This window comes from Cupressus sempervirens, chromosome 10 (assembly GCF_028749045.1).
Source record: "Cupressus sempervirens isolate cs-2001-9-10 chromosome 10, ASM2874904v1, whole genome shotgun sequence".
Classification (NCBI taxonomy): Eukaryota; Viridiplantae; Streptophyta; class Pinopsida; order Cupressales; family Cupressaceae; genus Cupressus; species Cupressus sempervirens.
In genome coordinates, this window is record NC_143127.1 from 198,310,396 (window position 1) to 198,454,574 (window position 144,179).

At 35.8% G+C, this 144,179-nt stretch overlaps 1 pseudogene; it reads left to right on the forward strand.

Moving 5' to 3' along the window:
- Nucleotides 1-29,335: 29,335 nt before the first annotated feature.
- LOC149533319 (uncharacterized) lies at nucleotides 29,336-108,152 on the forward strand (annotated as a pseudogene).
- Nucleotides 108,153-144,179: the final 36,027 nt, after the last annotated feature.

A 144,179-nucleotide genomic window follows, 5' to 3' on the forward strand; every position in this document is an offset into this window, starting at 1 on the left:
CACCCAAAAGTCCTTATTTCCATATAAAATTTGTCCAATTTGGACATAGTTGGAATCTAATGCAAAAAAAATTGCCCCCAGATCAAGCACGCTTCCTAAGGTGATAGTATTTATTTTTTATTTTTCAAAAAATAAATTTAAAAAAGTAGCATTTTTTGAAAGAGCTTTTTTTTTTAAAAAAAAATATTTTCACAAGAACACTGTATTGCATGCAAAAGAATTTATACAACTTTTTGCAAAAGTGCTTTCTTTCCTTAAGTCACATGAAAAGTCCTTTTTGGTACTTCAAGATGGTACAGAAGGTATGTCAATGCTAACAACACTACAGTTGATGTCAGAAAATTCGAGGCAAAATTTGATGGTCTTTTAACCGTCATGCATTTGATTTGTTTTATATTTTAGAGCTACTTTCGGTATTTTGGCCATATCTTTGTCATACAGAGGCACTTTTTGACAAATCTTATATCATCAGAAAGCTCTTTTTGAGCCTATCATGATGGTGTAGGTTATTTTTACTTTTAATGCAATTTGGTTGCCTATTTTGCCAGTTAAAGTTAGATGTTCTATTTTGTACTCTGGGAGGCATATCTTGAGCATCCGATCTCCAATTTGGGACTTCTTTATATCATTGGAAAGTTGTTTCCATTCTCTTTTTAGTGATTCTAGTTGTTGTTCCAAATTATACTTCAAGCAAATTCTATTCATTCTTCTACATTTTTGCATTCTAGTGGATATTGTTTCAGGTTCAAGGATCAATTTTATTGCTTCAGATGCTTCATTTTGGGTTGTACTATCTCTTGTATCAATCTCATGTCTTTTCTAATCATTGTTGATATCATTTGTAAGCATATTTTTACAGATGTACTAAGATAAAATGCCACTCCCTATGTTTTGGGATCCTTTTCATTATTTTGATTCGTTGTACTTGCACTATTTTATAAAGTGCCATGGGAGGGATAGTTGATTGTCATTTAGGCCCTCTTCCTTTGTCAAGTGAGTGTCCCTTCCATGACATTATCCCCATGATGTGTCGGTGACACGTGCCTTTATAGGTGTCTATACCTCACTCTCGATGTTTTTGGTTCTTGTGTTGTAGGAGATTTTTGGCTCACCTTTTTAGTTGCCTATCACCTCAACCTACCTGCATTAAGAGGGGTTATTCTATTGTTCTAATGCTTCCTTGGATCGATGGTTCATTAGTGTGAGCTATGTATTTAGTACCTAATCCTATATATTAGGCGATTGCAATGGTTGGCTACCTATGCATTTCGATGAGATGGATCATCTACCATATAGACACTCTTGGTTCGTGCCTTCTATTTCCATGGAGGTTCTACAAATCAACAGTTTCTTTTTTATAGAGTTTGTGACTTCTTCATGCTTCAGTGATGCTCTTCATGATCTTCTCTTTGTTCCTATCTTCTGGAACATTCATTTCTATCTCTTTTTGGAGTAGGTTTTTTCCCATGTGGTTTTCTCTAGTTCTCCATGTCATAGAGATTTTGTTGTGATTGGGTACCTCATTAGGCCTTGTTGTCGAGACCCATTTTTCTACTTTCATAGTTGTGCTAGGTTATCTTACCTCATGAGCTTCACTTAAAGGGAGGGAGGGTGTGTTAGAGTAATTATTTTTTTACACTTATTAATTAAATCACTTTGATTTAATTAAATAAGTTTCTTATTACTCTAGTTTTCTTAAGCTATCTCTTAGGTGCATATAATTAATATTTTATATTAATTATAATGTGCAACCTAGCTTTTTTAGGCTTTAGGTTAACCTTTTTGGGTTTCAATCTCCTTTTATAAGGATTGATCTCTTTGTAATTAATTGATTCACTTTTGATAATAACAATCTCTTTTTTTGCTCATCAAGAATGTCTCATCTATGGATCTGTCAGTTCTTGCCTCCATAGCTTTTTACTTCTCTTTCTATGATAGGTGTTTGCATGTAGGTGATTCTTGGGAGATATGGGATTGATCTTTCATCAACTTCAACATCATCTAACTTTTCATTCATTAAGTGAGTGAACTCAGTTAACACTCAATCTCTATGAACTTTTCTATGTCACCCAAGTGAACTCAGTTGACACTATCTTCTGAACTAGGAAAACTTAGGAATGCTTGATAGACACAGGAAACTGTCTTCGTCACCCGAGTGAGCTCAACATACACTAACTAACTTAGATATGATCCAAGCAATATAGTCTAAGCTGAGAAATACAATGAAGTCTGAGCATACTGATAAGTTATATAGAAGTTGAGCAACAACATGAAGGCTTATACATGACTGAGCATTAGAGCATTCATGTGTCAAGTAGTTCAATTTCTCTATGAGAGTTTATAATGGCAAAACTCATATGTATATTGTTTTGGCCAAATTTTCTATGATATTTAGTATTTGAAGAGCCAACTAAGATTTTTATTATACATCATTGTAGAAGGTATTATCCCTAGGCAAACAATTCAACCAATCAGAAAAAGGGATTTAAATGACAAAAGATGGTGAAGTGTAAACCATTGATCAAAATCTAGAACCTTCATAGATCATTTATTTAAAGAGGATTCTAACCCTAGAATCAAAAAGTAGTATGAGAGAGATAGAGAGATTTTGAACATATGAAGAAGGTGAAGTCTAAGAGTGGAGAAAGTAGAGAGCGATCAAAGTAGTGAAAGAATGAACAAAGTTATCATATTAGGAGAATTAGATCAATGATACACCAAGGAGGAGACTCAATATCAGCTTGTAGAGCATACTAAGGATCAGGTACTGAATTAGTTATTGTTAATTAAGATAGGGTAAATCTCTTAACAAAGTGGTCCTAATAGGCCTATTTAAATCTCTAAATAGAGTCCTTACTTCATTGTGAGTGTAAAATCCTTTAACAAAGTGAGACCTAATACTCTCTTAAGATTTTAACAAGGAAAACCTCTCATAGGGTAGATTATATTTTACGATTAAACATTTTAACCGTAATTTGTTAACTTTATTGTTACAACAATGAAGATTTGTGGTTTCCATCCCCACCCCAATTTTACCTTCATCTTGAAGTGTTTTTGGGTTACAAAATCATTGTGTTATGTGTTGAACTATTTATAGGTGTGATGTATTTCATTTATGTTACAACATTTTAGTTTTAATGGTAGATCTATGAGATGAATTAGGATTGAATTTATATTATTGGCTTTGAAGCTAAAAGTTTAAGATCTTGATTCACCCCCCCTCTTAGTATCTTGTTTCCCATATACTTATTCCAATAAAATTACCACATCAAGGCTTAGTAACAATGACCTGTAGCTTGACAAATATGCCCTGACTATCATGGTCTTCATGCCTTTCAATTCTACCAACACATAGCTGCTATACCATTGTTACTAAGATATTCATTTCACTTCTCTTTGTAATCTTTGTTCTAACAGTTTACCACTATGGCCATTACTACTACTACCCTTTTGGTATGAAATGTTGTACCTTCATAATGATTTCTCCATGATCTTCTAGTAGCCATTGGATCCTTTTTTCTACTCATAATGTATCTTAAAGCAACACCTATCATGATTTCTCCATTGACTCTTCATTATGGGTTGGTAGTGCATTACCAAATTTGATGTTCTACATGGGATGAGAATACATTGTAAAACAAAAATACTCAAACATACATATATTCATCTAGAGTTGATAAAAAAATGTAAAACTAATGACAAACAGACAATACTCACATAAATGTCTACAAATAAATACTTCAGCTAAATAATCTTGTAAGATAACACACAAACTACATATAAAGCTAAGAATTAGTAACCATTAGATAATAATTTGTGCAGTATCCATAATAACAAACCTCAAATAACTATTTATATCAAAAACCTCAGTAGAACTTTATAATCCCTTTGACATAGTATATTTAACTCATCATGGAGCATAATAACCTTAATGGATCTACATAACTCTACAAGTTACATATATTGATAATTTTTCATGCCCCTAAATGTGTACCTCATAGCTTCCGGACATAAGAGATGATTAAAAAAACTCCAACTTAACTAGCAAGGATTACAACTAGAAAAATGCTCCTTGTTCTTTTAGTAGTTTCTTACTTATTCAAATTTAAAATTATAATTGTTAACCTTGTGAGCAATGTCATGCCTCACCTGGAGATAAATATAAGCCAAGATAAATTTATTTAAAAAACAAATATGGATGTACTTGACACTCAACATACTAGGATCACAAAGATCACAATGGAAGACTTAACCACAATCCTGGCAACTAATGAATCTCCAAATGCTACTACTAAATTGACATACACAAACATAGAACGAAAACCCAAGATGAAAACAACATGAAGAATCTAACATCTGTCAAAGCATGGAAAATTAAGTAAACCCAAAGGGTACTTAAAACACCAAAAAATAATCCCTAAAAACAAGAGGAGATGCCTATTTTTTACATGAGAACCAACAATAGATAAAAATCTCATGTGAGGAAGTATAGGATGCCATGCAAGAAACTATCTTTCATGTGAGGAAGTGCACCAAACATCATGAGGAAGTACTTGGCCCAGTAGCCAAAATACCCAAATTTGGTGTGGGGTTTCACACAAGAAATTGCCAAAGCCATGAGAGAAAGCCTAACACACCACATGAGCTTTTGCATTCTCACGTGAGAATGTACAATTTTTCATGAGAATCTAAAATAATACACCAGAAAGCAAAAAGGTAAAAATCTAAGAATAAATTTCCTCCACACTAGGGAGTATTGGATCCACATTTTGAGGCAAGGAAACTTGAACAAATAATCAAAAGATAGAAAGCTAGAATATAAATATGTAAACAAAGTAGTGAAGGGAAATAACTGAAAGCAACATCACAAAGAACTAAAATAACAAACTAAATGTGCAATTCCTCCCAACTATAATAGCATCATGAGACCTCAAAGGTCCTAGCCATCCCCTACACATAACATCCCAAATTGCCAACTATATAATTGGAGCTATCTTATAAGGACATTACTTCTAAAGTGTAATAACATCATAAGAACCAAAAATCTAACATACTAAACCAAAAGCAATAAATACTCTGACTAAGTAGATAAAATCATCTATCATATGTTGAACATCATAATAAGGGAATGCATCAATAAACTAACATCATCTAAACATGATACACAAGAATTCTAATGAAAGCATAAATCACTAGAAAGCATACTCTGGAACCCAAAGTACTAAGTGAAAACATCTAGCAATGATTGCACTAGGACAATAGACATCTCTGTACACCGGTCACTAGTAGTGGTATAGGCTAGCACATATTATTATCTTAAGTTTTATTACCACCCAATATTTTATTTAGTTATCACTTAATTAAAACCTCCTTTGCCAACCCTATGGGCACAATGATCACTAGGCTACAAGATAGAAGCCCCCTACATATGCTACCCTACCCTACCTATGCTCATCAAATGATGAGTTCCCATAAGCATGCATATTCCCAACCCAACCCCAATTATTATGACTCTTAGAAGTACCATAGAATATTGGGCCTCACAAGTCACCTGATAAATGTATACGCACGTACTCATGTGTGGCACACCACCATCACAAAAATCATAACACAAGGACTAGATGAGAACACAATACAAAATATCACTCAACCAAAATTAGTCTCAGGAGGAAAAATGTAACACATATCCCAATGCAACAACAAAACTACAATAATGGTTAGACTAACATCCAAACAGATGGTCTAGGTCCACAACCAAACTCATGCCAAGAAAACTTGAAAAAATAGGGCAATACAAAAAAGGAGGTAAAAACCACAAAAACTAAAAAACTTCAAACTTAAAACCCATTTAGTCTCTGGACAAAAAAGCCTCAAAAATCGAATAAAATTTTAGTTTAGACGTCGTATGAAAAAAATGATTAGCATAACAATGCAAAACCCTAAACACTCATCCCAAAAATAGGGACAATGTTCATACTTGACCAACCGGGCAAAACCAACAAACAAAAATGGAGGGGAACACTGGTTCTCAACCTCCAGACAAATAGGTACCAAAAACAGACATAGAATCTAAGCTAAAATAAGAAAATGGGAAAGTCCTACCTGATAGCAAAAGGGGCTGAAACTGAAAACAATACAATAAAATAAACCTCCCACTAAAATTGCCAGAAGTCATGACAAAGCAAGATCTACTTGAGCTAGATCCAATGAGACTGGCCTCACAAAGATCCCACACCCATAGCTCTCACAACGAATAAAAATGTGATCCTCCAGAAGAGGATTCTCAAAAAAAATCTCAATTTTGTGTTTGTAAAAGTGAGAAGTGAGGAATAAAATTCCTCTTTCCATACGTATTTATTTTTTGAGTGAATAATCAATTAGGAAAAATAACTAGTTAGACTAGCTAGACTCTGAATCAACCCAAATGAAAATAGGCTATTCCTAGAAATAGGAATTCATCTATGAAAAAGTTGCTAGAAATTAAATTCAATAAAATTTAAAGCCTAAAAATCCAAAATCATAGAAATTTCCTTAACAACTTTCGCGACACTGTGAACATCTAAATGAACAAAAATGCTCATTGGTCTAGTTGTAGACACCTAAGTTTGATTACATCACTTTGGTAATCTAATTTAGCCATCTCTAAAGGCATCATTAATTAAATTCCTATTTAATTAATCCTTTTCCATCCCCTAGATGATTAATTTAATTAATCATCTATAGTCCTAATTGATAAATCAAATAAACTATTATTTATCAATTAATCCTTTTCTTCTATCTAATTCCAAAAATCCCCATTTATTAAATAAATCTATTTGATAAATAAAATCCTCAAATCTAAAAACCCCTAACCTATCCCTAATCCTCTATTTAGCCTAATCCACCTCATCCACCCATACTAACCTAGCTTAGCCACTAACTCACCCAACCTCATTAATGTCATCCACTTGCACATCTCTAACATCCTTAATCTAATCCTAAACCCAAGCCTAATCCACCCCCCTAATGTTGTCACATTCCCTAAGCAAGTTTAAGACTTTCCTAAACCAAATCAAAGTCTCTCCTCAAAAATCCCAACCACCAAGTCATGAGTGCTCTTACAAACCATAAAAGACTCTTACAAGCCCACTCATGACTCTTACATCCATCTTCCACACTCTTCCCTCTTCCACACTCATTCCTCTTACATCTCTCTTACATACTCAACCCCACTCATCATGCCTTTAACCAACCCTTTACCCTACCCTCTCACACTCATCCTCTTTGTGACAAGTGTCACCTTCCCATTGGTGCTAAACAAGCACAATCCATGTGCTCTCCTTTGAGTGCATCCTAGCCCTCCTTAAGCCTTCATCTCCCCTTGCATCTTAGCCCTCCATCCCTCAATCCCTTAGCCTATAAATTGAATCCCATCCCAAGCCATTCAAGCACAACCATTTGAGTAAAGTTATCATGCCCTTTTGAGAGCCAAAATCCATATCCATACCCTTATAATGCCAAATTGAGAGCTCACAAAGCTACCAATTTGCCATTACCCATCTCCATTGAAGCCATTTGAGCATTTGAACATACATCCCCAATCCATAAATAGACACATCCCAAAAATAAGAGAACAATTTCATTGAGAGAGCCTATCCGTGGCTCACATTCTCATTTGAGTTTGTCTTCTCTTTGTCTCTCTTATATGTTATGTTAGTTTAATGTGTAAATGCTTTCATTGAATTAGTATTTCTAGCACATTAGATTAGTGTATACATTTTTGGCACGCCCAGTGGGATCCCGCTATGGGTCATTTTTTTCATCCATTTCAATCTACAATTTTCTTTTACAAACTAACAATCTAATGGTTTGTTGTTGTTTGAGTGGGTGCAAGGTGTTTTTGCTTGTTTTTGCAGGTTGAAGGACATACTAGACAAAAAGATATACCCTTTAAAATCCAAAAAAATTTAGAAAAAACTTGCATCCGTCAGTTCACCTCGCGCAGTGTCATCTCTATGGATTGGTGTCTCCGCCTACTGTCTTCGCAGACTGGCGTCTCCGCCTGTCGTCTCCGTAGAACATCATCTATGAATGATCAACCATCGTCTCCGCCAACTCAAACTATCATCTATGAGTTTCGGCTTCTCTGCCTATTTTCTAGTAGTTTTCTCTAAAACCCGAACTATCATCTGCGAATTTTGATGTCTACGCAGATCAGTGTCAACAAGTTTCAGCATCTCTGCCTAGCTTCTGTCGTCTCCTCTGCCTCCAGAGCTAAAACTGTCATCTCTGTCATCGCCAGCAGTCAAACTATCATCTCCGCCACCGCAATCTGCCAACTGTTGTCTTCGATGCTGCCAGCTACCCTCTTCATCAGACTATCGTCTGTGAATTTTGGTGTCTGCGTAGATCAGTGTCTGTGCAGATTGGCATCTCCGCCTATTATATTATTTTCCCAAATTTTGTCACCTACTTTTTGGCTATCTTGTCCAAGGCATTGTCTTTGCATATTTTCAAAACTCTAACAAATGAACCCGTATGTTTAAAAACACAAAACAAATAAAACAAACAATCAAACACTTCATTTGGAGCTTTTAAAATTGAACAAAACAAATCTCTTTTCCACATGCAATTTAGGAAAAGTTTGATTTTTGGACAATTAAGAAACTTTGTTAAGTTAAACACAAATTTGCAAAAATCAATTTGAGTAGTTCGTTGGACTCACCTCTTTTCTAATCACCCATCAATTCAACCATTGGTTTCAATCTCAGCGCCATTTATGGGGATGGGTCTACTTGAAAAAGGTGTTAAATGTTCCACAATCTAATTCACTCACTTGGTCTTTGATCGTTTGCTTTAACTTTATCAAAATTCGTAAATGTCCAAAAATTTAGATTAAATCGATACACACTTCAAGTTTGGGCACTAAAATCGAACAACTATTGACATTGAGGGCCTCTAGGCACGCGCTTGAAATCGAATCTCACACATCTTTGTTTTGGGTTTAAAATGAACACACAGTCAATCTTGAATGCCTTAAAGAAAATCAATCGATACTTGACATGGAGGGCCTCCGAGCGTGCGAGTTTTCTTTTGTTGACCCTAACTCTTCTTCTTGTTTGCATTCTTCGATCGATTTACTTTTGTTGGTGCTTCAAGTTGGAATTGAACATTGTCTCTTAAACATGAGTGCTTGCAAAGTCTAGATTAGCACACATAAGAGTCAATTGGTAAAAGAACAAGCGTGTTTTTTAGCCCAAGGTCATCCAAGTCTTCTCTCCCCTTGTCGTCTTTTGAGGCCATCTTGGGTGCATAAGATTAGGATCCAAAACCTTGTTTCCTTTTTTTAGGAGGCTTGCTTGGGGATTTCATCACCCCTTGGACGACCTCAACTCCCACGTTCCAGCAGAGTATAAGAATCAGTAGGTGAATCAAAAGACACCTCTCTTGGAATCAAGATTTTGTCACTCGGGCTAAGCCTCAAGGAACTTTATACCCTTGAGAAGTGAAAGAGGAGAAGTGGGTTACTACTCCTCTTGGTTGTGTGACATCTTTTTGGTCTCATCTACGAATTTGGGCCTCACGTACCTTGGGTATATCGAGGACTCCCTAGCTAAACCAACTATCAGCCTTGCAGAAAACCATCTAGGGTGTTAATGTGTTTGAAGTGACTGATCGAAACATTTGTAGAACATACACACTCCTCAGCGCAAGTATCACATTCTGAGAACCACAAACTTCTATCTAGGTGTTCCTATATATTGTTTGATTTTATTTTACTTGTTGAATGAATGTTTGCCAAACTTGGTCAATCCTAGCTTAGGGCACACTTAGCATAGTCACTGCCTATTTTAGAAGTTGAACAAGTTGAAGCAAAACAACTAGAATCTCCCAAAGCCAAGCAGATTCAGGAATTTATGTCAGAATAACCCAAACCCAAAAAGAAGTTTCACAAAGTCAAACTCAAGCCATCTCTGGCATACCAAGAACTTTTAGCCAAGAGAAAATAAATAACACCAACCTCATGAATTGCCAAACTCCACAAAGCAGAGGACAAAGCTACTGATGAAGCTCTTCAAGAGGCCTGGTTAGAGTGCACCATCAAATTTAGCCAACATCCAGGAGTTAATCCTGCTTATGCCTTACCAACTAGGCATGATTTCTATGATTAGACACCCTTGTTTCTCCACATCTTCTTGGATAAGCTTCACTTTAGAGTCATCTTTGTATAAAAGCCAGCCATCTTAGGTTATCCCCTTAAGCATTATTAGCTCATCCATCTCATTTATGACCAAACCATCTAGCCAACAATCCAAAAATTGCACACCTAAGCTTTCAAAATTGTTGTCACCTTGCCAAAACTTTGACATTCCTAAAATCTTCCAAATCCACCAATCTCACCAAGGTTATCCCTTTGACAGAGCTTTTTCTAGGGTAATCTAGCTTTTTCACTTGTTATCCCTCATCACCTTGAGCTAAAGGTTGGGATCCACAAGTGGTCAATCTCATGTTCTTCCTAAAGGATCATTAGTCTATCCTTAAGTTGACACAATCACCACCAAGCTCACACATAGGAAAGCAGACCTTTCATACTTTGGAAACATATCTTTGAAAGTTAGAATTCCCAACCCAATCCTCCTTAGGTTTTGTCATATAGCTTTGCCTCAACCTAGGAAATCATTTGCATAGAAAAGCCTTCCCCCCTTTTGCATCCACCAGCATTTGTTGCATCTCATCCCTAGGAGCATTTTTCATGCCACCCGTCACTTGCTTAGCCAAGAAGAAGAAGGAAACAATGGAGCCCTATCATTTGGATCGCATAGCACACCCCCCTTGAGCACTCAGCCATCCTTCAGCCCAGAGAAAGCTATGCCATCACCTACTGACATTGAAGTTTTCATGAACCAACCAGGAAATGCAATATTGGTAAACATCATTATAGACAAGAACAAAGAGACAATCATGGCTAATTTTTGAAGGGACAATGTAGGAACCTTTGACTTTGGAAGACACCCTCCATTATTAGATCCATCTCACCTGTTGTTTGGGCAGCTGCCACCACCCATAGGCTCATATGACCCAAATTATCCTCAATATGTGCCAAAAGAAGAGCCTCAAGCCAATCCTTTTGATCCAACAGACCCAAACATACCATCCTCCACCCAAGTTGAAATCTCCATTCCGCAAGCCAATCTAGCCACTACCACTCCATCCTTGGTTCATACCACTTCGCTCCAAACTTCCTTTGCCCAAAATACCTCACCATTCATTCCCTTCACTATTGTTGTTGCTGCTCCCCAACCCAGCCTTCCAAATCCACCCATCTCCCAAATCAGTGCTAGCATCTTTGGCCAACCTCAGCAATATACAATAGGAATGCCACCTATGGGGCCAAGTAATCAACCTTTCATCACCCCCAGCTTGTTCACTACAGCCCAAAGCACAATCTCATCATTTCCATTAGGTCCTTGGAGCTCAGTGCCATTAGCCACAAATCCACAAGCTACTACCCTCACTCCACAAAGCTATCAAACCCCACAAGCTACCACCAATGTTCTTCCAAGCTCTAAAGTGACCCAAGCTCCTGTCACCACTCTACCAAGCTTTCAAATCTAGCCACCAAGCTATCAAACCCCATCAGTTCCATTCCCAAGCTTTCAATTCCCGCCACCTCCACCACTAACTAATCCATTACCTCCTATTACCAACTACTTTTCAATGCCACTTCTAGGAGGTAATCCACCACCCCAGCCAACCACCAATTATTTGCAGATACCATCCCAAATGGGGGCACAACCCACATATATTGGTCAAACCCCAAAAGCCCCTCGATCCTTTCCCCAAGCTTTAAAACCATCTTATACCTTACCTCCACAAAGAAATCCATTTATACCATAGCCAGCTTATGTTCCTCAATCCCAACCTCAAATCCCATATCAACAGCAAGCCTCGCAGCACATGCAGCAATATGTGCCACCTCCACCTCAGCAACCTGTCATCCACCATGCAGCTACCCAAACAATTTACAATCCCTATCAGCAAATCCCTCACAGCCATCCATATTTAGTGGCCCCATCTAGCGCATACTTACCTCAAGGCACTCCTACATTGGGGGCACCCTAGCAATCACCTATCAATTTAGAATGGAAACAAATGAAGATAGCTCTGAAAGCCATCCAAGAAGGGAATGATCTAAAAACCTTCAAGTTTGAGAATGTGTGTCCTTACCCATTTGACAAAGCCATTACCATGACACCATTTTCCAAACACTTTGAGGTACCTAAATTTGACAAATTTAGAAGAAAAGGAGACCCAGTCACCCACATCAAAGAATTTTACATGCACTGCCAAGAAGTGGTATACAGTGACATCTTCCTCTTACGCCTCTTTCCCAAAAGCTTGGCTAGGCCAGTTCTTGAATGGTTTTATAGAATCCCATATGGCACAATTAAAAACTTCGCTGAATTGTCTGAGGCATTTGTAGCCCAATATGCTATCAATAGTTGAAACAGAGCTATCAATAGTTGATCTTGTCCACACTAAGCAAAAAGGTTGAGAAAGCCTTGCTGAATACCTACAAAGATGGCAAACCGTTACCACTCGCATATCCTGCACCTTGCTAGAATGCCATGTGGTGAAAATGTTTATTGATAATGCCCATCCCAGCTTGGCTCACCACATGACCATGAACTATTTGTAGACCTATAAAGATATCAAAGAGAAAGGAATGATCCTTGAGCAAGGACTCATTAAAGATGGTGTGGTCAAGATTTACAAGGAAACCAACCAAAATCAATCACATTCCAATGACAAGTCTAGGTATTGGAAAAAAAACAAGCACATTGCAACAGATTGCGTCACTAACACCAAACATGTGAATATTGTTGGTCCTTCCCAAAATCAGTCTAACCCACCATATCAAACAAACAATCAACAAGCTATCAACTACCAACAGCAGAATAACCAAAGCTATCAAAACCACAATACAAGACCCAACTTCCAAGGGTCTAACAATCAAGCTAATGCCATCAATGTAGTTGTAGGGCAAAAACTTAGATTCCAACCTGCACCTAGAAACTATACACCCCTTGGTGAGCCATTGGATGTCATTTTTGAGAAATTGGCTAAGGAAAACCTCATCAAATTTCCTCCTACCCAGAAAATTGACCCAAGCCAATCTAAAGCTACATAGTACAAAGACAATGAGTACTACAAATTTCATAGGGTAAAAGGTCACACCACCCTCAGATGCATGAAACTGAAAGATTATGTGCAGGACCTCATTGATCGGAAAGAAATCACCGTTGGTGCCCAAACCTCTCCCAATGCAGGCTTATAGATTTATCAAAATGCTTTTCCTCCACACAACAACCAAAATCCTAGAAAAGCACCTATCCAAAACAACAACAACACTAACAACTGCCAGCCAAACCAATAGCATGGGAAGAACAATGACCACACTTCATCCTATATAGACTATGGTAGACTTATAGGTTGTATATTCGAGAAAGAGCCTTCTATAAATGTTATCAATATCTAAGGACCAGACAATGAGTGTGCAGTTACCACTCGAAGAGCGCAATTTAGCATCACAGGCCCATCAGTTTCATCAGCACCATCAGTTCCATCAAAAAGCTGGTACAATATCTTGGAACACCTTGGGAACATGCCAGCCCAAATCTCCATTTTAGACCTTCTCCACACTAGTCCTATGTACAAATACATCCTTGGCAGTGCTCTCATAGAATCCTATGTCCCTTCTAATATCAACGCTACTGAATTTCATAATCTCGTCGGACACCTATCCTCCTCATGTGCCCTATCATTCAAACCCACCAACATACTCGCGGTCGAGCCAGATCACACCCTTCTGCTTTGCATAGCCATCATGGTATCCAATTTTGCCATGAAAAGAGTAATGATAGATAATGTATCAGCCTTGAACATTTGCACCCTAAAATTCATAAAACAAGCTGGGTATACTGAGGCAGATATGATCAGTGAGGTTATCACCATCAAAGCTTATGACAACTTGGAAAGAACCATAGAAGGAACTATTTTTCTACCAATCAAGGTTGGGCTGGTCATCCAAGAGACAGTTTTTCATGTTGTTGATCTAAACCTACCATTTAACATCCTCCTCAGTCGCCCATGGATTTACGCTATGAAGGTCATTCCATCCACCTACCATCAGTGCATCAAATTTTTGCATCAGGGCACTGAGGTAACCATCCATGTCGATCCAAAACCCTTTGCTTACTGCAATGACGTTGAAGCATCCTATACAAATCATTGCCCTAGAATTGATATTGGCACAGACATCGCCAACTCATCCTACACTTGTAATGACTCAGAAACCATCCTCGCCTCCACCCTATCTACCATGAAGATCAATAACAAAGGCTATGGAGAATATAGTCTATTAGATGCATGTGTTGTCAGAGCAATCCCACTTGATCCACATACCCATGGATGGCTGACATATCACAAAGTTAAGGATATTCCACCTCCTCGATACAAACAGTTTGGCCCAACCACCTTTGTATCCTCAAAAACCCCTCTTCATGAAGAACTCACTCCAGATATCAACAATTGGTTACATAAGGATGCACCTCCAGGAAATCAAGCACGCCTTGATCACTTCAGCCAAAAGTATCCCCAAGAACATAAGCTCATCACTAAAAAATGGAACTATCAAGGTGGTGGACTAGGACCAGAAGAAAGGGGCATGCAATGTCCCATCGAAGCACATAAGTGGGAAATAAAGTTAGGTATTGGATTTGGCATAACCACAACTAGGGGCACCAACGAGAACGGTCACACTTTTTTGAACATCCACCGCGATCTTGTCAAAATTGAAGACATTCCTGAGGAAGTTGAAAAGAGAGCCTACGATGATATCCCAGACCAAATCTTCCTAGGAGACTCTGTTCTCCAAGAGCTATCCATCCATCTCATTGACCTACCACTCGCTCATCCACAACTCATAGATTGGGACCAACCAAGTGTCATACACATTGATGAGTTCACATCAAAGGAAGCACTTCTGAGATTCATGGGAGCCAAAACTCCTCATAAGCAAACAAAGCCAGATTCTGCCTATATCTACAAGCTAGATCCCAAGGGGTATTTTGGAGAAAATCCCCAACCTAGTTTCGATACATCCAAAACTAGAACTAAGGTGAATCCGGGACTAGCTAAGGCAGTGAAGAGAACCCCTCAGCTAGAACATCTAGAGCCACAAGCAAAACATGAGGATTTAGTATTACCTACTTAAGATAATCGACCAGAGGTGTCATCTATTCTAATTGAGGATACTCGAGAAGTCAACATCGGTTCTTTAGAGATCCCTAGACTTGTTCACATTGTTGCATCCCTATCACAAGACCAAGTTGATCTCCTCTTTGAGGTCTTAAGAGAGAAAATTGGTCAATTTGCATGGTCATAGTAGGACATGCCAGGGTTGGATCCAAAGCTTGTAGTTCACCATCTTGCAGTCGATCCAAAGATCAAGCCCATCAGACAAAAGCTTAGAAAAATGCACCCCAAGGTGGCATTACTGGTCAAAGCTGAATTAGAAAGAATCTTAGCTGCTAAGGTTATCCGACCTATCAACTACTCAGAGTAGATCTCCAACATGGTCCCTGTCACTAAGCCTTTCGGTGACATCAAAATCTACACTGATTTTAGAGATCTAAACAAAGCTTGTCCAAAGGATGATTTTCCCTTACCCAACATAGATATGATTGTAGATCTTACAGCTGGACATGAAATTTTGTCCCTCATGGATGAGTTTTTTGGGTATAATCAAATCAAGATTGCAGAAGAGGATAAGCATAAGACAGCATTCACTGCCCCTTGGGGAACCTTTTTCTACAACATGATGCCTTTTGTCCTAAAGAATGCTAGGGCTACCTATCAAAGAGCTATGACAGCCATTTTCCATGATCTTATCCATAGCTTTTTGGAGGATTATGTGGATGATATCTTAGTCAAATCTCACACCTTCGTGGATCATCTTGCTAACCTAGAGAAATTCTTTAATAGGTTAGCCCAATATCATCTCATGCTAAATCCTAAGAAGTGTGTCTTTGGGGTCACATCCGGCAAGCTTCTAGGCTTCATAGTTTCTAAACAAGGTATAGAGATCGACCCCAAGAAGGTCAAGGCTATCTTAGACATGCCTCCTCCCCAGACACTGTGACAGCTTCACTCTCTTTAGGGAAAGCTTCAATCCATTCGGCGCTTCATCTCCTAACTTGCAGATAAGTGTACACCATTTTTACATTTACTGAAGAAAGATGAAAACTTCAAGTGGGATCCTTTATGTCAGCACAGCTTCGACCAGCTCAAGCAGTATCTCACCAATCCCCCTATCTTGGTTCCACCAGTTCCTGGTCATCCCCTAATTTTGTACATATCAGCAACGCCTACTGCTCTAGGGGCACTTGTAGCACAGCTTGATGATTATAGCAGAGAAAGAGCCATCTACTATATCAGTAGAACCCTAGTTGGTTATGAACTCAATTACACTCCTATGGAAAAATCTTGTTTGGCAGTTGTTTTCTCAACTCAAAAGCTTCACCACTACATGCTAAGTCATACCATCCAACTAGTATCCAAAATTGATCCTCTCAAGTATATGCTCTCTAGAACAGCACTCACAGGTCAGCTAGCAAAATGGGTTATGTTACTAAGTGAGTTTGACATCCAGTATATGGACAGAAAGGCAATCAAAGGGCAAGCTATAGCAGATCACCTAGCTGATGCACCTCTAGTAGATGCATATCCTTTGCTCACCGAATTTCCAGATGAGCATATCTACCTAATTGAAGAACAGCCCCCATGGAAACTTTATTTTGATGGCTCATACACATCTCATGGATCAGGGGCAAGAATATTGTTGGTTAAACCTCAAGGAGATTACATTCCAAAACCCTTCAAACTACAATTCCCTAGCACCAACAATATAGCAGAATATGAAGCTCTTGTAACAGGATTAAAGATAGTGGTAGAATGGAATATCACTAAGTTACAAATCTTTGGTGATTCTTAGCTCATCATCAAGCAAGCCCTAAATGAATATCAAACCAAAGATGAAAAGCTATTACCCTACAAAGAGCTAGTTGATCAGCTAACCCAGCATTTTACAAAGCTTCAGTTTACACAAGTGCCTCTAATGCAGAATAAATTAGTAGATGCTATGGCTACTATAGGCTCACTCTTTGAAATTCCCCAAGCAGCTACACAGTATGAGTTTTTAGTCGAGCAGCTCCTCACACCTGCCTATGCGAATGAGGATTCAAATCGTGTTTGTATCTTGGTTTGTCCCCAATCCCCTTGGTACCATGAAATTCACACTTACCTTAATGATGGTATCATATCCCCTCACCTCACATGTACCCAACACCAAAACCTCATCCAAAAATCATCTCGCTATGTTATCATAGCCAATACCCTATATCATCGGGGTTATCATGATACCCTCTCTCGATGTTCAGATGAAAATGAGGCCACAATGGCATTAAGAGAAGTACACTCTAGACTTTATGGTGCCCACACAACTGGTATTGTCCTAGCATGAAAAATCCTTAGAGCAGGCTACTATTGGCCTACCATTGAAGAAGACTCCTGTGACTTTTTTTAAAAGTGTGTCCCATGTCAGCAGCACACAAATCTTGTGCATGCTTAGCACAAGATCTATAGCCTATTGCACCATCTTGGCCTTTCGCTTGTTGGGGCCTTGATCTAGTTGGAACTATCACACCCCTCCCATCTGATGGACATAAATGGATAATAACAACTATAGACTATTTTACTAAATGGGTGGAAGCAGTCCCCCTAGTCTCAGCTATAGGAGTTCAGGTCTCCAAATTCATCTTGTACCACATTGTTTGCCGCTTCGGCATCCCATCCACCATCTTCACCAACCACGGAGGTAACTTTTAAAATCTCAACATGGAAGAATTATGCACCTCCCTTTGCATCCATCATCACTTTTGTAGCCCATATTTCCCACAAGGTAATGGCTAGGCAGAGGCAACTAATAAAACCCTCCTCAAAATCCTAAAGAAAGTTGTCAATGATTCTAGCCATGATTGGCACCTTCAAATAAATCTGGCCCTATGGGCCTATCGAACTTCCTTCTGTACATCCACAGGCACAACCCCGTACTCCCTAGTCTATGGTGCCAAAGCAGTATTACCTATAGAAGTTGAACTTCCCTCACTACGCATATCTTTGCGAGGGAAAATCTCAGATGAAGAATACAGAGTAGCTCAGCTCACCCAACTAGATCTCTTAGACGAGAAGACACAACAAGCCTATGACCATCTCATAGTCTACCAAACTCATCTCAAAAGAAATTTCAACAAGAAGGTGCTCCCATGACACTTTCAGCCAGGTGACATGGTCCTCAAAGAAAACATGAAAGTCCAAGCAGATCGAGAAAAGAAAGGCAAGTTTGAACCCACATGGCTTGGCCCCTATGTGGTTACCACCTCCTTTGGCTCTGGAGCCTATCAGCTATCTAAATCGGAAGGAGAACTCTTGAATGATCTTACTAATATCATTCATCTCAAGAAGTTCTATGCTTGAAGATCCTTGGTATACCCAGCTTTTGAAAAATACAAAAAAATAGTAAAGAGCAATAAGCGTCCAATGGTGAAAACTTGGCAATTTAGGTGCCTTGGATAGGTACCTTGGTGAAAACTTGGTAATTCAGGCACCTTCTGTACTAAAGACTAATCCATTATCTATCACTATCCTATCCCTCATCCATTCACCCACCATCCCATAAACAACCTACTTGTTCCCTCGGTGTTCCAACCAAATATCCAAAATCTAATGGAGCTTGTAAATACCTCCTGTACAGCTTGTAAATCTTGTACACCAGCTTGTAAATCTTGTATGATAGCTTGTATATCCAAAATCTTGTCCAAAGCTTGTACCATATTCCAGCTTGTATCTTAGCTTATATCCTATCACGTGCACACACAAAACCCCATTTTCACTAAAGCTTTTCACAAACCATCCAACTATCTGCCTATCAATTGTTATAGACATCCCACCCTTTACAAAAATTTCCATCTCACAAAAAAAAAAACCAAAACATGAACAAACTTGTATATTTGTAATATCTCTTGGTCCGTCAGCTTGTACATCCTCTTTAGCTTAGTACCATTGTATCTATCCATCTTTCGTGTCAGTTCATCCTTGATCAGCATCTTGCACACATCGCACAACCCTTGGTTAGCTATTCCAATGCATCCTTTAGCTAGATCTCCTATCACCAAAGTGTTATCCTTCTTAGTTCAACTTGCCAGATGCATCACTCATCCAGATCCACTAGCTTAGGTGCTCTCCGATAGGTCCTTGCAAGATATAGCTTTCCTCATGTGTGATCTTGGTTCGTTAGTACCTCATCCTACCCATCTTGTTGGCAAATGGTTCTCTTTTGGATTTTTGCTTTGTTTTGATTTGGACTCTTCCCTGTTGGGTCTTGAAATATCTTTTCCAAGCAATCTCATTCCCTCCTCAAGGTTGCCATGATCTTCCATATCATGGTATGCTGTGAATGGTATGCCACAATCTTACTACGCTGCTTCCTCTGGGATTCATGTGTGATGCTGGGGCAATCCTTGCGTGTTTGTTTTGAGTCAGTTTGTCAATCCTCTGGATGGTTGGTGAAAAGGCCTTGATGTTCTTAGTAACCTTGGTAATTAACCAACAGTCCTATAGCAAATCTAGTGCTCAACTACATGGTGGTACTTCTCTTTGAAGTATCCCCCCACTCAAAAAGCTTCAATGGATTCCCTTCATCTCCATTATCCCCCATCCATCTCCAGCATCTGTCACTCCTCCCCCAGCTTATGCATCAGTATCTCTTTGAATCACTCCTCACTCTTAGCTTTAGGGATCCACCAATCAAATCCACCAAGCCTCATCTTTCGAGATCCACAATCCTAGTCCTAGAGATCTCCGAAAACCATCTTCCATCAATCCGCCTCTTTGAAATCTTGTTGCATCAGTTTTATCATTCCATCATCCATCCCCCTATCCTAGATTCCTTTTTTATAGTGCTTTGCTCCTTCATCCCCCCCAATCCTAGAAAGTCTTAAGCTTGTGCATCTAATTTCCCTTTATCATTCTCTCGTAGTGAGAGTTTGAGCTAATCCAGCCCCTTCTCTTTGCCAATCTGTGTCTCCACTCATCTCAATTTCTTGTACTTTTCAAGAAGCCATCGAGCCTCTTTTATCCCTTCACCACCTTCTTAAGGGGGCATCATCCGAGTCTAGTCTCTCCTCTTCTTATCCGAGACTGGGGCAACATTTTTGCTAAAACATCTTCCTCATGTCATCTTCACTCGAACTTCTTTGAAATAGTGTTGTCTCAACACTATATCAAAGAGTGGCAAAATGTAGACACCTAAATTTGATTACACCAGTTTGGTAATCTAATTTAGCCAACTCTAAAGGCATCATTAATTAAATTCCTATTTAATTAATCCTTTGCCATCTCCTAGATGATTAATTTAATTAATCATCTATAGTCCTAATTGATAAATCAAATAAACTATTATTTATCAATTAATCCTTTTCTTCTATCTAATTCCAAAAATCCCCATTTATTAAATAAATCTATTTGATAAATAAAATCCTCAAATCTAAAAACCCCTAACCTATCCCTAATCCTCCATTTAGCCTAATCCACCCCATCCACCCATACTAACCTAGCTTAGCCACTAACTCACCCAACCTCATTAATGTCATCCACTTGCACATCTCTAACATCCTTAATCTAATCCTAAACCCAAGCCTAATCCACCCCCCTAATGTTGTCACATTCCCTAAGCAAGTTTAAGACTTTCCTAAACCAAATCAAAGTCTCCCCTCAAAAATCCCAACCACCACATCATGAGTGTTCTTACAAACCATAAAAGACTCTTACAAGCCCACTCATGACTCTTACATCCATCTTCCACACTCTTCCCTCTTCCACACTCATTCCTCTTACATCTCTCTTACATACTCAACCCCACTCATCATGCCTTTAACCAACCCTTTACCCTACCCTCTCACACTCATCCTCCTTGTGAAAAGTGTCACCTTCCCATTGGTGATAAACAAGCACAATCCATGTGCTCTCCTTTGAGTGCATCCTAGCCCTCCTTAAGCCTTCATCTCCCCTTGCATCTTAGCCCTCCATCCCTCAAGCCCTTAGCCTATAAATTGAATCCCATCCCAAGCCATTCAAGCACAACCATTTGAGTAAAGTTATCATGCCCTTTTGAGAGCCAAAATCCATATCCATACCCTTATAATGCCAAATTGAGAGCTCACAAAGCTACCAATTTGCCATTACCCATCTCCATTGAAGCCATTTGAGCATTTGAACATACATCCCCAATCCATAAATAGACACATCCCAAAAAAAAGACAACAATCTCATTGAGAGAGCCTATCTGTGGCTCACATTCTCATTTGAGTTTGTCTTCTCTTTGTCTCTCTTATATTTTATGTTAGTTTAATGTGTAAATGCTTTCATTGAATTAGTATTTCTAGCACATTAGATTAGTGTATACACTAGTCACATAATGCAAATGAGTTTGGATTTAATAATCATTGAAAGGTTTAATTTAAAAAATTAAAATAAGGATACATTGACCATACAGGGACAAAATTGGTGAAATATGAATAGCTAAATCACGAACTCCATGTGCCGCTACTAGGGATATAATTCTTGCACACTAAAATACATGATCAAGTGTAATTGCATATAATATCATAGCCAAAGAAATAAATGCATTAAAAATATAATTTAACTATTTATCTGATTATGCTTAATAATCCATGTATATCACTCATGTTCGCACAAAGCATAATGAAACAAGAATCAAGTAAATCATCACAGCATAAAATCTATCATTTAACAGAATCAGAGATATATCCAAAATACTAGATAACCAGATATCATCATAGACCTAATATCATCTCAAAATGGCATGAACATGAAAATATGATAAACTAAACAACATATCAGTATAGCATCTATGATATTGAGATCAAAGTATAGCATCTAACCCTCAAGTCATCTCAAATTACAAATAATAAGAGTATCAAGTATCTCTCAAATCAAAATAAACAAGGTACAGACTGCAAACATGAGAGGCACTACAAGTAGCCTTTAACTTGCATACTTGTCAAATTTTCTTATAGAGAGAATTAAGCAAGTTTAAGAAATTTTAATTTATCTCTTTGGGCATGATAATACTTTTTAAAATAACTTTCAAAAATATACCAAAAAAACGTAACTCTAATTTTAAATGTCAATCGCCAACATCACAACATTTATTAATGGATTGTGATTGTTTATGTTTACTCCCTTCAACAATCCCTTCACTTGGGTCTATCCCTACACTTTAGAGTCTTAACCTCTCTTCAATATGGAGTGTCTCTCTACACCTTCCTTGAATCTAATTCAACCAACCAAATTCATACCAAATCCATTTTGGAAGCTACCAAACTAATTTACTATCAAAACAAGAAGCTACTAGCCTTTTTGATAGACTTCTACATAGTCAACCATAACTTTTGAACCTAATACAAGTTCCATGATCACTCCAGTGAGATTCTTAAACATTTGATCTTAAACAATCTTATTTTGTGAGATATTTCCCCCGCACCGAGACTATTTTTCTTAGATGTTTATGCATTCACTATTTGCAAACTAACTTCTTCTATCATTAAAAATACGTGTCTATTTTTGCATGGAAGCTTGCATAAATTAAATTATTAGTATAATTACTCTCCTCCACTGTTCACCAAGATTGAGGGTCAAATGGATGCAAACCCAATGAATTATTACATTTCTATTGTTCATTGTTTACCCTTCTAGAGGGTTTTGTTGAATGTTCAAAAATTCATATACCTTGCTCAATAGAATGAATTCAAATGGGACAAAAGCAAAATTGAAGTATATTCAACCCTTCATCTAATCTAATTCTTCAAGCCTCTATTATGAACAATCAACTATAATTAGATTGGAAGACAAAAGAAATAAGGGTTGCACGAGCAGCTCAAGTCCCTACCTATGGTAGGGGAGCAGGAAAGAAATGTGAAAATGTCTAATTAAAGAAGATTATGGAATTTGAAACTAAACTACTAGTCTATTTGTCTAGTAGAGCAGATCAAGCCTTGGTGTAGTTAATATGACTAATCTAAGATTAGTAGTTTCTAAATCATTTTGAAGTAGTAGATGACTTGAGAACATAAGAAAAATTAAAATAGGCATCTCGATAAGGGTTAATTTTTTAGGCTAAATTGAATGGGTCTCAAAACCATCAAATTCAAGTGCATGATCTCCACCTTATTTATGAAATCATAATCAATTTCTATGAATGATCCCATATGAATAGGAGGGGCATGATCATGCTCCAATTGGTTACCCAAATAATCAATATACTTCATATTCCACAATAAATGTCATCCTCCATGAATGTGTAGGGTTTTTTTATAGATTGTAAATGATGGGATAGACATTTCATTAATTCTTCTAGGGCTAGGGGACAAGGAATAATGTGAATGGCCTAAAAAATTAATGGTAAGCATAATGGCTAGAAATTCAGATAAGTTGAAGACCAAGGTGAAAATCCTATTTCTAGATCTTGATTTCCACATCTAATATTTTTGTGGACCTATAAAGATGGATGAAACTAGGCCATGTGGAATGAGGTCAACCAAGATTTAAATATAAGAGCATTCATTGTTGTCAGATATTTTATTGTGATCCCTCCAAGTAAAAGAAAGAGTACCTTATTTAGAAGTAGTAATCTTTCCTTGGTTGTATTTATTTATTAATTGGGATAAACCAAGGTATCCCTTATGTATTTTATCCTTTAGTACACATGTGAAGGACATGTTATTTTCTTGTCCTCTAGTCCACATGTGAGGATAACTCTTTTTTGTAATTCCTTTATTAAGGAAAGTAGTTTATTCCTCCTTAAGAGAATATTGACACTTTGTACACACTTATTATGAATGGTGTCATTCATAGAAATGGGAGTTACACATGCAACTCCTTTCTCATCTCTATAAAAGAGATGCCTCTCTCATTCTTTAACAACTACTTCTTCTACACATCTTCTTGATGTTAATGTAATGAGCTAATTTGCTCCACAATACTTCTTCCTCCTCTCTCTTTCCTTAGGCTTCTTTGCCACATTCTTAATATTACACAAGGGGTTTTCTTTGCTTTCCCATTTCAAAATCTCTTGTCTCCATTCTTGTTGATCCATTGGAAAAGTCATTTGGTTTATGGTAATATTCTTCACATTAAGCTCTCTTGGATTGTTTTATTAATTATTATTTTACTCGATTTCTTTCAAGCAACACAAACACAAATCAATTTTATTGTAGATTAATTGACATCAAATTGTTCGTAAGTGTTATGACATATATATAATGTTAGCTTATTACCTAAATTCAAGTACCTACTCCATTAGAAGGCATATATAGATTGGATTTATTCTAGAAATTATATTAAGGGCAATTCTAGAGTTTGACTAAGGTTCAGAGCTATGAAGATTAAGGTCTAAATTCAACTAGTTTCATGGTAATCAAACAATATAATGGTCATATTAAACACACACACACATCCTTAAATTGCTAAAATGATCAACCATTATGATTGTTACTATATGTGTCATCTACATATGTATTATGTACTCAATTTCAATTGTAAAATAAGAGTTCTTCTTCTTTGCAAAAGAAGTCCAATTTCCAAGCCCAAATACATCATATCATTATTATTATGTCTCCAACTTTGGAATTTTATATGTTTAAAATGGTAATATTGTATGATAATTTTGTTAGTTATTCTTGTATGATAATCCTATGGATGTTACCAAGCCAATCCAAAAGTGTTTAAGTAAAGCTTGTCCCCACTTGGATACATTTAAATGTTTTAAATTTTATGAGAAAAAAATTCCTATCATGTCAAATGAAAGAAGACTTTAAGTTCCTTGTATTCACCTTAAACTAAATCTAGAGTTCCAAATTTAGATGGATCTAAATGGAGATTAGACTTTTGGTTTCATAATGATGTTGTCTCCACTTATTTAGATTTCTTGAGTTCTAGGAAAGCAAATTCCAATCCTATTTCTTCTTGTCCTAAATAAAATTGTTGGGACATCATTTATTCACTACTTTGCCTCTTGAAAAAAATCAAATTTAAAATTTAAAATAAATTTTAGTGAAAAACTCAATATATTTTACCAAAGAATATATTGAATAAACATGGAATTTTACTCCTCTTCTTTAAGATAAAATGTATCAAATTTTGAAAAATATTTACCTAGCTAAAAAGAAGTTTCAAAAGCATTGAAGATTAAAGAATCTCTAATTTGTTTATTTTTTAATCAATTGTTTTTTCCTTTGAAAATAATATAGAATTCGACACCCTCTTGAAGTCGTGTAGTCATTTGGGATTTCCAATGAATTATCATTTGGAATGCCCTAAAATTTGCACAAGTGTGTTGTATGGAGCTTTCTTTTCTTGTTGGGATGTATGCAAACAACTCTAGGCATCTCTACAAATTTAATAAATATAAAATTGATGAATCAAAATTGTGTAAAACATTTAGTGAAGAGCAAGTTTAGCTAATTTTGCTCGATCAAGAAAGTACAAACTGGCCATAATTGTTGCCTAGGCCTCTAATATGTGAGTGGAAAAGCATCCAAATCTATGTTTGTAGCTATAAACCATTGAGGATTGACCTTCTCCAAGCTAAAAGGTGGATTTTACTTTAAAAATCTTAAACTAAAGTAGTGACCAATAACAAAGACACTAATTAACTTTGATTAATGGAATGAAAATTGGAGAATTCTAGAATCTAAAATTAATTTACACAAATTCAATTTGAGCTTAAAATATTTCTTGTTTGGATTAACCTTCCATCATAAGAAATAGAAAGAAGCTGATGATTATAGGTTGAGTTTGTGTATGGATCCTCATTCACTTTACTACCCATATAAACAATATAAACCTACATGACGTATTAAGAAGGAAAATCATAAATACAGAGTGAGTAAAAGAAAATTGAGTACAATATTTTACAAACAATACTACATAATTCATAACTTCATAGCCTTCAATTTTGTTACAAGTGATAGATGAAAAAAAATTGGAAATGTATATTAATATCTAACCTTTGAAGTACAAGAAGTTGGTGTCCAAGACAAGAGAAATATACACAAAACCAAAGCTACAATAGCTTATTTTTTTCCCCATTACTATTAGTGTCTATCAAAGAGAAACATAAAACATGCTTTAGAAGAGATTTCAATGAAAGGCTAAGAACATAAAACATGATTTAGGAGAGATTTCAACAAAACCCTATAAACATAAAAACATGCTTGAAGTTGACCTTGCAAGGGAAATCCTTGCTACCACTAGTCTTAGCAAAGTAGGCTCTCTCATTAGATGCTAGCTCATTCTCATTAAAAGTAAAATGGCAAAAATCTAAACGAAGGTTTTCAATAGAAGATCTTCCAAGAATAACATGTCACTTGCATGAGGAACCTAAAGGCTTCTCCAAATTCTCACAACTGGCCTGCTCTATCGCATACTTCATGATAACATTTGAAGACACCTTCTCATGAAGAACTTGGCACAACAAGGAGGGGTACCAAACACTATAGAAGTGGTTCAGTCAAGAGGGCTCATAATGAATAATTTTCTCCCAAATATGAAATTTAGAGAGTAGGAGTAGTTTAACCTTGTTAGAGAACATTGAACCAACTTCAAGGAAAACACAAAATCTAGTATAAAGAGAACTTATTCTATCTTTTGTGACACATATATATAGACTAAAAGCATGAGTGATTCCACAATTAATTCCCTAATTTTGAAAAATCCAACTAGAGCTCTACCAAATGAACTTAGATAAAATCCATGTATAAGAAGGAATGATGAACTTCTACTTGTTGGATCAATAGGTGACAATTATACATTGTTCGATCTTAATTCCTTGTTCTCCACAATAGAAGATGTTCAACTATCGATAGAGAGGCACATTCTATTGTTCATAAAATTAAATGATCTTATATGTTCATGTGTTTTAGTTTCACTTTGGAATTGAAAAAGGAATGAGTTGTTAAATTTACACAAATGCAGGTTAAAGTTACCCTATAGAGCTTGGATCAACAACACCTGTAGAAACCATGAAACCTGATGGAGCTCTAGGGGAGCTTCTTACAACATTTGAGACAAAAAAAAATGGAAGGTGGGCTCAAGAGATTTTAAACTTTTCTTCAATGTTTCTACTCTTTGTATATTTAATTCTACTCTATTTACTCTGCTTAGGTAGGGAAAACTTGTTAGCTTATGGTGGATAAATTGCCAATTTTCTATTCACCAAACAGAGACAATTTTTACTTATGTTGGTAAAAATGCTAAAATTTATAGGAGAACCATCCAATAAAATTCTTTATGTGATCTCCTCGATGCCATCTATGCAACATAGGCAAGTTCACTAAATTGAGATTTTTACCTATTCCTACTAAATCCAACAAAGTAGTTACCAAAATTTAATCCAAGAAAAGATCTCTGAATTCCAAAATTGGAAACAATTTAACTATAAATCCCATCAATTTTCCAACATCATACATGGATTCAACTAATAGGAACTCTAAGAAAAAAAAATTTACTGAGAGTTTTCTTAGTTTGGTTGTGACTCTATTATAACATTGTCTTTGGTCTAGTTAACTAGCTTGCTATGATTAACCCATCAAAAGTTTCTTCCTTTTTTTATAGAGTAGTGGGCTCCTACTAATATAAAGGGTAGTCGTATTCTATTTTTGATGATGGATTAAAAATTTGAAATGTCAAATACATATTTGTACCTAATATTATATAGATGTGTATCAATTAGAAGATGTTGTTTATAGATTAAAATAACTAAAACAATGTAGCCAATATACTATTTTTATTATAAAGAATTATAGCAAACAAATTTCTTACTCCCAATAAAAGCTTATATAAGATTCATTTGCATCAACATTTCAGACCATATCCCATATTTAGTATGTTATATTGAAATTGATCAAATCACATTTAGATTGAAATTTCAGTAAAAAAAGGTAAGAAAATTGCATGCACTATGAGTGCAAGCAAATATGGAAAAGATTCCTTGGAATATCACAGTCAAGGGGCTATGCTCACCCTTTCTTGTATTCAGTATCCCTTCTAACATTATTTTGACAATTAAAAGCTAGGCTAGAATATGGGCACTAATCTCCAAAATATAGATCATACAATTCATCATAAATCCAATTACCATAAAAATGTCACTGTAATCTTGCGAAATAATTAAATTCTCTTAATGGGCATCGGTCTTGTTGTTCTCCACAATTGTGAATATAAAACAACCCAATGACTAGTTTCCTACCAACCATATCAAGCTACCAAAAGATGAAACAAGTTTTCCACGTAGCTAGTTCAAGCACTTTGACTGTGCTCAGTTGCTTACTCTCCTCAAGTTTGATGTATAGAAAATTCATGAGAATTCATGAGGTCTGCAAAAATTGTACTCTTAAAACACATAAGATCCTTTCAGATCAACCTTGTACAAATTAGAAATTGATCCATTTTTATCTATTTGTAATGTCATTTATTAATATGAAATTATGTTGCAAATGACCTCTAAAACATAGAAATTATAAAATAGAACAACCTTAAGGCTTATAGATGTTTATAGTTTGGGATCTATAAAATTATCTACAATTTCAAAATAAATATAAATCAACATAATTGATTGCTTCACTTCACCTTTTAATCTTTATTTATGGAATTGGTGATTCTTGGTGTTGTCGCAAGAAAAATGTTGGGTATTTCATGTTGCATTAGGTCCATTATATGGGATTTTTCTTCTATTTCTAGTATTTTTTCACAATCAATTTTAGAAGCCTAATTATTTTATTTGTGAAAAAATTTAATCAAGTAGATCCTTTCAATAGATACATACTTATGTCTCTCTAGCCATGGATGTTTATGTTTATTAAAAGCCTCATGAACATACATCAACAATGATAGTTTTCATAATTCTTTGATTCCTCCTTTGTAGTCAAATGTATGTATATATAGAAAGAATCTTGAATCTAGTGTATGGACATTAGTCTGCCATAGAGGCATACAATAGTCATAGTTAAAATTTTGAATGATAAAATATTTTTGACAAAAGGTTAGTGAAGCCTTGTCATAATAGGAACTAGTTGAAAAAATGACATAACCAAAAACTAAAAAAATGTGTTGTTTCTCTTTATTGGAAATCAGATTTACTAATGTCATAAGGTTAGAAATGGGACAACCCTTAAGAAAAGAGTTTGCAAAGTCACTTAAAGAGATAATTTCCAATACATTTCCTAAAGTTATAGTCAAGCTAGATGAGACTACTACTTTAGATGGATTACCATGTGCAAAAAATGGTAGTGATGCTTTAGTGTCCTCTATAAATGAGATTCAGGTGGTGTGCAATCTACTAGAGGTGTTGGCATGGGTAAGATGATAGATGCTCATTTCTATAGACTATCATTGGCATCAATTTTAGTTAAGTTGATGCCTAATTGGCTCTGTAATAATCATGTTGTTTTTAATGCTCTAGTTATTATGTGAAAGTCAACTTTGAGAGAGTTCTTTAGCAACAAGGTCTGCTGGTCTAAATTATCCATCAAGATCCAAGGCTATGAATTTAATGAAAAGTGAATAGTTAGCTTATGATAATGTGTCTCAGAGGATTGATCCTAGTTATTCTAATGTTTAGTCAAGGTTTTTTTTATTCTAAGAATGAAGAAGTAAAATATGTCATTGGAATATCTACTAGTACTTGGGATCAACAATTTGTGGGTCATGAACATCAATTGGTAAAACCCATAAACAGATATGTTGTAGCTAATGAATGTAATATTGGGTTTTTGACTGAATTGGTAGGAGATCAAGTACTTATGGACAACAATGGGATCAATCCCATAGCGGTTTTGTCAACAAAATTTCCTAGCTTTGCAAATGGATATGACTTAAGCTTGACAATGGAGATATTTACTCAACTTGAGGTATAGAGTTTTGGGTTTCACTACTGTAAATAATTTTAGTGCCACAAATTTCTTTTCCTTTTTAGCATATTTGTATATAATATTGTAAAATATGAAGAATTTTTGTAGACTCCTTGATGCATGAATAATTCAATGTTTTTTTATTTTACTATGGATCACATCATCATACAACCATCAAACTAACTGCCTCATGGGTCATGCATTGATTATCACATGGATGATATTTCTTAAATGCATTTTTTGAAGGTTTTTCCTTAATCATGAACTAAATTACTTTACATTCTCCCAAAAAATTTCTTGCATATCATAATTTTCTAATAATATCTCTTTTTTTTAATAATCTCTCTTTTTTTGGCACTATACTATCTACCTTTTTTTATTTCAGATTCAAGAAGACACTGATCTATATAACTCATTTGCCACAAAGTCATCTTCTACCCTAAATCTTACTACCACAAGCTATCCTACACTGTCAAATGTTGAACAATTTGACACAGCTTACAGAAGATGATGTCCAACAAGTAGTGAATACATATAAAAGAGAGGAGGGAAATGAGTTATCCTTTAGTGGGTCTAATACTAATGGTAATTCTATATCGACCACCAATTTTATTGTGATAGTTAGAAAAAATGAATCTGAGCATTCATAACAATGGAAATATGATAGAAACAATGAAAATGATGTTAATTGGGGATCAGGTAGAAACTCTCAGGCCTCTACAAGATCATTCATATCAAATAGCAGAATAGTTAATGGAGACATGATCCAAAGTTCTATTAACTTCAAGAAAACTCCACAACTATGGCTTGAAATTGGAGATTCAATGGGTAATATTTTGATCTCGCCTTTGTCTTAAAATTTGAAAATTTTACATTCCTCTTCATGAATCAATATTTTTGCAAATATGGATTTTTATTGTTGAGATTCTTCTTTTATTGATGTATGTCTATGGTATAATTTTGATCTGCAACAAACATATGTTCAAATCTAAGAGAGGAGGCTCGATGCCATGCTCATGTTTGAAATGCATACTTTGAGAAGGTATTACTCTCCCATTATTTAAAAAGTGGTTTTTGATTATTTTTACCATTGAGTACAACTTCAAATTCATATTGCTTGTTTGTAAGAACATTATTATTGTTTTCTAAATGTTTCCTTTTATATCCAGATTTCTATCATCTAAACAGATAACCACAACAATTTTTTAATGTCCAAAACTTAAACTATTTTTTATAGATTTCTCATTTTGAAGAGTAACCAATATATCACCCTCAATTGGGTGCTCATATTTACTTGGTCCTAGATATGTATCATCTGAATTTCAAGACAAAAATTGTCAAATACCAACCATTGGGGCCTACTCCATTTAGACTAATTATAAAAAATATTGATCTATGTTTTGAAGTTATTGATTTCTATTCTTTTCTATTATGTCACCACTTTTTTTGAATTGCATCCATAAAATACAAATATCCGCAAATTCTTACCCTTGCCAAACTTCATTTGAATTTTATGATACTTCAACATAATATTGTTTTATTTAAAAATAATATTGAGTTATTTTGTTAAATTATTTAGCAATGTTAAAAGAGAATCATGAAATTTCTAGTCCCTGATAATTTATTCACGATCTTCTAGATTTGACCATGTAGGTTTTATGTTTCTTATAATCTACATATTCTATAGGCCAAATCTAGAATATTATGACTAATGTTACACTATTTTGATAATTTTATGCATATATTAATTATATTTAAAGAATGAATAAATATATAATGTTGAATATCTTTTTCAAATTTTTGATCTTGCTCAACGTCATCCAAATTTTATTACCAATTTGTGTCTCTTGAACAAATTATTTTGCATTGATTCATCTTTATTATGATACTAATGATATAATTGAATTAGTTACATGGAAATGGTAGTAAATCAAAGATTGACATGGAAATGGTAGTCATTCTGAGTTGCAACTTCACCATTATTAGGTATACCTTCATAAAAGTATACGAAGGTTTTGTATTCTTCTGCTTTCTTGGTGTCCTCAACACTTTGAGCTTCTGCAAGCTCGTCAAACTTCACATTTGTGCTTTCTACTACTTTGTTAGTGTTAACATTCAAGCACTTATAAGCTCTACTTCTAGTAGAATAACTAAGAAATGTGCCTTCCTCACTTTTTGCATCAAACTTTCCATTTCTAGACTCTTTATATATATAGCATTTGCATCCAAATATTTTGAAATGGTTTACATTAGGAGAATGCCCATTCCATAATTCAAAAGGTGTTGCATTTGTACCTTTCTTGACTTGAACTCTGTTGAGTGTGTAGACTACAGTTCTCACAGCTTCCCTCCAGTACTTGAGTGCAACATTTTTCTCCATCATTAAGGTCCTGGCATAGTCAATAACTGATCTATTCCTTCTCTTTGTTATACCATTTTGAGGTGGAGTCCTAGGTGTTGATGTCTACCTTTTGATTCCTCTTTCATTGCAGAACTCTTCAAATTCTCTTGATGTGAATTCACCTCCTCTATCAGATCTAAGGCATTTTAGGCTCTTCCTAGTCTCTTTCTGTACTCTGGCCAAGTACCATTTGAACATTTGAAATGCATTTGATTTTAGTTTTAGAAACATGAATGTCATCATCCTTGAATAGTCATCTACAAATAGCATTATGTATCTGTCACCTTTGTAGCTTTGTACTTCAAAAGGACTGCACAAGTCAGTATGAACTAACTCTAATACTTCATTAGAAGTATAAACCTTGCTTTTGAAGTTTGACTTGGTCATCTTTCCTAGTTGGCATTGTTTGCACATGGTGTTATCAAGTTTCTTCAACTTTGGTAGACCTCTGACTTTCTTCATCTTGCTAATGCTTATCAAATTGTCAAAATTTACATGACATAGCCTCTTGTGCCATATCTATACATCATCAGTTTGAACAATGAGACAAGAAGCATCTTCCATGTCAAGGTAAAACAAATTACTCCTAGTCTGATCACCTTTTCCTATTAGACTTCCTTGAGAATCATAGATTTTGGCAATTCCATTTCCATATTCAACCTTGTATCCTATGTTGCTTAACTGTGAGACACTTAACAAGTTATAATTTAGGCCTTCAACATAGTATGCATTATCACATGATATCCTTTCAGTAAGCTTGATACTACCTTTCCCTTTGATCTGACATGGTGCATTGTTACCAAATCTAACATTATTTCCTTCATATTGAGTAAAGGTAATGAACTTACTTTTGTCTCTAGTCATGTGATGAGAGCATCCGCTATCTATGATCCATTTGTCATTTTTGTTCATGTAGGTTACTAGGGCAGTTGCTTCATCTTCATCTAATTCATCTTTCATAGCCACATAGAATACTTCATCATCATTCTTGTTAGAGTCTTCTTCAACAATGTAGCATATTTTGCCTTTACCTCTATAGTCTTTGTTTTCCTCTTTCTTGTTCTTGAAGTTTCCTCCATCCTTGTCATTTTCTTTTGTGTGCATCTGGCTACAATGTGACTAACTTCATTACAATTAAAAAAAATTATTGGTAGCTTACCTTTGAATTTGCCTCTTCCTCTATGAAATCTTCTTGCTAGTAATGCCTCCAATTGTTCCACATCATCTTCATCAGTGCTATTGTCACTGGATACATACTTTCCTTTTCCATTCTTTTTCTTTGTTTGCACCTCATCATTGTCTTTTATTTTCATCTTAGCTTTGAATGCAGATTCAAAGTTTTATGGCTTGTAGTTGTCAAATTTGGATAGCTCAAAGGTAGTTAGTCTTCCAATTATTACTTCAAATGATAATGCATTTCCTAGTACACATCTCAGCTCCTGGATGGCTGATACTCTTATAGCATAGATAGGAAGCAAAGTTCTCAAGTATTTGCTACATACTATTTCTTCTGCTAACTGTCCTCCTAGACTTCTTATGGCACTGACTACTTCCTTCATTCTTGCACCATATTGAGCAGCATTCTCTCCTTCTTCCATTTTCATATCATCAAATTGTCCTCTTAGGCTCTCTCTTTCGGCTCTCTTGACATTATCATCTCCTCCATAGATTCTTGATAATGTTTCCCACATCCAATGTGAAGTATCACATCCTTTGATATCATCATACTCAGCATAGCTTAGTGCTAAAGCAATATCTAACATTGTTGATTGTGCTCCTTCTTCTTGCTCATGTCATCTGCAGTGAGGGATCTTGCAGGGTCTACATGATCAACTATGATTGAGGTCTATGCATAGTCTCCTATTGACCTGAGGTGTAGCTTCATCATACTTTTCCATGCAACAAAGTTGTCTTTGTTTAGCTCGGGAACTTCTCTCTTGGACATCTTGATCTTCCTATTGCTAGTACCTTGAAACAAATCAGCAGTGAGCTTTGATACAAATTGTTAGAATTCTTTAGAATAACTGAGAGGGGGGGATGAATTAGTTATCCAAGGTCCAATGATGTCCAATACAACTTTTTCTTCTAATTCTTAATGGCACATAACTGAAATTATCATGCATGCAATTGAACATTAAACAATCATGAAAAGTAAGCATGCATTGCACCATAACACTAAGGATTTTGATGACCTAGAAACCCTCCAGGAATAAGAAGGTAAAATTGGGGTGGGGATGATGCCCACTGAATAACTGTACAATTGATTTCAACCAATTCTAATGGTCTGCCTTGTTAAAGGCTACAACACATTGTTAAATATGACCTTGTTAAAGGATTTCTACACCTTGTTAGGAGTGTTCCTTGTTAGAGGACTTAAGAACATTCAACTTGGAATGTCACACTGTTAAAGGATTTACATAGAGCTGTTAGGCTCACCCAAGTCCATGTGATTTATAGTCACCTTCTCAAAAGAATCTTTCATCCCTCTCTAAGGATCTCCTATCCTCCTCCTAATGATCTCTTATCATTCTCTTAAGGATCTCTTTATCCTTCTCCTGAGGATCTCTTTGTCCTTCTCCTAGGGATCTCTTTATCCTTTTCCTAAGGCTTGTCCACCTAGTTGTTAAGCTAACCTAGAAATGTAGGATTTCAATATCTAATACAATGGTAAGAAAGTATTTAGAAGGGTTTTGACCTGATACAGATTGCAACCCTAACTGTGCAGATTTCAAATCACTTTTTAGTTCTCTTCTTTCCTTGGCTTTCCTCCTTCGGAGTGTTGACAGCTTGTTCACCCTTCAAGATCTATCTCCTTGAGTTCTTCCACTCGTTATGCCAATGCACTCTATGGTCACTTGATCAACTCAGAGTCTTGATGCTCTGTACTTTTCTCCTCTTGCCTTCTTTGCATGATCACACTTGTGACCAACTCCCTCTCATGCATGCGCATTTGATCTCTGACTTGTAACTCCTTATAAAGAAGTTTTGTTCTCAATTTCCTACTCAAATCTTTTGAGAAAACGGCATTGTTTTCCCTCCAATTTGCTTCTTCTAGAAACTTCATGATAAATCCATTAGCATTCACCTTGAATTGGTTTGCATGGTTTACATAAAATTTTGTGACATCTACTCATCATCCTTATCATCCAACTAATTCACAAAATTTGATGTAACAAACTTATCATTGTTGATCTAGCGAATCTTTGACTTTAACAAATAATGCAGCAACTCAGCATCATTGTTTTACTAATTCTCAGCTCCTTCTATGTTACTTGGTTTCTATTGTTATTTACTGGTGCTCGGCACCTAAAGAAATTTTGTGAAACTAGGCACTTGAATATTACTCGACACTTAAATATCACTCAACTCCTATATCTCTCTTGCCACTTGAAGTCACTCGACACTTGATCTTCACTCGGCACCTAAAGATCACTCGACACACTCTAAAGTTGAACTTGCTCTGCTTCAATTGAGAATCTGCTTGGCTCTAACTAGCTAGCTCGGCTCTCTTCAATGAACTTAGTTAGTCCTTACATCTTTGATGTGTCTCAGTGTATTCATCCTCTGTATCTCAGAGTATGTCATCAATATACTTATTTCATAAATGGCTTAGTTGATCCTTATACGTCATTACAACATCATAACTTCAACCTTTCTCTAGGTACTCTTGTTACATCTTATTGATTGCCACCTCCTTGTCAATCAACCAATAAATAGTATTTGGATCACTTAAGCAATTGTCATTCCTGTAAGTAGCAAGTTTGACATCAATTACAAAACAATGATTGAAACATTCTTTACTAGTTCCATTTCTCTTCATTCATGATCTTTTTTATCATTTCCAACATATAGTGCTTGCCATGCAATTCAATAGCCACCAAGCTCTACAGTTGCTACCAAGTCTTTTGGACTAATCCCAGTGGTTACTGAGAAAATTCAATCAATGTGAAGTTTAGTAGTTCAAACTATGTATTTTAGTATTCATCAAGTTTATTAGTGGTTACTGAGCATTGTAGTATCTACCAAGTTCATAGTTCATGTGATGTAAAGCCAATGTTAACCGAGCTACTTCATGGTAACCAAGTGATTCAGTGTTTGCCAAATTGTACAATATCTACTAAGTCACTAGTGTAGACTGAGTTCAAGACTACTTGAAAGTGATCAGTATGCATTGTGCTTCTATGTCTACCAAATGCATGATGATGTAGAGTATTGATAGTTGATGTTGAGTATTAGATCTCTCCAATTCAATCTTCAGAACCCAAGTATCTTCATGTGGGCCTACTTTGTAATATTTTTGTTAACTTTTGTAATGGCTGAGTTTGTAATTTTATAATTTGGATTGGTATATATATGCAATGTATTGTATCATATCCAATGTAAGAAAAAAAGAAAATGTGAATGTGTCAGCATATATATTGTATGTGGATGCAAGAAGTTCAATTTATGAATGTAGTAGATAAAGAATTATAAAGGCCATATCAGTATAAGGAGTAGAAAAGACATATCTATCATAGAAAGGTGATCAATACACTAAGGAATCTCTATCAACAAACTCAATTACAAGTCAAAGATCTACTACTTCATCCTAATAGGTGAACCAATCAAAATCCTTTAACAAGGTAGACCTAACAATCTTTTATAAATCTCTTTACCAAGTGCATACTTCATTGTGTGTTTGTAAATCCTCCAACAAGGTGGATCCATCAGTCCTAATTGCTCCTAACAGGGTAGATTATCAAAAGTGATCAATGTAAGCCTTAACAGGCCAACTTTATACTACAATACTAAAGTTTGTGGCTATCATTCCCACCCCAGTTTTACTTTCCATTTGGAAGGTTTCTAAGTCACCAAATATTTGTGTTCAAATGTTATGGATGCTTTCGTATTTTTAATTTCTTATGCATGCAATTCAATTAGATGTGATGAATTAAGTGCTAATTGAATTATTTGATTAAGAATTGAAATTGGTAAAATTTTAGAAGTTACAAATTCACCCCTTCCCTCTCAGTAACTTAGCACAGTCTTGAATATTTCCAACAATTGATATTAGAGCTTTGTGGTTCTCAGGAGAAAGTTTAACAGCTTGAGCAAAGATCAAAGATATGGAGATATTCAGATTTGACAAAGCTATTGACAATGAAAAGTTGGATCTAGAAATTGCCATTACCCAACTCAAGAAAGCTAAGGAGCAATTTTCCCAATCCCTAAAAAGAAGAAAGGAACTTGCAAATCAAATGAATGATCATCTCTACATTGAAAAAATAATTGAATAATTTCACCCTTCAAGCAACTCAGATGAAGTAAATGATCCAATCAAGGAACTCCTAGAGAAGAATGGTTCCTTGCAAGAAGAATTAAGAAAGCTAAAAAGAGAACAAGAAATTTAGTCAATAAGGTTATGTGAAGTTTTGGAATAGAGAAATAAGATAAAAGAAGAGATGGATGGAAGGAAAAATGAAATCTAGAAATAATCCCTTTAGCAAGTAGACCTTATTGATCAGCTCTCCAATGCAAATGAGGAAATCATGAGCTTAAGATTTGAAAATGAAAAAATGAGGAATGATCTAAATACTAAAAGACAAATCAATTAAAGAATAAAAAATGATCTGAGATTTGAAAGACAAATCAATGAAAGATTGAGAAATGACCTAAACACTGAGAAGCAAATCAATGAAAGAATGATGAAATCTCAAGTAGACATGGATCAACTAAATGATCAAAACCTCTATAGGAAAAAAGGAAAAGAAGGAATTGGATACAAAGAAGAAGGTGAAGATTTGAAACAATGTACTCAAAAGAATCAAAGACCTACTTGCAATCACTATGGTAAGATAGGTCATACATCAAAAAAATGTTGGAGTAATGGAAAAGAAAAATTCAATGGAAAATGCTACAATTGCAATCAACATGGTCACAAGGCTAATGAATGCAAAGAGAAACCAAGATTTGAAGGCAACTTTCATAAATGTAAGAAACATGGACACAAGGCATCAGAATGCAAAACAAAGACATTGAAACTTGCAGAACAAATTGTGAAAGCAATATTTGGTGGGGACTACAATACCTGGTGCGGATGTCATTACTATGGAGAATTTGGACACATTGGTATGAATTGTGTTAAACATCATATCAGGAAAAGAGATACCACTAAAAGATGTTTTATTTGCATAGAACTTGGTCATCTTGCATAGAATTGTATGACTACTGGTAAAATTGAAGATGAGAAGAAAGCAAAGGCTGGTAACATCCAAAAGTAGATGAGACAGCAATGAATTCCTAAGTCTACTGAGGATACTAGTCCAAGAAATGATGGTCAAGTCACTCAAGAATTGGGTGACTGCACCATTTCTAATTAAGTTATAAAGGAAGAACTGGAACCAAGCTATCAAAGAAGACATCCAAATTAGTTTTAGTTGAAAGGTGACAAAAATCCAAATTCGTATACAAGATACAAAGGGATCACTAAGAAATATTGATATTAGTTATTACCGAGTAAGGTCAGGTCATAGACTCTACCGAGCAAGGTCATGAGTAACAAAGGCACTTATGGTTATCAAATCATGGAGATGTCATCGAGTAATCAATGCCATATAGTAGATGATAGTCTATCAACTCATCTACCTCTTTACTGAGCATTAATGGCTAAGTTTTAACAAAAGGCATGGAATTAAATTCATTTCTTATCTTGAATTTTTGAGTACTATTATGAAGAGCTATTTTCAATTTGATCAAAGTGACTTGAGAAAATTCCTTGCAAAAGAATTTTGAAGTTCTCTCAAGCTACCAAGTGAAGATGGCATCTAGCAGTAGCAAGGTCAAGAAAGGGTCTGACATGTTGGTTCGAGGAATTGAATGGAAAGCACTAGATTTCAAGCTCACGCCCGCAGTTGCTAAAACCCTAGACCCAAGTGGAGCTCAATCCCAAATCCCTCCCAAGGTACTTCTTGTTAACAACATTCATACTCATTTGAAATGTGCTATTCAAGAAATTGGTACTCTAGAGATGGATGATACCCTAGGTTGGGCAGATTTGGAGAAGAAAACCCTAGCTGAATGGGATGGAAGAGGTATGAAAATAAGCAGTGTTATAGATGCAGACTTAAAATTTCAAATTCATGTTATTGCTCATAAGATATATAGTTAGAGCCATCTTAATAGTGTATAATGTGAAGCCATGGATTTGGTGTATAAAGTGGTTTAAAACAACCTACCTTATGACCTTGCCAACCTATTGTTTAGGCAATTCAATAAGAACATGGAAAGTATTAGAACTTCAAAGAACAACCCATGCAAATTTGGTTCACTGTTAACCTGTCTATTCTTTTATGTTCAAAAGTTCTTCCCTTCTAAAGGCAATGTAGTCTGGAGAAAAGATGTGCCTATACTTTACCAAATAAATAAATATATTACAAAAATGGGTGAGAACTATGGTAGCATCATGGAAAACTACTTCAATGTGTTCAAAGAGAAAATGAATAATAGGTTCAAAATTCCAAAGAAGTTAGTTGAAGACTAAAAGGATGATGTGTACTTCATGGTGGATTGTGACTAGGTATATATCCAGGTAGTTAAGCCTAGAGTTGTGTGGGTCAAACCTCTTGGTTATGAGGTGAATATTGATGAGACCAAGGATATCATTGAAGCCTTTGTCAATGAACTTGTTGATCCTAGGGTGCCTTATTTTGGAACTTATGAAGAAGCTAAGGCCAGAATTGAGCTAGAGATAAAGCTCCCATAGGTGGTTAACAAAGGGAAGAGAAGGATGGCCAAACTAAAATCAAGTGCACCTCTCTTGTTAATCAAGGGAAAAGGTGAGGATGAGGAACAAGTAGAGGATGAGGAAGAATCTAATAAAGAAGAAGAACCCTTAAAGAAAAAGGGCAAGGTGATCATCACCAAGCCTACAAATTCATCCACTACAGTCTTTACAAGGAGGTCACAAAAAAAGGAAGTGACATTGTATTCAGCAAATCTCCACCCACCTTCCAAGATAGATTGAAGCAATTGGAAGAAGGAGTAGGAATAAAAAATCTTTAAATCTTTGAAATATGAAATTAGGATAGAGGTAGATCAAAAGCAAGTTGAAGAATTGGTGCTGAGCAAAATGGGTAAGTGGAAGTACTCACCGGACTAGATTGCTTCTCAAGTCTCTAGTGAATTGCTAGAGAAGATCAAGCCAAGATGGGATTTTTCTATGCAAATAGTCAAAGACATATATCTACAAACCATGAGGCGGTTACTATTGAGCATGTTAGATGTAGAGGTGAAAGAGTCTTTAAAGAAAAATGAAGAATAATTGACTCTAAGGTTTAATACTTCTTTAGTTTTGATTAAGAACATAGAGTATGTTGTTAGAAATGCTACAAACACTTGGAAAAATATTTATCATCTTCATAAACCAAGTGAATTTCCAATTGAAGTAAAGGATATTGATGAAGAAGAAGATAAGGAGAAAGATGAGGAAGAAAATGATGAAGAAGTGACTCATTTTGATAATCAAGAAGATGAAGAGGATCAAGGTCCAGAAGCTACTAAGAAAGAAAAGCAAGATGATGAGGAGATTGACCTAGTCAAGATAGCTATTGTAGTCATTGCCTAATTTCTCACTCCTTGAGCAAACCATTGACTACATCAAATATGGAGACAGCTTTAGCAAGTTTGGTTGTGACTACTACTAATACATCAAATGTCCAATCACTCTTTGCACCAACTCAGCTTAGCATATCATTGATAGAAGTGACTTCTACTTCATCCACCAAGCTGCAGGCTCCTTCTTCATCTACTAAGTTGAGTTCTTTAGTCTTCACTTCTTCAATTTTGACTTCTATGGTTTTGAGTATATCTGTGGTAAGCTCTCTAGTTTTGTCTACTTCAGTTTTGGATTCTATAATTTTGACTTCATCAATATTGGATTCTTCAAGTCTCTCTATAAGTATTCCCTCAATTAGTACTGTATCAATTTTTACTGCAAGTCCAAGTATGTCTACTATTGTTTCAATTCTGCATACAAAAGCAATAAGTGCAAGGACAATTGAACCTAAGACTCAACCAAGTAAAATTTTTTTGGAGAAAGGAAAGGAGATAGAGGAAGACATAGATTTAGACAAGGAAATAATAATTCCCAAATGGGAAATTTACAATCTTTCTATAGACCAAATGCACATATTTGGTGAACTCCTCCAGAAAAAGGCCAAATAGCAAAGACTAAGGGAGGAGAGAGATAGAGAGTATAAGATAATAGATGATGCCAAGAATATTTTGACCAAGGCAATAGGAATTGAGGTTGATTCTTCTCAACCTATTTTGTTTCAACTAGGAGAAGTAGTCCAAAAATTCAATGAGGACACTGATGGTCAAGAAAAGATGGTTGAAAAGGCTAAAAAGTAATTCAACAATAAAGTGTTGGAGCACATTGCCTAGCAAATAGCCATTTATCAAGTTGAGCTTTCAACAATTTTGGTCAATCTTGAGGTGTCCTATTCAAATGTGTCATCACTTTTTGGGAAACTATGTGATGTCACTGAGTATACAAAGGAAGTAAATGACAAATTGTCCAAAATTGATATAGATCTTAAGGCAAGTGCTCAGTAGCTACAACTTGACCCTAGTTCAAGCTCTGCACATTTCAAGAAGATCAGATTTTTGTCAGACATGCAAGCTAAATTGCTAAGAGAAGAAGCAAGGATCCATTCAACATTGATTGACATACAAAATATGATCCTTCCAGTCATGGATGCTATGCAAAAACACATTTTATATTCAAATATGATGATCCATGATAACAAATTCTCTATTGCAAATCACATGATTGAACTATCAGCAAAAGTTCAAATTACAATTCGTGCATGTAAGGTCTTGCAAGAAAATTGTGATAAAACCTTGGCAATCACCCTCAAAGTACACTTTGAATTCTTATACCATTTTGGTGTCTCTATGTAAATATGTTAGAATAAATCTTTGGCATTACTATCAAAAAGGGGGAGATATGTTATTATATGGGAAATATAAGAGAAAATTTATATGTTATGAGGTAGCAAGACATGTACATAGAGGAACACATGGTATGGGGGAGAAATATGCTATGTTGGAGAACTACTCTATATATACCTTTCAAAGATCAATTTTGAAAAATCTCAAAAAATATATATCGAGCTATATCATGTGGTGATGAATACAAGGTATTCAGGTTTGGGCTAATAAGTGTTATGTCACTAATGCCAAAGGGAGAGATTGTTGACATATTAGTCAAGTTTTTTTATTAGTGACACACACTTATTTAGATTATATATAGCTACCAAGCTCATTGAATAGTTTACAGTGCTTGCCATGTAATTTAATAGCCACCGAGCTCTACAGTTGCTACCAAGTCTTTTGGACTAATCTCAGTAGTTACCAAGTAGATTCAATCAATGTGAAGTTTAGTAGTTCAAACCATGTATTTTACTATTCACTGAGTTTACTAGTGGTTACCGGGCATTATAGTATCTACTAAGTTCACAGTTCATGTGATGCAAAGCCACTGTTAATCAAGCTACTTCATGGTAACCAAGTTATTTAGTGTTTGTTAAGTTGCACAATCTCTACCACGTCACCAATGCAAACTGAGTTCAAGACTACTTGAAAGTGATCAATATGGACTGAGCTTCTACATCTACTAAATGCATGATAATGTCAACTATTGATAGTGGATGCCAAGTATCAGAACCTCATCGAGTCAATCTTCAAAACCTGAGTATCTTCATGTGGGTTGACTTTGTAATATTTGTGTTAACTTGTGTCATGGTTGAATTTATAATTTTGTAATTTGGATTGGTATATATATGTAATGTATTGTATCATATCCAATGTAAGAAAGAGAGAAAATGTGAATGTGTGAGGATATATATTGTAATAGGGATGTGAAAAGTTCAAGTTATGAATGCAGAAGATAAAGAATTATAAAGGTCATATCAGTATAAGGAGTAGTAGAGATGTATCTATCACAAAAAGGTGATTAGTACACTAAGGAATCTTTATTAGCAAACTCAGTTTCAAGTTAGAGATCTATTACTTCATCCTAATAGGTGAAGTAGTCAAAATCCTTTAACAAGGTAGGCCTAACAGTCTTTTATAAATCTCTTTACCAAGTGCATACTTCATTATGTGTTTGTAAATCCTCTCACAAGGTGGATCTAGTAGTCCTGGTTGCTCCTAACAAGGTAGATTATTAGAAGTGATCAATGTAAGCCTTAACAAACCAACTTTATGCTACAATACTAAAGTTTGTGGGTATCATCCCCGCCCCAATTTTACTTTCTATTTGGAAGGTTTCTGGGTCACCAAATCTTTGTGTTCGAATGTTATGTATGCTTTCATGTTTTTAGTTTTTCATGCATACAATTAAATTAGATTTGATGAATTAAGTGCTAATTGAATTATTGGATTAAGAATTGAAATTGGTAAAATTTTAGAAGTTACTGATTAACCCCTCCCTTCTCAATAACTTAGCATAGTCTTGAATATTTCCAACAATATACATGGTGGAACATTATATTCAAACTAAAACCCCAACCCACTATTTTAATTTCATATCATTACTAGAATAGTTTTCCTTTGATCCATTTATGAATCTAACAAATTTTTTTCTTCCTAAAAGGTGGAATCTCCAAAGTCCAAAGTTAAAGGATGCTCTCATTGAGAGTATGAAAAACTATTTTGGACCTTGTGCATTTTAGAAACTTAGGATCCTTTAGAAAGAAGAGTCATTTTTGAGGTACATTAGGGATAGTTATAGGGATAAATTAGAACAAAACCTTAAGTACAAGTGCCCCCTAAATTCCTAATTTAGAGTGGCAGAATATTGTGTTGGATGCAGGGGAGAGAAGCCAAAGACAATAAGGACAACCACTAGAAGACATTAAAAAAGGCATGTGATATTGTTAATAATGTAATTATGTATTCAATAATATTTCTATTTATATTATCTAAAATATTGTTGAGCTATCATTTGCACAATTCTTAATGACATAAATCCTTTTGAATTTCTCTTGAAAACATGACCAATGACCAACTCCAAGGTTCTATATGGTTGTTTTTTATCTTGTTGGGTAACTCAATTGAAGAAAAATGTGTATATTCATAAGGAGCCCTTTGCTGATACTAACTAATCTACACAACTTTGCTGAAAATGTAACCACAAAGGAAGATATGTTTTTGTATTTTATGTTTTATGATGAATGCAACTATATGAATACATATTTTAACAAAATGTTTGAGAAGAAAGTACCAAAGATAGAATAATGAGAGATTAAAGAAAATAATAGAAAAGGGAAATTTCTAACAGACATTAGCCAAAGTAATAATGCATATGTGAATTAAATCATAAAAAGGATCTTGGTAGGAAACCAATGAAATTAGGAGCCCCACTTCCTCAACTCCACTGATGCAATCGTCAATGGGAGCTTCAATAAAAACCAAAAATTGTTTCACATTTCAGAAAATTGTGAGGCCATAAAAAGTACACTCACATGAGAAAAAATGCTATGCAAGAACAAATATGATCCTTTCTCAAATTCATCACAACAATAGAATTCGTACAAGGTAAACACTAGAACTAAAAGATTGCACAATCGTAACAATACAATAAAACCATTGGCTCAATTATTATTCATGAACATGCATTCACAAAAATAACACACTCCAACAAGAATAACTACACTCAAAATGAGAGCACCAATAGCATTTATTATTACATCAAGATAACAACCTTCAGTACATATTACATCCATGTATTTAAAAGAAATCCTTTGCTCACTTTGCATTAGGAGTGAAAGATCTTTTAATGTAAACTCATGCTAAAAAACTAATAAAACAAAGCTAATTATATACAAACTCGCTCTCTAAATGGTGCTAAGTAGGAATCTGCCCTTGTTTATATCAATTAACAAGTGCATTAGCATTTACATGATTTAAAAGAATAAAAGAATGAGAATATAAGAAGATAGAAGCCATGAGATAATATGGGAGTCTCTAGGAGCTCTAAAAATGGAAGCTTGGCATTCTTTAGGTGTCTCTAAGAGTTTAATTGTTGTCAAAATGAGTTTTTGATGGAATGCTCTAAAATTGAAACCAACAATTAACTATCAATGCATTGCTTCTTCTTCAAATTGTCGTTGTACCTCTGAGAAAAGCCCACCTATGCACCTTGGTGATAGGATCAAAAAATCCAAAATTTCTTCAAAGTGTCAAAACTAAATTTCTAGCATATGAATTTTCTTCCCCTTTATACCAAAATGATGTCCGGATTTTTTCTTTTGAACTTCTTTATTATCTTCGCTACTTTACTAGCCTCTAGTAAATCTAATGAATTAGACTTATTCTTAACTACTTGCTAGTAGTTTCTTACTTCTATTCTTGCATCTACAAAATCCTCAAGCTTGGTGTCTAATTCCAAAAATGCTTCTTTAATCTTAGATGCTTGTCTTATATCATCTTCTAACAAAGCATTTTCAAATGTATCTCTGAATTGTTGAACCACTATTTGCACTAAGGAAAGCTTGGTCTTCTACTCATCTTCAAAAATCTCAAGGCTAGCAGCATTGTGGTACTTATCTACTTCCAAAAATTGCTCTTGAGCCTTATTTTGTATCTATTGAATTCCTTCAAGTAGTCCCTCCATAACTTTGTTCCTTGACAATATCTTTTCTAACCAATCATCTAGTTTATCAATCTCTTCAATAGAGTGTATCTCCATTAGCATCTAGTACCTTTTCCCTTTGATAGATCTTAGTTCTTTTAAGTCATTAGCATAGGTACACACTTCATCCATTTACCCAAAATTTTGGTTTATGAAGGAAAGTAATTTTTTGGCATTAGTCTGGATGTTGTACAACAAGTTCAAATTGCCCTATATTATCTACATTCCCCTCTCCTCAAAACTATGATGCCACTGCTGACACACATCCAAAAATGAATCCAATTGTGGTCCTACCTATGTCCTTCTAAATGCATCTCTGAGAGTGGCCTCAAGATTATCTAGGTCTATAGTGCCCACCATCTCATTCAGGTGTCCTCCCAAAAGCTCATTCTACTTTTACAACATTATTAGCTTTGATTCATTTTGATCCATGTGTTTAAACACTTGCTTGAGGCCTATAGTAATCAATACCTTTGTCATATCCACCATGGGTTTTCCCAATATCACCTCCTTCATTTGGTAATCCTTGGGAGTTAATTCTTTGGTGTTAGCATCGTTAGAATAGAACCATAGATAGAAATAATAATTACATGCAAATATAAACAATATCAAAAAATAATAGATCACATAGAAGAGAACACAAGACACCAAGATTTAATGCACTTCACCCAATTCCTAGGCTATGTCTACCAAAAAACAAGTCCAATATTATTATGATTCAATAATTACAACTTGATTACAATCTATAATCCCTTATAGCTCAATACTACCACAAGAAGCAATTTTTGCATTATACCTTATCAAACAATCCCTAACCCTAAGCCCTTTTATACATGTATTTTTACTACTTTAGTGTTAAAATTAGTTACAAAATTTTGGCCATAAATTGGTGAATAATTGGCCATAAATTGGTGAATAATATCAAATTGGAAAATAATAGCCAAAAGAATTTATAAAGCATGTACAATACTGTAATACCCCAAAATTGGCTCATTGCCATGTTAACCAATTCTGGTCTATTTGATCAACCCTAAAGTCTTATGTCACTAGGCAAATATAATTCTGATAATCTCTACTTGACCTAAGTCTCAAATGTAGAAAATCATTAATCTGTATTAATCACTTACTTTAATTAATTCTTGAATATTCATTGAATTGGTTAAATTAACGTTTTAATTGAATTAATTTAATTATAAGTCCTAGTACTTTAATTAAATTAAATTCGTCACTTTTTAGCTAATATACATGAGGAGTTAAATATATTTGATTTAATTAAATATTCTTATTCTAATTGTTGAATTTAATTATTCAATTTAGAATACTCAATTATGAGGTCATATTTAATTTCTTTAAATCAAATATCTTCTCCAATATTCTCTCTTTAGTTCAGAAATGGAAACTCTTAGTTAATTGAAATCAAAAAAGGAAACAAATTAGTTAATTCCTTATTCCACTCAAAAGAAATCAGTTAACTTCCTTTTCTTAAGGAAACTTTCCATTTTTAACTGAATGTAATTTCTAATCTCAACCGTTCATCCCAATTAATCTTGACCATTGGTGGATTTCAGGAATTATATTTAAGAGACTCCTAATTCCTCATTAAAGAGGTTGGAAATTGGAATCATATTGAAGTGTTGTCGAAATAATTAATCATTCTAGCTTTCATACTTGATATTTTAGCATCATTTAGATCAAAATGCATACATATAGCTTAATTTCTCTTATTGCTTAGTAGAATAAATTGCATATCATTTAGATTAACTACATAACTACATACTTTACATGAACCCTTCATACTAGATGGTCTGGTTGCCTACTTCTCGATATGAAAGCACATAGGAAAAATCCTTCTAGTTAGAAGGCAATAGGTCACTCTGTTGGGCATCTTGGATAAACGACTCCATGTTTATTCTAGGATGACTCCATAGGTAAAGACCATGTTGAAGTGTGTGAGGATGTGAGGCCCGCATTTTGCATACACATTTCTGGCACCCACCATGGGGTCGAGAAAAACAAGTTTTTTGGCCTCACTTATCATATTTTCTAATATTTTGTCATTTTGTCATACTTGTACATACAGACTTCTAGATTTTCGCATGGAAAATCTAATTTTTGTGTGAAGATTTGAGGATTTTTCCTACTTCTCTACACTTTCTCACATGAAAAAGTGCCCCATTACATAGTTTCTTGTGCGGCACCTCATTTTCTCATGTAGGTCTATGTAAGAGTTTTCATGGATCTACGTAAAAGTTCACACAAGATCTTGCAAAAACATATTTAAAATGCAGATTTTTAATGTTGTTTATCATTTCATTTCATTAATGTGTGGTCTCTAAAGCATCTTTATTTCAGTTTTTTTATTTTTTGTAGCATAACAATTGTCTGCAAGACATTTTGATGAAGATTCCTTTTACGCAAACTTTCCAAACATGAACTGACTGTGTGTTTGTAGGATGCTTTCAAAGATACGATTGTTGAAGACCAATTTTAAAACCCCCATAAAACATTGTGTGTGTTTTCTTTTGGTTTCCAAACATAGTCTAATTAGGGCTTATGAACTTCGTAGGGTGCAAGATAGGGGAATAGGGGAGTATGATCTTCACCACTTGGAGGTCATGACCAAGGGTGAATTAGAAACCTAGAAGCCTCTAAAAGATAGCATCTAAGGGGGCAAGCAACTTAGTGGCTCTCTAGTGCAAATCCTCTTCTATGATAGGATGATGATTTCCTTTTAGGCGATCAGAATCTTTAGAAAGGATAAGTCTAGATTAATTAAGCTAAGTCAGTGATTAACATGTTTTGTGTGTTTCGGTGAGGTAATAAGGTAGAGGAGTATGTTCTTTCCCCTTGAGGGAAATCAAAAACTCAGACCCTTAGATCTGAACAACTAGTTTGAGTCAACCCTTAAAGGGCCTGCCAGAGTGATCCAACCTCCGAGAATGACCCAAGTGGGCACATTCCTTTCACCAGAGATTCCAACTCACTATAATAAAGAAGCTTTGAGAGTGAAAGACTCCAAAGCCATATTAATTTCCTCTCCTTCATTCTTGATATCCCATATCAAGGGGAGGCTCTATCTATTACATTGGCCAGCATTGGCTCCAATCTTACTAAGTAAGTGTGTGCACTTTTAGATGCTAGTGTGGGTTACTAGTCTCAACTCCACTTGTAGATCCACTAGAGATTAATACAAATGGAATCCGAGTAAAAACTTTTAGTTAGAGGCTACTTGGTTCACCTCTGAAAGGGGGCATAATCTTTGTGCAAGGAGGGGGAAGAATCTCTCCTATAGAACTCACCATAGGCATGATATTGGGTGTTGAAAGGTGGTATACATGCTTGCCCCCTGCCACAAGGGTGTTCATTTAGTGTATCTATTAGTGATCCCTTTGAATACACCAAAAACACAGGTGCCCCCTAGGGAGTGACATAGCTATGTGAGGTGCATGCATGTGCATAAGTTGTGGGACAAAGGTTTTGCCTTCTCTAACATTTTCAATTTTATGGATAAAGCATGTTTGTTATCAAGTCTTAAACATGTCCAAACCTATCTAAACAAACTAAAAGTCAAGACTCCCCTATCCTTCTAAGTTTCTTTGTCCTCAGTTGGATTGTATTTGACTACTACTTGCTCCCTGTGTCACTTCAAAAATACTTGTCTTGTTTAAACACCAAATGTTATTAATGACTTGAAAATCTACCTTGTTATTTGTCTAAAATCTACCAAAATTTTCCAACAATTTTTCCAAAATAGTCTAAAAATTTCAAAATCTCTTCAAAATCCAGTTTCAATTGTCAATCTAGTCTCCATTTTTACACAATTTGCAAAACTTTGCGTGAGTACCTTTTGAGTTGTCATTTCTTCATGCAGTCCTGTCCAGATTCTCAAGTGAGCCTATGTGAGTCTTTTCATAAGATTTTTCAAATGATCTTATTATCAACATCATTTTTTGCTTACCAGTATTAGCACTTCTTCGTGCAGCCTAGTCTATGTCCTTGTGCTAGCTTAAATTGTTGTTTCAAATCTTCGCCTAGTTTTGTACACTTTCTTGCATAGTTCTCAAAGAATATTTGCATGAAATCCTAAGTCAAAACTGTCAAAACTAGTATGTCAAAACTATTTATGCTCTAATTCTAGTCTATTCCTACAACTAGCTACCTCTTTTCTATCTATGAATAGTCCCAAACAGCGGCATCCTGGTTGACTAATGACCTTTGATCTACACTTCAACTAGTCTCATCTTTCAATTATCTTGATTTTATCCTCTAGTGCTTGTTATACTTTGTATCATGATATTCATAGTCTTTGGTTCTTCTAGCCTTCACTCAGACTACTCATACCTTAGTATACAAAACTCTTCTCTTTCTTTTTGAGACTACATTTTAGTGTGATCCTTGTCTTGGTCTTTGCTTCTTGTTCTTGTCTATGACTGTCGCAAAAAGAAATGGAAAAATGTATTATCCCCTTAGACTTAGGTGAGGTCAAGCTAGGGGTCATAATCATGCTAGACGCTACCTTCCATTTTATACATGGTTTGCATCTAGTTCGTCTAGTGAGGAATCTTCATGATTTCCTTCACCTATCAGATCACCTTGAGTCTAGAGGATGTTCTCCATAAACTTACAACAAGCTAGGAACCCCTTGTATTAAGAGGATCCTAAAACTAGAAAAGGTCCCAAATCTCCAAACAACACATCTGAATTCTTTTTCAAAGGACCTTTCCAATCACAACATATTGAAACTAAACACATTCTTGCAATGGTTGATTATGAACCTAAACATGGTGACCATAGCAAAAACCAAGACCAACCAAGGAATGACAAAGAAAAAGACCATTACACTGATGAGGAGGAGGAAGAGGTTGAAATACTTCTTGAACACATAGCAAAGTGTCATAAAGACAAAAACTTTCAAAAGGTCATGGAAATCCTGCTCAACAAAGAGAAAGAAAAATACTTTCTCAAACTTGCCCAAGAGGGAGCTAAGCTACCCCATCATTTCAATGTGGAAACTATCATCATGCCTGAGGAGGAAACTAAAACTTCAAAACTCTAAAAAAAATTGAAAATCATGCAAGACCAACTAGCTCAAATGATGTGTGATAAAGACAAAGCATGAAAACATACACCTTAGATGCTCTTTGTCCATTTCCATTTGACAATAGCATAGACATGCCTCCTTTTTCAAGAGGAGTAGGGTTACCTAAGTATGATAAATACTTTGGAACTACCGATCCCCAAGATCATTTGTGGACATTTAGTGTCTTGTTTATGGAATTTATGCATAATTAGTCATATCTCATGCATTTATTCCCAAGAAGTCTAGGTGGTCAGGCTATGGAGTGATTTTCACACTTGCCTCCTGGTATCAAAACATTTGATGAAATATCCAACTTGTTTGTCCACCAATATTCTCATAACATTCAACACCTTGTTAACATCCAAGATTTGTGTAATCTTAAGTAGAAGGTTGGGGAACCTTTCCTCACATTCCTTTAGAGGTGGAGACAACTTTATACTAAATATTCACTCAAGATTCCTGAAATGGAAAAGCTTGACATCTTCAATGATAATCTCCTACCTAATTTTGGGTATAGAGTCCAACTTCAAGGTCCACACACCTTCGAGAACATGGTCACACAAGCTATCTACATGGAGGAATTCATGGTCAAGAAGGACAAACTTACCCTTCAGAAGGACACAAAACAAGGATCCACCTCTAACAAGGACAAACCCAAGTACGTGAACAAGAATTGAGAAATTGTTGACAATGTCACTCCTAAACCTGCTAAGGTAGCCTTTAATCTTAGAGATAGTCTCAACATAGCCAAGAATGTTGAGAAACCTCCTCCTGAAAATAAGACATCCAAAAAAAATTGAGAAACTCATGGGCTACATGCCCTAAATGAGAGTATACATGTCTGGGTGAACCTTTAGATGTGGTGTACAAGACCTTGCTACAAGACAAGCTCATTTCACCATTGGATAACTCTCACCCTTATGACCCACAACCATGGCCACCATGGTGGAACAAAACCATATTCTGTGAGTACCACCAAAATAAGGGACACAAAACTAGTAATTGCATAAACCTACATCAAAAAGTCTAGGACATGATCAATGATGGTGACATTGTGGTAGATAGACATAACAAGAACTCATATCACAAGGCTTTCAAGGATCCCTTCCTTTCTTATGAAAAAGGAGAGAGCTCAAAACCAAAATCTAACAACAAGGTCAACTATAGATACTCTAATGACAACAATGTGATCAACATGGTTGAACCTATGGATTTTGAGTACTGTGATGTTATTGCCATCAAGGGCAAGCAAGATAACAATAAACTCAAGACACCATTTGTCTTGAGGGGCCCTACTTCCCACACAACTGACTATAAATCTTTGTAATACTATGCCAATGCTATTACACATTCTCGCGCCAAGTTGGTACTCAAAGGCCCTGCACCTTCTACTCCCGATCTTGAATAGCACAAATAAATCATACCAAACCTACACCAAATCTAAACTAATGTGTAGAGCTCTCCAAGAGCTTTCCATTGACTACTCGAAGTCCAAAATTTGACTTTGTATGCCCAAGTTATGCCCTAATCCATGCTCAAAATAAACAACATTTGCCTTTAGGGCTCTTAAAACTTGACAAAATATCAAAATCATAGAACCAAACCTACACCATATTGTAGTGCTTTGCATTAGCTTTCCAACACCTATAAGAACTTTGAAATCAAATATTCTAAGAGAAAGTTATGGTCGTTTTACTAAGACAGTCTTTTTACCATTTTCACTGTGATTTTTCATTTTTTTTTATTTTTTTCTGTGATGAAAATTCTGACGAGATTAAATTTGATGGCCATCATTGGCTGAAACAAAAAAACTCTTTCATTTCCTCTGAACATGGCCAAACTAGGGCATATTATATATCAAAATTTATGGAAATGTCAACCCAGATCCAATGGTGAGGTCTATTTTTACCCAAGAGGTCATTTCTGCAAGCTCCTTGCAAAACCCTCATTTTAAATGAAGCATCCAAAAAATTTCACATGCCCAAATCTTTTAACATCCCATCATAACAGCAAATCCAAAACTCTTAGATCTGCAATAAAATTCATATATCTTGCCCTTTCTTTTATCCTCTCATGCATTCCCATGGATTCAATCTAGGGTTACAAACAATAAAACCATAGCTCTGATACCACTTGTAAGGAAACTTGGCAATAAAGAATATAACTGTTTCCACATAACCCATAATAGATCTGAAATAAACACAGAATTAAAATCCACATGCAAGAGAATAGACAACATACCCACAAAATTGTGACACAAGATATACCCTAGGAAATCCTCATTGAGGGAAAAGCCCAGCCTCCAAAAGCATCCATCACCATGTATTATTCAGCAAAAATACCATTTCCATACAACCATGGAAGCCTTCATGGACATAGCCACAACCGAGCAAACTATGTGAACAAGCATGAATCCACACATCCCATGTCATGCTTTCAACCTTCACAAATGCTCCCTTGGCTAACCTGTCAGCCTTGTCCCACTCGACTCTTGCCTTTCTCACTCTTCTCTCTCTCTCTACAAAAACTACCCTTGTGGCTGCTTATATAGTAGCAAGTCCCACAAAACCACTAAGTGGTATTACATAAACCATGTGCTACCTAACCCACTGACCCCACATTTAATATTGGGCATTTAATTATTTTCCCCAATATTAAATAATTACATGAAATATTATCACAATGTTACAATACAACTCATCAAGAATATTCCATGGGAATCTTTAAATGTTGCACGTCCATCTAGGCACAACATTACATAATAAAATAAAATAATTAAATTTAATAATATTATGCAATGTGTGCAACACCCATTATCTCAACACTATCAAGGGACAAGTGATTGTTGATCAGCTAGCAGATGCACCAATGCAGAGTCTTCTCCCACTGAACATTTATTTTCTAGATGAGTCAATTCTAACACTCACACACCAAACATGGGTAATGTTCTTCGACGGGTCCTTCACACAACAAGGATCTGATATTGAGTTACTCTTCATAACACCACAGAGATATTCACTACGTAAAGCATACAAGATTATGTTTCCTTGTATAAACAAAATTGTAGAATACGAAGCTCTAATTAATGGCATGGAGATTGTGGCTAAATGGAGAGTGGAATAGTTGAACATCTTTGGGGACTCACAGCTCATAATCAACTAGGTTAATGATGTGTATTAGACAAAAGATGAGAAATTAATCCCCTACAAACACATGGTTGATGATATGAAGAAATACTTCTCTCACATCACTTTTTAGCAAAATTTTCAAGTAGACAACAAAGTGGTTAATGCCATGGCTACTCTGGCTTCCTTGCTACAAATGCCCAAAAATGATCTCTGACATGAGTTCCTGGTGGAAATGTTACACTACCCTACCTATCATACCCTTGATTCTAGGATGATCTATTCTATTGTAGGACAAGACTCATCTTGCTACCACCACATCTACTCCTATCTGTGTGACAAAACAATTCTAGATGGTCTAACCCATAATGAAAAGCATCACTGCATCTGTAATGCTTCATGGTATGTCATTATTGTTGATGACTTGTTTAGAAGAGGTCTTGACAGAACACTCCTTAGGTGTCTAGAGATTGAAGAGTCCAAATGTACATTAATTGATGTTCACAAGGGCATTTGCGAGTCCCGCTCAAATGACTTAACACTAGCTCACTAACTTATTAGAGCTAGTTACTATTGGCTAAATATGGAGCAAGAGGCAATAAAGTATACTAAGTCCTATAAATAGTGCCAGCTCCATAGGAATCTGATTCATGCTCCAGCTAGGGAGCTAATTTCATCTATCACACTATGGCCATTCCAACAATGGTCCTTCAATCTTCTGGGTCAGATTCACCCATCTTCTTGTAATGGACATAAGTTCATTATTACCACTATAGACTACTTCACAAAGTGGGTAGAGGCAGTGCCTCTCTCAATAGCAAATGGAAAAATTGTAGCTCTATTTATCACAAACTACATCATATGTAGGTATGGTGTACCTTCCTCCATTATTACTAACAATGGAGGATAGTTTAAAAATAAAGATCTCAAGGACCTATGCAAAAGATTCAAAATCATGCAACATTGGTCTTCTATCTACTACCCCTAGGGTAATGGCCAAGTAGAGGCATCCAACAAGGCAATCCTCAAGACCTTGCATCACACAGTTAGTAAATTTGGAAGGGACTGGCCCCTTCAAATTAATCTAGCTCTATGGGCATATAGAACAAGTATCAGAACTCCAACAAGTACAACACCTTTTGCTTTGGTTTATGGAGTGGATGTTGTGCTTCCAATAGAGGTTGAGATTCCCACTCTAATAATCTCTATGAAAGGCCTCATCATGGATGAAGATTATAGAATATCTTGGCTTCAAGAGCTAGTACTATTAGATGAATGTCAACAAGTGGCATGCAATCATCTTTGAGCTTATTAGTAGCGAATGTCTAGAAGCCACAATAAGAAAGTTAAGTCACGTGACTTCTAACTAGGTGATCTCATCTTGAGAGAAAATCCTAAGAATTAGCAACAATAGGTCCAAAAAGGGAAGTTTGAACCAAACTAGCTTGGTCCTTACATAGTCACTGTAGTGTTCAGATCTGGTGCTTACCAACTTTCTATAGCCAAGGGAGAGGTGCTCAAGGAGCCTATCAACATTCTCCACCTTAAGCGATTCTACAGTTGATCTGATCTCAAAAGCTGTCTATATATATCTAAATGTCCTGAAAAAAAGTTCTAAAAAATTGCAAAAATTCCTGAAAAAAATCATTACCCTAGTGAAAACCTAGCAATAAGTGCCTTGGTAATACCACAAAAATGAAAAATTCCAAAATACAAAAAAAATTTAAAAAGAGAAAACTATAAAAAAAATTGAAAAACAAGAAAAAATGCAATTGGTGAAAACCTCAAAATAGGTATCATGGTAGCAAAAAAATAGAAGCATTGCTAAGAAGGTGAAAACCTAGCAAACAGGTGCCTCTTGTTCCCAATGCTCCATTTTGTAGCATATCTTCTGGCTTCCTGTACAGTTGCTTTCCTACTTTTGCTTCCTACTTTAGTTTCCTTCTTTTTGCTCATGTATCCATGGATTGAATCTTGTCACAACTCAGGGGCACCACCCTCTAGTGTCATAGAATCTCTTTCACGACAATCACCAGTTGTTCTAACTGTATCTGCCTACTATTTCTCATGTCACTCTTTGTTGAGATTCTTCTCATAGAATCTCTTTCACAATAGTCACTGGTTGTTCTAATTACATCTGCCTATTGTTGCTAGGGTCACTCCTTTTTGAGATTCTCCTCATAGAATCTCTTTCACGATAGTCACTAGTTGTTTCAACTATGTCTACCTACTATTGCTTGTGTTACTTTTCAAAATTCCTTTATGGAAGATCTCTCTTGCTTCAGTCACCAATCGCCTTGACTATGTCTATCTACTATCACTCAATTCCAACTAAGGTTCTTCTTCATGAAGATTTCTCTTTGACTTGAATCACCAATTATTCTAACTGTGTCTATTTGCTATCATCACCCCACTAAAGAGATTTCTTTCATGTTCTAGATGTTGGCACTTGACATCAATCCTATAACATAGAAACACAAAACTCAAAATGATATAGTTGTTTGCATATGTTAAGCATTTTAATTATTTGTTTTTCTTTCGCTTCATCATGTTCCCTCGAGAAACTTGATGATGTCATCTTTGACTAAAGAAGAAATGACTAAGGGCATGATCTTTTTTTTGCTTTCTATCTATGGTTTAGTTCCAATAATTTGAAGCATCCATATAAGAGGAGTGTCCACTATAAGAGCCTCCATCTGTTAGGATAAACCACGGACAAAAATAAAAACTACATGCAAATATAACCAATAACAGAAAATAATAGAACACACAGAAATGAACACAAGGCACCAAGATTTAACGTGGTTCACCCAATCCCTGGGCTACATCCACCAAACAACAAGTCCGATCTTATTACAATCCAATGATTACAACCTGATTACAATCCGTAATCCCTTACAGCTCAATACCTCTGCAAGAACCAATTTCGTATCACAACATTATGAAAAATACCCAACCCTAAGCCTTTTTATACAAGTATTAAACCACTTTAGGGTTATATCATGTCAGCCATATGTCGACTACCATGTTGACTACTACCCAAAAAAAAATTTATGAAGTATGTACAATACTTTCCTGATCAGTCACCACAATCTAACAATCTCCCACTTGGGGACTAATCAGACTCCACACTAAACAACAATCTCCCACTTGGAGACTGATCATGTAGCAATATCACTACCACATGGGGCTCCCACTAGATCAAACCATCCTAGAATCTACTGTTCTTTTATTCATGTTCAGTCTAAAATACCAACCGAAGCTAAAGAGGAGTTCAACTTCTCCCTTGTTACAACCTTTGTCAACATATCTGTTGGATTGTCATTGGTATGTATCTTCTCCAACTTTAATTGTCCATCCTCCAAAACTGACCGAATGAAATGATACCGCAACTGTATGTGTTTGGTCTTAGAATGCAGAGCTAAATTCTTAGCAAGATGAATGGCACTCTGACTATCTGTGAAAAAATAATTATCCTTCTGAGGATGTTCCAATTCTTTCAAGAAGAACTAAAGCCATATCATCTCTTTGGCTACCTCTGTAGTAGCAACATACTCTGCCTCTGTAGTGGAGAGAGCATTAATCTTCTGTAACCTAGAAACCCAGCTCACGGCTACCCCACAAACAGTAAAGACATAACCTGTAGTACTCCGCCTGGTATCAATATCCTCAGCCAAATCTGAGTCAACATAGCCCTGCAAATTAGTAGTAGAGCCCCCAAAGTGTAAACACTTATTGGATGTTCCTCTCAAATATCTGAGAATCCACTTGACAGCATTCCAATGCTCAAATCTTGGATGACTCATATACCTGCTAACGACTCCCACTACATGTGCAATATCTGGCCTAGTGCATACCATAGCATACATCAAACTTCCTACAGCTGAAGCATAGGGTACCTTGGACATCTTATCCTCCTCTTCCTATGTCTTGAGACACATCTCCTTAGTCAATTTCAAATGACCAGGTAAAGGTGTGCTGACAGCTTTAGCATTCTCCATAGAGAAACGTTGCAACACCTTCTCAACATAATCAGCTTGAGATAGCATCAATGTTCAGTTCTTCCTATCTCTGCAAATCTTCATACCAAGGATTTGTTTTGCTTCCCCCAAATCCTTCATAGAAAATGCATGTGCTAATTGGTATTTCAGCCCCTTAATATGATCCATGTTAGACCCAGCTACAAGCATATCATCAACATATAAACATAAAATAATGTAGCTATCATCATCCAACCTCTTAAAATAAACACAGTAATCTGAATGACACCTATTATATCCATGCTCATGCATAAAACTATCAAATTTCGGATACCATTGCCGAGGTGCTTGCTTCAAGCCATATAAACTATTCTTCAATTTGCACACTAAGTTCTCCTTACCTTTGACCTCAAAACCCTGTGGCTGAGCCATATATATTTCTTCATCCAAATCACCATGAAGAAAGGTTGTTTTAACATCCATCTGCTCTAAATGCAAATCTTCAGTAGCCACAAGACTTAAAACAGTACGAATAGAAGTCATTTTAACAACAGGAGAAAATATCTCATCAAAATCAATTCCCTTTTTCTGTGAAAATCCTTTTACAACTAACCTGGCCTTAAATCTTTTCTTACCTCCTTCCTCTTCTTTCAACCTGTAAACCCATTTATTTTGTAAAGCCTTTTTACCTGCAGGCAACTTGCACAAATCCCATGTCTTATTTTTTAGCAAAGAGTCCATTTCATCTTTCATTGCAGACTCCCACTGAATCTTAGTATCCACCTGCACAGCTTCATCATAACTTTCAGGTTCACCAGCATCAGTAAGTAAATAGAATACAAAGAGGGAGAAAACCTTTGTGGAGGTCTAATTTTCCTTGTTGACTGTCTAACATTCACTGGTGTGTGTGGTATTTTTTGTTGCAGTTGTTGCACATCATGAGGAATGGCTGGAACATCAGCTTTTGGAGTATCATCCAGCACTACATAATCATCTTCTTTCTTCTCATGTTGCTGCAACAGATCTTTGTACAACACTTTCTCATTGAATATGACATCTCGACTTCTAATAATTTTAAGATTTTAAAAATCCCAAAGCCTATAACCAAATTCATTAATTCCATATCCAACAAAGACACATTTCTTTGATTTAGCTTCTAGCTTGGTTCTATTTTTAGAGTCTATATGAGCAAAAGCTTCACAACCGAAGGTCTTGAGAAAAGAATAACTCACCTTCTTACCAGTCCATGCTTCCTCTAGAATACCACAGCCCAAAGGAGTAGAGGAACCTCTATTAATCAAATATACTATAGTATTGACAGCCTCCGCCCACATGTGTAAGGGCAACCCAGCATGCAACCTCATGCTCCTTGCGTGCTCGATTATAATCCTGTTCATGCGTTCAGCCACTCCATTTTCCTGTGGAGTCCTTGGAACAGTTTTTTGTCTACGAATACCATTAGTGGAGCAATAATCTTCAAATTCATGACTCCAATACTCACCACCATTATCAGATCTAAGACATTTTAATTTCTTACCAGTCTCATTTTCAACCAAGCATTTCCATTTCTTAAAAGTTTTAAATACATCAGATTTCTATCTAAGAAAATAAACCCATACTTTTCTAGTTGCATCATCAATAAATGTAACATAATAATGAGAGCCACCAAGGGAAGATACCTGGGCTACTCCCCATACATCTGTATGCACAAGCTCTAATTTCTCCTTTTTGTTTTCCTTCCCTGTCTTTACAAAACTCACTCTCTTTTGTTTTCCATACACACAACTTTCACAGAAATCCATATTCACACATTTTAGACCTAGTAAAACTTTCCTTGAATGAATTACTTTCATACCTTTCTCACTCATGTGCCCAAGTCTATTGTGCCACATCGCTGTATCAAAATCTACAATAGCTATTTGTTCTCCCAGCTCAACTACAGTAATTGTTCTTGAATATTCATTTTTCTCTGAAACAATCAAAGTAGAAGGAACAATATGACCTGTACAAAGATATAAGGTGCCTACTTTCACACCTTTTGCTACTACAAGGGAACCTTTTGAAACCTTCCAATTTTTATCATTAAAAGTAACTACACAACCCTCATCACCGAGTTTCCCTGCTAAAATTAAATTTCTACTTAGTTTTGGAACATGTCTTACCTCATGTAGTAGCCAATTATTCCCATTCTGCAACTTAATCTTAATTTTTCCCTTTCCAACAATCTGACAGGGTTCATTATCCCCCAAATGAACAAGCCCAAAATCCCCTTGGACATAATCAATGAAATAACCTCTATGAGGTGTAGCATGAAATGAAGCACCAGAATCTAAAACCCATGAATCATCAACACTCTCTAAAGACAGAAGCAAAGCATCCTCTTCGGATTTGTTACTTACCACATTTGCCTCCTTGTCTCCATCTGATTTATCTCCATTTTTTTTTGATTCCAGAAATCTTTCTTTTTGTGCCCGGGTTTCCCACAGTACCAGCAATCATTTGGTCCTCTCGATTGAGACCTCCTCCCCTTTGACTTTCCTCTTGATTTCCCACGATTTCCAGAGTTACTTTCTCTTTCAGTCATTTTGCCCCTACTTTGTGCATTTAAAGCACTTCCTGATGTAGATCCACCTGAGGATTTTCTACAAGTTTCCTCACTTAAAATAACACCAATCACATCATCATATTTTAGGGTACTAGATCCAGGAACAGAATTACTCACCGCCATTACCAAGCCATTCCAGCTTTCAGGCAAAGAACACAAAATCAAGAGAGCCCTAATTTCTTCATCAAAATTGATACCCACAAAAGATAATTGACTAGTAATAGTATTAAACTCATTTAAATGATCTGCAACAGATCCACCTTCTGCCATTTTCATATTAAATAAACGCTTCATGAGAAATACCTTATTTGAAGCAGAGGGATTTTCATACAATATCGTTAGGGTTTTCATCAAATCTTCTGTTGTCTTTGCTTATGTAATATTAAATTCCACCGATGGTGCCAAGCATAACCGAATGCTTTCGAGTGCCTTTCTATCCAAAAGATCCCATTCAGCCTCTAACATAGTTCCCTGATTCTTGGCTTTTCCTTCCAACGGCTTCCATAAATCCTTCTAATATAAATAGTCTTCCATTTGCATCTTCCATAACTGGAAGCTCTTCCCATTAAACCTGTCAACCCTCAACTTACCCTCATCTGCCATTGCTCCCACTCAACTGTGAGACTCCCACTTAACCGTGAGACTTTCCTGCAGAGGATAACTAAAAGACAACCTTGCTCGGATACCACTTGTTAGGATAAACCACGGATAGAAATAAAAACTACATGCAAATATAACCAATAATAGAAAATAATAGAACACACAGAAATGAACACAAGGCACCAAGATTTAACGTGGTTCACCTAATTCCTGGGCTACGTCCACCAAACAGCAAGTTCGATCTTATTACAATCCAGTGATTACAACCTTATTACAATCCGTAATCCCTTACAGCTTAATACCGCCGTAAGAACCAATTTTGTATCACAACATTATGAAAAATACCCAACCCTAAGCCCTTTTATACAAGTATTAAACCTCTTTACGGTTATATTATGTCGGCCATATGTCGGCCATAATATGTTGGCTACCATGTCGGCTACTACCCAAAAAAAAAATTCCCGAACCCCACTATTTATGAACTATGTACAGTACTTTCCTTATCTAACACCACAATCTAACACCATCTTGTATTAGATGGCCGTGTGTATCTCAACTCCTTTTATATAGATACTTCAATAATGTTGGTTCTTCTCCTTAGTTGTTGGAGTGAACTCTTCATGCTATAGTAAATACTGATACTCAGCTTGCTAAGTGAATGTATGGGTCATTACAAGTATATCTAGCACACTTCTATCTTAGGTTATGAATGTAAGGGTCATTTCAGATAGAATATTTACTAAATACTTAGCATAAGATGGATCTCTTGTGTGTCTAGTGTGTTTTCATGCAAGTAACATTCTGGTCATTCTAGTGTTTATGCTTTGATGCTTATATTAACTTGCTACATTAAAAGAGATAAATGTTTTGGTCATTATGGCTTCTTGTGCCTTAATTACTTACATTTCATCCCAACAAAACTAGAATAGATGTCCTATTCATATTCCCATGATTGCAATGTCAGTGGGAATTTTATGACATATGGAGTTTTGTTATATACTCAGTGATGCAAATTGAGGAGGCTTGGTAACCAGATCTAGGGTTGCATCTACCATAGGTTTGCATTGCATACTTCACTTGGCTACACACATGATTTGATTGCAAATTTTTTTCCATCCTTCGTGATGCGAGATCATTGGTCTCTTCAAAGTATCATGTTTCTTCATAGCTACACAACCATTTGGTTCCTTGGTTGGTCTACTCGTTCCTCGAAGGGATGCCTATCACTATCAACAAAAACATGGAACACTACATGAGGTGTCAGTCCATTCACATTTGCATTCCATACATAATTTCATCATCTATCTCATCTATACAATATCTCTAAATCAAATCAACTATGCATCCATACATTGCATCAATAATTGCATCTCATAATCTCAACATAAACATCTCATGTACATCAAATTAAAAGATGGACATTGACAATGACATGTACACAAATTATACAAAATGGTGTTGGCACACCAATCAATACATAGCCAGATCAAAAACTTGGAGACAAAAATCAAGTCTAGCTCTCCTCGACACCTTCACCTCTTGGAGGAGGAGGCGGCATATCTAGCCTAGCTAGTGGTCGCACACCTCCTAAATCTCGAGCATACTATGAGAATCAAGGCACTTTCTGAGCCTCATTAGGCACAATTATGGAATAAGCTACAAAGTAATAGGCCACTTGAGCTACCTATAATCGGACCTCATCCTATAGCTACTCTACCCTTTACTCAACTACCTATAACTACTCTTGTAGCCCAAGGATCTCATAGTCTCCCTCTATTATCTAAGTGTCACATACAACCACCTATATCTATAGCTCCCTTTGTTGCCAAGAAGCCTACCAAATCCACTCTTTAGCCCTCCTTAGTGCATCCTAAGGCTTGCTAGTAGGCTTTTCCTGCATCTCCTCATCTAACTACTCAGCCTATTGCTCAGTCGACACCTACTCCTCCATGGGTGGTCTTTGTTGCCGACCTTTCTCTGTCCCACTATCACCAGCACCTAAATCTAACCCCATTTGTTAGGGGGCAATCTATACCTACCTCATCCAATGTCTCACCTACTTTGGTTGTCCCTATGGTAGTTTCTATGTTAATCCCTATAGTGGTACCTATTGAGGCATCTGTGGTCTAGGAGCTACCATCCCTAGTGGGTCTGTGAACCATGAGAAGGGATGGCTGAAAAAATACACCTTGGTAGGTAGGCATCATCCTAGCATCTGCTACAACTGGCAGATAGTCCCACTATGTCACAACTAGGTTGCGCACATTGATTATCGATCTCCCTGGGTCCAACCTTGTAGACCACCCCTACTCCACATCTCTAGCTAATTGGGCATATGAGCAATACTCCTAAGAAATGTCTTGTGGTCACCCATACTATCACCATATGCGAGTGATGGGAAATATCTCAATGATCTAAGTAGCTTGTCTTATTAGTGGCTATGATGCAAACATCTGGCTCAACTCTTGATGAGCATCATCCCAGTCCTCAATCTCTCTCTAGGGCCACCATATGATGGATACCAAGTCATCATGACATGGCCTCCAGTGCTCAGTCTTCCCTAGACTTTTTTGGGTTAGGTGGTCCCTATATCTGCAAATGTATCACTCCATGAGCTCCGGTGCATCATCAAAAATGGGCCTCGTGATTGGCAAGTGCCCCCATGCCCAGATCTATAAAACATAAACTCTAGTGGCCATACTCTTTCACTCAAGGTAGATGATCTTGTGCATCTTGTGGAACATATGGGTGAGCATACACTATCCCCACCCAAATCTCTCAGGAGCATCTAGCATCCTCTATAGCATCACACCCCAACCACACTCCAACCCATGTTGCCCTCTATCTGGCACTAAGAAACAATTGATGAAGATAGCCACAACTGAAGCTAATCTGTGTGTATGGACATATGTATGGACAAGCTTGTCCCATGTGATGGCTCACCCTATAGCCAACTCTCATTGGAAGATGGCTTGCAATGCCTCTATATCGACTCTTGGCACTTTGTCATAGACCACTCATGGCCCATGGAATGGTATACATAGAGTCTGGTAGATGTCCTCTAGTGTGATGGTCATCTCTCCCTGGGGTAGGTGGAAAGTGTTCATCTTCGAATGGAAATGCTCCACCAATGCAATCAACAAGCCATGATTCACTAGCACTGCTAGGATCTGGCATAGATATGACAATCCTAATCTATCAATATATGCCATGTTGACATCATCCAGACTCTGCAAAAGAGCTCTGTAGGGTGGATAGTAGGACCTGAATGCAATGTCATTGAAGACAACCTGCACACATGACCAACAACAAGAAACAAATGATTAGTTGTTGCTCCAAAATCAAATGAAATGACATAATTTGAACTTTAAATGTTGAAAGTGACACAAATTTTTCATGCAAGAAAGTGCATGCTCGCGTGAGATTACACATCTTCGCGTGAGAACACATATTCTCACGTAAGAAATGAAGAAGCAATGAGCGAGATCCACCCAATATTCTGCACTTCTCACATGAGAGTTGGGTATCTCCAGAGTGAGATTCCCCATGAACACACACAAAGAAACACTAGTCTAGTGTGTCTTCACACAAAGAAAGACTAAGTCTGTGTGAGGAATGAAACCCTCATGCGAGGACTGATAGACCAAACATTGAAAATGCAAAAAAAGTACAAAACTACCTAGAAAAGTGTGAAAAATTAAATGCAAACTAGGATTATCGACTACTCATCAGAGGCCCATAGTCTGCCAACTAGCTGTGTAATTGGGAGTGCTCAAACCAATGCATTCACACGAGAACTACCATTCTCACCTCAAAGCTCTCTTCTTCACTAAAGACAAAAAGTACAAATGATTTGAAAATGACCCTTTGGGCCCTTATATATGTTTTGACCTAATTTTTCAAAGTGCTCTGATTTGCACGAAAATCACCACTGGCTAATTTGACTACTCTAAATCCATTTTCGGGATTGAATTCGAAATCTGACACACTTAAGTTGCTCAAAAATGCATTTTAAAATTTTGAGGTGGACACGATCAAATGCTTGTGTAGTCCAAACTTTTTCGATACTTTGTGACTCTCAGAACCTTTTTAACTCAAAATTCTTCAAATTTTCAAAATTTATTCTAGAAAAAGTCAACTCAAGTCAACTATGGTCAAATTTGGTCAACTTTTGGTCAAACTTGGTCTTCTGGACCTCAAAATCATGCTAAATTGCCTCCAAATTTTCTTATGATTATTTTGATCTCTTCTATATTCTTTTCACTCTATGATTTCTTCTGTATCTCTTGCTGCACTGCTTTATATCATATTTCTGGTGTGTCATCTTTCGATTTTGCTCTTGAGGGGCAGGATGATTACATCATTGAATCTAAATTTCAAATCAATCTGAATCTTCATCACTCGAGGCATCTTGTTCCCATCTTATGTCCTCATTACTAGGGGCATTTCGTCACTTGGAGCATCTTTTTCTCCCCTATCTTGCATCTTTTCAACCTTATAACATTTCTAGTTAGAGTTTGATGGATAGGTATCAGGACAGTCTAAACCCTGACTCTTGAGGATCAAGCCTCATTCTAAGGATGATTCTATGACTCATAATTGGATCTTGTTATTTTTATGGACTAGCATTTAGATGTTTTATCTAGACTTTGGGAGATTAAGCTTCGTCCTAGAGATAATTCCAATTCTTGCTAAGGATTAAGCTTCATTCTGGAGGTGGTCCTAACTTTTGTCAAGAATTGATCCTCATTTTGGGGATAATTCTAGGCTCTTACTATCAATCACTATTCAATGGATAGGTATCAGGACAGTCTAAACCCTGACTCCTGAGAATTGAGCCTCATTCTAAGGATGATTCTATGAATTTTGATCGATATTTTCATCTTTTAATGGATAGGTATTAGGACAAGCTAAACCCTGACTCATGAGAATTGAATCTCATTCTGGGAACAATTCTATGAAATTTGACAATCTTTGTGTTATCAATATCAGTATCTAGGTGTTCTATCTAGATCCCTAAAGGTTAAGCTTTTTTCTAGAGAAAGCTTATAAAATCCTTATCATTTCAGGTAGCTAAGTGTTCTACTTGGATTCCTTAAGATTAAACTCTATTCTGGAAATAATCTTTAAAAGCTTATCAATTGGTTTTTGTATCGTCAAATTTTGGAAGCAATTTCATTTCTTGATCTTCGTATCATGCTTTCTGATTTTCTTTGAATCAAATGCATTGCTCCCACATTCATTCAAAGAGGGGCAAAAAGTAATTCCCCAAAATTGGCTCATTGCCATGTTTACCAATTCTAGTCTATTTGATCAACCCTAAAGCCCTATGTCACTAGGAAAATATGATTTTGATAATCTCTACTCAACCTAAGTGTCAAATGCAAAAAATCATTAATCTATATTAATCACTTAGTTTAATTAATTTCTAAATATTCATTGAATTAGCTAAATTAACCTTTTAATTGAACTAATTTAATTATAAGTCCTAGTACTGTAATTAAATTAAATTCACCCCTTTTTATCTAATATGCATGAGGAACTAAATATATTTGATTTAATTAAATATTCTTATTCTAATTTTCGAATTTAATTATTCAATTTAGAATACTCAATTATGAGGTCATATTTAATTTCCTTAAATCAAATATCTTCTCCAATATTATCTCTTCAGTTCAAAAATGGAAACCCTTAGTTGACTGAAATCAGAAAAGGAAATAAATCAGTTAATTCCTTATTCCACTCAAAAGAAATCAGTTGACTTCCTTTTCTTAAGGAATCTTTCCATTTTTAACTGAATGTCATTTCTAATCTTGACCTTTCATCCCAATTAATCTTGACCATTGGTGGATTTCAGGAATTCTATTTAAGAGACTCCAGAATTCCTCATTATAGAGGTTGGAAATTGGAATCATATTGAAGTGTTGTTGAATTAATTACTCATTCTAGCTTTCATACTTACTTGATAGTTTAGCATCATTTAAATCAAAATGTATACATTTATCTTAATTTCTCTTATTGCTTAGTAGAATAAATTGCATATCATTTAGATTAACTACATATCTATATACTTTTCATAAACCCTTCATACTAGATGGTCTGGTTGCCTGCTTCTCAATATGAGAGCACATAGGCAAAATCCTTCTAGTTAGAAGGCAACAGGTCGCTCTGTTAGGTGTCTTGGATAAATGACTCCATGTTTATTCTAGGATGACTCCACAAATAAAGACCATGTTGAAGTGTGTGAGGATCTGAGGTCTACATTTCACATATACAAGAACTTCCCTAATTAGTCACCACAAACTAACAATCTCCCACTTGGGGACTTATCGGACTCTACACTATACAATAATCTCCCACTTGGAGACTAATCCTATAGCTATGTTGCTACTCCATGATGCTCCCACTAGATCAAACCACCCTATATCATGTTGTTCTTTTATTCTATTCAGTCTAAAAGACCAACCAAAGATGAAGAGGAATTCAAATTCTACCTTGTCCAACTTTAACTCTCCATCATCCAAACCTGATAGAATGAAATGGTATCACAACTGGACATGTTTTATCTTTGAATTCAAAGAAAAATTATTCACAACATGAATGGCACTCTAACTATCTGTAAACAAATAATTATCCCTCTGAGGGTGTCCCAATTCTTCTAGGAAGAATTGAAGTCATTTCATCTCCTTGGCTGCCTCTATAGCAACAACATACTATGTCTTTGTAGTGGATAAAGCATTAACATTCTATAACCTAGAAACCTAGTTGACGACTACCCCACTAATAGAAAATATTTAACTTGTAGTACTCTTCTTGGTATCAACATCTCCTACCAAATTTAAGTCAACATAGCCTTGTAAATCAGTAGTAGAGCCCCCAAAGTGTAAACACTTACTAGATGTTCCTCTCAAATATCCAAGAATTCATTTAATTGCATTCCAATGCTCAATTCTTGGATGACTCATATACTTGCTAATGACTCCCATTGTATGTGCAATATTTGGCCTAGTACATACCATAGCATACATCAAGCTTCATACAACTAAACCATAAAGTACCTTGGACATCTTGGCCTCCTCTTCTTGTGTCTTTGGACACATCTCCTTAGTCAACTTCAAATGACTCGTTAAAGGTGTGTTGCTAGCTTTAGCATTCTCCATAGAGAAATGTTACAACACCTTCACAATATAATCAAGCTGAGATAAAGTCAATTTCATGTTCTTCCTATCTCTACAAATCTTCATACCAAATATTTGTTTTGTTGCTCTCAAATCCTCATAGTAAATGCATGTTCTAACTAGCATTTCAGCCCCTTAATGTGATCCATGTTAGACCTAGCTATAAGCATATCATCAACATATAAACATATAATATTGTTGTATGCTCTGAAATGATGTACCTATGCAAATCAAAGCTTAGACAATGCAAACAATTAATTGGATTAGCACATATATATCAATGAAAAACATATTCATTAAACATTAGAATGAAAACTTAAATGATAGCAAATCCAAAGATAATAAAATTGAAGAACAAACTATCAAATTAAGTCTTTCAAGAGCATCTCATGTCTCCCTAACTACGATGGCTAAATTGCTCTCAGATCAGGCATCTTAGTGACATCCTAGAATGGGATATTGTATAACTAACATGAAATGATGCAACATTAGCATGAACATACAAACTAACATGAACATGCAAATGAAACTATGAACTACAATAACAAAGCATAGATATGAGATTTCTCTACAAATAAAGAACCTAAAAATGGTAATGATAACAATGAACTATAATTCTAATGCTTCTCTAAACAATGAACTATAATGCCAATGCCTAAAAACTTGATTCTTCTCACAATACTCTAGAATGCTCTATAACAACAATGCATGAAGAACTCCTCTTTGCTCTAGAAATACCTTGTATTTATAGATTTTTTAAAGAGCTTGGGGTAAGGTTTGGTTTTTACCAAGGGTAAAGGTTAAATAATAAAATAATAATATCCATGAACCCATTTTGAATAAAATATTCATTATGGAGAATCCACTCAATTATTAAATTATTATTTGAATAAAATAATAATATCCATGAGACCTACTTTGATTAAAATATAATTTTGGAGATGTTTGAATATAAAATTGATTTTTGAGGATAAATGCCCATTTTAATTTCTTTGAAATTGAATTTCATGTGTAAATTTCAAATGGGTTGAATTTTTTATTTAAATCAAATTTGATTGATTTATCCTCAATTCTCCAAAATACAAAAGATTTTAACCTTAAAATTCTTGCTAATTCGGTGAAAGGCCTGATTAAAAGATGTGCCCAATTTTAGGTGTCTACAAATGCCCCTCTTTGAACTGATATGTGTGGCATACTGGTTCAAAGAATGCTCTTGAATCATTTTGGTTTTGATCCAAGTTGAAAAACCTTATGTTTGATGATCTGAAAAAGACACTTGGATGCCCCAGTTTAATTGGCTAGAGTAGAATGGATTGAATGGTTGAAGAACCTGGAAGAGAAACTTAGATGATGATGGTTGATATTGATATGTTGCCCCCACAAAAATGAAATTGGAAAAATCCAATTGTATTTCTGAAAAATGATGATGAAAAGACTATAGAACATGATAAGAGTGGGTGTGTTGAAGAACTAGATCACACAAAAACTTGAAATAACATAGCAGTGTAATCACTAAGTGATATGGAAGATAAATGAAAGAGGTCAAATAGATGAAAAAATTCCATCTCAAGATTCAGAGTTGGGAAAACTAACTTGTCCTGGCTCAAGATATAGAGTTGGACAAATAACGGGTTCACGATAGAACCATTAGCTAGATAGCTAGATGTGGTTGACTTAGATTGATGTATGATAATCACTTGCAATGAAAAACTTATGGAAGTTTTTGGAATTTTGTTCAAATAAGTGCATGGGGAAACTTTAGGTGCTCTAGTGCAGATATTGCACATAGCAAAGATTAAATATGATGTGGTTGATTTGGATGAATCTAGTTCAGACAAGGGTTTCATCAATGAAACTAGAGAGAAGGCAAAGCTTTATCAAATGCGAAGAGATGGGATAGATGCAATGGTTTAGAGATTAGTGTGGTAAAAATAGGAGAGAATTCCAATAAATTAGGTGGCACCAATCATATGAGGTATGTGATCAAAAGATGAAGGCATTGGTGCCTTTAATGAGCAAAAATTTACAAATCAAACATAGATTATTTTGGTGCCCCTAGTGATAGGATCGAATGATAATAATGGATGGATTTTCCTAATTGACCATGGATGCACCATTGGCTTTGATGATGAATTGGGGATAAGGGACTTTAATTGGACACATTTAAAGACTGGTGATGCCGATATTGAGAAAGATTTTTTTTTTATATCAATTGTCCTTGGAGTCATGAATAGAGGGTAAACCTCAAACTTAATACCAAACCTTTGAAAATAACTTTTGGATGAGGCAAAATGAGAGCTAAAGGAATGAAATGTAAACCTAGGCAATATGAAATGTGTTACAAACCTAAGTTATGAAATGCAACTAATTGTCACTTTTTGTGAAGAGATTCCTTTTAATTATCATCATTGAGCACTAAAAACATGAAATAGTACAATTACCACTAGTTCAACCATGGCAATATGAATACTTTATCATTCCAAGCAAACAAAAAGAAAACTATGTATAGGAAAGAACACTATTTACAATATGTAAAATATTGACAGTAAATTACAAAATTGCCACAGTATTTAACAAACACTAAAAACAAAAAACAAAGAAAAGACCCATGATTTCATCCTAGCATCTCTATTCTAGGACATCATTGAGTCACTCGAAATCATGGCATAAGAGAAAATAAGCATTTTTCAATCCTTTTTAGTTGTGGTTGTGTTTGAAGTGAATGTAATATATAATAATTTGTACAATAAATGGGAATGTGGTCCCCACTTGGAAGAATAAAAGCTGTGATAAAAATAGTGCAAGTATTTATGTTTGTGGACACACATTGGATTTGACTTAGTGTATGACAACTCACAAAAGGTGTTGCATTCAGAGTGTTGTTAAAGTGTATTTGGTGTTAGCATGTGTGGATGATAGGTAGGAGTGTAGATGGGAAGCGTCTTTTGGATGACTTTGTGTGTTTGTAACCGATGCTTCAGATGCTCATTAATAAAATGCCTATTGTTTTTGTTTCTAAACATTGTCTCAAACATGTATCACCTAATGAGATGATCTTAAGTTAATATGAATGTTTAGATTTTTTGGAATTTTTTGACACATATTTGAATGTTTTTATGATTTTTGAAAAAATGTTGGAAATGTTTTAATCTCTGTAAAAGTGGGAACAATATGATCTGTAGAGGAAGCAAAACCCTTACTTATATGTAGGGAACTAAATGTCCGTGTGGGCTCATAATCAAAGATGAGTAGAGATTTGCATAACATTTGGAGGGTCCTAATATGTAAGGCATAATTTTGTGTATATTAATAGCCTTTATAGATGATTACAAGGCCAACATTGGGATGTTTCTTTAGGTGTGTTCCGAGACAGATACTTTCAAGGCCTATGGAAAGGCATTTAGGGGCCCAAAAAAGGTGTTTGGGCTGAAAAAGGAAATTTAAGGGCCTAGAAAAGGCACTTGAGGGGCCTGAAAAAGGTGCTAGAGGGACCTAAAAAAGGTGCTTGGGCCTTAAAAGTTGCTTGAGGGGCCTAAAAAAGGTGCTTGAGGGGCCTAAAAAAGGTGCTTGAGAAGCCTAAAAATGGCGTTTGGGCCTAAAAAGGTGCTAGAGGGAGAGCCGAACTCTCACACTTATGCTTACTTATTTTGTGCCCCCAGTTGAGTGAGGATGAAAGAGTCCAATGGATATTTGGGCTTTCAAGATAGCATTGATACATTTGTTGAAAGGGGTGAGACCAATCATGGCCACTGCAACATAAATAAGTCTAATGATCCATTGGGAATTGTTGTTCTTGATAAGAGGAAGAAAAAGGGGACAACTCTTGCACTATTCATGTGCTTCTTCTTAATACCATTTAGGTGTTTCAGATGCCATATGCCCCATTTGAGCAGAAGTGAGCCAAGAATTGATAGAAATTTTGGGGTGTTCTTAATTTTTTGAGCTTTTATGGTCATGTTTAGTGATTACGACCCCCTTTTGAATGCCTTTGGTAAAATTTGAATTTTTTTTCAATAATTTTGGACAATTTTTGAATTTTTGGTGATTTTTAGGCAATTTTTGGATTTTTTTTTTTTTGGTAATTTTAGATAATTTCAAGATTTTTGGGAGTGGAATGAGGATGTGAGTGAGAATTGTTGGAATACATGGTGGTAACTAGGACCATGTGAGGTATCTAAAGAGGCCAAGAGACTAAAATGAGCCAAAAGGTAGGAACATGGGCATGGATGGCTATGTTTGGGATGTGGGGGGTGTAATGAAAGGAGTTTGGGACATCAAATGAGTCAGACAAGGACTAAAACAAGCATTAGTGATCATAGCTCAAGGTGGATAGCTTAGATGTGCATTGTTTTTCCTAAAATTTATGTATATGGTATCTCAATACATAATTGGACTCCTTGTTCTGTTGAATTTGATATGCTCCTCTTTGTTGCTATCATACTAGTTGTCTCTACTACTGTGAACTAAATCTAATGCCAAAGAACCATGAAATAGTTACCCCCAAGTGTTCCTCAATTAGGTATGTGTGAAATTAATTTGACTATGGTAGATGACCCTTAAATAAGAAAAATTTGTCCAGAGGCTGTTGCTTGAGGGCTGTCTAGACTATTTTTCAGCATTGAAGGACTTGTGTTGTTCAAGGAAGTCCAAAGGTGTGGTCTCTCACCCCTTTTCAACCCAAGAGTGGCACTCTCACTTCTATTATACCAAAAACCATTTTTCTCTTTTTTTTTGGTGTTTTCTTAGTGTTTTTTATTTTTTTTGGTATTTTTGATGTGTTCCTCAAGGCTCTAAACACAAAATCTCTTGAGCTGAATACTATTGATGGGTTCTACTAGGTCTATGCCATCATAATTTGAAAGTTTTTAAGTACTAGTCCCAAAAGAATCTATGATAATGTAAGGACCAATCTAATTGGCTTCCCATTTTCCTTTCTTTTCTCTAGCCACTTGGTTCTTAAGGTTTTCTCAGAGCACTAGGTCACCAATCTAAAAAACACGGGGTCTGATCTTTTTTTTGTAATGTCTTGATAACCTATTCTGATACACTTTGAGATGTTAATGTATTGCATGATGATGTTCTTCTTACAACTCTAGCTATTCTAGACAAGTTACTCTATAATCCTCATCTGGCAGGACATCTCAAAGAGTAACTCTCAAGGATGGGAGCTCAACTTCTAAAGGAAGAATGGCTTCATAGCCATAAACCAAGGAGAAGGGTGTCATGCCTACAGGTGTACTGACACTCGTCTTATAGGCCTAGAGGGAAGGGTTCAATTGTAAGTGCCAATCTCTACCAATATCATTGAAAGTTCTTTTAAGGATGTTGATAATGGTTTTTTCAGTGGCCTCTTCTTGGCCATTCCTTGGGGATAATAAATTGATGAGGAGTGGTGTATAATGTGAAACTTTTCACATAATTCATCAATTATCTAATTTTTAAAGTATAGGGCATTATCCATGAGGATGGCATGGGGTATGCCAAACTAACAAATGATATGGTTGAGAATGAAAGAAGAGATTTGTTTTCCCTTAGAGTCAGCAAGTGGTGCCACTTCGACCCACTTGGTGAAGTATTATGTGGCGGTGATAATCTATTTATGTTTTCCAAAGGAGGGTGGATGTATGGCTCCAATCAAATCAAAGCCCCATTGATAAAAAGGCCATGGTGTGGCCAAAGGGTTGAGCTCTTGGGCTGGTGCATGAACAAGGTCACCATGGATTTGATATTTTTTGCAAGTTTTGACATAGTCGATAGAATCCTTTTCCATGGTTGGCCAAAAATAGCCCATCCTAAGAATCTTCTTTGCTAGTGTGAAACCACTAGATTGTGACCCGCAAATCCCTACATGGACTTCCTATAGAGTGACTCTAGACTCATCCTTTTTGAGACATCTAAATAAAGTACTATCAAGACCTTTCCTATATAGCATATTGGGCACCAAGGTGTAACATGAGGTTTGTCAAATGAAATTTCATTTTTGGTTACGCGAGAGGTTAGAAAGAATGGTATTATCATGGAGGTAAGTGAAGATGGGGATGTAACAAAGGGAATCAAGAGTATCTAAGTGGCAAATGATAATGGAATCAGGTTGAATAAATTTGGTTTGAACCACCTCTTCTACTAAGAACTCATACCCCTTGTGCTACTCTAGCAACTAGAGTAAGGAGGCCAAGATGGCCATAACATCTACTACTATATTCTTCTCTTTGGGAATTTTCTCAAAAGTAATGTGAAGAAAACATGCCTTGAGTGTATCAACCATATGTTTATAAGGCAATAATTTTTCATCTTTGGTCTGATAAGTGTCGATGACTTGATTGGTGATCAACTAGGAATCTCCATAAACCTCTAGTGTTTTTAGTTTTCATTCTAAAGCTAGCTTGAGACCCAAGACCAAAGCTTCATATTCGTCCATGTTTTTGGTGCAAGGGAAAGTAGTTTGTAAGACTTAGGGATGGTAACACCTAGTGGCATGATGAACAAGATACTGGTGTTTGATCCATGGTGTGTATAGGAACCATCAAAATAGAATTTCCAAATTACTAGCTTTGTCTGAAGAATGTGCATATCTGGGAAATTTGCTAGGATAGGATTTGAACTCTCTATAGGTGCATCTGCCAATTGATCAGGAATTGCATGTCCTTTGATTGTCTTCCTATCAACATACTCAATGTTGAACTCTCTTAGGAACATTACCCATTTAGCCAATTGACTAATTAATATTGTTTTATTGAGGAGATATTTGAGGGGATCAATTTTGGATATGAGCTTGACTTTGTGTGTTAAAAGGTAGTGACATAGCTTTAGGGAAGAAAAAATTGCGAATAGGCTAGCCTTTTCAATAAAATAATTGACAACGGTATGACTGATGTAATAGAAGGCATGTTCTTTTCTTTGGTCATTTTCTTGCACCAGGAGGGCTCCAATTGATTTATCCATTATAGAAATGTACAATAACAAAGGTTTCTATGGTACAGGAGGTACCAACATAGGAAAATTCATCAAGTAGGTTTTGAGTAAGTCAAAAGCCTTATGGCATTGGTCATCCCACTTAAAATTTATATCTTTGTGTAGCAAGTGTGTAAAAGGTATGCACTTTTTTGCCAACTAAGAAATGAATTAACAAACTGATTGAAGCCTGCCTTGAAGAGAGCATAGCTGACTCAGGTCTTTTGGAGGTGGCATACTAATTATGGCTTGTACCTTTTCAGGGTCAACTTCTATCCCTTTGGCTGAGACAATGTATCCTAGGAGCTTGCCTGATTTAACACCAAAAGTGCATTTCTTAGGATTGAGCCTAAATTTGAATTTTCCTATGTGGGTGAATATTTTGGCTAGTGTGGGGAGATGTTCTTCTTGACTATGGTATTTGGTGAGGATATCATCCATGTAATCTTCCATAAGGATATGCATCATATCATGAAAGATAGTGGTCATGGCCTGTTGATAGGTAGCCCTAGCATTATTTAGCCTAAAGGGCATTACATACCAACAAAATGTGCCCCATGCACAAGTAAAGTTATTTTCTCTTGATCTTCTACTACTATCCTAATTTGATTATACCCTAAAAACCCATCCATGAGTGAAAACATGGAATGACCCACTATTAGATCAGCAATGGTGTCAATGTTGAGAAGGGGGAAATCAACTTTGGGACATGCTTTGTTTAAATCTTGGAAATTGATGCAGATGCATATGTTGTCGTTCTTCTTTGATATGGGAACAATGTTGGATATCCATGATGCATACGCCAAGGGCCGGATGAAATTGGTGCTGATTAACTTTTCTAACTCTACTTTGACTAACAGAGCTATACGGGGATGCATCTTTCTAAGATTTTGTTTTACTGGCTTGGCCTTTGGAGAAATGTTGAGATGATGGAGGATTAAATTTGGGTCTAAGTCAGGCATGTCTACATAAGACCATGCAAAGTTTATCTATCTTTCTTCAAAGAAGTGGATGAATGCCTATGTTTTCTCTATGCTTAAGGACTATGCTAAATAAATGACCCTTGGTTCTTACTCTGTGCCAATGTTGACTGGTTCTATTGGTTCAATCAAAATAAAAGATCATTCCTTGAAGTATTTAGGTAAAATATCAATCACCCCATTCGTGGGTGCCACAACTGGGTTTTCACCTTGGGATGCATCACTTTTGTTTGTTTCCATTTTTTTCTTGAGGTTAGCCAGAACTTGGTATTGATCATTGAGGTTGTGGAATGCTTGACCTATTCTAGTATGACTAGGGTAATTGATACCAGACTCAACTATATGCCTTTCTTCTATTCTTTGTCGATGAGATGGTTCAACCACATTAAGGTAGAGGGTGACTTCACAGTTACTGTCAAAATGAGGGATGTGGTGAGGCTCAATTGTATCCCAATTAATGAGTTGGGGATGGACTAGGGGGAGTGATTTGTAATATAGAAAGGGTTTAGTAAGGTTTAAAGACATGATTTTTTTGGATGGCTCATATGCTATATCAGTTAGATTTATGACATGAGCTTCTTCTAGAGTATCGAGAAAAGTAGATCTTGTGAGAGGCTCGTAGTAGTCATCTTCAAATTTTACTAGAAAGAAGTCAAGGAATAGGGTTTGAAATTGGAACCCTTCAACATGTTCATCATCTTCTAAGCTACTCTGTTGTATCCTAATACTCAATGAAGTGGGTCTCAAACTAGAGGTTGTTCATTGTGTAGCCAAACTGTCAGGTGTGGATATGTACACTACATCACATTCTTTATTGTGAAGAGACTCCTCAGATAATGACTCAAATTCCCATTTAGTGGAATCATTGTCATCTTCATTATTAGAGGTATTTATAGATGGTTTTTTTGTGGGATATGAACCTAAGAGGGATAAGTTCTCATTTATGATGTCAACTATGTTTTGGCTATAACCATCCTTTTGTTTAGGTACCCACGCCAAGGTGGAAGAGAAGGAATCACTATGCTTAGGAAAAGCTTCAAAAGAGGCTTGTGTCCTATCTTGTTCATCATATCCTACCCCTATTTTGGACTTCTTAGACCTGAATTATGCCATTAGAGGTTCAATGATGCCTGTCCCTTTCCCTAAAGGACCATCATTTGTGTATCCCATCTTTTTCATTAGGTCAAAATATTTTCTATGTAGGTGGGGGGAGATAGTAATGTTTTTTTGACTGATTTCTAACACTAAGCTTGGAGGTGTGCTACTTGCTTTGATAAAATGTGCATAATAAGGGTTGGTGGATGACAGTTTTCCATGAGATCTCAAAGAAAGTGGGGGATCAAATAGGGAAACTTAGTACTTGCCCACCCCTTTGCGATGTAATTTATACATTCTATCAAATTGTTTCATTAATCTATCCATTTCTTTGTAGTGTGACCATTTCAGGTCTTTGGATGATAATGGTGAAGGAATAGAGGGACCCAAACAACCCACTTTCTCTTTACCCTTAGTTGACATTAATGAGTGGTTGTTGTTTTGGTCAGTAGAGTATGAAGTGTCTATAGTTGTGGACTGGTTGGTGTCATCTATTTGTGTGTCATTCTCTTCTCTGTTGTGAGGGACAAGGGAATTACAATATTTGGAAAAGTGTTGATCTCTTGATATGGTCACCTCTTGACCCATGTAAGGAAATTTAAGACACTAATAATAAGTGGAAGGAATGGCCTATATGTCATGAATCCATGGTCTTCCCACCAAGATGTTATAAGTTAATTGTAGGTCTAAGACCTAACAAATAGTCTCTTTCACAACTAGTCCTACTCTAATTGGAAAAATAGCCATGCCTTTGGAGAATCTTTCCTCGTTGTCATAAGCTTTTATGGTAATTTTCTTTCTTGGGTCAACGGCATCTTCTGTATACCCTAGGGCTTTTACTAAATTAAGTGTGCAAATATTGAGGCCTACTCTACCATCAACCAATGCTTGCTTAACTCTATTTCTATGGATAAAGACTTCAATATGCAAAGGAGATTTTTGGGGCTAGATGATGAACATGTCATCTTGGGCTGAAAAAGATACGTAGTGAAGGGTAACCAAGTTGCTGACCATTATCTGAAATCTACTCACATTCAATTCATTTAGTACTAAGGCTTTGGTGAGTATTTCTTTATCCTTTGGGGAAAATTGTAATAGTTTAAAAATGGAGATATGGGTTGGAGTCTTAAGTAATTGGTTGACCAAGTTGTACTTGGTCAAGGAGGAGCTTGCAGTTGCATGATCAAGATTTTCCACAGGTCCTAGTAGGATAACTTTAGAGGCTTGGCCTCGGGTAATAGCATTTGAGGATTTTTTTTTTGTTTTTATCTTTAATTTTGATGACATTTATGGTGTCATCAAAGCTGAAAATCATGTTAATGGTATTATTGTAATGATGTGCATAATTAACCTTAGAGTGAGGGGGTGCATCCTAATTGTCTTTGGAAGATTCACCCTTTTCATGACTCATGAAGGGGTTCTTGAAGGCCATATGGTCTTCATTATTGCTAAGGTTGTTTACTTCAAAGACCCAATCATTGATTAATTTTTGGATCACTCCTTTAAGGGCAAAACAATTGTGTGTTAAATGCCCCCTATTTCAATGGTAGGCACAAATGTGCTTGTCATTCCAGCATTTTAGTTTGACTTGGGGTTCATAGGGCTTATCCTTAAGAAGTACAATGAGCTCATCAGCCAAGAGATTTTGCAAGGCACTCTCATAAGATATACTGATAGGAGTATACACCTTGGGTATATCAGAAGATTGGTATCTACGAGGAGGAGGAGCTTGATTGTAGGCAATTTTTTGATTGGTTTTCGAGGGGGTTTTTACATTATATCAATAGAATGGGTGAGCATTGTCCTATTGGGGTGTGTTTGGGTTAGTGTTGTTGACAACAAGATATGATTAGTTTAGATGGGATTGGTTTTGAGGTTTCACATGGTTGGCTTCAACCATCCCATCATTAACAATGTTCTTGTTGTTGTTTTGCCACCATTACTTTTGTTTATCGATGACCCGATCAAAGGAATTATGAGTCTGCATGGAGTTATTTGAAAATCCCTTACCATCTTTTGATAATGATTTCATTATTTAGTAAGGTCTTTTCTACCTTAGCAACATTTTCTAAGGTGGTTTTGAAATCTTTGGGCCCTTGGAGTTGGAGCCAGCAATTCATTGGTTTGGAGAGACTATTAATGAAGATGTTTGTCTTCTCTTTATCAAGTATGTCTCTATGGTACCTAGTGAATGTGTGTCTCCATCATTGTAAGAAAGTTTTGAATGACTCGCCAAGAAGTTGTTTCTTGTTGCATAAGTCGATCATTGTAACTTCCCTTTCGATATTGTAGGAATATTGTGAGATGAAAACAGAAGCTAGTTGGTCAAAGGTTTTGATATTGAAGGCTAGTTTGGAGAACCACTCCATGGCTTGCCCTCCAAGGCTTCTAGGAAATATTCACATCAAGTAAGTTGTGTCATGGAAAAATTCCATACTCAAGGTATAGAATTGTCTGAGGTGGTCTTGTGGATCTGATGTGCCAAAATATTTATCATATTTTGGTATTTGTACATTTTTTTGGAAAGGTGTGAAGGTAATTTTCTTATCAAAGGGGAGAGGACACACCTTCTTAGGGCTAAATTATGCAGGTTGTGTTTTTCCTCTCTTCATTCTTTCCATTTCAATTTGTAGGTCTTGAAACTTTTGTGTGACAACATCTAGGGGTGACTCTTCTTCGTCTCATTTCAAGTTGGTCACATTGAAATTGGATGGTAATTTCACACCTTGTTGCACTAACACTAGTATATAACATTCCTTATGTTTTTCGAGTATCTTGTCCATGATGTTGACAAGCTCAGAATTTTGTTGGAAATCTTCAATCTTAGTATCAATACTTCTGTCATCCCAAATGTTAGATGGACCCATTGTGGTCATGGATTCTAAGTTTTGATTGAACAAGGGTGACTTGTGAATAGCTACATTATGTGGTAAATCTATTGTTGTAGTAGGCTCATGGAGATTTAGAGATTTTGTGCACTTAATGGTTTTGTTGGCTATTCTAGTACTCACTCGTATAGGTGATCGCTTTGGTTTTATAGTAGTACTAGTTTTATGTGGTGGCATGAAACATGAGTTGGATTCCTTTAGTTCTTAGGCATTTTTGGAATGTGAGAGTTTTTGTTGACTGTGATTTATCAGTAGTAACAAGGTAGATTGGACAAGGCATTTGCCAATGTTGATAGGATGAGTTTCACTTTTGTGAAGTCAGGTAAGGGACGGATGTGTCTCTCCATACATTTTTGACTTGATATGCGAAATGAAGCAATGATAAATATTGGGTTGATAATGACATTTCTAACTCTGCTTGTTTCAAAAAGATGTTTTTGGTCAGATACAAAATTTCTCAGACTTTGTAAAATACCAGCGAGGAAAAGGGTATCCAGATTGGTAGCTTGTTCACAATTATTACACCTACAGATGGCCTCTATTTTATGTTTTTTCTTAGATGCATCACAGGATTGCTCAGATGCATTATTTCATTGATGAAATGTGTTGTTTCATTGATCATATGCATTGTTTAGATTGTTAGATGCACTATTTAAACTATCATATGCATTGTTTCATGACTCAGGTGTTTTGTTTCAAGGTTTAATGTGTTGTTTCATAGGTATATGCATTATAACAGAGATTAGAAGCATTACAGGAATATTCAAGAGCATTTTTTTATGTAGTACATGCACTACTTTCAGGATTATTTAGCAATGTTTTCATTTTGGACCTGGTTTCTCCATATCAATTTGAAGTTTGTCTTTCTAGAAGGTTTTTGATCCGCATTGGTGTTCATTATTAAATTTTAAAACACTTCCAAACAAAATAGCAGTGAGACCAAAACAAAATGTAAAATCACATGCACCTAGAAAGTGGAAGATTGGGAGGCAATCACTCTCATCGGACCTACTAAGGCACCTAGGAGGTAGCCTTTCTATGGCTAGATAATCCTACCTAGTGAAAAGTAGGAAATGGAAGTCACGAACAAGATTGGGAATCTAATCACTTGAGGAGAGTGAGAGCATATCTTGAGTGTTTTGGCTCCCCAAACACAACAGACATAAAGGTTTAATCACCAGCCCTTATACTACTGAAGATAGACAAGCTCCTAGTTACGCTATGTGTGGATTCTTTGTTTATTCAATTATAACCAATATTTACAGAAGGTCAACCATTCTGATCAACTCAAAGGAGTTAAGAGCATAGGCCTACTTCTTTTTTGGATTGGCGAGATTGAACGCTTCTATTAGGCTATGTTTGGAACTTTGAAATGCCACACTTTGTATTGATAAGAGCCAAGGTCCACTTACCTGATTCAGAGCTAGCAAAGGCTAGATTCTTTTAGGAGGGTCTTTGTTCTTGTCACACATTGTCTACAATCTGGAAGCTTTTCATTAACTTGCAAGGGACCCTCATTTGCTTAGGGAAGACTTTGGGATGTTGTTCTCACTAATATGAGGCCTCCTGAATGCTATAGAACCTGTATTCGATTAGATCTACACAAGAGATTAGCAAGAAACATACATCTACATTAGAAATGAAAGATTAGACTAAAAAACTTGAAAATAGAGAGGCTTTTAGTTCAACCTCACGGTGGGCACCATTTTGTATGCTCTTAAATGATGTACCTATGCAAATCAAAGCTTAGACAATGCAAATGATTAATTGGATTAGCACATATATATCAATGAAAAACATATTCATGAAACATTAGAATGAAAACTTAAATGATAGCAAATCCAAAGATAATGAAATTGAAGAACAAACTATCAAATTAAGTCTTTCAAGAGCATCTCATGTCTCCCTAACTATGATTTCTAAATTGCTCTCAGATTAGGCATCTTAGTGACATCCTAGAATGGGATATTGTATTACTAACATGAAATGATGCAACACTAGCATGAACATACAAACTAACATGAACATGCAAATGAAACTATGAACTACAATAACAAATCATAGATATGAGATTGCTCTAAAAATAAAAAACCTAAAAATGGTAATGATAACAATGAACTATAATGCCAATACTTCTCTAAACAATGAACTATAATGCCAATGCCTAAAAACTTTATTCTTCTCACAATACTCTAGAATTCTCTATAAGAACAATACATGAAGGCCTCCTCTTTTCTCTAGAAATGCCTTGCATTTATAGATTTTTTAAAGAGCTTGGGGTAAGGTTGTTGGATACAATTATCTAATTGTGTGTTGTCTTTGATGTTACACAAATTTCATATCAATTGTTAGTCTTCTCTTACTAAGCTCACTTGGTCAACAAGACAATTTTCCTTGTCTACTGAGCATTCCTAGAGATTACTCTATGAAGACAGTGTCTATCAAGCTCACTTGGGCATCGAAGGAGATTATAGTAGAAAGCAGTGTTAACTGAGCTCTCATGGTTAACGAAGGAAAGTTGGTCAGAGTCAATGTTCACTGAGTTCACTTGATTGCCAAAGGATTTTTGCAAGCTCACAGTGTTAACCAAGCATTTGTTGGTCAATGTAGGAAATCATGTCAAGATCAGTGTTTCCCAAGTAGGGTCAGCCAATGAAGGATTTTGTTGATTTTGGGTTATGAAGTTTAATTAATTCAAGTATTGTTTCCAACTGACTATGGTAATGATTATTAGTCATTGTAAATTGTAATTAAGTTGACTTGATAATCTGGATGGTATATATGAAATGTCAAGAGGAGATTTTATTGTGTATGCAAGTATGCAAGTGTATTGATTGAAAAGGAAAGTGTGTGAGCAAATTTGAAGGATGGTCAAATATCCTTGTGGAGTAGCAAAGTAATATTCGATCAAGAAGGATCAAAGTTTCATGAATAGAACAAAGATCTAGATTCAACAATTCAGTTGCATCTTGAATAGGTCATTTCATTGTTACCTTCTTACCATTGTAGCAGTGATCCAAAATCTCTTAACAAAGTTGGTTTAATAGCCAGTTGTAAATCCTCTAACAAGGTGACAGTTCCATTGAATTTTTTTAAGACCTCTTGCAACGCCACTCCTAACAGGGTGATTAAATCCTCTAACAAGGTCACACCTAACAATGTGTTTTGTAACCTTTAACCAGGTTGGCTCCTAATAGGGCTCACTTCAGAAGAGTGAAAATTAGTAACTAGTTACATTGATGGTTTTTTCCATATTGGGTTTCCACGTTAAATCTGGTGTCTCTTGTGTTCATTTCTTTTCTCTCATGTTTGCAATGCATAACTATTGATGTTAGATCTACTAAAGCTAAACATACTCTACACTTATCGAGTTATAGCATTTTTTAGTATGGTTACCAAGTTATAGCAGTAATTAGTTTTATCAGACATCTAAAGGATCTGTGAGAAATGTTTTTGTGCTAACTGATTCACCACCCCCCCCCCCCCCCCCCCCTCTCAGTTACTCCATCTACATTTCCAAAAAAGGTTTGGTTTTTACCAAGGGTAAAGGTTAAATAATAAAATAATAATATCCATGAACCCATTTTGAATAAAATATTCATTATGGAAAATCCACTCAATTATTAAATTATTATTTGAATTAAATAATAATATCCATGAGACCCACTTTGATCAAAATATAATTTTGGAGACATTTGAATATAAAATTGATTTTTGAGGATAAATGCCCATTTTTAATTTCTTTAAAATTGAATTTCATGTGTAAATTTCAAATGGGTTCAAATAGTTGATTAATTTGAATTTTTTATTACAATTAAATTTGATTGATTTATCCTCAATTCTCCAAAATACATATGATTTAACCTTAAAACCCTTGCTAATTTGGTGAAACACCTAATTAAAAGATGTGCCCAATTTTAGGTGTCTACAATTGTAGCTATCATCATCCAACCTCTTAAAATAAACACAATGAATTGAATGACACCTACGACATCCATGCTCATGCATAAAATTGTCAAGTTTTAGATACCATTGCCGAGGTGCTTGCTTCAAGCCATATAAACTTTTCTTCAATCTGCACACTAGGTTCTCCTTACCCTTGACCTAAAATCCATATGGTTGTGACATATATATCTCTTCATCCAAATCACCATGAAGAAAGGTTGTTTTAACATCAAGCTACTTCAAATACAAATCTTTAGTAGCCACAATACTTAAAATAGTATGAATAGAAGTCATTTTAACAACAGGAGAGAATATCTCATCAAAATCAATGTCCTTTTTCCATACAAACCCTTTTACAAATAACCTATCTTTAAATTTTTTCTTACCTCCATCTTCTTCTTTCAACCTGTTAACCCATTTTTTCTATAAAGCACTTTTACTTGTAGGCAACTTCAATAAAGCCCATGTTTCATTTTTTAGCAAAGAGTCCATTTCGTCTTTCACTGCAGACTCCCACTAAATCTTAGTATCCACTTGCATAGCTTCATCATAACATTCATGTTCACCAGTATCTCTTAGTAAAATAGAGTACAAAGAAGGAGAAAATATTTGTAGAGGTCTACTTAGCCTTGTTGACCATCTAACATTCACTGGGGTGTGTGGTATTTTTTGTTGTGGTTGTTTCAGATCGTGAATAATTGTTGGAACATCATCTTTTGGAGTATCATCTAGCACTACATAGTCATCTTATTTCCTCTCACGCTCCTGCAACAGATCTCTATACAACACTTTCTCATTGAATATGGCATCCCTGCTTCTTGCAATTTTACAATTTTCAAAATCACAAAGCCTATAACCAAATTCATCAATGCCATATCCAACAAATACATTATTTTAGATTATGGTGACTGATCAGGAAAGTATTGTATGTAATTCATAAATAGTGGGGTTCAGCAAAAAAAAAATTTGGGCCGTGGTCGACATGGTAGCTGACATATTATGGATGACATATGGCCGACATGTTGTAACCCTAAAATGAATAAAATTCCTGTATAAAAGGGTTTAGGGTTAGGTATTTTTATTATGTTGTGATGTGAAATTGCTTCTTGCGGCGGTATTGAGCTGCAAGGGATTACGGATAGTAATCAGTTGTAATCACTGGATTGTAATAAGATCAAACTTGATGTTTGGTGGACGTAGCCAACGGATTGGGTGAACCATGTTAAATCTTGGTGCCTTGTGTTCATTTCTGTGTGATCTATTATTTTCTATTATTGGTTATATTTGAATGTAGTTTTCATTTATGTTTGTGGTTTATCCTAACAAGTGGTATTAGAACAAGGTTGTCTTTCATTTATCCTCTATAGGAAAGTCTCACGATTAAGTGGGAGTCTCACGGTTAAGTGGGAGTCTCACGGTTAAGTGGGAGTCTCACGGTTAAGTGGAAGCAATGGTAGATGAGGTTAAGCTGAGGGTTGACAGGTTTAATGGGCAGAACTTCCAGTTATGGAAGATGCAAATGGAAGACTATCTTTATCAAAAGGATTTATGGAAGCTGTTGGAAGGCAAAGCCAAGAATTAGGGACTATGTCAGAGGCTGAATGGGATCTTTTGGACAAAAAAGCACTCAAAAGCATTCGATTATGCCTGGCACCATCGGTGGCATTTAATATTACAAAAGCAAAGATGACAGAAGATTTGATGAAAACCCTAGTGACACTGTATGAAAAGCCCTCCACTTCAAACAAGATATTTCTCATGAAGAATTTATGTAATATGAAAATGGCAGAAGGTGGATCTGTTACAGATCATTTAAATGAGTTTAATACTATTACTAGTCAATTATCTTCTATGGGTATCAATTTTGATGAAGAAATTAGGGCTCTCTTGATTTTGTGTTCTTTGCCTAAAAGTTGGAATGGCTTGGTAATGGCTGTGAGTAATTCTATTCCTGGATCTAGTACCCTAAAATATGATGATATCATTGGTGTTATTTTAAGTGAGGAAACTCATAGAAAATCCTCAGGTGGATCTACATCAAGAAGTGCTTTGATTACACAAAGCAAGGGCAGAACAACTAAGAGAGGAAATAACTCTTGAAATCATGAGAAATCAAGAGGAAAGTCAAAGGGGAAGAGGTCTCAATCGAGAGGATCGAACGACTATTGGTACTATGGCAAACCAGGTCATAAAAAGAAAGATTGCTGGAATCAAAAGAAAAATGAAGGAGATAAATTAGATGGAGACAAGGAGGCAAATGTGGTAACAAATCCAAAGAGGATGCTTTGCTTCTATCTTTAGAAAGTGTTGATGATTCATGGGTTTTAGATTCTGGTGCTTCATTTCATTCTACACCTCATAGAGGTTATTTCATTGATTATGTCCAAGGAGATTTTGGGCTTGTTTATTTGGGGGATAATGAACCCTGTCAAATTGTTGGAAAGGGAAAAATTAAGATTAAGTTGCAGAATGGGAATCATTGGCTACTACATGAGGTAAGACATGTTCCAAAACTAAGTAGGAATTAAATTTTAGCAAGGCAACTCGGTGATGAGGGTTGTGTAGTTACTTTTAATGATAAAAATTGGAAGGTTTCAAAAGGTTCCCTTGTAGTAGCAAAAGGTGTGAAAGTAGGCACCTTATATCTTTGTACAAGTCATATTGTTCCTTCTACTTTGATTGTTTCAGAGAAAAATGAATGTTTAGGAACAATTGCTACAATTGAGTAGGGAGAACAAATAGCTACTGTAGATTCTGAAACAGCATTGTGGCACAATAGACTTGGGCACATGAGTGAGAAAGGTATGAAAGTAATCCATTCAAAGAAATTTTTACCAAGTCTAAAATGTGTGAATATGGATTTCTGTGAAAGTTGTGTGTATGGAAAACAAAAGAGAGTGAGTTTTGTAAAGACTGGGAAGGAAAACAAAAAGGAGAAATTAGAGCTTGTGCGTACAGATGTATGGGGACCAGCTCAGGTATCTTCCCTTGGTAGCTCTCATTATTATGTTACATTTATTGATGACACAACTAGAAAAGTATGGATTTATTTCCTTAGATAGAAATCTGATGTATTTCAAACTTTTAAGAAATGGAAATGCTTGGTTGAAAATGAGACTGGTAAGAAATTAAAATGTCTCAGATCTGATAATGGTGGTGAGTATTGCAGTCATGAATTTGAAGATTATTGCTCCACTAATGGTATTCGTAGACAAAAAATTGTTCCAAGGACTCCACAAGAAAATGGAGTGGCTGAATGCATGAATAGGACTATAATGGAGTGTGCAAGGAGCATGAGGTTGCATGCTGGGTTGCCCTTACACATGTGGGCAGAGGCTGTCAATACTGCAGTATATTTGATTAATAGAGGTCCCTCTACTCCTTTGGGTTGTGTTATTCCAGAAGAAGCATGGACTGGTAAGAAAGTGAGTTATTCTTAAATGTTAGATGGTCAACGAGGCAAATTAGACCTCCACAAAGGTTTTCTCCCTCTTTGTATTCTATTGTACTTACTGATGCTGGTAAACCTAAAAGTTATGATGAAGTTGTGCAGGTGGATACTAAGATTCAGTGGGAGTCTGCAATGAAAGATGAAATGGACTCTTTGCTGAAAAATAAGACATGAGATTTGTGCAAGTTGCCTGCAAGAAAAAAGGCTTTACAGAATAAGTGGGTTTATAGGTTGAAAGAAGAGGAAGGAGGTAAGAAAATATTTAAGGCTCGGTTAGTTGTAAAAGGATTTGCACAGAAAAAGGGAATTGATTTTGATGAGATATTTTCTCCTGTTGTTAAAATGACTTCTATTCTTACTATTTTAAGTCTTGTGGCTACTGAAGATTTGCATTTAGAGCAGCTGGATGTTAAAACAGTCTTTCTTCATGGTGATTTGGATGAAGAAATATATATGGCTCAGCCACAGGGTTTTGAGGTCAAAGGTAAGGAGAACTTAATGTGCAAATTGAAGAAAAGTTTATATGGCTTAAAGCAAGCACCTCGGCAATGGTATTTGAAATTTGATAGTTTTATGCATGAGCATGGATATAATAGGTGTCATTCAGATTATTGTGTTTATTTTAAGAGGTTGGCTGATGATAGCTACATTATTTTATGTTTATATGTTGATGATATGCTTGTAGTTGGGTCTAACATGGATCATATTAAGGGGCTAAAATGCCAGTTAGCACATGCATTTGCTATGAAGGATTTGGGGGCAGAAAAAAAAATCCTTGGTATGAAGATTTGTAGAGATATGAAGAATAAAACATTGACGCTATCTCAGGCTGATTATGTTGAGAAGGTGTTGCAACGTTTCTCTATGGAGAATAATAAAGCTGTCTGTACACCTTTACCTGGTCATTTGAAATTGACTATGGAGATGTGTCCTAAGACACAGCAAGAGGAGGATAAGATGTCCAAGGTACCCTATGCTTCAGTTGTAGGAAGCTTGATGTATGTTATGGTATGCACTAGGCCAGATATTGCATATGTTGTGGGAGTTGTTAGTAGGTATATGAGTCATCCAGGCTTTGAGCATTGGAATGTTGTCAAGTGGATTCTCAGATATTTGAGAGGCACATCCAATAAGTGTTTACACTTTGGGGGCTCTACTACTGATTTGTCGGGCTATGTTGACTCAAATTTGGCAGGGGATATTGATACCAGGCGGAGTACTATAGGTTATGTCTTTACTGTTGGTGGGGCAGCCATGAGCTAGGTTTCTAGGTTACAGAAGATTAATGCTTTATCCACCACAGAGGCAGAGTATATTGCTGCTACAGAGGTAGTCAAGGAGATGATATGGCTTCAGTTCTTCTTGGAAGAATTGGGACATTCGCAAAAGGATAATTATTTGTTCATCGATAGTTAGAGTGCCATTCATCTTGCAAAGAATTCAGCTCTGCATTCTAAGACCAAACACATACAGTTGCGGTACCATTTCATTCGGTCAGTTTTGGAGGCTGGACAGTTAAAACTGGAGAAGATACATACCAATGACAATCCAGCAGATATGTTGACAAAGGTTGTAACATGGGAGAAGTTGAACTCCTCTTCAACTTTGATTGGTCTTTTAGACTAAACATGAATAAAAGAACAGCAGAGTCCATGATGGTTTGATCCAGTGGGAGCCCCATGTGGTAGTGGTATTGGTATAGGATCAGTCTCCAAGTGGGAGATTGTTGTTTAGTGTGGAGCCTGATCATTCCCTAAGTGGGAGATTGTTAGATTATGGTGATTGATCAAGAAAGTACTGTACGTACTTCATAAATAGTGGGGTTCGAGGCATCGCCCCAAAAAAAATTTTGGGCCGTGGCCAACATGGTAGCCGACATATTATGGCTGACATATGGCTGACATGTTGTAACCCTAAAATGAATAAGATAATTATATAAAAGTGTTTAGGGTTAGGTGTTTTCATTATGTTGTGATGCGAAATTGCTTCTTGAGGCTATATTGAGCTATAAGGGATTACGGATTGTAATCAGTTGTAATCACTGGATTGTAATAAGATCAGACTTGTTGTTTAGTGGGCGTAGCGTAGGGATTGGGTGAACCACATTAAATCTTTGTGCCTTGTGTTCATTTCTGTGTGATCTATTTTTTTTTTTTATTGGTTATATTTGCATGTAGTTTTCATTTATGTCCGTGGTTTATCCTAACACATTTTTTTGACTTAGCTTCCATCTTGGTTCTATTTTTAGAATCTATATGAGCAAATGCTTCACGGCTGAAGAATCTGAGAAAAGAATAACTCACCTTCTTACCAGTCCATAATTCCTCTGGAATACCATAGCTCAAAGGAGTAGATTGACCTCTATTAAACAAATATACATTAGTATTGATAGCCTCCACCCACATGTGTAAGGGCAACCCTACATGCAACCTCATGCTCCTTGTATGCTCCATTATAGTCCTATTCATACATTCAGACACTCCATTTTCCTTTGGAGTCCTTGGAACCATTTTCTATCTATGAATACCATTAGTAGAGAAAAAATCTTCAAACTCATGACTTCAATACTCACCACCATTATCAGTTCTAAGACATTTTAATTTTTTACTAGTCTCATTTTCAACCAAGCATTTCTATTTCTTAAAAGTTTGAAATACATCAAATTTTTTCTAAGGAAATAAACCCATACCTTTCTAGTTGTATCATCAATAAATGTAACATAATAATGAGAGCCACTAGGCGAAAATACTTGAGCTAGTCCCCATACATGTATATGCACAAGCTCTAATTCCTCACTTTTATTTTCCCTCCCAGTCTTCACAAAACTCACTCTCTTTTGTTTTCCATACACACAACTTTAATAGCAATCCATATTAATACATTTCAGACTGAGTAAAACTTTCTATGAATGAATTACTTTCATACCTTTCTCTCTCAGGTGCCTAAGCCTATTATGCCACAACACTATATCAAAATCTACAATAGCTATTTGTTCTTCCTACTTAACTGCAACAATTATTCCTGAACATTCATTTTTCTCTAAAATAATCAAGTAGAAGGAACAATATGACCTGTACAAAGATATAAGGTGCCTACTTTCACGCCTTTATCTACTACAAGGGAACCATTTGAAACATTCCAATTTTTATCATTAAAAGTAACTACACAATCCTCATCACTAAGTTGCCATGCTGAAATTAAATTCCTACTCGGCCTTGAAACATGTCTTACCTCATGTAGTAGCCAATTATTCCCATTCTACAACTTAATCTTAACTTTTCCTTTTCCAACAATCTAACAGGGTTCATTATCCCCCAAATAAACAAGCCCAAAATCCCCTTGGACATAATCAATGAAATAACCTCTACGAGGTGTAGCATAAAATGAAGCACCGGAATCTAAAACCCATGAATCATCAACACTTTCTAAAGATAGAAGCAAAGAATCTTCTTGGATTTGGTACTTACCACATTTGCCTCCTTGTTCTCTTCTAGTTTATCTCTTTCATTTTTCTTTCAAGTCCAACAATCTTTCTTCTTATGCCCTAGTTTCCCACAGTGCCTACAGATGTTTGGTCCTCTTGATTGAGACCTTTTTCCCTTTGAATTTCCTCTTGGTTTTCCACAATTTCTAGAATTATTTCCTCTCTTAATCATTCTGCTTCTGCTTTATTCATCCAAAGCACTTCCTAATCTTTAGATCCGCCTAAGGTTTTCCTATGGGTTTTCTCACTAAAAATAACACTGATCACATCATCATATTTTAGGGTATTAGATCCTAAAATAGATTTACTCATATTCATTACCAAGCAATTCAAGCTTTCAAGCAATGAACACAAAATCAAGAGATCCCTAATTTCTTCATAAAAATTAATACCCACAGAAGATAACTAACTAGTAATAGTATTAAACTCCTTTGAATGATCTATAATAGATCCACCTTCTACCATTTCATATTAAATAAATGCTTCATGAGAAATACCTTATTTGAAGTGGAGGGCTTTTCATACAATTTCCCTAGGGTATCCATCAACTTTTTCATTGTCTTCACTTTTATAATGTTAAATGTCACTGATGGTGCCAAGCATAATTGAATGTTTCCCAGTGCCTTTCTGTCTAAAATCTTCCAATCCTCATTTGTCATAGTTTCCTAGTTCTTAGTTTTTCTTTCCAGTGGCTTCTATAAATCCTTCTGATAAGGATATTCCTCCATTTGCATCTTCCATAACTAGAAGTTTTGCCCATTAAACTTGTCAACCCTCAGCTTACCCTCATCTTCCATCATTCCCACTCAACCACAAGACTTTCCTACAAAGGATGACTAAAAAACAACCTCACTTTGATACCACTTGTTAGGATAAAACCATAGACAAAAATAATAGTTACATGCAAATATATCCAATATCAAAAAATAATAGATGACACAGAAGAGAAAATAAGACACCAAGATTTAACATGGTTCACCCAATCCCTAGGCTATGTCCACCAAACATGTCCAATATTATTACGATCTATTAATTACAACCTAAATAAAATCTATAATCCCTTACAGCTCAATACTGCCACAAGAAGCAATTTTCACATCACATCTTATCAAACAATCCCTAACCCTAGGCCCTTTTATACAAGTATTTTTGCCACTTTAGGGTTAAAATTAGTTACAACATTTTAGCCAGAAATTGGTGAATACTTGTTCATAAATTGGTGAATAATAGCCAAAAGAATTTATGAAGTATGTATAGTACTTCCCTGATCAGTCATCACAAACTAATAATCTCCCACTTGGGGATTCATCAAACTCTGTACTAGACAACAATCTCCCACTTGGAGACTGGTCCTATAGCTATGTTGCTACTCCATGAGGCTCCCACTAGATCAAATTACCCTGGATCATGTTTTTCTTTTATTCTATTTAGTCTAAAAGACCAACCAAAGCTGAAGAGGAATTCAACTTCTCCCTTGTCACTACCTTTTGTAAACATATCTATTGGATTTCCATCTATATGTATCTTGTCCAGATTTAACTATCCATCATCCAAATTTGATCAAATGAAATGGTACCACAACTAGATGTGTTTTGTCTTTCAATGTAGAGCATAATTCTTTGCAAGATGAATGGCACTCTAACTATTTATAAACAAATAATTATCCCTCTAAGGGTGTCCCAATTCTTCCAAGATGAACTGAAGCCATATCATCTCCTTGGTTGCCTCTATAGTAGCAACATACTCTACCTCTATAGTGGATAAAGCATTAACCTTCTGTAACTTAGAAACCTTGCTTGTGGCTACCCCACCAATAGTAAATCCATAACCTATAGTAATCCACCTGGTATTAATATCCCCTGCCAAATCTGAGTCAACATCACCCTATAAATTAGTAGTAGAGCCCTCAAAGTGTAAACTCTTACTGGATGTTCCTCTCAAATATCTGAGAATCCATTTAATTGCATTCCAATACTCAATTCCTAGATGACTCATATACCTACTAATGACTCCCACTACATGTGCAATATGTGGCCTAGTATACACAATAACATACATCAAACTTCTTACAACTGAAACATAGGGTACCTTGGACATCTTGTCCTCCTCTCCTTGTGTCTTTGGACACATCTCCTTAGTCAGCTTCAAATGACCAAGTAAAGGTGTGCTGATAGCTTTAGCATTCTCCATAGAGAAACATTGCAACACCTTCACAATATAATCAACTTGAGATCAAGTCAATTTCATATTCTTCCTATCTCTGCAAATCTTCATACCAAGGATTGATTTTGACGCCCCCACATCCTTATAGAAAATAGATGTGCTAACTGGCATTTTAGCCCCTCAATGTGATCCATGTTAGACATAGCTACAAGCATATCATCAACATATGAACACAAAATAATGTAGTTGTCATCATCCAAATTCTTAAAATAAACACAATGATCTAAATAACACCTACTATATCCATGCTCATGCATGAAACTGTCAAATTTTAGATACCATTACTGAGGTGCTTGCTTCAAGCCATGTGAACTTTTTCTCAATCTACACACTAAGTTCTCCTTACCCTTGACCTCAAATCCCTATGGTTGTGCCATATATATCTCTTCATCCAAATCACCATGAAAAAAGGTTGTTTTAACATCAAGCTACTCCAAATGCAAATCTTCAGTAGCCATAATACTTAAAATAGTATAGTACTTCCCTAATCAGTCACCAAAAATTAACAAGAATGAGGAGAGAGAATGACAATATGTACTAGAAGGTCTTGATCTTGATTCTTCATAATGAAGGTAATTATTCTAGCATCACCCTTAGGTGGCTCAATTTTCTTCATCACTTTGATCAATTCAATCATTCCCTCGTCTTCTATCAGTTCCATCTACTTCTTTTGTCAAAACATGACCTCCTTCTTTAGCCATGATGGTGTAGTCCCCATTGGTGACATGAATTATGCTCAAGAAGTTGGTTCCAAAATAAACCCCTTTTCCTTATTACTCCTCTCTGGAGTCTTTTAATGTCAAGGAAGATCTTCAGAGAGAGTTTCTATATTATGTTGGTCTAAGGACCTAGCCTTTGTATCTAGAGGAACTTGTTGAGTTTCTTCTACTATCTGTCCTTCTTTAGATACTTCATATAATGCAACTATTCATATTCTCCTTCCTTTATTTCCTAAATTTATAATGCCACTTTAATTATTGGAGGAGGTGGAGCTACGGACCCTTATCAATTGTTGTCATGTCCTTTGCTAGAAGTGGAGGAATGTTGAGAGGTCCTTGAGGTAGAGGAGGAAATTGATTCCAATACTCTCGTAATGACTCATTCTTGGGAGTATTGTATATTTTCTCTCCCACCATCTCAATTCCTACAAGCATAAAATCAAAATCTGAAAGTCAAAAATGTTGGCTCCCTTACCTTCCATTTTCTCTATCCATTTTTTTTATTCATCTTTAGAAGTTTCAACTTGGATAGGCTCCATATGGATAAATGGATGTATTTGAATAGAGGTTCTCCTTCTCTCTTCTTCAACTGTAGTAGTCGAGCGAGTTCTTTTGTTCAAAGGGACAAACTCAATTTGTTACCCTTATTCCTCATCTTCCACTTTAGGGATAGTTTCAGGCACCTATGGGGAGGGAGTGCTCTTCTTTTTTAATTTTCTTCTTTTTACACCCACCACCATTGTTTCTATTCAAGCTCTCTTAGGCACCGATGGGGAATCTTCTTCTTCTAAGGCTCGAGGAGTTAGAACTGATTCTTATTTTTGAGTTTCCTATTGTTTTTTCTCTTATTGAGCTTCTTCTTGCATTTTTTTGGATTCTTCTTGTTGGGTAGTTGGTTCTTCTTGAACTTTTGTTTCTTAGGCCTCGACCACTTGCTTTCTTTCTCTAGGGGTTTCCCTTTTCTTCATAGCCTTTCCTTTTCTAATCTCAAAATACTTGACCTCCCACTCATGTTGGTGTACCATTTCTAGCCTCACTATGGATTTGGCAAGATAGGTTGAAACTATTACTTTTATTCCCTTTCCCTTCTTTAGTCTTATTGTAGCCTAAAGAGGTATGGCCCAGGGAACTAGATCCATCCGAAATGGTTTTTTGGTCTATTGTCTCATAATTTTGACCACATGTCAACCTTGATGATCCATATCATCATTCTCCTCATGCCCTATTTTTGCATTCATAATGGTCCTATTAGAGAGGATCCATTATCCTAGGGACATCTTTGTCCCAGGCCTTTAAAGGTATCTCCATGTTGAGCACTTTTTCTACCAAATGTAGACCCATTGTACAATAATCCCTAATACAAACATCAAATTCATCTACCACATTCATCCAATGATCTTCAAAGGTTGCATCATGTACAAATTTTTTGCCCACCAGATGTTGCACCATCCAAATGTTATCAAAATATATATGTGAAGCCTCATAATACTCTAGGGGATATTGATCCCATTCTGAGTCGAATGTAGAAATATCTTTCTTTTGTTTCACTTTGAATGCTCCAATGGTGATTAACCATACCCATGTTCTCTTATGTTGTTTCCTTGCTCTATCATATGTAGAAGTGAGTTGATGGGCTATCTTAAGCAATATGAGCCAGTCTAAAGGGTATCTCGGGAGCTTTTAAGACACAAGAGAGTACTAGCTACCCAGAGATAATTAAATGTCTTGAACTAGATGTAGTAGGCACCTACTTCAATTATCCTTGTAGTAACCTCTACTAACACCCTTTTCGCATAATCACCTTCGATAAACCTAATGATGGCGAATATGAAACCATCATTTACTACCTTATATTCCACACTTTGTAGTGGGAGCTTCTTCTTCATCTACTATGGATAGACTAGGGCCAAGCATTTGTGTCTTGCATGCTTCCCTTCCTATACATCCTGGGTTGTATGTAGTTCTTACTACCAATAGATATATGAAATAAGAAGGCATGTAAAAGCATTAATCATTCTTGACCAAGATTAGTTGCTCCTCTAGATTGTCACTGAGGATAGTGGCCCAATCAATAGGCATCTTAACTATTTTGATGGTCTCAATAAAGTGCACCATCCATGTCTCTAAATTAACTTTTGTGGGAAGGTCCATGGCTCTACTAAGGAGAATAATTGAATATCCAATATCATCTTTCATGTATCTCCACGTCATATATACTTTCCTACTCTTCAGCCCAAGGGTGTCCTCTCAATTAAGTATGAAGATTGTACCAATTCCTTGGCCTCTTTCTCATTTTCTCTATACCATCTATCTATGCCTTCATAAGATATTTGAAGGTATTGGTCTTCTCTAGAGAGGTGGAAAACTTTCTCAATATTTGGTGGTTTGAGGTCAAGGACTATCTCCCCTATCACACTCTTAATGACCTTCTCATTTGGCACGTAGTGTTGAGCTAATATCATGATTAAATCAGAGGATTGAACTAATGTAGGGTGTAAAGTGACATTCACTAACCCACTTTAGATCAAGAATGACACTATTATTGATCTTTCTTTTTCTTTGTTGTAGAGTGTTGGGAAAACATTCCAGTCAATGTGGCTAAGTTTTGAGTCTCTGATCTCTATGTGTTTATCTTGGAATTAGGACTTCTTTAGAGCTCCTTGGTATTTGAATGCTTCTAGTTTTGGTGCCATCTTTCCTTCCATGGAAGATGATGATGATGCCATTGTATCTGCACAAAAGGGGGAAGCATCAGTAACTTGATGTAAAGAGACATTAATGACACTTAGTTGGGACCTAGACTAAAAAAAAATTGAGTAAAAACCAACTATAATGATTTTTAAAAAACTAATCTAGACCCCTCAAATGCCTAATATGCACACTAGCACATATAGCACACATGTGTAGGTACAGATGGTGTTGAAGTGCACATTTGAATTGCATTTTAGATAAAAAAGTGCACACTTGTGCACACTATGCACCTGCGCAAGGTGCACACATGTGTAGTTTGCATTCTCTATGTCTTAAAGGGGGTTATTATGTCTAGGTGCGCACATGCACAAGTGCACACTGCTAAGAGTGGATCATTTTACTTTTAGCAAATATCTTTGTGGAGGCACAAATATGGAGTTACGGACTTGACAGAGGTGCAATGGTGCAGTCATGGAGAGGGAGGTAGAAGGTAAGTGAAGAGTATGGGGGAGGGGGTCTATTTATAGACCCTAAAACACAAATTGCACACCTCCTCATGGTGGAAAAGTGTGCACCTCCAAGGGTGCGCAAGTGCACTTTTAGTATATTTTAACAAAATCCCCCAAAATTGGTCCTTTTGCCCCTCTTTCCTACCTAATAGGAGACTAGGTGGTGGCCTAGACCTTGATTGGGTGCTTCATAGAGGTTTTGAAACTAGGGGGTCCCCAACTTTGTGACAAAAAATGAGGCATGTGTCATGAGACCACAACAAATAGCACAAAAAATGGGAAGAAATGACAAAGGTGTTTCTTCACCAACAAACATTTTTCTAAGATATGTCAAGTGACAACTGGATTCCAAATTTTCAAGTAGCTTTCAAGTCTTGTGGAAGTCAAAACTTTAGAATCTTTAGTATTTAGGCTCAGTATGTGCTTACTATTACAATTTCTTGTTGATGTCTCAAGGTGTGACCTATCATGAGTATCTAGCAACTTGGACAAAATCTTTTGCTCCACTGGCCTAGACATTGGAAACCCTCGTAAACTTATTTATCCCTCACTAGGTGACCAGATGAAAGAATCCATTCTAAGGGCTCTTAGTGAGTTATCAATCCATTTTTTTTGAGTTTTTAGATGAATTTCTTTAACTTTCTTTATAGAGCTCACATGTTTCCACTTGATTCTTCCTTGAAGTCTTTTCGTTCATTGTATAAAATAAGATAGCCATTCAGAAATGCATATCCCTATATTTGATCACCTTTTACAATTGTCTAGAATCTTTAAATGTAACATCTTTGATTCTCCTTTTTTCCTACCTTGACCACATTTAGATTGTGTGGCCAAGGCATTGCTTTTCTTTTCCAAATTAATACTTAGTTTGATAACTCTTGTGTTCTTCTTTTAATGAACCTTTGGGAAACTCTCATGTTAAACAATGATCATACTAGGTCTTTGAAGAGACCCTTTATTTGAACTAGTAAATTTTGAATTATTCCTTGCTATTGTCAACTTAGATTCAAAGACAACCTATATAATCAATTCTTTAAATTTGCAAAGTGTTGAGAGTGATCAATCTTAGATTTTGACTTCAAGATAAGAAGTCCTCTACAACTGCAAGTAGTACATATTTTTTAGTTGGAATAAGAAACAAAACATTTGGAATGCTTTGAAAAATAAATACCTCTTCCCTAAAATTGAGACCAATTGGGGTGATCTTGGTTATGCATCAAGAAAGAAACTTGATTGTTTATAACCCCTGGACTGACAAGATAACAAAGATGTGACTTTAAAAGCAAACACATAACTGAAGGTAAACACACATGCTAAAAGTAAACACTCATGTTGGAAGTAAACACACATGTATAAAGTAAACACACATTTTTATGTTATTTTTGAAATGTTTTATGTGTTAGGCTTCAAAATAATGTTTTAGAAATTGGTCATTGACTTGTAATGGGACCAATGCCCCTTGTAAAGAACTCAGCCTAAAAGTATTTTCTCCCAAAATCTCTACAATTTGATAAGGGAGCATTAAAACTTGGTATGATTGCTTGGTTTTTCTTTTTCCTTGTCCTATAAAAGAACAAGGTCTAAGATTTTGAAAGATTTGATTATGGCTCGCTTGTTGAACCAACATTTTATGACACCTTGATGCTTAGACATGTGTTATAAAGTTGTTGTCCTCTTCTCATCCAATTCCAAAAGATTCATGAATCTTATTTGGGCCCTGTTAGCATCCTCAACATACCCTCTCATTAATTTGAACACTAGAATCTTGAGATTGAGTGGTAATACTAGTTCTTGTACATGGATGAGTAGATATGGGGATGTTCCCAAAGCATTCTTTATCCTAACCCTATATGTCCATAATTCATATTTCAATTTAGTGTGCCAATCTTTTGGATTCTTAGTAAGCAAGCATTTTATCAATGTAACCAAATTCTTGTTGGTGGACTCAACCACACTATTCCCTTGGGGATAGTAATTGGATGAGAAACTTGATTATAATTTGATTGTCTAATGCCCATTGAATAAGAAAATTTGACACAAAAGATGACCCATTATCACACACTAGGAAGAATGACATTCCAAAACTAGTCACAATGTGTTCTTCTAAGAAGTTAGTAACCACTTTTGTTGTACAATTTTGGAAAGTTTCGGCTTCATTCTAGCATGTGCAATAATATGTAGCTATAAGGACAAACATATGCCCCGTTGATGATGGTGGGTTTACTGGTCCAATAAAGTCCAACCCCCACTTGGCAAAAGGGCATACCTCAAATATTGGGTGTAGTGGCATAGCTAAATTTCTCTCTCTGTTGGCACTTGTTTGACAAGTGTGGCAAGAATGTACATGTTCAAATGTGTCTTTGAAAATTGTAGGCCAAAAGTAACTTGATCTCAAAATCTGATGGGTCATAGCCTCTATTGATCCATGTCCAGTGTTGTACTTGTCTACTTGAGACATTATGATTTGTTCTTCATTGTCAATTATAATCTCATTGTCAATTATCATCTTAGTTAGCCCTTGTTCTCTCACTATCTTCATTGGTCAAATCTCCAAATCAAAATCTATTAATATAGCCATCCATTTTCCTCTTCTTTCACCTAATTCATTATGCATCAGTAATGATTTAACTATAGGATCTAACACAATAACATATACCTTACTCTTGAGTATGTTATGGTGAAATTTATTGACTACCTTTATTAGGGTGAATGATTATTTATCAAGGTTGGAATAGTAATATTTGGCATTCTTTAGTGGACAACTCATAAATGCAATAGGTCTCTCATCTTCTTTCTTTCTTTTTTGTGAGAATTCCTACACATGAGTATTCTAAAGCAAAAATATATATTTTGAAAGGAAACTCATAATCAGGATTTACAAGTACAAGGGATGTGGAGATAGCCACTTTGATATCTTTGAAATATTTCTTGATTTCAGGAACCCATTCATTTTTTGCTCTCTTCTTTACTAATTCATTAAGGAGACAAACTATCTTAGCAAACCCACTAATGAACTTTTGTACAAAATTAATCTTGCCATAGAAAGATTTAAGCTCTTTGCAACTATGTGGAGTTGAAAACTTTAGAATTTCTTCTATCCTCTCAAGATCAATGGATATATTGACTTTAGAAATGATGTGACCCAATAAATTTCCTTTGGTAACCCCAGATGAACATTTCTTAGGGTTAAGAGATATATTGTACTTCCTACATTAGTTGAAAACTTGATTTAGATCAGCAATATGAGTGCTCTAGTCTTTTGAAAAGATAGTTAGGTCATCCATATAGATAACTATGCATTTATTTATCAACTCCTTAAATGTATCATCTATTTCTCTATGAAATGTAGCTTCTACATTGATTAATCCAAAGGGCATCCTCCTGTATGAAAATGTTCCCCATTTTGTTGTGAATGTAGTCTTTAACATGTTTTCCTCATCTACCAACACCTGGTTATATCCCAAATATATGTCTAGAAAAGACATCATTTTATCCCCATTTACAATCTGCAATACTTCATCTTGTGAAGGCAAAGGGTAATTATCTTTCTAGGATGTTTGGTTCAAACTGCAAAAGCCTATGCAAAGGTGAATCTCTCTAGTCTCTTTCCTTACTGACACCAAGTTAGCAACACATGTAAAATATTGGACTGGAAAGATAATCTTGGCATCAAGGAAAGATAATCTTGGCATCAAGCAACTTTTGGACCTCTTTCATTACCAATGGTTCAATAATGGGGTTCACTGATCTTTGTCTTTGATGAAAAGGCTTAGCATCAGGCTTTAACAAAATATCATGAGTGATGATGTCAAGATCATATGTCTTGAGTTCTTCATAATTCCATGTAATGACATCTTTGTATTCTGTGAGTAACTGAAGCATACTTTCTCATTCTTGGGGATTACATGTCTTTCCAATTCTCACCAACCTAGGGTCATCTTTTGTGCCTAGATTATAGGAGTGACATTCTTTGATTCCTTTTTCTTTGATGGTCCTTTTACTACATGCTTATTCATCTCAATGAAAGATATGTTCCAACTCTACCATCCCCTTAGGAATAGTATTAGTTTGCAAATTTATGATCCCATCTTCATCTTCTTGTTCATCATCTTTAGGTTTATCATCCAGTGTATCATCAATTTCTTGTCCTTGGAACAAACCAATGCACATAATGAACTCAAGGATATGTTGATCATCATGGAAGACCTGGAAGTTAGTAATGCTCTCCAGAATAGATGGGGTAGTAACAAGTTCAACTAAAAACCTTTTGAGTTTCATTCTTTCAATAGGTTGTAATACACTGGCTAATATCACAAGGGCATCTACTACCATATTTCTTCTTCTAGGAGTAGACCTTATGTTTAGGGCTTCAAAATCTTCCATCAAGTCCCAAACTCTTTTTCAGTAAGCAAGTAATCTTTTTTCATTGCAAGAGTATATTGATTTAACTTGTCAGATCACCAACTAAGAGTCTCCTTCAACTATTAGAGCTTTAACATCATTTTCTAATGCAAAGAGAAGTCTGTGGATCAAGGCTTCATATTCTGCAACATTTTTAGTACACCTAAATTGTAAATGATATGCAACATAAAAAGACCTTCCTTTGGGATTGATTAGTTCAATACCTACATCAACTCCTAACTTGCATTTAGATTCATCAAACTTGAGTGTTCATATTGGTTTTTCTTTTGACTTCCTAGACTTGTGTTTATTTTTCTAAACCTTTTCTTTCACTTAGACTTTAAAAGATTGTTTATTTGAGACTCATTCCATTCTTTCACATGTTGGACTTGATGAGTTATTGTTTTTTACCTTTGATATAGGGAATGTCTATTTTCTTTTGTTCATCTTGAATTTCCCCAATCAACTCTATAATTTTATCAATTTTTGGTTTAGGTTGAATAGCCACCATGGTCCAGCCATGACCTTTCACAAAGCATCTTCTTCTTATAAATTTAATCATCCCTAGTGGAGGAAAAGATAAAACTCCACCGTCTAAAGACGTGTCACTATATGACACATTTAGATCTTCTTTTTTCTCTTCATTATTCATGACTTTAGACATGTACATTGGACTTGAATTTCCTTTTGGTATTTCACTTGGGGTTTGACCATTTTTCAAGTGCATTATCTGAGTTAATACCTAAGTAATCGCTTCTTGACAATGTGAGTGCTCAAATTCTAAATGACTCACTTTATGCAAACTACAAAATCCTAGAAGGAGCAAGATGTTTGGGTCTACTTCTTCCCCTAAGTACTGCAAATTTATAACCATGCTATTTATAAATTGAGTCATGATCTCTTTCCATAGGGTAGGGTTTAGTGATTCTTCATTCAAATTATCTAATTTTTTAACTAAAGTTATGTCAAGAGCCATTACCTTGTAGGAGCCTAAGTCTAATTGAAGAAATGCTACTTCATTCAAAGCATTGCACTCTGTGATCATTGTCTTTAGTTTTGGTTCAATGTCTATATTGATCTGGTTATTCAATTCCTTCCATGGCAACTGTAATTGAGTGAAATTAGTTGAGAAACATCCTCTTAGGCACCGAGTCCATTCTCTACTCGGTAATAGGTTTTATGTTTTCAAAATCTCCACCACATGTATGTCAATGATATCTTGAATCCAAGGGTCTATAGTGGATTATATGTGAACATCTTTTAATACCCCAATAATCTTCACTTATATTTTGTCAAGTTGAATTACTATTCAATTCATGGGTTGTAAAGTGACTCCCAAATTTTTAGCTATCGAAATTAGGATGACATTACAAGAAGCTCTTAAAATCTATGAGACAATTGTGAAGGTTCGTTTTGAAAATTCTAACACTAAGCAAGAAAGGAGGCACTTTAGCTTTGTCTTTATACATCGTGGGCATAGCCTCAGAGGTGTTAACCTATTGTGATAATGTCTTCTAAGGGCCTATGGTAGGCATTGTATTTGTATGATCAAAAGTTTTAACTGTGCTTCTCTTTGACTACAGCAACTTTGTAGCATAGCAAACATGGATATATTGGCCTTTTTCTTTTTTAAATCTTCAACTACATTGTACTTTTTAGTTGACCAAGCAAGATTCTTCAATATTGTAGGTACATTTCCTTAGTTATGAAGTTGTTTTCCAACATAGGGTGCTTTTGTAGGTACAAGGTTATTATTTTATCTTGGATCTGAAGGTGTTGGCTACAATCCCAAAGGAATTCCATCAATCATGGGTCCTCTTCAATTTTGTAAGTTGTAAGTATCCTACTTGTCATTCTAAAAAGTGATCATTTTCATTGGTTGAAGGTCTAATTCTTGATTCAATGGAAAGAAAAATTCATCATTAACTTGTTCTTCCATTTCAGTATTATGTGGAGAATCATAAGATTCTAACAACAAAGTATTGAACTACATAAAGGGCTCATTAGTAGTGCATTGTGAATTCTTGTTTGCTTCGTGATTTCCATTAAAATATGTGTTGCCACCATTGGGTATGTTTTGACTGGTGTCAAGTTGATTGATTTCCACAAACTAAGCATTGTTATTGTTATCTATGGGGATATTTCTATTATTTGGACAGGTATTCCATTGTTAATTCTATCTTTGGAAATCATTGTTGCGATCTGGAGGGTTGAAATTATCCCATGCATAGTTATTTTCACTAAAATTCTTGTTGTACATTTGTTCTTTGGAAGTTGTTATTTTGCCCTTGTGACAACTTCAAATAGGTTAACTAATTACTTATCTGAGACATGTCTTTTTTATTTTATCTAGCTTGGTTGTGACATTATTCTCTACCTTAGCAAATGTTGCTACTAAATAGAAAGAAAATGGAAACCCTTTTCACAACCCTAATTTTCAAAAGAAATGATCCAAATTGATTAAACCCAAGAAGGTGTTCAATGCAAAAATGGATCAAGTGATGAAAAATAGGGAGAAAGAGAGGGGGTTATGTGTGATCTTTCTATTATGGGAGAGTACATTCTTAAATCTTGAAATAGATAAAAGACACTTACTAACCTTGAATCTAGAAAATGTTGATTTCTAATGTCTATATGAAGTTTCTAGAAAATCTACAACAAGTTTTAGAATGGAAATGGCAAGATGAAGAAAACCCAAAAATATTTTGTCATTCTAAAGGGAGGTTGACCTTGACCTTATTGGCAGGGCACAATCTTACCCCAAGGCACAATTGTACCACGAAAAGTCAACCTTGACTTGCACTACTTTGACCAAATTTATGTTCATGGATCTCACAAGTTTGACAAAAAGGGTATATGAATCTACTCTTTGATTTTTTGTTCCACACCTATATCTGCAAGAAAAATGGTTTTGTTTTTTCTATGGGGGGGTTTGCCTTAGTCAAACCCCAGTTTTGAATTAATCTTAAAATATAATTGAAATAGTATATATGCATAAACAATGTAAATGGAATTATTCACCTTGCTTATGTGGAAATCCTTGTGGAGGATTCAAATCCTTAAATCCACAAGTATGGATGCTCCAAATGTATGTAGAAATGTATGTAGGATGTCTCAAATCAATGTCATTATATCTTCAATAGAAATCTTGAATGTATCTTTACATAGAAGAAGACTTGGATGAATGTGGAAATCTTCAATAAGAGGGTTCCATAGAGATTGATTCCTTCAATGGCTAACAATGGATCTCCTTGATGAATTGGATGCTTGAACACTTGAATGCTTGAATGCTTGATAGATAGTAGACCGATCATGCACAGATTGTAGATAGTAGATGCACTCATGAAGTTATGGATAATAGATGGATGTCAAAATGAGGGAAGAAGGCTTCCTTATATAGAGATCTAGGGCACTAACTCCTAGAGAAGGCTAACATAGGAGCATTAAATCTCATTTAACCTTAACCCTTAGGAATATACCTAGATTAAATGTAATTTAAGAGCCTACCATTCTAAAACCTGAAACAACAGACCCAAAAGTGGGAAAAGAAACTTTCTAAAGCCCAAGATCCCAAAACTCTTAGAAATTGAAAATAGGACCTGGGGTCAGGGTTGAGGTCATCCTTGATGTAGGTTAGGGTTGAGATTGACCTTGACCTAGGAGGTTGTCCTTGACCCAGAGGCCAAAGTCCTCAGTTTCACAGAGCAGTTTATCATAAATAGGCTAGAGAATAGAGAAAGAGAAGCAAAACAGGGGGAAAACTACTAGATCCATGCAAAGACCCATTCAAGGTGCTTGACATGACCCCAAATCACTAACTCGGAGGGCTAAACACTCTTAACATGGAAGTGATTCCATTTTAAGATGATATAGCTACCTTATGTTCAAAGAAGGCAACTTTTGAAGGTTTGTATCCTAGGTAGCTTATTGCTAGAGTTGGCACAACTGGTGCTAATTGTAGTGCGATTGGAGTTAATAGAATGAATTTACTCGACATTACTAGTGCTCGAACAAGACATGTTGGTATTTTTGTACTAGCATGAGCTCGAACCATCATTCCTCCTCCATTTGGGTTAGCTTGCTTAGTGAAATTGATAGCTTCTTCAAAGACCTTGTCTATTGTAGCGATATTTGTAGTAGGAAATCTCCTTAGGAAGATAATAGTAAGTTGGTCCATAGTGTTTAGATAAATCTAAATTGCAGCCCCAACTAATATAGTGTAAGGTGTTTCCAACTTGTAGTATACCATGTGAAAGTGATGATTGAAATGTGAAATGGTCTCTGATGGATCCCTCTAAATAGATATGAATTGGTGGTATATCACAGCTAGATTGATGAATGTTTTGACTTGATCTAAGAACACATTTTCAAAAGATACTTAGTTTTGATTATACCCTAGGGGCCTATTCATGTACCAGTTGAATGCAACTTCTCCCAATGTATATGGGAACAAATGAATGATTGTGTTCTCTTGTTGAACCTATTTTCTATTGCATATTTATTTAAAAACCTTGATGTGATCCTCAATTGTCCGTGTTTCTCCATAGATGAACCTTGGGCAAAATTTCTCAGCGTTCTTGGGAAGATCATTGAGTGGACCTTGCAAGTTGATTGGTGAATCGATTATGTTTTCAAAGAAGGTTATTGGAGGATTAGGTGGTGTTGGTCTAATTTTTTACATTTGCAAAAATTATGAAAACTTTTTGAAACTCTGGTGAAAAATCATTTAGGTCTTTTGTTTTATGTAGATTAGGGTTTTCATTCCTCATATTTTTGAATATTTTAGGTTTCCCTAGTTGTGCCCTGTTTCATGCGCTATTAGATTCTATTAAACTATTAGGGTTTGTCCCTTAATGCAGCCCTAAAATTGTCCTAAGTTTGAAAACCTTAGTTTTCCTTTCTTTTTTTCGAAAAAGATTTGAAAAATGTTTAAGGTTTGTCCTTTATGGCCTTACGGTGTAAGCTTTCACATAAGAATGGGGTGCATTTTTCTTTTGTTCCTGTGGTTGTGTTTTATAGTGCAGCGTAGCAGTAGAAGAGACTTCATGTTCTATGAGGTTACATTTTTTGTTTTACGTAACAGTGAAAAGGTGTGTCAAGATGCCTCCTGATCATACATATGGTTTCATAAGTGAAAAAGCGTAAAGGTTTATTGCGGTTTGTGGATTCTTGCTACAGGGTTACGAGTCAGCAGTTTGAGCAGAAGGGCAAAGAGGTATTAAGGTATGATCTATGCATATATGCTTACCATATAAGTGTAAAGGTGTAAGACCTCAGAATAGCGTAAAGTCTAATTTGAAAGGGTGTAGGAAAGGTCTTACGGTTCTACAGGTAAAAGGATTTTGTAAGAGCGAAAGTGGGACTCAATTGTGTTTACGAGCATACGTTCTTCAGTTTGCGGACAACCGTAAAGCTCAATTTTAGAAGTAAAGGTGTTAAGTGGGACCTGTTGAATTTTCAGATGGGCCCCGGTGCCAGCGAATCAGATGAAAACATGAAATCCATGTCAGATGGGCCTAGCCTGCGTGTCATATGACTTGAAGTATGAATTTTGCATGTGCTCAAAATCAATGGCAATGTTATTTTAATTTCTTGAGATCAAATCTAGGTTGCTAATTTTTAAGAGGAGGCAGTTTTTCCATTACGCCCCTACATTTGCAAGGTAAGTGTAGCAGTGAAAGACTTTTATATCCCTGCTCTGTGCTTATGAGTTTAGTCATGGCACATAAGCGTAAAGTGGTAAATAGAGGAAGATGAAGGGCTTTGTGCATCTACGGGAAAGGGAAAGGGTGCCCGTGAGAACGTAAGGCATATCACAAAGGCCTCTGATGATACACTTGCCCGTATGGGCATAAATGAAATTTTCAAGGGTCCTAGGCTTACGATGACCCATAGGAACATAAAAGGAAATGTTCAGCGTAAGGACATGAGGCAATTTTCAAAAGTCTTCGGTCTTACGTTTCATAGGCAGCGTAAAGGCGTAAATGAAATTTTAAAGGGTCCCACATATACGCAACCTCCTAAGCATGTAAATGAATTCTTCAGGGTTCCCGATGATACGCTTGTGCCCATGAGATCATAAAGGAAGGTTTCACAATGAGAACATAAAGGGGTCCTGAGCCCGTATGGTCGTGAATGAATATTTCAAAGAGCTCAATCTTACGCTAAGGTTGTAAAGACATAAATCAAAGCCCAAGCATGAGAGAGTAAAGAAAATTTCATATGCTCACAATCTCACAGGAAATGAGAACATTATGGATAAAAGGAATTAATTAATTAATATTTTCAAAGGTCACAAGCAATCAGGATCTGACACATGGCGAAAATAGATTGAGGAAGACAAAAAAGTGAATATCAAATGAAAATTCAAAGGATCTTCAAACGCATCAAATGAAAAATTTCAAATTTTTAGAATTTTTATATAGTCCAAACTATATACTTTTTTAAAAATTTCATTTTAAATGTTCTAATTTATTCATGGAGGCATGTTTTTCAAATTGCCATATCAGGGGTGATTTTTATCAGAAATGGGCAGTGCAATATACCATTGGAATCAAGAGAGAGTGAACTCTTCATTTCTGCAGTCAATTTTTGTACAGGTATCAACCAGTGGTAGCTACAAGAGCTTTTCTATTTTTAGGGTCTCATGGTGAGATGTGAAAATTAAATGTTGCAGACAAAATTGCAACCAGATATAGAGACTTTTCATCATTCTTAACTTCTCCAGAAAGTTTCAAGATGATTTGTTGGTTTCTAAATGTAGTTGGGGCAGTTATGAATTTTGGTAATAGCAATATTTGAGTTTCATAGCAAAACAGGTTTAGACATGATGGAGATCAGATTTTGGGCCTCAGTACAGATTTGTAATGATTCTGATATCTTCTTCAAAGAGATATTTGCATATTTTATGTGGAGATATATCAAATATTTTGCATCATTTATGGTTTTTCAAGTGCAGGTAGATGAAGGATGATCAGTTTCAGCAACTCCAGATTGAAGACATTCTCAGTGGGATAGATGTCAAATTTAGCTGCATTTCCTAAGATATCTTCTCCTATATATCTTCCTCTTCTACTCATTGTAAGGGTTCCAATTTTTATGACTTGTGAGACCACAAGGTTGTCTCCAGTCTTAAGTTGTGATACCAATCTTCTCAGTATTTTTCTTGTTATGAACAGCATGTTGTATCTCTTTAGAAGCATAGTTATTTCATAGTAATTCTTGGTGTATTTCCTAAGTTCTTGTATGCAGATGACGTATTATTTTCAATGAAATTAATACAAAGAATTTCACCTTCTTAGTTTCATTCTGATTCTTGTCTCCTACTTATGTTACTTGCAGTCTTTTGTGTTTGAGAACAAAGAGCTTAGACACAGTTGCAATAAGGTTGTATATCAGAATAGATTTTCTATTGGATCAAGAATCCAAGTAAATGCTTGTTTATGCTGATAAGATTGTGGGTTACATTAGGAGGATATTTTCATAAGCATGAGAGTTTGATGAATACTGATGTCTATTTTGCAAGTCAAGTAGATAGATCATATGAGTGAAAATATGAGTTTGTTTCAAGTATCCATCTATATATTAAGATTCAATTGATGCCCAATGGATAAGGGACTTGTCAGCTTGCAGGATACATGTCTTCTGTTGTTGCATACCTGGTTATGCTGAGAAACCATTTCAATTTTAAGTGAATATCTTTCCTTTCATGTTTAGAATTAAAAGAGTTTTCCCCCACTTTGTTTATCAGGTTCATGTGCTCTGTTATCAGCTATTTCATCCATGAATGCTTGTATAAACCTAGAAGATTAAGGGATTTTGTCTATTTTTCCAGATTTAGTTGTATGCCTTTACACTGGTACCATATAAAGAATCTAAGGTTCACCTGCCTAGGTCTAACAAAGCCTAAAGAAGAATAAGGATTTATCCTTATAGTTGGCCCAAGACTGCAGTCAAGTGCACCCATCATAGGAATTTGCTAATCTTAGGTGTATTGGTCTGGTTTCTTGGTTATTTCCAAAACTATTAAATTAGGAGCCAACAAGATGGCGGCTCTGCTAGGGACTTACACTTAGTATTGTCAAAAGTAGTGAATTATTAGAGATCTGTGTCCCCTTGGGTAGAGTTGCAAATTTTTATGCTAAATTTTCCGGTGGAGTTGGAAGTAGTATATATTTTACCTAAAATTGTTACTAAAGGATTTATCGTTTATTTAGTTTTTTTCCCATTCTGATAGAGTGGGTGGCAACTAAAAAGGTTTTAACTAGTGTCAAGATTAAAAAGATTATTGTCCCAAATTATGGAGAATAAGAGAAATACACAGGCAAATGTCAAGAAAAATCTGTCCATCAAACTCCAAACTGATCTCCCTCCTAGAGGAAGACAGAATTGGGCTGTGAAGGGAAACTAGATACAGAAGGGGAGTTATTCATAGGACCAAGCAGTAGATAAAAATAATGCTCACCATTCCATTGTAGAAACAGTGCCTTTCTCCAAAGGTTCGAGATCTCATCCAACTTTGTTTGATGATGATTTCTACAATACGCCTGAAATGATATGTCAGGAAAAGGTTGTGTAACCACCTGTATTTAGTCTAGAGGGCAGGATTAGCAACAATCTCTTCTAGTGTAGCATAAACCCTTTCATGTCAGATTATTCCCCTGAAAGGGTCAGACCTAGGCACTTAGAACCTGAAAGTTTTAATGATGAGAAAACATCTGGGTCTTAATTCACTATCCCTGATCCTAATAAGATTGAAATATTGAGAGCACAGTTTGCTGAGCAAGAAGTCATTGATAGGAGATTTTAGAAGGAGAGGGAAGAAATGATTATTAAGAATTTTGAATAAAAACATGAATTATTGAGGAGAATTGTTGCTCTGAAAAAGAAAAATGAGATAGCATCTACTGCTTGACAGCCTGAGATTGTAGGACAAGTTGACCAGCTTAGGAGGTAGGAGCAGAAATTGTTGGAAACTCAGAAAATGAATTTAGAGGGACCTGTAGTACAACAAATCAAGAACTACCCTTCTCTAGAAGTTGATAACAATAGAGTAAAAAGTGTGGAACCAGTTGTATGGGCTAAGGACAAAGGAAAATATAAGGAAGCTGGTGTTAGGATAAATAAACCAGTACAAGTTGTCCAGATTCATGATTCTCTGTCACCTTCCAATGTTGAGTTAGAGAAGAAAAGAAAAGAGAGAGATGCTTTAGCTAAGAGATTAGAGATTGCAGAGAATGAGGCCGCTATACCTGAGATGAATAATAAGATCAAGTTCCTAGAAAATGCTAAGAAGTAATCTACAGCTATGCCTAAGGGTAATGTAGATGATGGATGTGATAAGGCAAATCAGGGTACTCCTCAGGAAAATTTTCCTATTTTATCTTCTATTTCACAAAGGGTAGATCAAAATAAATCTCATGGTGATGCTAGTACTAGCACTGTTAATGATAATGTCCAAAGAAATGTTCCCTCCCATCCTAGAATTGATGTGCAAAGAAGACCTGTCCATTTAGAAGGATATAGGCAGACATGTTTTGATGGAATTCCTAGTTTTCCTAATCCTATACCACAAGAAATGAGAAAAAGATTGCCTAGATTTTTTGGAAATAATGCTATCTCCTATGAGGACCATTTGAGGAGTTTTCTTGATATGATGAGTGATTATGAGGTTGAGGCTGAAGATGTCATTATGAAGTTGTTTATTCAGTCACTAACTAAAGATGCTAGAGAATGGTTCAAGAGGCTTCCTGAGTTATCTATTGTTGATTGGAAGGATATTGAGTATTGTTTCAAAGAGAAATATGGTGATAAGAAAAATTAGAGTTATATTCTGAGTGAATTCAATAATATTAAGAGGTTGCCTAATGAATCTGTCACTAAATTTAACACTAGATTCCAGAAAAGGATGTACAAGCTGATCCAAGCCATGCGAATTGATGACAAGGTATGTTTGATTACTTATCTAAATGCTTTTGATGGTAAAATGGCATACTAGCTTAGGGATAAGGAGCCTAGGACTCTAAGAGATGCTTTCAGAATTGCTATTAACATAGAAAATAACTTAAGGATTTCAAGGAGATTAGAAAGCAAAAGAGATGACCCTAGGTTGTTTGGGAATAAGGGAAATAAAAGGGAAGAACAAAAGGTTACTAGAGGAAAAAAGTAAGAGTCTAGTGAAATGAGTCAAATTTTAAATGCTATAAAAGTTTTGAATCTTCCTCAGGTAAAGAATGATAGGAACCCCACTAAAAATAGGGTCCCTTACCAATCAAATTTCAGCAGACAAAATTGATTGTAGAATTTCCCTTATGGTACTACCTGGAATGATGGTCAGCCCAATGTTCGTCCCCCCAAGAATACTAATAACAAAGTGACCCCTGATCATTTATCCAAAAACTCTGTAAATTTGGTAGATGATCCTGAATTCACTACTGAACCTACATGGTGTTCTGCTTGTCAACTACCTTATTCCCTTGAATATTGTGCAGTAGCTTGGTCTTTTTCTAGAAATCATAACATAGTGGATAAATGTCAAAAACAAGAGGAAACCAATGATGATGTAGGATGTAACATGTTTGATTCACATTTTTCTGACAATGAAGGTTGTGACAAAGATGTAAATGATCAGAGATATTTTCATGGTGTCAATCAGCAGCAAATATTTTTTGATGAAAGTGGTGTTGAGGATAATGTGTGTAACATGGTAAGTTCAAAGGAAGAAGTGACCCTGAGAAAGCCCTCTAGAGAAGAAATTGATCAAATCACTGCTAATATGGTGGCTCAGGTTCAAACTAGAAGTATGGCTCAAGGAAGTGAGAAAAATAAGGTGGCAAGTATTTTTCTAAAGGGGTCCAACTATAAGAAAGGGGACATTGTGAAACCTAAAGAGTTTCCTGCTGAGAAAGGTAAATTTGCAAATAAAAAATGGGAACCAAGGAGAGGGGGCAACCCAAAGAGTACAGAGTGCTCAAACAACATCTCCAAGAAAAGGGATGGAAAGGTATCATAGAATGTCATGGATCAAGATAAAAATCATCATAATCTGTTGAATACTTTGCATAAGCATGATGAGAAAGGGAATGTGAATAATGATAACCTTTTAGATTCTGCTATAGATATGTTTACTATTTTGTCTCAAATTAATATAAAGGTTCCTTTGTCTGAATTACTGAGAATCCTTGAGCACCAAGACAAAGCCATAGCATGGTTGGGGAACACTGAGGTAAAAGTGAATCAGGAGTGTAATGAAAATCATGTTCCTAAGGAAATAAAGAAGAAAAAGATGAAGGAACATGACATTAAAGTGGTTGTGTCTCAGATTCATCAGATATTTTTAGATAACTCTGTTAATGAATGCATGGGAAATGTTGAGCCATTTTTCTTAAGCATTTTGGTGAATGGTAAGACATTGAAGAATTATATGATTGACTCTGGTGCTTCTAGTACTATTATGCCTTTTTAAATAATGAAAGGATTAGGTCTAAAGGTGGGCACTACTCAAGGAAGATGATGTGCCATGGATAAGAGAGAAGTTGCAGTCATAGGCACTATTAATACCCTGCCCTATAGATTGATAGCCTATCCCAACAAAGAACTCACTATGAGTTTATTGGTTATTGATATACCTCCTCAATATGGCATGTTATTATCTAGAAAATGGAGTGCTACCATGGGAGGAAGTTAACAATGTGACTTATCATTTGCTACTTTTAATATTGATGGAAATTTTGTGAAGATCAACAGAGAGCCAAAAAGCATATATATCATAGTAGAGGAAGTTGAAGATGATATGACAAATTTTGTGGATATAGATGTTAATGCATTTAGAGCTGAGGTCTTAACTCTAAAGAAAAACAAGCAAAGATCTCAGATAGAGATGGAGGTTGATACAAAGACAGATAAAGGTGACTTATGGGCCATGTTCTTTGATGGTGCTCATTGCAAAGATGGAGCAGGTGCAGGTATTTTATTAATCTCTCTTGTTGGGGTAACCTACAAATTTTCTTTCACATTGAATTTCCCTTATACTAATAATACAGCAAAATATGAGGTTTTGTTGTTAGGACTTAGACTGGCTCATAAGCATGGGATAAAGTGTTTGCATGTGATAGGGGATTCTGAGTTAGTTGTATCTCAGGTGAGAAATATTTATGTGTCAAAGAATAAAAGGCTAAAATAGTATAGAAATGTAGTATGGGATAATCAATGAAATAACCTCTATGAGGTGTAGCATGAAAAGAAGCACCAGAATCTAAAACCCATGAATCATCAACACTTTCTAAAGATAGAAGCAAAGCATCCTCTTCGGATTTGTTACTTACCAAATTTACCTCCTTGTCTCCATCTGATTTATCTCCTTCATTTTTCTTTTGATTCCAGTAATCTTTCTTTTTATGACCTAGTTTCCCACAATACCAATAGTCATTTGGTCCTCTCGATTGAGACCTCTTCCCCTTTGACTTTCCTCTTGATTTCCCATTATTTCCAGAGTTACTTCCTCTCTTAGTTGTTCTGCCCCTGCTTTGTGCATTCAAAGCACTTCCTGATGTAGATCCACCTGAGGATTTCCTACGAGTTTCCTCACTCAAAAAAATACTAATCACATCTTCACATTTTAGGGTACTAGATCGAGGAATAGAATTACTCACCACCATTACCAAGTCATTCTAGCTTTCAGGCAAAGAACACAAAATCAAGAGAGCCCTAATTTATTCATCAAAATTGATACCCACAGAAGATAGCTGACTAGTAATAGTATTAAACTCATTTAAATAATTTGCAATAGATCCACCTTTTTCCATTTTCATATTAAATAAAAGCTTCATGAGAAATACCTTGTTTGAAGTGGAGGGCTTTTCATACAGTGTCGCTAGGGTTTTCATCAACTATTATGTCATCTTTGTTTTTTGTAATATTAAATGCCACTGATGGTGCCAAGCATAACTAAATGCTTTTGAGTACCTTTCTATCCAAAAGATCCCATTCAGCATCTAACATAGATCCCTGATTCTTGGCTTTGCCTTCTAACGGCTTCCATAAATCCTTCTGATATAGATAGTCTTCCATTTGCATCTTCCATAACTAGAAGTTCTACCCATTAAACCTATCAACCCTCAGCTTACCCTCATCGACCATTGCTCCCACTCAACTGTGAGACTTTCCTGCAAAGGATAACTGAAAGACAACCTCGCTCTGATACCACTTGTCAGGATAAACCACAAACAGAAATAAAAAACTACATGCAAATATAACCAATAACAGAAAATAATAGATCACACATAAATGAACACAAGACACCAAGATTTAACATGGTTCACCCAATCCCTGGGCTATGTCCACCAAATAGCAAGTCTGATCTTATTACAATCCAGTGACTACAACCTGGTTACAATCTGTAATCCCTTACAGCTCAATACCGCCGCAAGAAGCAATTTTGCATTGCAACATAATGAAAATACCTAACCCTAAACCCTTTTATACAAGTATTTAATGTCATTTTAGGGTTACAACATGTCGGCCATATGTTGGCTACAACGTCGGCCACAACCCACTAATTATGAAGTATGTACAGTACTTTCCTGATCAGTCACCATAATCTAACAAATAGGTGGAGGTAAGTTCGAAGGTGGAACTAAGGAAGATGATGAAATTTGAAATGGGAGTAGCAGAATTCTTGTTATCCCATTAAAATTGAGAGGCTTTCCAAAGTGACTAAGTTCTAGGAACTTGTATCCACTGGGTGAAGACCTTTAAGTTTGCTGAAATGGAGATGATGGATCAAGATCTCCTAGTTTGTGTTAACTCTAAAGAAACACACCTCTAAAAAGAACACCTCTTTAAAGATCCCATCTGCACACCTTCTAAGGTAACAAACTTGGAAAATTTTTGAACATCTAAAATTTTTAGAATTCTCAAACGACAACTTGGGTTTTTGGGCAGAAAGGTTATAGGCCCTCCTTCTAGTGCAACTTCTGTTGACATGTCATTTTGCATGATGCTTAAAAACATAAATCCTTTTGAATCTCTCTCTTGAAAAATTGATCAGTGACCAACTCCAAGGTTCCAAATAGTTTCTTTTCAACTTGTTGGACAACTCAATTGAAGATAAATGTGTATATTCACAAGGAAGCCTTTGCTGGTACGAACCAATCTGCAAAACTTTGTTGAAAATGTAACCACAAAGGAAGATATATTTTTGTATTTTATGTTTTATGATGAATGCAATTTTATCAATGCAACTATATGAATCCCTATTTAACCAAGTGTTTCAAAAATAAATAACAAAGATAGCGTAATGAGAGATTAAAGCAAATAACTTAAAAGGGAAATTCTTAACAGACATAAACCAAAGTAACAACATGCCTATGAATTAAATTATCAAATGGATCATGGTAGGAAACAAATGAAATTAGGAGCAACTCTTCCTCAACTCCATTGATGCAATCATTGATGGGAACTTCAATAATAACTAAAAGATGTTTCACATTTCATCAAATCATGAGGCAACGGAAAGTGCACTCACACAAGTCAAAATACTATGCAAGAAAAAAGATGATCCTTTCTCCAATTCATCACAACAATGGAATTCATTAAGACAAGGCAAACACTAAAACTAAAAGATTGCACAATTGTAACAACACAATAAAACCATTGGCTCCATTATTATTCATGAACATGTATTCACAAAAATGGCACATTCCAGCATGAATAACTAGACTCAAAATGAGAGCACCAATAGCATATATTATTGCATCAAAATAATGGCCTAGAGTACATATTACATCCATGTATTTAAAATAAATCCTCTCCTCCCTTTATATTAGGAGTGAGAGATCTGTTAATGAAAACTCATGCTAAAAACCTAATAAAACAAAGCTAATTATATACAAACTCACTCTCTAAATGGTGCTAAGTAGGTCTCCACCCTTGTTTATATCAAATAATGGGTGCATGCACCTTTACATGACTTAAAAGAATAAAATAATGAGAAGAAGATAGAAGCCATGAGATGATCTAGGAGCCTCTAGGAGCTTTAAAAATGGAAGCCCAGCCTTCTCTAGGTGTCTCTAAGAGTTGAACTACCATCAAAATTAGTTTCTAATGCATGTAATGCTCTAAAATAACAACTAGCAGTTAACTATTGGTGCACTACTTCTTCAAATTTTTGGTGCACCTCTGAGAAAAGCGCACTTGCACACCTTAGTGACAGGATCCAAAAATCCAAAATTTCTTCTAATTTTCACAACTAAATTTCCAACATCTAATTTTTCTTCCCCTTTATACCAAAATTATGTCTAGATGTTTGCTTTTAAACTTCTTTATTATCTCCCCTACTTTGCTAACCTCTAGTAAATCTAATCAATCATACTTATTCTTAACTACTTGTCAATAGTTGCTTGCTTCTATTCTGGTTTCTGCAAAATCCTCAAGTTTGGTGTCTAATTCCAATAATGCCTCTTTGGTTTTAAATGCTTATCTTATATCATATTTTGATGATGAATTTTCAAATGTATCTCTAAATTATTGAACCACTATTTGCACTAAGGAAATCTTGAACTTCGACTTATCTTCAAAAATCTCAAGGCTAGTGGCATTGTACTACTTATCTACTTCCAAAAATTGTTCTTAAGCCTTATTTTGTATCTGTTGATATCCTTCATGTAGTACCTCCATAACATTATTCCCTAACAATAATTTTTCTATCCAATCATTATCTAGCTCTTAAGGGGAGTATATCTCTATTAGCATTCGTTAGCTTTTCCCATTGATAGATCTGAGTGCTTGTAAGTCATTAGCCCAGTTACACACTTCATCCATTAACCCAAAATCTTGGTTTATGATGGAAACCAATTTTTTAGAATTGGTCTAAATTTTGTGCAATAAGATCAAATTTCCCTGTATTATCTACACTCCCCTCTCCTCAAAATTGTAATGCCACTACTGGCACACATCCAAAATTGAATCCAATTATTTCCCTATTTGCTTCCTTCCAAGTGTAGCTCCAAGAGAGATCTCAAGATTATCTAGGTCTATAGGTCCCACCACCTCATTTAGGTATCCTCTCAATATCTCAGTTTGCTTTCACAACATTATCAACTCTGACTCATCTTGATCTATGTGTTTGAACACTTTCTTGAGGCATGTAGTAATCAAGACCTTTGTCATATCCACCGTGGGCTTTCTCAATATCACCTCCTTCATCTAGTAATCCTTTGAAGTCAATTCTTTGGTATTGGCATGAGGAGGGGGGATGGTGATATGTGCTAGAAGGTCCTAATCTTGATTCTTCATAATGAAGGCAAGTGTTCTGGCATCACCCTTAGGTGGCTCAAGCTTCTAGAATCATTACTTTTACCAATTATTTCATTCCCTCCTCTTCTATTAGTTCCATCTACTTCTTTTATCAAAACACGACCTCCTTCTTCAACCATGATGGTTTAGTTCCCATTGGTGACATGTATTGTGCTAAAGAATTTGGTTCTGAAGCAAGCTCCTTTCCCTTATTACTCCTCTCTAGAGTCTTCTCGTGTTGAGGAAGATCTTCAGAGAGAGTTTCTATATTATGTTGGGCTAAGGACCTAGCCTCTATATCTAGAGGAACTTGTTGAGTTTCTTTTGTTATCTTTCCTTTTTCAAAAACTTCATCATCATGCAACTATTCATATTCTCCTTCCTCTATTTCCTAATTTTCTGATGCTACTATAATTTTTGAAGGAGTTGAAGCTATTGACCCTTTATCCATTACTATCATGTCCTTTGCTAGAGGTGAAGGAATTTCAAGATGTCCTTAAGGTAGAGGAGGCAACTAATTCTAATCCTCCCCTAATGGATCATTCCTAGGAGTATCCATTATTTTATCTCCAACCATCTTGGTGCATACGGGCATAAAATCAAAATCTAAGAAGTCAAAAATGTTGCCTCCCTCAAATTCAATTTCCTCTATCCATTTTTTTTGCTCATCTTTAGAAGTTTCATCATTGATAGGCTCCTTATGGACAGATTGAGGTTTTTGAGTAGAGCTTCTCCTTCTCTCTTCTTCGGGAATAGTAACCAAGTGAGTTCTTTTGTTCAAAGGATCAAACTTAATGTGTTCCCTTTGTTCCTCATCTTCCACTTTAGGGATAGTTTTGAGCACCTATGGAAAGGGAGTGTTCTTCATTTTAATTTTCTTCTTTTTACACCTACCACCATTATTTTTGTCTGGGATCTCTTAAGCACTAAAGGGGAAGCTTCTTCTTCTGAGGCTCGAGGAGGTAGAACCGATTCTTGTTGTTGAGGTTCATGTTGGTGTTTCTCTTATTGAGCTTGTTCTAGCATTGTTTGGCTTCTTCTTATTGGGCAACTAGTTCTCCTTAAGCTTTTGTTTCCTGAGCCTCGACCACTTGCTTTCTTTCCCTAGGGGATGCCCTTTTCTTCTTACCAATGCCTTTTTTAGTCTCAAAATACTTGACCTCCTACTCATGTTGGTGTACCATTTTTGGACTCACTAGTGATTTGGCAGGGTAGGTCAGAATTGTGACTTTTGTTCCCTTTCCCTTCTTTGGTTTGGCTATAGCTTGAAGAGGTATGGCCCAGAGAACTGGATCCATCCAATATGGTTTTTTGATCCATTCTCTCATAAGTTCGACCACATGTCAACCTTGATGATCTATATCATCATTCTCATCATGCCATATTTCTACATTCATAAGGCCCCTGGCTTTACTGAGGAGAAGAATTTAACATCTAATATCATCTTTCATGACCCCTGTGTCATATCCACCTTTCCTACTCTTTGGCCCAAGGGTGTCCTGTCAATTAAGTATGTAGATTATAGTGCCTCTCCCATTTTATTTCTATAATTCATCCGGATGGATGCAACCTTGTTGATATTTTGTTGTGATGAGATTGTGATTGGGATGATAAGTGGTCTACACCCTGAGGTGATTGGATTTATGTTATTGTATCAGTTGCTTGATTAAGCTTTTGGTTGATTCTGTGATTATGATGTGTTAGATGGTTCACTGAGGTTTGTGCCAATGGTTACTAAGATCGATGTGGTATCATGATGTGGTTCCATGATTACCCAGAGATGTGTATAGAGATTGCACTGTGTATTATTACCCTAGTACACTAGACTAGGTTCTTGTAGCAATGGTTAGTCATCTATATGACCGTGTTCACATATATATTTTAAGTGCTTATTCATGTTATTTAAACAATCATTATTAAATGCTTAAATAATTAGAAATGGATATGTCAAATTCATTGGTTATGTGTTGTGGATATTTACCTTATTATATTGTGATCCGAGAGATACTTGTTACTCATGTTATGTTTTACATTGAGATGACTTGAGTTTGGATGTTATGTTTTGATTTCAGTATCACGGATGTTAGACTACTATGCTATTCAGTTGATCATATTGCATGATGATGCCATTTTGAGATGACAATATGTTTTATGATTATATATGGTTATCTAGTATTTGGACATATCTCTGACTATATTATGTAATGGATTTAAGGCTATGGTTATTGACTTCATTATTGCTTCATTACGATATATGCAAACGTGAGTGATGTAAATGGATTATTTTAGTATAATTGAATAAATGGTTAAATTAGGTGATTTAATGCATTTATTGCTTTGGCTAAGTTACTATGTGTAATTGCACTTGATCGTGTATTTTATGTGCAAGATGTATATCCCTGGTAGTGGCACATGGAGTTAGTGATTCAGCTGGTCATATTTTACCAATGTCATCCTTGTATGGTTGACGTATCTTTTGTTAAATTTTTTAATTAAATCTTCTAGTGATTTGATAAATCTAGACTGATTTGCATTATGTGATTAGACCAATGAGTGTGTCTGTGCATTTAGAGTTTTGCATTATTGGGAAGCTTTTTATAGAAATTTCTATGATTTTGGGCTTTTGGGCTTTATTTAATTGATTTTTAATTTCTGGCAGCTTTTTCATAGATGAATTCTTATTTCTAAGAATAGTCTATTTTCGTTTCGGTCAATTCGGGGTTTAACTAGGTTGGCTGGTTACTTGCCCTAATCAATTATTCACTTGAAAAGTGAATAAGTATCCAAAAAGGAATTTAATTCTTCACTTCTCACTTTTTAATTAGAAAGTTTGAGAGTAAAACCCAAAATCCTCTTCATGAGGATTTACTATTTTGTTCGTTGTGGGAGCTATGGGTGTAGGATCATTACAAGACCTTAGAGGAGACCTTAGATTGCCGCAATTTTTGGCTACTTCTTCGAGATTTTTATTTTATGGTTTAGATTCCCATTTTTCCCTCTTGGATGTGAGGAAGGGCTCTCTCATTTTATTGTTTATGCTTTGTTTCAGCTTCTCTTTTTGGTAGTCATTTGTTAGGAGGCTAAGAACTAGTGTTCCCCTTTGTTTCTATATGCTAGCTCTACCCTTTTGGGTTGGTATGAGAATTTCCCTATTTTTCACCCAGATTTTATTTGATATTTGTGGCTTTTGTGCCCTAAGATCAAATGGGTTCTAATTTCTAAGTTTTTGAGTTTTGAGGTTTTTTGCCTCCATTTATGTGCCGCCCTATTTTCTTAAGTTTTCTTGGCATGATGTTGGTCATGGACCTGGATCATCCATTGGCATGCCAGTTAGATTATTGTTGCACTTTTATGCATTGGGATGTGTGTTACATCCATACTCCTAACTTTGTGTTTGGTTGAGTGATTTATACCTGATGTTATTCTTTCTTTTGGACCCTTATTATTTCATGGACACTATGATTTGTGTAGAATACATACTCTTAGATTAAGGTCGATTGAGTGAGTTCATGATGTTTGGTCTTATTGCATCATTGGGATTTGTGTAGAATCCATACTCCCAAATTGAGGCCGGTTGAGTGATTTCATGATGTATGGTTTTATTGTCTTTGGGATTCATGTAGAATCCATCCTCTTGAGTTGCTTTCAATTGAGTGATATTTTTCTTGTGTTCTCATCCAATCCTTGTGTTATGATCTTCATAATGGTGGTGTGCCAAAAATGAGTATGTGCACATACATTTTTTGGGTGACTTGCAATGCTCATTCTTTCATGGTACTTCTGGGAGTTATGATCATTGGGGTTGGGTTGGGAATATGCATGCCTATGGGCACTCATTGTTGGATGAGCATGAGTAGGGTAGGGTAGCATATGGAGGGGGCTTCTATCTCACAGCCTAGTGACCATGTCCTAAAGGGTTGGTAGAGGAAGTTTTAATCAAGTGATGACTAAAGAAATGTGTGAGTGGTAATAAAACAAAAGATAATAAAATGTGTGCGTGGGGTCTTCCATTGAGGAGTTGAAATGCATGATCCAAGGTTGGGATTTTGGATACCAAGTGATTCTCCATGATGTCATCCCCTACATAGTAACCCATTGAGTGTCTAACTAGGACCTATACTTTATGCATTGTCTCATAATCTTGGTTTTAGTCATCATTATTGTCTAGCATGAGTGTTAGCCATGGACATTGTGCTTTATGTGTGTTTTTGGTTAGATCATTATCTCCATCAGCATGGTAGGAGTGGACCTATGGGTTCCATGTGGTTGGGAGGAATAGCTACTTTCACCACTGCTAGGGAGTGGTGTACAGAGACTGTCTTTCTTCCTAGTGTAACCGTTGTTGGATATTTTCACTTGACACTTTAGGTTCCAGAGTATGCTTTCTTGTGATTTATGTTTTCATTGGAATGCTTGGATATCATGTTTAGATTATGCTAGTTTATTTGATGCATTCCTATATTATGATGTATAGCATATGATTAGATGATGTGAATTGCTACATTGGAGAATCTTATGCTTTACTTCTAGCATGTTAGATTTCCTTATTCTTATGTTGTAGCACATTTTAGTAGTGACGTCCTCATAAGATAGCTCTATCGATCTGGTGAGTGGTTTGGGATGTTATGCATGGGGATGGCTAGGAACCACAATGGCCTCATGATGCTATTACAATTAGGAGGAACCATGCACTTAGTTTTTTATTTTAGTACATTGTGATGTTGCTTCTGTACACTACAATGTTGCTTTTAGTTATTTCCCTTCACTACTATATTAGATGGTTAGATGCAATTTTCATCTTCCAATTATTTAATTTGAGTTTCTTTGCCTCGATTGTGGATCCAGTACTCCCCAATGTGGAGGAAAATTATTTTAATAGCTTTTTATCTTTATGTTTTTTGGCTTGCTATTTTGTATCCTTGCATGAAATTGTACTTTCTTGTGTGAGAATGCAATTGTTCCCATGGTGTGTTGGGTTTCCTTGAGTGGCTTGTGGTGAATCCTCGTCTGAAACCCTACACCAGTGCAATGCTTTGACTGTTGATCCTAGCATGTCCTCGCATGAGATGGTGTTTCCTCGTGTGGCTTAGTATACTTTCTCATGTAAAGAGGTGCTTCCTTGCACGACACTATCAATTGTTATTTTCTTGCATGAAAAATAGGAGGCATCTCCGCTATTTTTTGAAGAATGCAATTTGGACTTTTGAGTACCCTTTAGGAATGCTAGTGGTTCCATGATTCGACAAATCAAATATTTTGTGTTCTAATATCATCTTTGGCTTTCATTCTTCAATTTGATTGTGTCAATTAGGTTGTGGTGTTTGGAGATCCATTGGTTGCTAGGATTGTTGGTGAAGTCTTCCATTGCAATCTTTGTGATCCCTATATGATGTTGTCATGTGCATTCATACTTGTAAAAAAAAATATCTTGGCTTGTATTGAATCCTCGTTCCAAGGATCTCTGAGCGGGGCTTTACATAGATTGCACCAATTCCTTGGCCTTTTTATCATTTTCTCTATACCATTTGTCTACACCTTCATAAGATATTTGAAGGTATTGGTCTACCTTAAGGAGGTTGAAAACTTTCTCAATATCTTGTGGCCTGAGGTCAAGAATTATCTTCTCTGTCACACTCTTCCCGACCTTCTCATCTAGCATGTAGTGTTCAGCTAATGTCATGATTAACTTAGAGGATTGAACTGATATAGGATGTGAAGCAACATTCACTAACCCACTCCAGATCAAGGTTGACAACATTTCTAACCTTTTTTTTTTGTTGCAGAGGGTCAAGAAAACATTCCAATCAATGTGGCCAAGTTATGTATCTCGGATCTCTGTCTGTTTATCCTAGAATTAGGATTTCTTCGAAGCTCCTTGGTATGTGAATGCTACTAGTTTTGGTGTTATCTTTTCTACCATAAAAGATGATGATGATTCCATTGCATTCACACAAAGGGAGAAATATTAGTATCTTTATGTAAGAAGAACTTAATGATGCTTAGTCGGGACCCAAACTGATGAAAAACTAAGTGAAAACCAACTAAAATGATCAAAAAAACTAATCTAGACCCCTCAAATGCCTCTTATGCACACTATCGCACATACGCATATTGCACAAGTGCACATTTAAATTGCATTTTAGATAACAAAGTGCTCACGTTGCTCACCTATGCAATTTGTGTCTATGTCTTAAATGGGGAGGTTGTATTTAGGTGTGCATCTTTGCACCTCTTAAGGGTGTTCATATGCACACCTCTTGAGGGTGTGCATGTGCACACCTCCAAGAGTACATTGGTTTACCTTTTTCAAATGTCTTTGTGGAGGTGTGGATGCAGAGCTTTGGACTTGGCATGGGTGCAAAGGTGTGGTCATCGAGAAGGAGGGAGAAAGTAAGTGAAGAGGAAGGAGGAGGGGATCTATTTATAGATCATGGAACACACATTGTGCACCTCAAAGGGTGCACAAGTGTACTTTTAGTATTTTTTAATAAAATCCCCCAAAATTGATCCTTTTGCCCCTCTTTCCTACCTAACACTACCTGACAAGAGACCAAGTGGTGGTCTAGACCTTGATTGTGTGCCTTGTAGAGGTATTGAAACTAGGGGGTCCCCATTTTGTGACTCAAAATGGGGTGTGTGTTGTGAGTCCACAAAAAATATTTCAAACTTTTCATAGATTGCCTGACACATCAAAGACAATATAGGCAAGTGATGTAGGAGCATCCTAGGCTTTCTTGCAATCCTGAATGTTGGAGCCGAGTGCCAATGTTTCTAATTTTTTGTTGCTGCTAAGCTGGTTAGTGTATGTCGAGTTACTATAGCTCTAGTGGATACCAAGTTACTATCACTCTAATGGATGTTGAGTTACTGTAGCTCTAATGGATGTCAAGTTACTATAGGTTCTAGTGGATGTTGATTTATTGTAGCTCTAATGGATGCTAAGTTACTGTAGCTCCTAGTGGATGCCAAGTTACTGTAGCAATCTTGTGTTGACCGAGTGTTCCTTTATGTGTTGAGTGAACCTATTGGTGTTGAGTTTTCCTGTGGATGTTGAGTGTTCCTATATGTGCCAAGTGTCAGGATTGGTCTTGGTTTTGTTTATGCTGAGTTGTCTATGAGCCAACTTTTGGCATTTAATTTATGTATGGGTATTTAATTTATGTTGTGGCCAACTTGTGGCTTGACATATATTTAATGTAAGGGATTTAATTTAGTTTTTAATGAGTTGGGTCAACTTGTGGCTTAGTTGGGTATAAGTAAGGGGTTTTGTGGAGTCTTTAGGGAGGAGTTATCATTCAAACTTGGAGAAGGGGATGAAGTATGGATAAAAATTCTGAAGAGCTAGGGCTGGGGCTTGAGAACTAGAGGATCGCTTGGTGGACTTGAGGCTACAAGTGTGGATTTTCTTAGTGTTCTTATCTAGTTGTGTATCTAGACTAGCTAGGATTGGATTTGTAAGTTGGATCTTGTGGATCTTGTAGAACTAATTTTGTAATTGTTGATTATAGTTGGCCCTAACCTAGAAGGCCTTACAGTCAGGCATATTGCATGTAATTAGTTATATCTATGAATAAAGAGTTGTGATTTGGTATCAGATATTACATTATTGTTGTTTAGTTGTTGAGTTTCCACTATGTAGTTATTTGATGGGGGTTTGGACATCTCCTTTGGGGTTCTCTTGCCTTGCATTGCATTAGATGGTATCAGAGCGAAGGTTATTCCTCTATGTGTTGATAGATTGCTGAAGTTGAGGTAGCTTACACCATGATTTGCAAAGAAGGTTGATCTTGTGGCTATTGATCTTTTGGATTGGTGGATTTTTTGCTTAGTGTTTGCTAAAATTTTGGAAGATATCTCCAAGAAGATTGGACCCTAGGGCAATTGATGATCTTAGTGATGTTGTAGAAGAATGGATCTTAGAGAAGGTTAAAGTAGATTTTAGATTTTAGATGGTGGAGGTTAAAGCTAGTTTCAGATCTTAGATAGCATTGATGAAGAGTGACATGATTACTAAAATTGTAAGTGCTTTACATGGTGTACCTAGGCATGTGGGTACTAAAGGTAGTTACAAAGAAGTTACTGAAGACTTCAAAGTTGCTAGATTGAGTGTTGAGGATAGAATTGATCGTGTAGAGAGACCTATTAGAATTAGGGCTGGCCAGTTTGCTAGAATTAAATCTTAGTTGAAGCTAAAGCATAAGATGGAGTTTTCTAATTTCTAGGGTACTTTGAATCTTGAAGACCTAATTTATCAGATTGGCAAATTGGAAGACTACTTTGAGCTTGAGGATATTGAGGATCCACTCAGAGTGAGGTTCACACAAACTAAGTTGAAAGGACATGTTGCACTTTGGTAGAAAGAATTACAAAGAGACAAAGAAGAGGAAGGTGAAATGAAGATCTCTAGATGGAGATTGATGGTGACTAAGTTGAAAGCTAAGTTCATTCTTGATGATTATGAACCTGAGTTGTTTAAAGGGTTGAATTTGAAATATAAGGATACATCTGTAAAAGATTATACTGAGGAGTTCTACAAGTTGACTATTTGGTCTGGTCATAGAGAATCATCAAAGGAAAAGGTAGTGTGATATATTAATGGTGTGAGATTCAATATTCAGGATGAGGTTGGTATGCTGTATATTTCTTCAATTAAGGATGCTTATCAGTATGCTTTGAGAGTAGAGGAGAAGCTAAAGAGGAAGAATCAAGGTATTTCCTGAGGGAAGGAGAAGAAATATAGCTTAGCACAAGCTAAATTGAAAGAAGAAGGTGAACCAAAATCTGTTGAATAGAAAAGAAGGACAAGTGGAGGTGGGTTCAAAGGTAATTGTTTCAAGTGTGGTCAAGAACAAAATAGATCTTTTGAATGTCCAATTGGGAGGACAACTACTATTGTGAATGAGGTTGCAGTCTAGGATAGTCAGCTTGAGCAAGGAGAGAGTTTGCTAGCTCAGTGAGTACTAGTTGGTGAGAGGACATTAGATTCTTATTAAAGGACTAGTTTGTTTAGGACTTGTTGTAAGTTTGGTGGTAAAGTTTGCAAGGTGATTGTGGATGGTGGTAGTATTGATAACCTAATTGCTAAGGAGATGGCTCAAAAACTTTGTTTGAAGAGAGTAAGACATCCTTATCCTTATAGGATTGGTTGGTTGTAAGGTGAACATGCTTTGGAAGTGAGGAAGCAATGCCTTGTTGATTTCCAGATTGGGTAGTATAAGGATCAAGTGTTGTGTGATATTATTTTTAATAAGAAAAATAGGTTTTCAAGGGAGTCTAAAACCCTTTACAAATCATAAAATTTTCAAAGAAGCCCAAACCAAACAAAACTACAGACCAAAGGTGTAACAGGTCACCCACCATGACACAGTGACCAAGGTGGCATCATAGATAACATAGTACTCATTAGCCACACAAGTAGGTTTTGATTGGGCACCTAAAACCCTTAACAAGTTTTTAAGGGTGCCTATAACCCTACACAAAATAACAACTCAAGGTGGAATAGGTCACCAAACAAAAGATGACCAAGGTAGCAACACATATAAAATAGAACACTACAGCCATAAAAATAGGTTTTGATCAAACTCCTAAAACCCAATGGTGAGACACACTACAAAGAACTATAGGCCAAAAGAGCCAGGGGACACTACAGAGGACAATAGGCCAAAAGCCAAGAGATTCAAAAAAAGATAGCCACTTTAGACTTTCCCTTTTGACCCCCTCTTTTTGGACCGTAATGCCATATCAAAAGTGGGATTGGAGGGCTTGACCTTTTCTCCTTTTACTGTGGTCCATCCATCCTCCACCAAACTAGCAGCCTTCTGCCATTGAAAATCAGCACCATCACAACTAGAACCTAAAACTCCCAAAGCTAGGGAAAAGGTCACAAAAGAGGAAGTGATAGCAGAAACCTAAGACGGAGCAGTAGCACCCTGAAAAGGAACCACATGAGGAGCCACCTTAGAAACACTAGAAAACAAGATAGTAGAATCTAGAGACAGACCAACTACCACCACAAAAGGAGTCAAAGGTGAATCCACCATCAATATGCTAGGAGTGGATGAAATAATAGAGATAGTAGCTGAGTCCATACTAGAAACTAGGAGAGATGGACCAGCTGCCACCACAAAAGGAGCCAAAGGAGTGGATGGACTAACAGAAATAGCAGCAGAATCCACACCAAAAATTGGGAGAGCAGAATCTAGAGACGAACTAGCAGCTAGGGTAGGAGAGACAATAGTATTAGCCACCACCATAGGGGAAACATGCAAAATAGCATAAGAATCCACCTTCAAAGTATCCTGAGAAGAAACACCCAACCCATCCCCAATAGAGGGAGCTTTCTAAACAAAATAGTGATCATCCAAAACCACCTTCCACCAAGAAGGTAACTTATTCGATCTAACCTTTCCAGTGGAGCATCTCGCTATGAGGTGGCCAATCTTTTGGCATATCTGACATTTGAATGGGATTCCCTCATTATTAAGAAGCTAATTCCAAGAGCCACTAGGAGAGACCAATTTAATCATTTCTAGGAGCCCCTTAGATACATCTATCTCCACAAGGATGTGTGCAAATGTCATCTGAAACACATTGCAAGATGCAGCATCAACCATCAAAAAATCCCCTAGGACATTTCCCATGGCCTCCAAAACTAACTTGATCCATAAGTGAAGGGGAAGGTTAGGCAGCCTTACCCACAAAGGAATCTTGTTAAATGATTCAGTAGATAGATCAAAACCTGCATACCGAGATTTAGCCATAAGGGAAACCTCTCCTCCCAAGAGAAACCATGCCTTAGGATGGCATTTCAACCCTCCATAGAAACAAATTTCACAATGAAAAATCCCTTTTCCATAGGGAAAATCTGGACAATACCTCAAACTAAAGGCTCCCAAAATTTGGAAATCCAAGTATGTATATCTAACAGAGAGGGCCAAAAACCCCTAAAAAAAAATATGGCAGCAGTAGAGGAGTAGTCCTCCACTTGAGTAGAAATCTCATGAACAATATCAAAGTCAAGAATAATCACAGGGTTACTTATTATAATAGGCACAACAACGCAAGTCCCTCAACACATAGCCTGACCACTAAGACTAGCCTCATAGGTAGCCACATTAGCATAGGAAATGGCCAAACCATCCACAGCTCCTAGGGAACAAATATCCCCACCAGGAGTAGGAGAATCCCTAGCTCGAAAAGCCACAGTAGAAACCACATCAGGACTGAAAGCTGGAGCTACCACTATAAAGCCAGATGCAAGAGTCGAAGCTAGACATAGGAGCCAGACACAAGAACCAAAGTCAGATGCAAAAGTTAGACTTTGGAGCCAAAGCTAGATGTAGAAGCCCTAGCGAAAGCTGAAGCTAGATGCAGAAGGTCTAGTGGGATCTGAAGCCAGATGCAAAAGTTGGACATGGGAGCCAAAGCTAGACACAAAAGTTGGATGCAGGAGCCAAATTTGAACACAAAAACCCTACCAGGACCCTTATTGTGTGATATTATTGACATGAACAGTTGTCATGTGTTACTTGCAGACCTTGGCAGTATGATTGTAGGGTTGTGCATAATTGTGTTAGGTATGTGTTTACTGTTGAGAAAGGTGGCAGGAAGTTTTCCCTGGTTCCTTTTTAGAATGAAGAGCTTGAAAGGAGGAACCTGAGTATTAGCAATTGAGTTGAGTTGGAAGATTTTGAGAAGGTTAGAGATCAATGTGGAAAGTAGACCTATAGCACACCTCAAATGGATGTGAAGAAGCAGAAGAAGAACAGGGGAAAGAGTGTACAAGTTGAAGATTTAGAAGATATGTATGTGAAGTATCAATTTGGGATTTATGTGTTGAATCCTAGAAGATGTTCTTCCAGTTACTAGAACGTATTTTTGAACTTGGGGTGTTTGATATAGGAGCATCCTAGGCTTTATTGCAATCCTACATGTTGGAGCTGAGTGCCAGTGGTTTCCAATTTTTTGTTACTGCCAAGCTGGTTAGTGTATGCCGAATTACTATAGTTGTAGTCGATGTCAAGTTACTGTAGCTCTAATGGATGTCAAGTTACTATAGCTCTAATGGATGCCAAGTTGTTGTAGCTCTTAGTGAATGCCAAGTTACTATATCTCTAATGGATGTCGAGTTACTGTAGCTCCTAGTGGATGCTGAATTACTGTAGCAATCTTGTGTTGACCAAGTGTTCCTTCATGTGCTAAGTGAACCTGTTGGTGCCAAGCTTTCCTGTGGATTCTGAGTGTTCCTATGTGTATTGAGTGCCAGTATTGGTCTTGGTTTTGTTTGAGTCAAGTTGTCTATGAGTGAAATTTTGGTATTTAATTTATGTATGGGTATTTAATTTGAGTTGTGGCCAACTTGTGGCTTGACATATATTTAATGTGAGGGATTTAATTTAGTTTGTAATGAGTTGGGCTAACTTGTGGCTTAGTTGGGTATAAGTAAGGGGTTTTGTGGAGTCTTTAGGGAGGATTTATCATTCCATCATGAGAAGGGGATGAAGTATAGATGCAAATTTTGAAGAGCTAGGGTTGGGGCTTGAGAACCAGAGAATCGCTTAGTGGACCTAAGGGTACAAGTGTGGATTTTATTGGTGTTCTTATCTAGTTGTGTATCTGGAGTAGCTAGGATTGGATTTGTAAGTTGGATCTTGTGGATCTTACAGAAATTATTTTTTATTCACTATTTGTAGTTGGCCCTAACTCGGAAGGCCTTACAGCTGGGCATATTGCATCTAATCAATTATATCTATGAATAAAGAGTTGTGATTTGGTACTAGATCTTGCATTTTTGTTGTTGAGTTTCCATTGTGTAGTTATTTGCTGGGTGTTTGGACATCTCCTTTGGGGGTTCTCCTACCTTGCACTACATCAGCAAGAGTAGATAAGCATGAGCAACACATGCTCAACTCTAGTGGTTATTCAAAACCTTCCACACGATTTGTAAGTATTATTAAATAAAAATCCTTATGAAAATATTTATAAATTGTAATCAATTTAGTTTTGATGGAACAATGTAACAAAAATTCATGATACCAAGCAAAAATGTAGGGCTTGGAGTTCAAAAGAAAGCTCTCAAAAGAAGACAAACAAATAGCCTTCAAACAAGGATATTGAGTCGTGGATGAATAGTTAAAGGATAAGAGTGAACAAGGTTCTATTGAGGGATCTATCACAATAAATAAGCCAAATGATTTTTATTTCAAATAGAAAACTTTACAAATTAGTGTATTTGATGTTAAGTTCCAACATAAAATGAGTATAATTATATTAAGTAAGAAAATAATGATAAAAATGTTGATGACATTGGAATGTAGACTGCAAATCTTGGTACACCACCTGAGCATGATGAAGTTGCTAGTTCGGATGTGCATCATAGTGGTCAAGGTATATACTTTGTATTATAATTTTTATATGTAATTATTATTAGAAGTAAACATCTTAAATTGAAATTGGGGTAGTAATAAAAATTTAATTGCAATAGGCATTTGGATTAATGAAACATTTTGTATTGTATCTATAGAGGACATAGAGGTTTCTATTCATGATAAGCACATTGAGATTGAGGCAACTAGACAAGATGATGTAAATAGAGTCATCGTTATGTTCTTTAAAAAATTGAAATACTTGTAACAATTATAATAAAATGTTTTTGATTTAACCCTTTTATTTGTTATTGTAGAGGACCCCCCTTTTCATCATGAGAAAAGGACTAGGCATGTGCAAATGAGATCATGAGAAGAGCCAAAAAGAATAATTGTTGAGGGAGGAAATGATGATGATGACATGGATGATCCTCTTCAAGAATTTAGGAATTCCAAAAAAGCAAAGAAAAAAATGTTTATCATTTATGCAAATTAATTGATAATGACTTATTTATATGTTTCAATGAATTTGATTATGTGTTAATGAATGTTCATGAATTATATAATATGTTAATGAATATTTCAATGAATTTTGTGTGTTAATGAATGGTATGTGTTAATGAATGTTTTAATGTGATAATTGATGAATCTTACATTTTATTAATGGATGAAAGAATGAATGAAGGTTATATGTTAATGAAAAATTTAGAGTGATATTAGAGGGTAGGGCCAAATGAGCTTCCACCTTCATGTGGTTAGCCCTCTTTAGTAGAGAATATTAAAATGTTCTCAAAATAAAGTGAAAATCAATAAGGTTCCATGTGGCTGAAGTCAGTTATAATTGATCCTAAATGATATCTAAAACATGATTCATTATGTGTGTATCCAACATAATCATAAGCCAATATCATCGTGAACCAACCCTTGACCTTGGGTGATCCCAGTCACCATGACACAACCCATTATGCTTAATAGGATCTTGAAGGGATGAAGACAATCCTCATAGGTGTTTTTTTTATAACAACACCATATTCATGTTAGGATACCTTAAACCACATCACACCCTATTGAGATTGATATTTTGATGAAATGAATGTGTTAGGATTGGGGCAATACATTCCTAGAGGGAATGGAATGCTCCTTGACTCCCCAATACTTGAAAATCTCTTAATGTACCTTTACTCAACTCTGAGATAGAATGACAAATACCACTTGTCCTTATGAACTCAAATCAGCATTAAACACAAAGATCTTGTGATGACTAATAGGTTTGATAAGACTAAGATAGTAAGGCAAAGCAAAGATTTGAAATGAAGACATTGCTTTATTGGTTTGGAGATTGTATGTCAATAGACATGGATTCAAAGATGGAAAAAGGTGATCATTCAAAGTCATATGTACATCTATGCATTTGACATCAAACAATGTAGGATGTGACCCAACAAGATAATATCTTATCACTATGCATAAACTAACAAAATAAGACTATATCATAAAAATAAATACCAAACACGGGCTTCAAACCCTTAACAAATTGATTTTAAATTTCTAATAGGTCCTTCCAAATATATTATTTCATTGTGTATCCTTGGTGGTACTTAGAATAGGACATTCAATTTACTGGTAACTTCAATTACCCCTATATCAGTCACTGGCATATTGCAATCAATATTTAAATTCCCAACAAAACAATAAATCTTCTAACTTCCAAGTATTTGTATAAGTTATATTGAATTCCTATTAATATACCTTCAACAAATGTATTCAATCTAATCATTAAATTTATCATATGTAATCAGTACATGGAAATATATAGTCAATATCATAGTTTTTGTCCAACTTAGTGAGCTAGGACATCACACAATTCTTCAGTATACAACCAAAAAAATTGTAACCAAAACTAAAGGAAAGAGACCTCAAAAAATAGAATTAATCAAAATATTAAAAAATTTGAATGGTTATAAGTAAAGATATCATTAAATTTGTATCCATCCCCCTTGTCAACAAGGGTTTTGTGATAGTTTTAATAAAAAGACATAGAACTTCGTTAGAAAATACTACAAATCTTCCCACAACTTGAAAAATTAAGTACACTCATTATGATATCCAAAAATAGTTCCAAGGCACATTCAATCTATTTTAATGATATATCTACGTGTGATCAGCAATGAAGAGTGAAAAATGACAATAAAATATAATTTACTTATTGAAACTTTCATTCAAACTTAATGGATTGTCTTCCCTCAACCCAAAGAGGGGTACCTAAATATATTTATATAGTTTCAAACATCCCACAACCAATTTCCAATTATTTGGGCACTAATTCACTACTTTGACAACTTTTTAGCCAAATGTTGTAAAAGTTGTCAAACAACTTTTGTAATATTATTACAACTCCTACAAATTCACAACCACATTACCCCAAACATGACCATTATGATTAAAATGCACCAAAAAACTATCTTTATTCCCATACTACCTATTGGACCAGTTTGACTCCCTTTGACCCATGTTGACTATGTAGGTCCTAGTTGACAAAAAATGATAAATGGTCTAATGACCTTACAAAAGGGACTCCATTTAGAACTCTAACACTATTGACTTCTAAAAAAATTATGGCCTTATCCTTGCCCTATTACATTACTTTTGACCATTCATGGTCATGATTATATTGGTGCACCTGGACCACAATAGAGGACTAGTCAAAGAGTTGCTTGATTATTTTTTGGTGTATTTTAATCATGATGGTCATGTTTGGGCTCATTCAATGTCAATTTGTAAAATTTCTAGTAATTTTGAAAAAGTCACTTGATAAACAACAAAATAAGGAACTTCCCTTCCTTATCCCCATCTTTCTCAAGCCCTTATTTGACAACAAACAACAATGGTACCTTATTTGCATATCACTTTTGAGGTGAATTTAGAAATGCTCTATTATTTAGTTCTCTGATCAACATTTTTTTCACTTTCAGGGTGGTTCAGTTAGTTCACTACTCTTTTTAGAAACTGTACCACCTTTGTGCTAACTCTATTCTTGGAATTATCTTTAATTAATCCATAACTCCATATAATTTGATTCTTTCTAAATTATGCTTATGTAGAAGACAATCCAAATAATCCTTTATCGATCTTAGCCATAGCCCCACAAACTCCTTTATATTCCCCTATGAACTAATTTTGCATTCACTTACTTTCTATCATTACTAACAATACACATATTCACGCATGCACACATTTTCTCTCTTAAGCTTTTGAGATGCATCATAGGAGGAACTTTTAATAGCCTCCCCCCACCCTCCCACCACAAAACCAAAACCTTCCCTCCCCCTCCTTTAATGATAATGATATATACATGAACTCTTCTAACACTAAGCAAGCCCATCTATGGTGATGCTTTTCTTACACAAGTACACACATGGCTAAGGGAATCCATTCCAGATTGGCAATAGGATTCATCTTCACTTTGATCAATGCCTCTCCACATATCCCATCCCATACCATTTTCCCACCTCTCATAACACTCATTTAAGAAGTCAACACAACATCTCCCCGCAACACATCATATTTTATAAAAGGCTAAGCAGGCATCTCGCAAATTGGACAGGGCTTCCTTAGCCTATATAGTGGAGGATCGTTGAAACAATCCATTTTTTTCTTGTATTTCGATGAGAAGATTGGGAAGTGCATTCATTAATGGAGGCTCTTAACTTTGTTTACAATCATGATAAGGGTGATGCACAAATACCTCCTAGATTCAAGCTCCATCACATTGATGAAGAGCTCATAACACATTATCTCATGAGAAAGGGTTTACATAGTAGTTTTATTGGAAGGGCCATTGCTAAAATGCCATACGAATTTGATGTGGTGTTTTGACCACAAGCTCTTCATTCTCCCCTCTTTACATACACACAAATCAATGATAAAGAGAAACTAGGGGGATACACAATGGAAGCTTTTATTGAGTTGGGGGAATGGAAGGGAAACTAAAAGTTATTAAATTTGGATTGATGGTGTTATAACTTATGCCACCACCTAGATTTTCCATCTTATTCATTCATTTAGGACTCAATAGTGAATATATATTTTGTCTCTTGATGTGCCTTTGTGATCTATGTCCCTGTAGTGATCTCTTTCAACAAAGAAGGAAGAAAGGGAAAAGGAAAAGGAAGGGTTTTGTGTATAGAGTGTAGTACAAGTGACTTGCATACAACTACATTAGTGGGCAATAGGAGCAAAAGGAGGCTAGGTCAGTCAATAACAGTGGTAGTAGTAGTAATAGTAGTAATAGTACTAACTATATCATACTATACTATACTGAGGCAGAGTATAGTATGATCATAAATTATAACTAGGCCTAGGCCTGTTCATTCCCATCATATGATCATATAACAATAAATTCAAATAATCCTTTATTGATCTTAGCTACAACTCCACAAACTCTTTTCTATTCCCCCATGACCTAATTTTGCATTAACTTACTTTCTACCATTACTGACAACATACATTCATGTACACATGCATTATCTCTCTTGAGCTTTTGAGATACATCATAGGAGGAGCTTTTAAAAGCCCCCCACCACAAAACCAAAACCTCCCTCCACCACCTTTTATAATAATGATATATACACATACTCTTGCCACACCAAGTAATCCACTCTATGGTGATTCTTATCTTACACATGTATGCACCAAGCTAAGGGAATCCATTTTTTTAATAAATATCGGTCATCATTGGTATTTTGATGCCCCTTATAAATTATGATGATACTTGCGACAAGAATGGCATATGACCAAAGAAAATGCGATGAACAAATCGACGATCTATTGTAGCAGACTGTCATTGGTCATATAGCATTCCCATCGCAACCTATACTATGATGATGACACTTGTTGCAACTAGCCAATGGTCCCTTGCGATGGTCAAACATCAAAAGTAGAGTCTTTTATTAAAGTTTTAGTTGATTCGGATGTATTATCCTCTGTGTGTGTGTTGTGTGTGTTTATTATATGAGATAATTTAATATTATAATAATATGTATAACTATGGTTATATATATATATAATTATTATTTATTATAATTATATAATAATAGTATTATAAATATGTTATAATATTAATTATATAAATTAACAAAGACATGTCTCTTATAGGGACATGTCTATTTATGACTTATGGTTATTAATACAAGGAAAGATGCATTTGAAAAACACATACCACATAAAATGGTAGTGTAGTACATTTGTAGCGATCCAAAATTTCAATATGGTATCAGAGAATTCCTGCCTATTTAAAAGTAAGTCATTGTTGAAAGGGACTTTATATTCGTAGGTCATGATGAGGAATGAGACGAAAGGAAAATAAGAAAGACATCAAAGTGGACAATGCCACGTGAGAAAGGAAAACAATTAAGAGTCTCCTGGATGGATAGGCATATCTGATTGGTTTGTTGCAAAGCTTACCCACCTAGCAATGATGGGAGATGGGAGGAGTCTACTGTCCATATATTTTTCTTAAACACAAGCTCATGAAAATGTTAAGTTGATTAGAAAGTATTACTAAGATTTGTCAAACAACACTCAGTCGACGGTTGTGTGCATCAACGTGCCATCAAGGACATCGATCTACAGTAATGCCTCTATGGAATGTTTTGCCTCTGTCCTTCATTAGAAGCAGAATTCTCATTGAAGATGGCCTGGTTGATTTGTATTCACACCTGTGCCATGTACGGAGGAGATGTAAGAGTTTTAGCCACGATGGATATAATAAGTAGTGCCTGCCTATTCGGTGGAAAATAAAATAAATTATTTAAATTGAACCATGCTGCCAAAGTTTATTATCGTTATATGAATATCAAGATTTAGAGTTTGGTACATATTTCATGAAGACTTCAACAGATACAACGATTGCATAATGTTTGTTAGCTGCATAATATTTATGTCATCCCTTTGATATATATCTTTGAAGGGAGGAGATTTAAGATAGGAGACAAATAATTCAAAGTCAGATATATGATATTCAATCCAGTCTGTCTTGTTGAAAATAGTAATCCCTAGTAGCTCTTTACTATGTTAAGATTTCATGGTTGAAGCATCAGCAGATTACACCCTTTGCTTGGGTCAATCAAAGACATGGAGATGTTGTCGTCACTGCTCCAAATGAATTTACTTGCAAACACTATGAAACATGCATAAGATCCTGATGTTCAACTGCCGCCATCATGGTGAGACTGATGTAAATCAAGGAAGGGTACGAAATCCCTAAACACCGAAGGAAGACAAATTTTGTGAAAGACTTGGACAATAGTTTGAGAGAAAGATAGAGTAGTAATGACTCTCCTTCCAAGTACAAGGTGATCCCAATGTTGGACACGTAAGCATCAAGCTTGTGCATTAAGGTAAATACACAAGGTATAATGTATGCATTCCTTATTTACCTTTATTTATGATAATAATTATAAAATCAATAATGTGATATTAAATGTATGGTGATTATACATGAAGTAAAATATATTTTCTAAATAATTTGAGTGAAATTGGTCGCCACAGATTATTATATGTGGCATTAATAAAATTATATGTTGAAAATATAGATTTAGGTTCGATCTATATTGAAATGATCTTATTATGCAGAATTATTATCTTTGAGAAATATAGTGGTCTCTCCTTTATTTATATTTCTGTACAAAATTATTTGCTTTGATATTTTTCCTCCAAGAATGTTCTTAGAGGGGAAAGAGGGAAATTCAGAGGGAGACTAAGGATGTTATTTAGTTAACCTTTGGTGATCTTAATTATATTGATTCATAGGGAGTAAACCATGATGAGATGGATTCTCCAAGTGATCAGTAAATTGGAGCAATCAAGATAACTATAATTTATGAATATATCTCGTGGTTGTTATTTAATGGGCCTACCCCTTGTGTACATCATAAGGAAGTGGTGTCTTCCAAATGATGTGACTTGTATTTGAAGAAGTGATTGTAAGGTGATGATCTCACAAGAACTTGTATTATGTGATATTACACCTTAGTTAAGTACTTGGTGAATATCAGATGTCAATATTTTGGGAGACCAATACCCTTGATATCAGATGGGATATCAAAACCTTATTTGAGTAATTGGTGTATATCACATGTTGATATTATGGAAGACCAATACTCATGATATCAAAATGATGGATATTTTCTGATCAAAGAGATCCTTAAAAATTGTCATTCCTAATATTACCAATGGTGTAATATATGTCTTGTGTTTAGCCTTCCTAGCTAAGAGGGAGTGTTGATGTATGGTACCTTCAGTTGACTAAATTCTATGTTATACATTTTGAGTAAGTTTTTTACTTAAATCATGAGAATATGCATCTTGTGAGACTTATAAGTTTTTTACTTAAATCATGAGAATATGCATCTTGTGAGACTTATAACTGAGTGCCTAGATGTCATTAAATTAACTGTCTTTGAGTTGTCTATATATATGCACATTGGGTATAAGGTAAGTATGCATTTTTGTAAGTCTAATAACTAAGAGCTTAGATGTAATCATGTTGATTATCTCTGGGTTGTTTGTATAAATGCATACTAGGTATTTTAATAACTAAGAGCTTAGATGGCAGTTATTGACCATCTTTGGGTTATTCAAAATATTGATTGTCCTTTACCTTTGATTATCAAAATGTATTTATCCTTCTTGACTAAGAGGGTGTGTTAAAGTTTTAGTCAACTTGGATGTATTTATCCTTTATATATGTGTGTTTATTATATGAGATAATTTCATATAATAATAATATATATAACTATAGTTATATATATTACTATTATTATTTATTATATAATTATATAATAATAATATTATAAATATGTTATAATATTAATCATATAAATTAACAAATAGACATGTCCCTTATAGGGACATGTCTATTCATGTCTTACGGTTATTAATACAAGGAGATATGCACTTGAAAAATACATATCATAGATAATGGTAGTGTACATTTGCAGCGATTCAAAATTTCAATACCTTCCCATCATAGTCGTTATTGCAATATATAGCCTGGAGATAACATAGGGCAAGGAAGGTGCACACATTTTTGATGGAGTGTGTTTTCAAAATTATGATGGTCTTCCAAGATTTGCAATGATGTCACACATTTTGGCTTGCATGTCCATGGTTTGCGATAGGAGGGGTTCTCAAAATTTTGATGAAAGTCCAAACCGTCATAAGCTATGATTGAATAACTTTGAAACCCTGTGGTATTGATAGGGTGATGAAATAATTTTTGATGGTTAGACATCAAAAAAGGGATCCAAATGTAGTAGTGTCTCATCCCATCTCTCCATCAATGCCATCAACATCCTTCAATGGAACCTTACACATGGAAGTTGAGCTACCTAGTAGAGACCGATATCCCTAAGTATCTGAATCTTTGTTGTACACATCTCCCTTATGTAATCTCAAATGTATACCATAATGTTTGACATATAATACTCCTGCATCACTAGTGGATCCTACAATAAGACTCAAATAGGGTCTCATCAGTATATCACATCATAATATCAATTTTCAAACATTTGTTCTGCACTTTGGTCTACTTCTGGAACATGTTGACCTCCCTAGGAATAAGTCAATTTCTTTGGGAATGTGCCAACTTCCCAAGGAACATGTCAACTTCCTGTGGGACTAGGTCAACATCTCCCTGGGGTATTCCAAATACATCTAGGAATAGGTCAGCCTCCCCTAGGAACAAGTTGATCTCCTTCCTAGATACCCAAAACACCTCTCTAAGATAATTCTAAGTCTACAAAGAGAAAAAATTTAGAAAGGAAAGGAATTAAATCAAGCATGACATTTGAGACCTACCTGTTCAAGCTTAGAACCCTCTACCATAACCTATCAAAGAATCTCCATCCAAGTTGGATGCAATGCTTATGTCTTTGGCATCTTACTCCTTTCTTCTTCTTCACCTATAATTCCAAAGGTCACAAATGAGTTTAAAAAGGTAACTCCAAATTTTTCCCTAATACAGGCATTAGAATCATGATTCAGTTATCACACCTTCTGAGTACCTTCAGGGGTATTTTAGAATTATCTTGAGATGTTCTAAAGGCTACTTGTCATCACATCCCATCTTTAATTCACTATAGTAAACATGATACCATGTTTCACCTTTTATGAATGAGCAAGCTGAAATAGGGGGGCATAGCTACTCGCAAACTTCATCACCCTTCTCTAGTAAGTTCTAGGTGATTTTGGATTATCACTAACTTGTGGTTTTGCAGGATGTAGTTAGTAATGTTTTATTGTGGGAACTACATGTGTGGACATAGCTATATTCTTTTTCTAGGTATGATTATATTTTCTTACTTTATCTTGCACATGCATACAGTTTCATATCCTTCTAAAGTGGGGGCTAAATGTACTGTCTTAAATTAGATGCATCTCAATTTATGACCTTTTAGCTCCTCTTTAATGTGTTTGCATTTCATGATTATACTTTGAGCATACACTTTCCCTATTTTCTACTCTTTCTCCTATGGTGAAATTAAGGTAGGGCCTAATAATTCCTCCTTGATTTCCCTTTATCTAAGTTGGGATCTAATTTATAAGCGCCCTTCTCCTTCTAGGCCTCATATCTTAGATTTAGTTTCAAATTATCAAACTCTAACATACAATACACCTGAAACTTTTGAAAATCTTGAAACTATAACACTGGGACCTAGGAGTCTGACCTCTTGGACTTGGTTGACCCAGGTTGACCTATTCCAAGAGGATCCTATGATTCTAGCCCCTATTTTATTTTAGCCTCCTGGTAAAACCCCACTTATTGTAGTTTAATTTTGGAAAATCACTATAAAGGGACACCAAACCCCTCATTTTCACATGACGAAAGCAAGAGGCAAGCACACATGGACACCCCAATATGACATAGGGAAATTGTAAGGTGGAAGCAAAGGGATGGTTTCTTATTCTTCATTGCAAAGTGAGGATATCATTCTACATCAAACCTTCAAGTACAATACATCATCATGGAGATGCTAGGGGATCTTAAAGATGGTTAGATTACTTTAGCCTTGGAGGTTTGGTATTATTTCTACACTACATTCAAGTTTAATTATTTTCACCTTCATATAATTTATATACATTTACATGCATGCACTTTTATATGTTAGGGTTTCACTCATAGAGTAGATTCTTAGCTTTTTAGCAATCTTAATTTTTAGATCTACAATCTAGGATACATATACACTACATACACACAACATATTTCTTGATGGTTATTCGTGGAGGTAGAAATCACAAAAATGGGGGGTTGACTAAGGAAGACCCCTTTTATAGCCACCCACACACACTAGATCAATTGCAAGATTGAAATATATCAAATTGGCAGTTTTGGATCTAGAAACTACTCCTGGAGGCCTTTATGGAGAAGTTAGGTCAACCTTTTTAGAGTACCCTAGGAATACAATGACATCACATGAACTATTTTAGAATAGTTACAACTAGGTCAACCTATTCTTTTCTCCTTGGATAGAACACGAGTTTCTAGATTTTTCATTTTATTTGGGAATCCATACTTGGATATTCAAAAATAGGTCCATATCTTCTATTTTCAAAGAAAAAAGACACTCTTTCAAGCACATTTTAAAGTGAATCCTTCATATATTATTTTGTCCTTCACCATTTACTTATTCTTAGATCTATATTGGGTTGTTTATGTACATTTCATATCTATAATTATCTTGCATGCATCGTTTAGATCTTATTTGCTCTTAATCAATCACATAACATTGCATGAAAGAAGCCTTGTCAGTATACTTCATTGGTAAGTCCTTAGGTTTCATATTTGCATCCTTTTATCACACCTGGGTTTTGCTAATCAAACCTAGGGCTTATTAAGAGTTATGCTTAGAAGGCCCTCTTTCTCTTGTATTAAATGGCTTAGGGAGAAAGTGCTACACTTAGTACATCTAGTTTCATTGCTGCATTTGGTGTCATTTTCCCCCTACACACCAAGTATATGAGTTTCTTGGTGTTGTTATTTTTAAGATACCATTCTTGTTGATCCAATTTTAAAGTCTTCTCCTGCTTTAGATAGTCTATTGATGCTACCCCATTTCTCCAAGGATTTTTTTAATGGTACTAAAATGACCTCCCACAAAAATTAGTTCCTCTTTGTGGGTATTTAACATTTCCTCAATCTCCTCCCAAACCCTAATCTTGTCCCTATTTAGAATAGGCCCAAACACATTAATTATTCTAAAAATTAGTTTTACCCTATAATACTTAACTACACTATTGATCCAATTTGGATGACCTTCCAGGGAGGAAATAGAGATATTCCTTCGGTCCCAAAGAATTGCTAATCCCTCTAAAGCCCCAAAAGTTGGAGAATCCCATATCTCCCTAAATCCTAGTTTCTTCTGAAACCTAAATCATAGATGGGCTTAACTTTTTTTACTGGATTAGAATAATATCAACCTTTATTAAAGAAATGTAGTGCTTGAGGAATCACTTTGTTAGGAGCATTAAGGCCCCTAACATTATAATGTCTTGCCCAAAGATTTGGAACAAGGATAGATATAAGCCAAGATTTTTAAAAAAATTAAAACAAGTACGGATGCACACAAATTTCAACATACAAGGATCACATAGATCGCAATGAAAGACTAAACAAACATCCAAACACCAATGGATCTCCAAATGCTGCTACTAACCAAAAATTACAAACTATAGAAGTCACGAAATGCATTCGAACTGAAACATCCTGAATTTGAAAGGTCATACACTAGAGTTTGAGAACACTGCAAAGGGTATCCCAATCACATAGATCAAAACCTTTATGTCAAGATGAGAAGTTCTTGTTGGTCGCCAAGTAGGTTTTCTCATAGACCCAGGTGATACTTTCATAAAACCTAGGCAGTACTTTACCAGTATCGTATGACATTTTCTTAATGGGTGTGGGCTACTTTCAAGGTCTAGGTGATACTATTTCTAAGGTTGTACAACACTTTTCTAGTTTCATATGATCATTCACCAAAAGATGTGCGATACTTTCCAGTATCGCACAACATTTTCCCTTAAGGCATGCGATACTTTCTAGTGTCGCATGATATTTATCCTTTGTGCATGTGATACTTTACAAGTATCGACCAATACTGGAACATTATCACCTAGGAAAGCATGAAATGTTCCAAGAACACTTAGAGGGATAAAACAAAGAGTTAGAACCTCCACACTGTGGAGTACTTGATCCACAAGTCAAGGCTAGGACATAGGGACTCAAGAGCAGCAAGGTAGAAAATACAACTAAACATCTAAATCATAGCACTAAAAGGAAATGTACTGGTGTAGTGCCTACCCCTAAGTTGCATTTTTGCTATCATTGCCAAACTCTTTTAGGCCAGTTTTATACTTGATATTTAGTAGCATTACTTTCAGATTTTCAGATATTA